Genomic DNA, 132,634 nt, shown 5'->3' on the forward strand with positions numbered 1-132,634 from the left:
TCTCACAGAGGGGCTAGCCGGCGTTCCTAGGTGAGTGGGATAAGAAAAGTTGGGAAGATTCCCTGGGACCAGGCTGTAGAAGATCAGCCACGGGTGACCAAGGTTTGGACTTCATCTCTTAGGTGGTCAGGAGACACTGTTGTATCTATTGGGGAAGAGGAGGTGCCAGGCAAAAGTTTATGCTTTGGTACCTTGTTCTTCTAGGACCAAAGAAGCTTTATATCCGCAGCTCCAAGAGACCTAAACAAATGTCAGGCCACTGCCCAAAGGGTAAGAGCTAGATGTTGCTGGAAGAGCCAGATACTTCCGGTTTGGCCCGACGCACGCGCAGTAGAGTTAATGAAAGTCCTCACGTGCGCATGCGCACAAGAGAATCTGCAACGGGAAAACCAGGTGAAACGCGTCGGAAAACTATTTTGGGGCCGATGTCGTTTATGTTCCGGGCTTCGCAGTGTTGCGGGAGGGTGAAGGCGGAGGCAAGCAGGATATTAGTGGGACATATTGCAAAAGCTAGTGCATCCTCTGGGAACACAGTAGACCCTGGGCTTACAGCAATGGAAGGAAGGGGGCAGCCGACGGCGGAATGTTGAGGAACCGGAAAGTGCCTGGACAGTCGAGCTAGTGCGCCAGACTCTTGGCCAGTGGGCGAAGCCTGAAGCAGCGAAGGCCACTCAGGGACGAGGCCAAGCTGCACTTCTGCGCGAGGGGCGGAACCCGAGCGTGCCAAGCAGGCCAGGACCCGGAGGAACTTGGCGTGGACCGTCCGGGGAGGCGGGGCTGGGTGGAGCCGAGGCACTGTGGGCGGGGACAGGGCGAGCCAGAGGAGGGACGTGGGAGGGTGAGGGCTTCTAACCGGAGGAAGCCCGTGACGGAGGCCCAGGGTTGAACAAGTGACCCCAAGTTCTCCAGCTCGGGCCACGCCTCTTCTTTTTTGGCTTTTTCAGTGTCCTGCCGTGACCTCCCGAGATCACCGGAATAGCGTTTTCATGGCCCTTCCCACACTCCCTTGGTGACCTCATCATGCTCACGACTAATCAATCCAAAGGTTTGTCTCCAGCCCAGACCTGTGTCCTGCGCGAGCCCACCAAACATCTCATTGTGACGGGTCGAGGGAGTGCCAGGCTTGGGGGCTCAACTACTACATGAGGAGAGGTGAGGCCTGCATTTGGTGAAGGGCCTTGCCAGGTGAGCAGGCCTTTATGAGGGGACATGGTCACCTCTCAACCCTAAGCTTGGTCGGTCCCCAGCTCTGCAGATCTACTCTCTGCCTCTGCCCCTGATCTCAGCCCCTCAGATTTGGTTCCAGGCCAGGGGCCTGGCTGGGCCTGGGCTCAGACGACTAAGCAGAACTAGATGTGGGGTGTGGCCACCTGCTTCTCATCAGACCAAATAAATGTGGAAGAGAAGCCAAGGAGTAGCCTAGCTTCAGAGAACCCCCTCAGTGAATGTCAGCCCAATCCTGAGCCAATGTCCCCCAGGGCCTGCCCTCCAAACTGGTCCTGAGAATTTGCCTTGGGCCTCTAGGGGTAAAACCCCATCCCCTGCCATGACATGAACACCCCCACAGACACAAATAGCAGTGGCTTCTTTACTCCCTGAAGTTCCCCTTTTCTCTACAGAATATTTACAAACAGGGATGGGGTAAGGGCAACTTCATCACCAAATAATGGGCCGGGGAGTGGGGGCAGTGCTAGGATGCGCCTCTGCGCAGGGAGAGTTCCTGAGGAGGGCCTGGGGCCCGGTGTGACCCAAGTGTCCTGAAGGACCTGAGCAGGTCCATAGCCAGGCTGAGGCTGGACCAGACAGTTCAGGCCAGGTCAGTGGTGGGTGAGCCCAGCTGCTTGGAGGCCAGGAGCAGGCGGGTGGCTGCACTCTCTGATTCAGCCTGCAGCCGCCGGTTGTTGTGCCGTAGATTTCGCACCTCCTCCTCCAGGGCTGCCCTATCGGCTTTCTCCTGGGATGCAGGGAGAGGCAGTTGTCACAGCAGCCAACCCCTTTCCCAGGCAGCCCTGTAATTCCCCACCTATCCCAGTCCATCCCATCACCTTCTGCAGGTCGTCCTGCAGCTTCCTGAGCATGGACTCCAGGTGAGAGACCTTCTCTGACAGGCTCCCGGGTTCTGGCCTGAGGACATGGGGGTCAGGACTCAGCAGGACCAGGGTAGAGGGCAGCACCACAGGCTGGCTCCCAGACCCACTTGAATGGGAGGGGCCTAACTCTTGTCTTCTCAGACTTATGTGTATGTGAACGGGACAGTGCTTAACTCCAATGGATGGATGCAAACAGGATCACATAGGATGGAGAAAGGACTACTTCTGGGTGGGGAGACTTACTCAGCATCAGACTTTGGAGTTCCCTTGGCATCTCCACTCTCTGGGATGGGCTGTCCTGTAGGGGCAGAAGGACCATTTGGGCAAGTAGGTAAAGGGAGAAAGAGCCCCAGCCTGGCTCAACCCCCCAGTGCTCTGGTGGCCTCACCCTCCCGGGACAGCGACTCCAAGATGGTGTTGCAAGTGGAGGCAATCTCTGAGATGGACTGCCACTCGTCTTCCAGGGTCTCACTGCCTGCCTCTGACATGACTGTGGGCACAAGGAGGTGGGTTCAGCCAGGGCAGCCCAGGCCAGCGCCCCCCTCCTATGCCCACTCACTCCATACTCACTTTTGCTGATGGAGTTCCGCAGAGACAAGGTTCTTGGCAGGAAGGAAGCCCTCAGCTCTGGGGCTGAGTCACCCCTGTCCTCACAGTCATTGGGGCTTCCTAGGCCATCCTGAGGAGCAGAAATGGGTATGGATGCAGTGACACCCACTAGCACCATGTGCCCAGCTCGCTCATTGGGCTCCGGAGCTTTGTTTCTGCTCACCTGGGTAGGGGGTGTCTCCCCGCCAGCACTAGGTGTTGATGGCTTGGCCGTGGTGGCCAGGAGGAGGTCAGGGGTGGTGTTAGGCAGAACTGGGGCCTCATCTGATAGGGAACTGGTGAGAACAGGGGCAGTTCAGCGCTAGAAGCTGTACGCTGTGTTCCCTGCTTTCACAGAGGCCTGCCTGTGCCTCCGCAGGTTACAGAGGGAAGGCCAAGGGGGTGCACCTGCGGGGTGACGGTGAATTCTGGCTGTGCAGGAACTCAGTCCTCTCCTCAGCCAGATCCCCAGGCCCTGCAGGACTGCCACTATTGTGCAGGCACACATGCAACAGCTGCTTTGTGGCAGGCAGCAGGGTCACTCCTGGGGCCTCATCCTGCACTGGCTCCGGGGCCCCACGCCGGCCTGGCTCCTGCAGGGACAGCGTGTACAGCTCTGAAAAGCTCCTGCCGGGGAGGAAGGGGCAGCGTCAGGCAGGAACAGGTTCCCCCAGCATACTGCCTCATCAGCACTACTCCCAGCTCTGGCTGAGGCTCACTTGCAGAAGCTAACTCTCCAAACTCCCTCACACAATGAAAAATGTTTGCCTGATTACTAGCCAGTTCATCCAGACTTAGGTTCAAATCCCACTGCTTCCTCTGTATTATCTGGGCAAATACTCTTAACATCAATTTCTCCATCTGTGAAGTGGGGATTACAGTACTGATCCCATAGCTTGCTGTTAGGATTTAAATAACCACACAGGTAAATCACTTAGCATAAAAATTCAAACACTATTTTGAATGCTGGGGGAACCTGTTCCTGTCTGACACTGCCCCTTCCTCCCGGCCTGGGGATCAAATCCAACCTGTGCTTTTTTTCCCTTTTTTTTTTTTTTTTAGCAGATGTGTCTGTTTTTTGTACTCCTGAGAGCCAAAAAATGTTTTTTTACCTTTTTAAATAGTTGAAAGAAATCAAAATATTTCATGATATGTGAAAACTATGTAAAATTCAAATTTCAGTGTCCACAAATAAAGCATTAGTGGAACACAGCCATTCTTTCACATGTCAGCTATAGATGCTCCGGTGCTGTAGCCGAGTTGCTCCGGTAGCAGCAGCAAGGCCAGGTGGGCCAGAAAACATAAAATATTTACTATCTGGCCCTTTACAGAAAAAGGTCTGCATATCCTTGGCTTAGCGCAATAATGTTGTGTATTTGTGCATGGGGGTAATAACACTTTAAAAAGATAGTGGGGGCTGCTATTTGATTTTTTGAGGAAGGAGGACAGTGTGCTTAATTGGCTTCATTCTACGTATGAGGACAGTGCGGGTCAGAGATTGAGATGTGGGATTCTCAAGAAGGAAAGGCCTCCACACGGTATTCCTTAGAGAATGTTAATGGAGTGTTAATGGAAACACTGAGGGTGGCCTGCTGCCCATCCTCCCACCCCCTGGCGCCCTGACCTGCGGGGCCGGCCGCTCTCGTCTGGGGGCAGGACCGTGACGCAGACCTTGGGCGCCGAGCGCAGCAGCTGGGCAGTGGCCTCTGGGCCAAGGCTGGGCAGCGTCTGGCCGCACACGCGCAGCAGGCGCGCCCCCGGCCGCAACCCCGCAGTCTCTGCGAACGTGAAGCGCTCCACGTGTGTGATGAAGCCCTCGGCGTCCACCTCGAAGCCCAGGCGGCCTTGGCCGTCGCGGGGCAGCGCCAGCTCGCGGGTCTCGCAGCCGCGGCTCACCAGCTGGGGTGCGGCAGGGCGTGAGTTGGACTGCCCGGAGCAGGGGCCCCGGGCCACCCAGACCTTTCCACACCCCGTGAGGCGGGCATGACTAATCCACCTGGCAGATGCCCGCGCCTCAGAGACCAGCAGTCACTCGCCCGAGGGTCCCCCGTTCCGGCTTCCCCAGCTGCCAGGCTGGGGGTGCTCGCCCCCTAACTTTTCCCTCCAGAGAAGCCGCGGCGGGCGCGAGGGGTTCCAAGGCAGGCTCCGCCCCCCTCCCCCCAGGCCTCACCTGCAAGCGCGCCACCACCTCGCCGACCGCCTGGCCGGGGGGCCCGTCGAGCCGCAGCGTGATAGCCTCCCCGCGGCCGTGGTACAGGTCGAGCTGCTGCTCGGAGAAGGTCCAAGCCAGCACGTCGCGACAAGCACTGTTGAAGACTACGCGGCCGTCGCGCGGAGCCACCAGCACCAGCGCTTCGGCCGAGATGCCCAGCAGGCAGGGCACCTCGGCGCGGTCCGGGCCGCCTGTCTCGGCCGCAGCCGCGCCCCGCGCCCCGTGCGCGGCGCGCACACCCCAAGCCAGCGCACCCGCCGCCTGCAGCTCGGCGCCCGGGCCCCGAGGGGGCGCCCGCCGCCTACCGCCCAGAGAGGGCAGGCCAAAGCGCGAAACCGAGTCCAGCGACGTAGTGGTCACCTCGTTGGTGGCCAGGTCCTGCAGGTACTGCTGGCGTGTGCGCGTGGCCATGGCGTGGAACTGACGTGCGTGGCCTGCTGCCTGCTCGCCATTGAGCGCCTTGGCCAGCAAGAAGGCCCGGAAATCAGCGTTGGCGGTGAAGGGACCTCCGCCAGGGGGCAGAACAGGCCCAAAGGCCGGTGTGTCCTGGGTGCGACTCACTGCCACCCTGCGGGGAGGAGGCGCGATAGTCAGGTGCAACTAGGGAGGGTCTGTGGCCGTGGCACAACTAGGACGACACTGGTGCCCACCTGTAGGAAGTGTGAGAAGTGCACGGGGCGTGCGCCCGCACCACTAGGAACACATGCTGGAAGTGTGAGCGGATGGTGGTGGGGCAGAAGGGCTTACTGCCAGGTTCCTGGAACACTATGGTCACAATGTCGTTGCCGATGTGGCGCTTTCGCAGAAGCTGGGTGTTAGAAGGGGGGTGTGAGCAGGGCCTGCTGTCTCCCCAGGTCCCCCCTCATAGCCGCAGGATAGTGCCTGCACATCAGCGGCTCCTCCCCCACCGGTCCCTGGGGTGTTTGAAGAGGGACAGCTTCAAGGAGAGTTGGAGGGAGGAGGGACACACAAAGCCCAGGCCAAGGCTCAAATATTGCCACACACATTGAACCCCCCCATGGCTCCTCAGAAGCCCCTGGCTAACCCCCACCCACATCCTAGCCCCCTCACACCTGCTGCTGGTTGTTGGGGGTGTAAGGTAGCATCGTGGACACGTGGAACATGATCTCATGGTCTTGGTATGTGGTGTAGAGAGAGTGTGTCCCGGTCGAATCCGCTGTGGTCAGGAAGTTGGGTACACAGGGAAAGCAAGAGGAATCTCAGTGGCTTGAACCTGCTGTCTCTGCATGCAGTCTGGAGGCTAGTTAACCCCAAGCCCTTCATGCACCCACCAATGTCCAGGCCTCAAGGTCTAAGGACCTCAGCCTTGGCTTCTCCCCTTGCCCTCCCCAGACAGGCTCAGCCTCCAGCCAAGGGCAGGGTGGGGCAGGGTGGGGGGCAGATGTTGGCCCAGGCACCCGCATACGTAGAGTAGCGGAGAGAGTAGAAGGCAGGCACGAGGTGCTCGATAAAAACACCTCCCAGGTGGGGCCCTTCCAACTTGGAGGCTGGGCTGGTAGAATATGTGTGTTTGATGGTGGGGTGATGCCCCCAAACCCCAGCCCCAACTCGGGCTGTAGAGCACGAGGACCATTGGACGACAATCCTATCCGCTCCTCCCAGCCCTTGGCTTGGCCTTTTCAGCTCCTCACTGATGTCCTCACTCTACCCAGAGAACTCTCCACCCCTGGCCCCAGCCACAGGACAATACAGGACAGAGAAGTGACAAGGCAGCTGGCTCTCCCCAGGGCAGCCTGCCACTCAACACAGGTATGCCCCACCCTCCAGCTCCTGAGCCTTACTTTTGGTGTCCAGCTGGGCCCGGTAACTCTCGAAGCCTTTGAGCCGCACCACATCGCCCAGCAGGGTGAGGAACTGCATGAAGGCTGGTCCTGCCTCCTGGTTGTTGTACATGTCCTCCTCTGAGCCCTGGTCCGCCCGGCAGTACAGGATGCCCACCTTGCGCTGGAAGCTCAGCTTGGGGAGGGCACAGGCAGAAGGCACGGGCCTCAGTGCCCCCAGCCCCTCTGGGCTTTGGGGAATGGATGGGACACTGGCCTGGGGCTGGGCTGCCTTGATGTGTGGCCCTGAGCACTGCCTCTCTAAGCTGCCTCTGTGTCTTTACCTATCCAGTGGATTCAGTCTGTCCTCCCAGTGCTCAGGAGGGTAGAGGAGGTCACAGGTGGGAAGGGACCAGGAGGGGGGTGGTTCTCAAGTGACCACAAAGGATGTGACTAGAGGAAAGGACCCTGCTCACTGAGCTCTCAAGCCCAATAAATGTTCACATTGTTATTTTATTTCGAGGTTGGCCTGTCCTCTCCCCTCCTCAGAATCCCAGGCACTCCCAGCCCAGCCTCCAGAGGCTTTGAGCCCCACACCACCTCCGCTTACTCTCTGCTCCTAGCTCCTTTGGCTTCTTTCCATTTGGGGTAACTGCTCAGCTTAAGGGGCCCTGGACCCATGCAAACAAGCCCCAGGCCCCTCCTGCTCTGGCTTCCTTTCTCCATACTCGGCTGTGAATGTCCCCAGTCCCAACTTTAATTTTGCCCCCAAACCCCTGCAGCTCTGCATCCATCTAAACCCTAGCTCCCTCTTACAGGCCCCGGGCATGGCCTCACCCTGGCACCCTCTCACCTGGGATGGCCCTTGGGACTTCCGTTTGCCTGAAACCCCAGGGATCCCACACTCTTGTGCCTGGGCTGCTTCTCCACCCACTCTCCTTGCCTCCAGTGGCTGCAGTAGCCAACTCCATGACATGACACCCCTGCCTCTGCCTCTAGCCTTGAACCTTTTCCAGAGCTCCAGACCCATTTCTCCAGCTGCCAGGACATCCTCTGCACCTCACCTCCTCATTGTGATTTTGCCATCCTGCCCATCAACCCTAGATTGTCACCTCCTCTTCACCTCTGCCATCACTACCATCAGGTCTGGCCTGGATGACTGCAACAGCCTTCAGTCCGACCTCCCTGTCCCTCCAGCCTAGCCCCCACATTGCAGGCCAGATGGCTGCTCTACCTCTCAGATCTTCCATAGCTCCCAAATGCCCTCAAGATCAAATGCAAGCCTTTCCTATTTCTTCCTCCCAAGCCCTACTCCAGTCACACTGAAGGCCTACAGGATCCCAGTGTGACCTGCTTCAGTCACTAAGCCATTGCCCAAGTAGTTTCTTCTGCCCAGAAAACTCCTCTTCTTCCTCGCTCAAACACATGCATTTCCTCCATGATGCTAAACTCATTCCCGAGGAAGGGCTGTCGGCATTACCTTGTTTCCCCAAGAAGCCCTTAACAATCCCCTTCACTGTTATCCTGCCCCACAATTACCCACGATTCTCTGTGGGTCTCTCTCCCCCACCTGGCCCTGAGCTGGTCTGGACATGTCCCCGGCATCCAGTCTGGGACCTGGCACCAAGAAGGTGTGCAAAGTGTCTGTTGAATGATCAACAGACTGAATGACACCGAGGAAAAGAATCAGGGCCCGCTGGCACCTTTCAGCACAGAGTAGGGAAGGACTTCAACTGAGGGCTTGAGCGGTCCCACAGTCGAATGCACAGCCCCAGGAAGAAGTGAGCACCTTGGGCCTTGCTGAGCAAATTGACAAGAGAACGAGAGGGACTTGCAGGAAGCGGGAGTTGGGGGGAGGTGTCAGACCAGGGCTTCTCAACTGAAATGTATTTAGGAGTCACCTCGGGACTTCAGCACATTAGCAGGCTTTGACTCAGTAGGTCAGTAGGTCTGGAACGAGGCCCAGGAATCTGCATTTCTAACAAGTTCCCAGATGATGTAGATGCTGCTGGTCTACAGACCTTACTTTGAGAGGCAAAGCCCCAGATGACTTCTGACGTGCTCTCGCTGAAAGGCCAGCTGTTTTGGGGTCACCACCCAACTCAGGATCAGGGTCAGGGCCAGGTGACTGGGAGGTGGGCTGGCCAGGCTGGGTCAGACCGGGTCTACCTGTAGGGCTGGGGGATGCCTAGGCCACTCACCACTTGTTCATCCAGCGTGAGCAGCGTGCGTGGCACCTTTGGTGAAGCTGAGCCCAGGCGCAGACAGGTTGGGCTTAGCCGCGGCGCCACATGCTCCAGAAGCTTCCTTGGGGACAGGCCCCGCGGGGTTCCCGGCGGCAGCGCATCCTCCGAGATGGTGCCGCGGAGGGTCCGGAGCTGAGGAAGAGATGTAGGGGCATTCAGGATCCATTCAGGCTGTGGAGGAGGCAATCCTCTGACGCCATGACCCAGGCCCACCTGCGTGGTCCGCACAATGATGCGGTAGCTGTGCAGAGTGCCCCCTCCGCTGCTCTCCTTCTCTTCCCGCCGCAGGCTCACGGCCACTGGGCCCAGCATGTCGTCCAGTCCAAAGAAGTTCTGGTGTTCTGTAGGGGCGCCCGCATTCTACCAAGCCAAATCAGGACCCCTACACTCTTGCCCCGCCCCTATTCGGCCCCGCCCACATCACACCTCGCCAGACCCGGGGGACCAATGCCTGCCTGCTCCCAGGGCTGGATCCTGCCACAGCCCCGCCCACCACACCCATGTGTCTCTCCAGGATGTCTGGGGCCCTCCCCTCCGGGCTCTGACCAGGACAAGGTTCCCGGGTGCAGGGGTTTTCAGACCTCAGTTTTCATCTCACAGAAATGGAGATAGGGAATCTCTCTCCAGCCTGGCTCTCCAACATATGAGGATGAACCAGATGTTGTCAGGGTGTGCCTGGCTGTGGGCAGAGGCTGGGGCTGGCCTCTGGGATGTGGCTAAAGCAGGGTCCAGCAGGGGCAGCTTTGGCCCTGGGGGCAGAGCTCAACCCTTCATGCAGCCCAAGACTTGACAGGGAAAGGACAGCTCATGAGCCCTACTGTGTGCACTACAGCAACAGGGTGGTCTTGCCCCTCCTCGGCAGCCTTCCCTCACCTTTACTGTAGAAGTATTTGCGATAGTAGCCTGCACCCAGGTCAGCATGCTCCAGGCTGTAGGCCAAGGTTCGGTTCTGTGGCTCCTCCAGGATGGACACAGCCGCATTGGGCAGTGCAGGGGGCACAGGTGGGGACACTGGTCCACCCAGGCCCAGCTCGCCCTCACCCCCGAACTCACTCACAAAACCAGGAGCCTCAAGCAGGAGGTCTGAGCTGGCAGTCCGGTCCTCAGCTGAGGCTGGGGTCCCCAAGCTGGACTCTGCATGGCCCCCTGTCCCCCTTGGTCTTGGAGACCAGTCAAAGAGCAGGCTCTGCACGTCATAGTGGGCAAACCAGTGGGGCTGAGGTGCTGGTGGGAAAGCGGGCTCCGGCTCCTCGGCCGGCAGCCCCAGCAGTGCCAATGGATCAGTGAAAAGCCGGGTGGGGGCTGCAGCAGGGCGGCTTGCCTCCTCGTGGCTGTGGGCACGGGCGCGAGGGCTCGCTGGTGTTGGGGGCCGAGCCTCGCCTGCATCACTGCCGCTGCGCAGAAGTGGACCTCGGGCTGGCCTCGGCTCGAAGGTGTGCGGTGTCAGCGGGGGCCGTGCTGGCTGGCGCAGCTTGCGGGCAAAGAGGTCATCAGTGGGCGCAGGGGCCATGCCCCGCCGAGGACTCCCCACGCCACTGGCCCACATGGCCTGGCTCTCCAGGGGCCGGGTCTCATTGGCAGGACTGGGTGGTTGGTGCCCTGCCGGCAGGCCGGTTCCTGCCCTAAGGGAGGAGGGGGCTGCTCAGAGGGGCCAGGGGAGAAAACAGGAACCCAGTCCCCAGCCTGGTCCTCCACCACACGGGTTGGCTTCCGGCCCCCTCCAAGATCATCAAAGCCGCTTCCGCTTTACTGGCCACTTCCTCGTCTGCCTGGGGCTGAGGTTTCCAGCCCCCTCCTCCAGCATAGCGCTGGGCAGGACCAGGCTTGGACTGTCGGGGCATTGGCCCTGAGGGTCTTGGAGCCTGGGCAGCCCTGGCACTGCCAGGGTCCTCTAGTTCTTACCCACACACCTTGGCTTTGGCCTGAGCTCAGAGTGAGGGTCCCTATCACAGCCTCGACCAACTGGATAGATGTTTTGTCTCAGCTGAGACGGGAAACCCATGGGGCCACTGGTGTCTGGGTTCTGCCCACTTGACAAAGGGAGGACGTCCTGTCCCCAGAGACCTTCCTCCCTGCCCCTCCCACTTCCTCCAGGGTCCCTGAGGAGGTGAGCACCCAGAGGCCAGGTCTCAATTCCCTGGCCCTTGTGGCCTTAATACCTCAAGGACACAGGTTCCCAGAGGGCACTGGCAGGGAAAAAGCAGCAGGAAAAGCAAGAGGACTTCCTTCAGCACAGGAAGTAGCCCCAACTCTGGACCCAGCCCCACACTCAGCCCCACATCCTGAGGAAGGTGCTGGGGTCACACCAGCCCAGTCAGAGGACACAAGTCACCCTGGCCTGAAGGATAGGCTCAGGCTCACCTCCAGCAGATTACTGTAGCCATCCCTGGGGGCAGGGCTGGGAGTCATGCTGATGGGGCCCCCTTGCTAGAATTGGGACCCATGGGGACCTCTGCCTTCCTCGCCTCACTGGTGCTGACAGGGAGGTCTGAACCCCATGTGGCAATCAAACTGAGGTCCAGATAAGGGGATGCTCTTGCCTGAAGCAAATCCATGGTAGAATTAGGATTTGAACCTGGGTCTGTCAATCTCCAGGACGTACAGTGCTGCACCTGCCCCCTCCTGTCCCTGTGTGCGTAGGTAGGGGGGCAGGTGGGGGGTTGGGCTGAGGCTCAACTTCTCACAGGATGTAAGACACCCAAGGCCCCAGGGACCTGCAAAGTGCAGAAATGTGTCAAAGGCTAGGTGCAGATGAAACTGTGAGACTGTGACAAGGAGCCACCCCCAGGTGAACCCAGAATGGAGTGGCAGCTGGGCTAGGGATGTGGGGCCCCTCCACTAGGGACCTGCTGGTGCGTCTTCGTACATCACCCAGTGACACTGTATGCGGCTGGGCTGGGAACGGGTAGGGTCAAGGGCTCTGGGCAGCCCTTGGCTAAAGGTCCAGAACCCAGCAAGGGTAGGCCTCCCAAGTTCAGGGGGCCTTCTCCCTTGGTTTCTCCTAGAACAGGCTCTGCCACTGACCTGGAGCCTCTATTCTCTCATCTCTAAAATGGGGCTAACCATTTCTGTCCCCTCCCAACACTTCTGGGACACTGAAGCCAGTAAGGCCAGCCATGTGTTAAGTGTGTGGTGGCCAAGCTCTTGGGCCCGGGCTGTGGTGTGTGTGACATGTGAGGTGGGGGAAGGGGCTGAGAGAGAGCTCTGTGCAGGCCCCTGCGGGTGAGCTGAGCTCTCATTATGCGAGTATGCACAGCTCAAGGGCTGCCTCTTGCTCTGGCCCAGTGCCCGCTCTGGCCCTGCCATAGGGGGTGTCCTTGGGCTCTGCCCCCCACCCAGCAGCTTCACACAGGGTCCATTGAGGCCGATACATTCCTCCCAGCCTGTGTCACTGGCGGAGAGGGGGCCAGCCCCGCCCCCACAGATCCGGAAGGCCAGGCTGCCCCAGGAGGAGGCGCTGGACTCTTCCCAGCACATCTGGAGGTCATGACCCCAGTTCTGCTGCCAGGGGGCGCGACAGATGTTTCCTCCCAGGCCTGGCCCAGGACTGGGGGCGGTGTGCAAAGGCCGGAGAGGAGGCGACCCAGGGGGATGGGGATCCCCAGAAGAGAGGGAGCCCCGCACACAGCCAGCCGCAGGGGTGGTTGCCAGCGCTGCCTTAAAGGAGTTGGGGGCCGTGGCATCCACTTGCCTGCACACCAGCAAAGCCAGGCCGTCTACTCAAACGAGAGAGTGGGCCGCCGGCCGGAGGCAGGAGACTGGATGTGTTGACTCGGGACTAGAGCTGGAGCCCCGAGGGTGGTTGGGAGGGTGCAGGGGGAGAAAGCGGACAGGAACCCCCCCTTCCACACACACACACCACCCGGGCTCACTCCAGGCCACGTTCTCCCCTGTCTGGTCCGGTCGCGATGCCTCCGGTCCCCCGCTCCCGCCGGTACCTCTGGGGCTCCCGCCCGGCGGCCGCCTCCCGCGCTGGGGTCCCGCTGCCGGCTCTCCCGCGGCCGCTCCGGGCGCCGGCTCCGCCTGGGGCGGGGCAATGCCGGGGGCGGGGCCGCAGCGGAGGGGGTGGGGCCGACCCGGGAGCCTCCTGCCGCGGGAAGCGCAGCGGGTGGGGATTCGACTGCCGGGCGGTCGGCCTGGGCGCGCAGTCTGAAGGCCCGACCTGAGCCGGGAGGGCCCAGCGAGCTACGGGGCCTCCAGCCCTCGGCTGAGAAACGCTAAGAGTACCCGCCTTCCGGATCAGCTGGGAGGGCTGACTTGGACACGAGCGCCCAGCTCCGGCTGCTGCACAGCGGGTGCTCCTTATAAGCACTTGCTAAGCCCTGGGCCCTGCTCTACACATGCTTTCATTTACTCTTAAAACACCTTAGATAGGTGTCACCTCTTATGCATATCTGGAGAAATTGGAAATGGCTCCGGCTAAGGTCAAGGCTCTTCATTGTAGGAGTCAGCCACTGGAGATGAAATCTTTAAATACATGGGGGTGAGAAGGTGAACTTCAGATCAAGGCTTGAAAAGGGAATAAGCTTGTGAGGAAAGGGGAACTAGGCCTTCTTGGTCTGGCCCCACCTTGGTCTGACCTTGATCTCCCTCGGAACCCAGCCCCACATCCTTCATCCCCCTCTTCAGGCTCATCCACCCTGACCTGGCCATTTTCTCTACCCTCCACCCAAATATTCCTACATAGAAGAATAAACCACCAACCAAAATCAAAAATAGTGTTATTAATTCTGGTATCTCCGAAGCACGAAAAACAAAAAATTCAAAGAAAAAGGAAAAAACCCACCCTTCCCACATTTCAGCCCCAGGTCCAGGCCGAAGGGCTGCCCCTGCAGGCAGTGCAGTTCCCAAGAGCCGAGTCAGTCCTGGCCACGGGCTTGAAGAGGGACCAGCCCATGGGTTTGGCTCTGAGGGCCTGGCTGGGAGGCTGCCTGCTTCAGTTTGGGGAGCCCAGGCCCTGGACTAAGGTTGAAAGATTAGGGGTCAGCATCAGAGGTCTGGGCTGCTCAGTTCTGGTGCTCTGGCTAAGGCAGCCAGAGGTCAGGGTTCAGATGTGGAAGCCAAGGCCACTCAGCCCTGTGGTCCAGCAGAGAGGGCCAGCAGCTAGGGGTCCAAGTTACCGAACCCTGGGCTGGGATCCGGAGGGCACCAGGCTGCTCAGTACTGATGCTCCAGCAAGGGCTGGGCAGCAGGGCTCTCGCGCTCCTCAGCAGGGGCAGGCCAGTCACCGGGGGCCCCAGTGGGTGTGCCACTCTCGGGTTCAGTGCTGTCCAAGCAAGGAATGTCCTGGGCTGCTCTGGGGGGTGAGGCGTTGGTGCTGATATCTGGACTGAGGCTGAGGTCTAGGGGCACCTGAGGGAGGACAGAGGGGTTGGTGGAGGAGCAGACCTGAGCTGCCCAGGATCCAAACCTCCCATAGGACCCTTACCTGAGATTTGGGGGTGCCTCCTTTGGGGCTCCCTGAGGCTGGCTCCCCCTCGGATCCCCCCAGCCCCTTCCGACCTCCCAGGCTCCACTTCCCACTGGAACCCTCAGAACTGAGGAGACCAGGGCCAGGGGGCCTTGAGGGCCGGGGACCCTCAGTGGGGACAGGTGAAGCAGGGGTTGGTCCAGGGAGCCGAGGGGGTGGCCACTGCAGCAGAGGTGGGGGGCGCCCGTCACCAGAGCCACTCAGGGAGGACCGAGGGCCCCAGCCAGGGCCTGGTGGGAGGGGTTGGTCACCACTGCCTGTGGGAGACAGATAAGAGCAGATCTCAGCTAGGCGGTCCTCACCCCGGTTCAGCCTGGCCTTGCCGACTCACCTGCTGTGTTCTCAGGCGTGGGGTGTGCCAAGGGGGGGTTATTGCTGAGGGTGGTCAAGCCACCACCTCCGCCACAGTCTGAGTCGTCCACATTCCCACCGCTGTTGCAGCCAGCACCACAGCCCTTATGAAGCCTGGTTAGGGTTGGGGGGGAGGGGCGGGCAGAGAAGAGGCTGGCATGGGGAGGGACAGAGACCTCACAAGTCCCTAGCCCCAGGACAAGTCACCTAACATCTTTGAGGTCCAGGGTCCTGTCTTTCAAGAGATTTTGGTATCTACTTTGCAGAGTCTTTTGGGCATTATCAATGGCTCTTAAGGCTGAAGGCCACCTTCAGCTCTGGGGGTGGGGGGCTGGCACAGGGTGGAGTCAGGTCAGCCTGAGAAGGGGCTGGTCAGCTCTAGGGGCTCAATCCTGGCTCCAGCACCTCCTCCCTCTGAGACCGAGGAGGAAGCTGCATTACCTATCAGCTTCAGCTTCCTGCTCCATGACCCCAGGCCCACAGGCCAGGATGCGGTCAGGGCTCACCTCTCCCAGCTGTGCAGAAGCCAGCGGGCGATGGCGCCCAGGCTGACGGGGCCACCCCACAGCGCACGCAGCTGGGGATGGCTGCCGGCCAGAGAGGTGGTAAGGGGTGACACGTAGATGGGGTAGCCCAGCGGCTGGTCACAGGAGGAATTGATCATGTTGCGGAGTGCCTGCTTGGCGTTCTGGATACTGCCACGCTCGGGGTTGCGGTTGCGCAGGAACACCAGCTCCTGCTGCTGTCCAGCCCACAGGCCACGCACACACTCGCGATTCACCTGCAGGAGGCCACACACACAAGCGTGAGGGGGTTGGTGCCAGGAAGGGGGCCAGGTCAGGGGTGAGCCATCCCCACCTTGATGACTCGGAAGCTCAGGTGGCGCCGGTTGAGCATGATGATCTTGTACTCGTCGGAGGCATCATCCAGGACATGGCGCAGCGCCAGCAGTGAGGGCGTGTTGCTGAGGATGGCACTGCGCCAGGCGGGGTCACCCTCGTGCGAGATGACCAGCCGCTCCTCATTGGCCGCGATGGCATCATACAGGGCAGCTGGCTCCTCATACTCATCTGGGGATGTGAAGTGATCCTGCAGGGAGGCAGGGAGGGCTGGCTCAGTGGCCCCTGCCCTGGGGAGGGGCTGATCTCCCACACCTGCCCACCCTGCCCAGGCACACCTCTCCCCACCTGGTGGAGCTTGAGGGCCATGCGAACCCCAGGTGCCACCACGCGATGAAGCAGGTCCATGTCAGCAAAGACCCACTCATCGCGTGGGGAGGTGATACGGAAGTCCCCCTTGAACAGGGCGTGCAGGCCGTAGAGGAAGGGCTCCAGGCTGGGGAAGACCAGGAGGTGCGCATGAAGGCTTCTACAAGCAGGGACCCGGGCTGAGCCCACTCTTCGTCCTGGGCTTGTCTCCCCATCTCCACAAGTCGGCCCGCCTCTGCCCAGGCCCCTCACAGAGCGGGAGGATCAGGCAAGGCCGTGACTGGGAGGCACCTTGCCATGGAGAAGAGCCACACCAGAAGAAGGCTGATGTGGTTCCTGGGGGCCCCTGGCCTGGAGGTCTTCAGGGAGGACTGGAGGGGAGAGCAGCGGCCCTGGCTGGGCCTGTGGGCACTCACCTGGCAGACATGCTGTGTGAGGCTGTCCCCAGGGCCCGGCGGCCCAGCACACATAGGCCAAAACACAGCGTAACCAGTGGCGAGTTCCAATCCTGATCCACGGGCTGTGGCACAAAAGACCCCAGTCCCCAGAGCCCAGCTCAGACCCAGCCACAGAACTTGGGGTGGGGCTGGGGCCCAGGCCGAGAGAGCTGAGGGTGTGAGAACAGGGGAGAGGGAAGGCAGAGGGCAGCCCCGGGGCGGGGGTGGCCGGACCTGGCCGCGCCGGGAGGCGCAGTACTGGATCCACTCGAGGTGTGCTGCGCAGAAGGAGGGCAGCGAGAGTCCAGAGAGGCGGAGGTCATAGTCCTCGTCTACGCTCAGCAAGAAGGTGGGGTCTGAGTCAGCATAGCCAGGTGCCCGCACAGGCCGCAGAGCTGCTGTGATGCCCTCGTGGCTCAGCCATGCCTCCAGCTTTGGCGAGCGGCTCACGTAGTAGATGATGCTCTGGAAGGAGAGGGCAGCCATCAGGGCAGGGCCAGTGACTGCGGTAGTGCCCTCACCCTGGCTGCTGGAGGTGAAAGCATTAGGGTAGAGGTTTCTAGCTAAGGTCTGCTTCCTAGGACACCCACCACTGAGTGTTCCACCTCAGCTCCCTCAAGTCATGTGGGCAAGTCTGCTCCCCTCCGTCATGCCAGAAAAGAGGAGCAAAAAAGCAGACCAGAAGCCCCCCACCTCAGTGGGTTCCCCACTGTGGCAAGTGTTTCCATGCCTGCCTCAGCAGATGCCCCGTCTATACGGGAAGCCAGGGCCCAGACTGGTGACAGTCTTGCCCGTGAGGCAGAGCAGACCGAGCTGGGACTAGAGCCCTAGGACCTTCAACACCATGATGCTGTGGGACCCAAATCTCAGGAGGCCTTGGAAGGTCAGGCCCAAGTAGTGGGGCTTCCTGGAGGCCTGCGGGGCCTAAGTACCCCTGGGCCACAGGTCCCCTTAGGCAGCCGAAGTGCGTATGACAGCCACAGGGCCTCCCCTCAGAAAAAAGCAGAGGCACAGCATCCTGTGCCCAAAGTCAGGGGCTGCTGGACCCCTTAAGAGACTGCTCATTTCTCAACAGGAGTGTGGGCAAACGGAGAGGAGCTTTTGGAAGGTAGGCAGCTGGTACACCAGGATGGATGGGCAGTGAGGCCAGCAGCTGGCAGCCAGCAGTTATGGGATTCCATGTGCCACTGTGGGATGGAGCCGGGGTGGGCCCTCTGCCTGGGTAGAGGTGGGAAGTCCAGAGCTGGTGAGGGTGGTGCAGCTGGCCAAGAACAGAGGGCATCAAGGCAGCAGGTGTCCAGCAGGGTGGCTCTGGTGGGCATGCAGGCCCTGCAACCTCCCCACCATCCCCCTGACCCTGCCCTTCACAGCCCCGGCTCGTCCTTCCCAACTTGGCCCCATGTCTTTGGTGGAACTTCAAGGTCCTCAGGACACCTCTCCCCAGCTCAGATTCTTCCCAGCCGGAGGCAGCTGTGGCCGTGGCAAGTTAGCTGCCCTAGGGGACAATAAACTTGGCAGGTTCATCATCTCAGCCTGCCAGCCCAGGCCTGGCTGGCCGCCAGGGACACACCCACGAGAAAGCTACACTGGCCTGCAGCCGGGCTTGCACAAGAGAGCAGGGTGGCCTGGGCTAGAGCACCTCTCCAGAGATGGGGGAGAAAAGTGGATGGGATTGTGACCCCCAGGTGACTCGGAGCTGGGAATGTCCCTATCTGGACCCTAGTTTCTTTCATGGTGAAAGTGAGGGATGGGGAGCTCACAAACCCTTCTCTATGAGTAGATGGATGGAGGAGAAACCAACACAGAAGTTACAGCTTCTTTGTATTCTGTGTATATGACAAAGATGGGACAGTCAGTCCTGGAGAGAGCCTCAGCTGGGCAGGTACGCCAGGGCCCCAGCAGGTCACTCCTCCAGGCCCCGCCCAGGGAACTGCAGGGCAGACGCTAGGAGGACAGGAGGGGACCTGAGCTGTGACCACCAAGCCACCCAACTCCTATAGAGCCCTTGTTCTGGGGCCACGAAGCCTCATCACTCCTGCCATCTCCCCGAACTACCATAATCCCTACTTCTCAAAAGGGTACACTGAGGCTCAGCAAGGGGGGTGACACCCCAGGCTTCTCAGAACCCAGTCCAGGGCTCCATCCGGACCCCACACTGCTCACAGCCAGCAGGTGCTTGGAGCGCCCACGCGCCCACGCGGGGGCAGGGAGGCCCAGGCCTGGGTGGAAACTGGCTCGGCCACTTTCTGGATTGAGGCCTCGGGCAAATCGCTTCCCCTCCGCCCACAGCTGAGACAGGTGGCCCTCTCCTGAAGGGTGTGATAGGCTTTACCCAGCCCACGTGAGGTGCCTGGGACAGAGCCCACCCCTTGGTAAGCACCTTTGCTTGGCAGCTGCCCCAACAAGTATCTTTAATGCCACCACCATAACCATATCATCACTCTGTGCTGGCAGGACACAGGGCAAGGGCCTGGGGGTCTAGAAGGCTGCCCTCAGCAACTGCCCCTCTGGAATCAGCAGCCCAGGGAGAGGCTCCATGCACACGCTGCCCACCTGCCCCTAGTTCTCACTGCCCATGGCAAGCCTTCTGGAGGAGCGTGACAGAGAGACCCTCACCCTGGGTGCACCTGTCAGCCACGCAGGCTGCTGGGGCCCCTGAGGCTTGCTGTCCAGCAGTGGGTGGCACCTCAGAGGATGCTAAAACTCTCAGAGGTCTGTTTCCTTTCAAAACAGGCTGCCACTGACCCAGAAGATGACACCCAGGAAACCCATGGTCAGTGAGCGCTCACCAGGGCCCCACCACCGTACCTTGACATAGTAGGTGATAAGGATCTTGCGGAGGTCAAAGACCTGCAGCATGGAGGCGGCGTTGTTGTCGCTGATGCTGTAGCCCTCCAGCACATACTTGCTGGCTGTCACCTCCCAGGCCAGCCAGCGCTGCCCAAAGGCAGCATTGAAGGACAGGACCCGAGGCAGGTGGCCAGGCTCGCAGCAGCAGCAGCCCTCATCCTCCTCCACGCCCTCCGTGATGGCCTCCACCTCGCGCTGCTGGCAGTAAGTACCTGCAGGGGGGTGGACGGTGCCCAGTCAGAAGCCACCGGGACACAAGTGCGGCCTCCTGCCCAGCAAGTGCCCAGGCCTGGGCCACCCCCTCCCCAGGCAGCTGCCTAGGTAAATGTAACTAAATGAACAGGTGAACAGAAGGCCGTGTTGACTCCCCCACAGCCACAGTAAAGACTGAGGCTCAAGAAGTGGCTTGCTGGGGTTCACAGTGCTCAGGAGCCATGCTCAGGGCACCTCCGCACCCTTGGAGGCCTCTTCTGAAGCTGGCATCTGGCCTGTTCAGTCACTGTGGACCCACAGCCATGGCAGGGACAGGGTGTGGTCAGAGGAGACCCTGCCACCTCACTGCTCAGACTGGGAAACCCAGGCCAGGAAGGAAGCGTGCCTTGTTCAAGGTCACCAGAGCACCAAGGCGCAGCTGGGCAGAACGCAGCCCTCCTGCAGTGGAAACCCAATGCTCCGCGCCAGCCTCAGGCCCACGCTCACCCCGGAACTCAAGGCCGCGCAGCTGGAAGGTGATGAGGCCGTTGCCAACCTCGATGAGGTGCACCAGGGCATTGAGGTAGTCGGAGGCCAGGACAAAGCAGTCCCCAGGGCCATAGTTGCCCCAGCGGCCCAGCACCAGGTCCCCACACAGCGTGTGCTGCAGCGAGCGTGTCAAGTGCTCATAGAAGATGGAGTTGAGGTTGTTGTCATCAGCGCCTGGGGCCCCACACAGATAAAGGGACAAAGTGACCAGTGAAGCTCCCTGCCCGGGGAGGCCCCGCCCTACAGCCCCCTGGACGCCGGGTACACACCGGGGTTCCGGTCCAGCTGTGTGACCAGGCGGGTGTTGGAATGATCCACACGTTTAGTGCTGTTCAGAGAGAATGAGCGTGGCACAGTTGGCCAGGAGGGTGAAGCTGCTCAGGGTTCAGATGCCAATCCCACTGGCCCACCCAGCCTCTCCGTGACCAGGGCACTGAGCCTCAGGGAAATGAGGGGGCTCACCCAGGACCACGTGGCCAGGAAGCGTTGGCATGGTTTCAGTTTCACCTTCATCAGATCAGCCACCCGAAGCCCACTGTGCCCAGGCACTCAGCACCCCATCCAGCCTGGGCTCCAAACTCTCCCACCCTCCCAGCAACCTTCCCGCCTGGCAGCTCTGCTTCCCCAGGGTCCCTAACTGACGCGGCCATCTTCCATGAGACTCACTTGTAGTCGCGCTCCCAGAACTTGAGGGGCCGTGCGTAGGACATAATGAAAACAGCGCTGCCCAAGAGGGGGTTGAGTGGGGTGGAGAAGAGCGCGGAGAGCAGGGCCTGAACGAACAGCATGGCTGAGTCTGGGCATGAGTCAAGGAGGCAGCAGGTACACAGGACCCTCCCCAGCTTCTCTCACCACCCCTCGACCCCTGCCAACCTGCCCCGCACCCCCGTATCCCAGGCCACAGCCTTCCCCGCACACCCCAACCCAGGCAGGGCGGTGGGGGCAGGTCGGGTACGTGGCACAGCAAAGGGCTGGGCAAAAGCGTGGAAAGCCGAGCCCCAGGTGATCTGCCAGGGCGCGATGTAGGTCAGCACAAAACGCAGCTTGTACAGCAGGTCCCACAGCTGGCAGGGTCAGGTTGGGGAGAAGCAAGAGATATACAGGTCATTCACAGAGGTGGGGTCTACCGAGTTCCCCACTGGCTGCCCATATGGGAGCCCAGCTCAAGATCCCGCCCAGCCCTGTCTCTCTGGGCCTGTCTCAAAACGCCTGTTGCAGTGAGCAACACCCAACAGAGCAACCACTCAAATGGGGCATTAGCCATTTAGTACCCACAACCACCCTAGGAGCTCCCTATTACTGTCCCAGCTCACAGGTGGAAAAGTTGAGGTTCAGAGAAAGCAGAGCAGGTAAACAACTTGCTCAGGCCACGACACTCGGTCAGTGATAAGGGGCCTTGACTCTGGCACTGACTGTCAAGACAGTCGGAGGCCCTGCCCGCAGAGGGGGACAGACTTTGGCTCTCTACCATCCTGGGCCAGAGCAGAAAACCAGACTAAGATGCCCACGTGAGAAAAAGGCTCAGGCCTGTGCTGGGGCCCCACTGCAAGCCTCTAGCATAGTGCTAGGGAAAGGTCATTTGTTCAAAGTGACCCCACAGCCCCTGGCCAGAGAACCCCACAGACTGGCAAAGCAGTTTGGGTATACCTGGACCCCAGGGGCTTCTTCAACCCAGCTCTTCACTGCTCTCCTGGGCCATGGCCAGCAAAGGGGCAGAGGCCAAAAGGTTGGTGTCCAGAGAACAAGGCCAAGTCCTAACTATTAAGTACCGTGATTTAGAGAAAGGGCTGTAAAGTCAGACAGACCTGGATCCAAGTCCTGGCTGGCCACCAACTCTCTGGGGGACCCAAAGCAAGTCACTTAACTTCTTTAAGCCACAGCTTCCTCGCTGCTCAGCAGAGCTGCTGTGAAGGCCCACGCACAGCGGGGCTGACATGGGGCGGCAGCTAGGAGGGCCGCAGGCCCCTGGTGCCACCCTCCCCGACTGAGGCAGCAGTTCTGCTCCCGCCGCACGGCGCGGAGCCTGCAGCACGGCCCTCAGCTCACCTTACTGCAGAGCAGGGACATGAGGAAGTAGTCGAGCAGAAAGCCCTGAGAGAGGCGCGGACAGTCGAAGTGGAAGAGCAGGACGGTGAAGGCCAAGGTCAGGTACTGCTGGGGCGGGCAGCAGAAGGCCGAGCGCAGCAGCTTCAGCCCAGCCACCGTCATCAGCAGCGCCCGGCAGCTGCAGGCAGGGAGCAGGTGTCAGGCACAGGCAGAGGCTCTGGGGGCAGTGACGTGTGGGTGCCCACCCCTCGCTGGCCCCTGCTCTTTGGACCAGTAACTCTTCGTCTCTGCCTTCTAAAGAGATCGCCCCCTTTAGGCACACTTGGAGGACGTGTCTGCTTTCAAGGAGGCAACCATATCAATGGAAAATATGTCAGGAGCTGGGGTTCTACTCTAGCTTACTGGACAACTGAGGTAGGTGTCATTCCCTCCCTGGGCCTCAGTGTCCCCATGTGTCTCATGGGACTGCAGACGGGATGGTGGAATGGTGGGGAGGTCCTCACTAGAGGCAGAACTTGTCCGGGTAGGTGACGACAGTGTGGGCATCCACTGTGAGGGCATTGAGCACCACGGCAGGGTAGATGAGGTACTTCTCGACACACTGCAGGCTGGCATACAACTTCTCAAACCACATCACCTGGGCTGCGCCTGCAACAGAAAGCAGGCCTGTTGGCAGCCCCTGGCCCTACCCACTCCTTCCCACTGCAGGACTAGGACAAAGGCACTCTTGGAGGGAACCTGGCGGTAGGGCAAGCCATGGGATGTGCTACTCTGGCTCCCAGAGACTTTGTAGGGGAGGCTGGTCTCTGGCAGCTCAAATGAGGGCAATGAGGTCTGTGGAGGGCAGGCCAGGGGCTTAGATCAGGTGCTCTGCCCATCTGGCTGCCTGTGAGAAAAAGGCTGACGAGCACATCTCAGATGCCCACTGGAGCCAGGCAGGCTGGGTGAAGCCTAGGGACATGGTGAGGTGCAGGGCCTTCCTGAAGGGGCCGCTGCCACTTGGCTTGAGTTTGATCAAGCCACACGGGGATGCTGGCCAAGTGGGCAGAATTTTTCATCATTTAAAAAAACAAGGGATGTGGACCTTTATGTGACAATCCAGATGATTAAATATTCAAGGATGTCTTCACTGCACAGCCCTAGTGAAAATGTGTGCCAGGCAGAAGTGGCCTCTTGGTGGCCACTCTGTAATTCTGGTCAGGAGGGCCCTCCCAGGCTCTAGAATCCTACTTTTTCCATCTCCTCAGAGAAAACAAGGAGGGCAGGACCAGGGCAGAGCAGGGAGGGTGGGAGTGAGCACAGCAGGCAGGAGGGCCCACGGGGCAGTGCAGGGCTGCAGGGACAGGGTAGCCTGGGCAGAGGCTGCCCCCTGCTGGCACTCTGAGCCCAGGGGGCCAGGCTCCAATCAGGCTGCAGGTCAGCCAAGAAAGCAGGGCGGGCAGTGAGGGGCTGCAGCCCAGGGCGGGCACTCACCGCGCACTTCGTACTGGCTGTACTCCAGCGGCTTCAGCACAGGCTGGGACAGGCAGAACCAGGGCAGCTGCTTGCGGAGCTGCGGCAGCAGGTAATGTGTGAAGAAGCCCACGGCCCCAGCCAGCGCGTACAACACGAAACCCAGCACCGACTGCAAGAGGCAAAGGCAGGGGCTCAGCTAAGGGAGCAGGCCAAGGGGCCAGGGAGGCTGGGAAAGACATGAGGCCCTGGCTACCCAGGGCCCTTGGGTGGAGCAGGCCCCTCAAAGGCCAAGTGGGAGTGGGTGGCATGTACCACACTAACCTTCAGGGCGATGAAGACGGTGCTGGCGCTGATGGCGAAGGTGAGCACAGCGATCACCGCACACATCACCAGGTCAGAGTGCAGAACTTCACGCTGCAGGGCCAGCAAACAGGCCATTGGGTGCCCGCCCCCAGGGGCTTACCACACCCCCTCGCAGCCCCACCCGCAGAGCAGAACCCCCGACTCCTGCGCCTCACCACTGACTGGCGCATCTTGTCTGGAAGTGGGTCTGGCGGCTCGGCCCGGGCTGTCTCTAAGCTCCGTTCCTCCAGCTCAGGGAAGAGCTTGCTCCGGACCAGAGACCTGTGGTGGGTAAGAGGCGGGGGCCCAGGTCTGGGGAGGCTGCTGCTTCTCCTCCCACAGGCCCCAGGGTCAGTTGGTGACAGGCACATGCACAGGCCCACTCTCCCACCCCTGCCATGCACAGACACACAAACACACGTGTGTGCGTGTGGGCAGGCACATGCAGGGACCCACCAGAGCACGGTGGGGTCACTGCTCTGCCGGCTCAAGTGGTAAGACAGCGCCACCAGGAGGCCACAGAAGACCGAGAAGAGGACAGGGACGTGCTGCTCTGGCCAAGGAGTCTGGGGAGAAAACCCATGCTGGTCAGGGAAGGCGAGGCTAAGCACTGGGGCTGGGCTGCCCCCCATGGGAGAAGCCACTGCAGAGCCCCGTTCACAGCCTCGTCCCAACAGCCCCCTGGGCCCAGCATGCCCCCCAGCCCACAGGTCACTCCTACCTTGATGGCCCCAAGGCAGAAGCCGTAGAGCAGGGCAGCAGCCAGCAGGCTGCGGGAGAGGCTGAAGACCGCGGTGAGCGGGCTGGTGGCAGCTGCCAGGTAAGAAACAGCAGCTAAAGCCCGACCTCCTACTGCTGCCCCCCACTACCCCACGCTGGCCGCCCTAGGACCCCATCCTCTGCTCCCAAGCCCTGAGGAGCCTTCAGAGCCCCTGGCATTGCCAGGCTGAAGCCATTTCCCTGGGGTGGGGAGGGAAGGAGAGGAAGGAAAAGGAGGGAGGAGACGGAGGTTTGGGATACGTGGTAGATGCCAGGAAGAGGCTCGACAAGGGACCAGCCTGCGCAGCTAATCTACGGCTCCTCCTGGGCTCCCCACTGCCTCCAGACCCCGCAACATACCTGTGCCCCCAAAGCCATGCATGTCTATCTGCTCCAGCAGGTACATGAGGCAGGTATTGACCTGGGGCAGGAGGCCCAGGAGGAAGACGAACGGGAAGCACAAGGTGAACACTGGCCGGGAGGGGAAGCAAACACCCGGTCACGGTGGGCTGCCCCTTGGCCCACCCTTGGGGCCGCACTCCCCCAGGCCTCCTCGGCCCTGCCCAGTCTCACCAGTGGCCACGTCACGGGCACAGAAGAAGAAGGAGGCGGAGAAGAGGGTGAGGCCGTAGAGGGAGACGGGCGGGAAGGGCTGAGCCGAGCCCAGGGCATCCAGCAGCCAGATGAGGAGACAGCAGATGCAGAAGTAGACGGGCCGACTGTACGCAATCACCCAGTTGTGGCCCTGGGGAGTGGGCCCGTGAGGAGCCGGGCCTGCCCCGCTCACCACCCGGCACACACACACTCGCGCCCAGCCCTGGATCCCAATTAAGAAGCCTGGCAGCATGAAGGCAACAGGACCGAGGATCTGGGGCAAGAGAGGTGGTGAGGGGGCCCTGCACCCCCTCCCGGCCCCCTTCACACCCGGTCTCAGCCCCGCCTAGGGCCCAGGCCAGAGCCTCCTGGGGAGAGGTGCTGGTACTCACATGCATGGGAGATGCCGCATCAGGCTGCACACTCTGGAAAGAGACAGGAGTTACGTTAGCAAAGAGAGCCAGCACCTATGGGAGGGTCAGAGGCCCCACGGCCTGCTCAGTGCCACTGCTGGGCCGGGAGGAGTGCCCAGGGCAGGACCCTGAACTGTCCAGAGCCTCGGTTCTCTCATCTGTTAGATGGGGAGCTGGCTTTGGGGGATCGGAGGCATCTGATCTCCTTTCTAGCTTACCCCCCTCAAAACGGGTCATGGGAAGAGGGCATCTGGGAAGAGGTGAGTAGGGGAAGGAGACCCAGGGAGCCAGGCCCGACCTTGAGTAGAGAATACTGGCAGGAGGCAATGACAAGGCAGAACTGGAAGACCCAGATGTCGCTGAAGAAGCCCTTGAGCAGCAACAGGTAGCCCAGGAAGGCAACAAGGCTGCTCAGGCCAACGCCGAGGATGTTCTCCACCAGCCCCCGAGTCCTGGAGAGGCAGCAGGGTCAGGGCACACCCACCGCCTCACCCACTAGGGGAGCAAAGGGGGGGCGGAGTGGGGGGCAGAGGATAGGACCCAGCCATAAAGGCCCATTCTGGGCCTGTGCCCAGGCCAGCCCTCACCCTCGGAGTATCTGAACTGATGACGTCTCAGGAACAGGGTCAAGCTACACCTGCTCCAGGAAGCCACCCCGTTGCTACCCTGCATCCCAATCTTTGACCCCTCTAGACTGAGGGCTCCAGGTGCCACCGCTCTGGACTTGCCCATCTCCAGCTCAGGCATCCACACTGGGCATACCACAGTTTACACAAGCAGTGCTCAATAAACACTGTTCACAGTGCCAGGGTACAGGAAGTCAAGACACGGGTTCTAGGCCCATGTCATCCACCCAGGCAACAAAAGTCACCTGACTTCTCTATCTGGCTTTCTGGACCTCAATCTCCCCTGAGAAACAGGGAGGCTGAGACAAATGGTTTGTGAGCTTTAGACTGGGGGACTCAATCTAATCAAACCTAACACAGAAGCAAATATAAATAAATGACTAACAGGAATAGTTTGTTTTGAGCAAACCATTGGGAGAGACAAGAGCACCATCTCCTAACCACCTTCCCATACCCCAGAGGCCCTAAGGAAACCCCACTGCAGACTCCAGAACTGAATGCACCCTCAGTGACCCCTAGCAGTTAGGTTCTCTGATGCCACGATGGCCTCCACACGTTCACAGGGTCCAGAGGGCCAGGAACCGGAGACATTCCAAAGACTGGGGGCTGAGGCAGGTGGGCACTCACCGGTCCAGCAAGGCCAGCAGGGCGAGCCGCTCGTAGCGCACAGAGGTCCAACGGCCAGGAAGAAGCCAGTACTTGTAGCTGTGCTGGGCACGGGGCAGTGCCTCCTCCATCAGCGTCTGCTCCTGGGATTCGTGCAGGGAGTCCTGGTCCAGCAGGTCAAACTGCGGTCCCCACAGCCGCGGCCATCAGCCCCTCGTCCCCAACATGGTCCATCCCCACGACCACCTCCCCCAGCACATGCTGGCTGCTTAGCCATTTTCTCCAGCACAGAAAGACCCCTCCATCTAGCCCTGGGACCCTCCATCTATAAAGGCCTGCTCCTTCCTCCAGGCTCCCAAGGTGCAGTTCAGTGGCTGCTAAGGACTGCTGGGGCTGCTGGGGGCCAGTTACAAGCTCCCACTTCCTGCCTCTTTCCTCCTGGGCTCAGTGAAATCTACTGTGTCTTTCGAGGCTTAAATCTACCGTCCTCCTGGACAGGTGCCATCAGGGTCACTCTGACCACGACCTGCAGCACACAGAGGGCAAGACCAGGTTGTAATGCCAGTGCTCTGAGGCCCCAGGTGAAATACTTAACCTCTCTGGGCTTCTCATGTTCTTTATTCAACAAATACTCCTGGGACACAACTATGGGCCTACCCCCGTGATGGGGCACAGGACCGCAACGGAGAGTCAAGGACGCATGGTCCCTGCCTCCAGGGGTGGCCATCAGCTTTAGCAGGACCACGGTGCCTCTCCCAGAGATGGTTAAGGAGACTCAATGTATGAGAAAGGAGCACATGGGCTTCTGGGTGCCACCCACAGTCCATCTGTGGTGGTGGTGGTAGATGTGTGGATGCTCCTATAACTGCTCTTTAAACCCTGAGTCTACCTCATGCATTTATGGCATTTGTTATTACTTAGCCAACCACGTAAATTATTGTCCAGATTGGAATCTTTTAGAGGTAAAAAGAAGCATCGTTAAGAACATCGTTAAGAACATGTGAGATGACTATGACAGAGCACACACCCCAGGTCTGCGCCCAGCACAGGGAGCAGTACGGTCACCACCTGGGAAGCTGAGCTGCCCAGTGCGCAACTATCACTGCGACACCCAGCGTGTCAGAATAAAGACAATACTCCAGACGTTTTGTTGAAAACGTGAATAAGCGGTGCCTCAAACATTCAGATCCAGAGCCCGCACACCCTGTGCTAGCCAGCAAAGGCCAGGACAACACCTCAGGGCTGCTGGAGCCCTCAAGCAGAACAGCCTCCTGTCCCTCCTGGTACTTGGGCAAGTGCTCAGGGACCCACTCCCCCCCACTGCCCCCCCCCTGCAGTCCTGCCCCAACCGTGGGCTCCTCACCTCTGGGATCTCCAGGGGCACGCGGCGCACCTGCATGCCCTGCAGAACCACAGGCCTTGGCTGCAATAAGTTCAGGCTGCCCGCCGCCTCGGGGACATCAGCTGAGTGGAAGCTGGAGGAATGCGAGTGGCGGTCCCTGCAAGCACAGCAGCCGTGAGGGCTAGGGCCGCCAGCAAGCCCCAGGATGGGGTGGGGTTGAGTCCAAGGCCATGCCTTGGGGCCCAGGGGAGCTGCTTGCATACCCAGAAGCAGTATGGGGGTCTAGAGGAGACAGATGGCAGAGGTGCCTCCCTCCCAGGCCCAGGAAGCCTCCTGCTTGGAACTGTCATGTCCCTACAGTGCCAAGAAATCCTTGTAAGCCTGCCCCACCAGTGAAGAGACTGCTTCCCACCCTCCTCTTCTCCTAGAGGTCTGAGTTGCCAATGCCCCAGCCTAGCAAAGGAAGAGAGAAAATCCCCAGAAACGGTAGCCTACCAGGCTGCTGACCCAGAAGAGCCCAAACTTGGAGACTCACCAGGCTCCGTTGGCTGCCTGCTCCCCCTGCTGCCCTACGGGGTTCTCATAGCCGCCTCCAGCCAGGCCAAAAGTGTAGGAACGCCTCACGCCTAAGGAAGGGGTGTAGGACATTAAACAACAGTCAGGGACAGGCCAAGACCCAACTCACATGGGCACCAGGACCATCGAATAAGGAAGAACCCTGTACTGTGTCCCCCCAGATAGCAGCCCAGCCCCTGGGGACCAAGAGCTGGAGAGGACGGGGCCTGTAGATCAAGGGCCCAAGCCTTGCACTCTGCCCACCAGGGGCTGGGATCCCCATTCTACCACTCACTCGGCCCAGGACTCAGGCTACGCCTCAGGGAGGCCGCAAGTTTGACATTGGGCACTGCAGGTAAAGCAGTCATCACAGGGCTGAGGAGGGCAACGTGCCCAACAGAGTGAGCCCCGCTGCAGGGATGATGAGGACCCTCAGTCGGAGGGAATGAAAGGGGTGCTGGGCCTGCTAAGCTCTGAGGCTGGGTCATCAGACTGGGGAAGGGCTCACCGCTCTCATCATAGAAGTAGTGCACGGCACCCTCAGAGGTGTCATCAAAGGTGCAGGCCTCATGCACGTTGGCGCCAGCCCGAGTGAGCAGCAGTGAGGAGGCGAAGTGCAGGGCAGAGGGCAGCGTCAGCGCCCGGGAGTGGGAGGCAGCCCGGCTGCGCTGAGCTTCCTGCAGGCTGCTGGGGAGGGGTCAGCCCGTGGGTCAACACCGCTTGAGCCAGCTGGCCCCCACAGCCCTCTGACCAGCCGGCAGGTGCTCACCTGGGTGGTGAGCCCATGACAGAGGCTGGAGGGGTGGGGTTGCTGCCGGCATTGTGGCGTCTCCGGATGGCCTGGGTCCGCCTCACACTACTCGAGCGGTCCCGTTTGCCCATCTCCTCTGCCGCTGTCCAGAGAGAGACCCCCCAGCATAAGTGACTGAAGCTTGGACAGAGCCCGAGCAGTGGCGGCAGCAGCTCCCGTGTGGAACTAAAGGTCAAGCCTAGTCCAAGCAAGCCCTGCCTCTGGGGCCCTGCCAGGTCACCTAACCACCCAGTTTCCACACTTGGAAACAAGGACTCGATCTTTTCCGCCCCGCTGGTGGCCCGGAGGGGGCATGCAGAGGCTGAGCACTGTCCGAGGGCAGGGGCTTTGTGCTAACTGCACCAAGGACCTGGGCCAGAGGTCCGAGGTCTTGCTGCCTCAACTGCTCCACTGTTGGAGCCCTGCTCGTCAGAGAGGCTGGGCAGACCGTGCTCCTCAGCCACTGAGTCTACCGCCCTCAGCTCTGAGACACAGGCTGAGCTGACTCCGGCCAGGTGCTCTCCAGCCTGCCCCCCGCCTACGTAGCTCGCCCCCACTCCCAGCCCTAGAGCCCGCACTCACCTCCCCCAACGGCACCTTCCTCCTGCAGCTCCCCCCGCCAGCCGGGCTGGTTAGCAGCGGGTCCCCTGCGGGCCTCGGCAGGTAGCACAGTGGGCTCACCAGCAGCCAGCTCCACCCCTGCCTGGGCCTCCAGCTCAGCCTTGGAGCCAGCCAGGGGGGCCCTTAGGACATCACCCCCTGCCCCATCCATGCTCAGCACACGTGCATGTGTTTTGGCGCTGGCGGTACTAGGCGTCCGCTGGGTCCCATAGGGCCTCTTAGGGGGCACAGCAGTCCCCTCCTCAGCCCCATGGGGAGCCCTTCGCTTCCGGGGTCCCCCTGCTGCACCCCGGGAGCTCTCAGGGGAGTAGCAGGAAGTAGAAGAGGAGCTGTCAGTACTGTAGCGGCGCTGAGATCGAAGACTAGAGGCCGGGCTCAGTTCACTGCCCTCGCTGGTATCTTCATCCTCAAAGAAGCCCCCTGCTTCAAGCAGGGGCCGCCGAGGGGCACGGCCAGGTGGGGAGTGTCTTCTCATAGGTGGCCGCCGTTTGCTAGGCCGCAGCAGAGCCAAGTCCTTGGGCCGCACAACCAGGAGTGGCTCAGCCGGACCCGGTGGTGTCCCTGCTCCTATGACTGTGTCAAAGGAACGCAGTGTGTCATCTGAGGGGACTCCAGCATCTGGTGAGGCAGGCAGCTCAGCCTCAGAGGGGGGGTCTGTGTCGCTGCCCTCAGGGGCCTGCCCCCCAGGGGGGCTGTCCAGGTGGGTGGAGTTGGTCTTCTCACTCTTGAAGCTGCTCAATGTCTCCCTGTCAGTGCCACTGAAGCAGGAATCTGAAGAGCCAGCTTTCTGGGGCGTTGGCTCACCCGAGCCCCGCCGGTCGAGGGGCTGGTAGCCACTCGCTCCCCGGCGTTGTTCCCGTCGACTGCTGGTCCTCACCAGGGTCCGGTCAGGCCGGGTCAGGGTCAGGAAGCTCTTGCTCAGCTCCTGGCTGAGGCTCCCCTTCAGTAGAGGGCTCATGGGAGTGTCAACCACGCTGCTCCCACTCCAGGGGGCTCCATCTCCAGCGAGGGGAGAACGTTCTGAAGAGTCCGTGCTAGGGAGAGAGGGGTCTGGGGCAGCCCCCGGGGGCGTCTGGGGAAGGTCTCCAACTATCAGAAGAAAAGGAGACAGAAAATGAGAGAGCATGCCACCGAAGGAATGGGTGGCTAAGGGAGGCCTGTGGCCTCTACTTGCAAAGAATCCAGCTGGGCAAGACTCTGAGGAGGCCCCATGAGAAAGACAGAGAGCCCCAGGGGAGAAAAAGTTGGGGTGACTCAAAGACGAGACAACCAGTCTTCCCCAGCAAGCCCCCGCCATATTATGCTCACTCAGTTTTTCCTGTGAGCTCAACTTCAGCATCTCTCGGTCAGCTGAGGTGACAATCACGTTGTTGCTGCCCTGCTCCCGCACCAACTCCTTGATGTCTGCAACCGTGGCCCCGGAAGTGTCAGCCCTGTCAGGATCCCAAGGCATCTACATTCCACCCCTTGTCCCACATTATGACTGTCAGCCCTGAGCAGCAGCCACCTACCTCTTAGGGGGCCAGAGTCCTCCATCCGGGGCAACAACTCCTGAGTAGACAAAGAGAGGCATGAAGGAGCCAACAGAGCAGAAAGAAGTAGGCTCAGGACATACCCAAGGTGGGGACAGGCTCCCAGGAGAGGAGCGGGAGAGGCTGAGAGCCAGAAGCACTCACCGAGACCTGGTTGAAGCCAAACACAGAATGCTGGGAGCTACAGCGTACTGGGGGTGTGGAACTCACTTTCCGAAACACTGTCATCTCCACTCCAGGGTCCCTGGCAGTGGAGAAAAGCATTGCCTTTGATCTAACCTGCCTTCTCCATATAGTAACTTCCTCCACCATTCTCACCACTCCCTGCTTCTCAAGGGTCCCCTTACAAGTCCAGGGCCAACCGTGAAACAAGCACTCAACCCCTCATGGAGCCACTGTTCCCTGAGCCCCTCCTCTGTCCTCTCATGCTCAGGCCCATGCACCAAGATCCCTCAATTCCCAGCACAGCCTCTGTCCAACACACCTGGGCAGACTGCTGTCCCCCTGGGCAGGCTGTTCCTCCAGCTCCCCCATGGTGGAGTTGCGCTTCTCCACAATTTCGCCCTGGTCGAACATAGCATGCAGCCGATAGTTCACAGTCTTGATGGTAGCGAAGATGACAGCCACCACAAGGCAGTACACGCCAGCCACCATCAAGCTGGGGGGCAGGACCTGGAGGTGGCAGCAAGTCAGGTTCCTCCTCACACAGATGTGCCCCTATGAGGTGCATCTAGCACCATAGTCAAGGACAGGATTCACAAATTCACGAAAATGCATCACCCCTCCGTGTAACTAGTACAAACACCCCATCAGAGAGCTCTGTGTTTTAGCTGGAAAGATTAAGTCAGGGACTCAAGGTCACGCAGCTCAGAAAAGAAAGAATTTGGCCTCTCCCTTACACCCCCCAAGCTCTGCAGTGATTCTTCTCTCACACCGCAACACCCAGGTCACGGCCCCGAATCCCTGCCAGTTGCCACCCCTCCCTGACATCTGCCCTCTCCTTCCCAAGCCGAGTTACAGGTGGCGGCGGCGTCTCACCATGTACAGCAAGAAGGGAAAGGTGAGCAAGAAGATCCAGACATAGAGGTGGAAGCAGTTGGAGAAGGTGCTCTGGTGCGGATCGAAGAACCAACCGCCGGTGAGCGAGGCCCACACCCCCTGGCGCAGGATCTGCAATACCTGCGACCCCATGGCCCCGCCGCTGATGCGTGCGTCCCCCTCCCGGGACCCTCATGAGGGCGGCCCCCGGCCCATGCCCCGCCTGGCGCCCGAGGGCCCCGGGGCCCGGCCTTACGCTCACGCCATGGCCTCCCCCACCGGGGGAGAGTGGTCTGCGGAGCGAGGGTGCGGGAAGGGGGCGGGGCCGGCCGGGACAGTCAGCGGTGCGAGGCCTGGGCGCGGGGGTGGAGCCGCACCATAGGCGGGATCCGGGCCCCCACCCCCGGCCCAGAACTGCTCCGAGGGAGCGAGCCGGCGGGTAGGCGCGGGGCGGACCGAGCACCCGTCGGCTGCATCCAAAGGTGGGCGTGGGGTGGGTACTCCGGGGGTGTAGGCGACGGCTCCCTCGGCTCTGGCCCGGGGAGAGCCCCGGGACCCTGAGGTCCACTTCCGGGGTCACAGGTCACTCGCTTCGGGGTCCGAGCTCACCCCGCTCTTGCGGGAGCCGGCCCCAGGGGAAGGCCGGAAGAAGCTGCCGCGAGCAGCCAGCCTGCAGTAGCGCATGCGCCCGATGGGCCCAATTGGGACCCGGAAAAAGAAAACCTGACGGCACGAATGCGCAAGCGCCAGGAGGTGGTGGAGCGATTAGAAGCGGAGGATTGGGCGTGAGCAGAGTCCAGATTTTAAAGGAGACGATCCAAACTGTAGAAGCACTTAGAGCGCATGCGTACGTCTAGGCGGTGCCAACCTAGCGGGGACCTTTGGGCAGAACCGAAAAGATAGTTGATTGGCCACTGGCGGAGTTAATTAGCGCAAAGCTCTCCCAATGAGTTGCAAGAGGCGGGGCAAAGGATGGAGGCGTGGGCTCACCAGGGATTCTGCGATAGGTCTGCGCCACTCGAGCACACTCCCCCTCCCCCTCCCGCCATTTTTGGTACTGGACCTCAAACATGACGGGCGTCTCTTGTCCCCAAGCTACCTGTCTGCTTCCGGGGCAGAGCTCAGACATAGAGTGTAGAAAGCGACTCTCAGCGACAGGCAGGAATAATCGAAATAGGATAGCGTCGTTCTTCTTAAAGTGACAGGCTTAAGGCAATTGGGGTAAATTCCGCGGTTGTGAGGGCGATTTAGCTATTCTGAATCCAGTCACTGAACCAAGTTCGGGACAACAGTCTCGGGTTTCCGCCCACTGGGGAAGGGAAGTGAAGAAATGTATTTTCCGGGTGAAGGGAGGAGGAGAGCCTTAAACCATGGGTTCCAGGCGCTTGAGGTGCAGCCGTTCCGTTCTCCAATCTCCCCCACCCCATCCCACTAGCTCTGACAAGCAGAGCTTCTAGTCCCCATTTCACATATGAAAAGAACGAAGCCAAAAGAGGATGGGGCACATAGCCCTGAAACTTCGGAGCCAAGACCAGACTCGGGTTTGCCCCACTCCCGAGCCCACATTCTATACCCCGTTTTGCTGATGTGGATGCAGACGGCCGGGTGGCCCGTCCTTGGCAGAGAGCAGCCTCGACCCTGAGCTTTCTTTGATGGGGTGGGGGGTCGGGGCTACCCTAACCCGCCTAGCCGGGAATTCCCCGGCACAGCCGCCTGCCGTCTCTGGGAGGGGAGCAGTGCTACCCGCCTGCGTCATCTGATGCTGTTTCCTGCAGGAGGGAGAAGAGCGGAAAAAAGTGAAACTCCACCCTCCACCTCTGCCTCCCGCCCCCGGGGCCAAAGTACAAAGGGAGGAGGAAGAAGGGAACGGGGTTGGAGCCGTCGGGCCGAGGGAGCTGGACTGGGGAGAGGCAGCTCGGCCCAACTAGGAACACTCCAGCCATTCCCTGCGCTAACAGACCCCACCGGAGCCCAGGAGCTGCCCCTCGGTGGCCCCACCTTGCACTTGGTGGGTGTCGGAGCCAGGCTCTGAGGACTGCTCCAGAACTGAGGGACGCCCGGGCCCCTCTGAGCCAGCCATGGTGAGACGCCGGAGGCGCCGGGGTCCCACCCCCCGAGCCTGACCAAACCGCCCTGGGTGGCCCTCCTCTAAAAGCCCGAGATGCAGGGGGCCAGGAGGCGACACTCCTGGCTCCCCAGAGAGGCGTGGGTCTGGGGCTGAGGGCCAGGGCCTGGATGCCCAGGTTCCAGGACTAGGGCCTGGGCAGCCAGCAGGGGTGGGGAGCAGGGACACCCAAGGAAGGTCCCCCGCACACCCCAACACCAGCTCCACCCATGGAGCCCTTGAAGAACCTCTTCCTCAAGAGCCCGCTAGGGTCATGGAACAGTGGAAGTGGGGGCAGCGGGGGTGGCGGTGGAGGCTGGCCAGAGGGGTCCCCGAAGGCAGCAGCTTACGCCAACCCTGTGTGGACGGCCCTGTTTGACTACGAGCCTAATGGGCAGGACGAGCTGGCCCTGAGGAAGGGTGACCGTGTGGAGGTGCTGTCCCGAGATGCAGCTATCTCAGGCGATGAGGGCTGGTGGGCGGGCCAGGTAGGCGGCCAGGTGGGCATCTTTCCATCCAACTATGTGTCTCGGGGTGGCGGCCCGCCCCCCTGCGAAGTAGCCAGCTTCCAGGAGCTTCGGCTGGAGGAGGTGATCGGCATTGGTGGCTTCGGCAAGGTCTACCGTGGCAGCTGGCGAGGTGAGCTAGTGGCTGTGAAGGCAGCTCGCCAGGACCCCGACGAGGACATCAGTGTGACAGCTGAGAGTGTGCGCCAAGAGGCCCGGCTTTTCGCCATGCTGGCACACCCCAACATCATTGCCCTCAAGGCCGTGTGCCTGGAGGAGCCCAACCTGTGCCTGGTGATGGAGTACGCAGCCGGTGGGCCCCTCAGCCGTGCCCTGGCTGGGCGGCGTGTGCCCCCCCATGTGCTGGTCAACTGGGCTGTGCAGATTGCCCGTGGGATGCACTATCTGCACTGTGAGGCCCTGGTGCCTGTCATCCACCGAGACCTCAAGTCCAACAACAGTGAGTTTTGGGGAGTGTGGTTGGAGGGTGGCATGGCCCAAGTGCACACCTGCTGCCAACTCTCAGCTGAGCCTGCCTGGGGACCTGCTAGAGGCAGGAGCGGCGCATGAGCTCACACTCCCCCAAAGCAGAAGTCCCAGGCACCAGAGTCCTTCATGCCCCAGGAGTCTATGACCCTAGCTCACAGCTGCAAGTTAAAAAATTGCACTTCTCAGGTATGCCATGAGCATCCTGCCTCGCCGTGGCCACACCTCACCTTCCCATCCCCCAGAGCTCGTACTTGCACTGTGGATGCTCTCCCCTCCGCTTTCGATGGGCAGCTCCTCCAAAACAGAGGCCTGGAAGGGGAAAGCCCCCTGTGGTGGTCAAGGCTAAGGCCAGGGTTGGAATTCTGTCCCCACCCTCCCTCTGGCTGCATGACTACTAGCTGGTTATTTCAACTCAGAGCCTCAATTTTGGACTCTGTAAAAAGGGAGTGACTAGGAAGGTGAAATGGCTTAACAGACTGGGCAAGCCCTGGCATCTGATGGTGGGCCCTCAGCCGTGGGGGTGGACATTTGAGGGCCTTGCCTGGAATCAGCACTTGGGGTGGGCGTTGTGGGGCCAAGGGAGACTCAAGCAGTGAGGCACTCCATCTCCTGCCACTTCAGGCCCCTCACACTGGCCAGCGTGGGCCCAAGACAAGCTAGTGACAGGTTCAGAGGGCTTCCTGAAGCAGGCAAGCTTTACACCAGGCCAAAAGCAAGCAGTGTTCAGAGGCATCCAGCCGATTATCTGGGCAGGGCCCGACCAGGGCAGACGCAAAGGGGCAGGACCCAGCACAGTGGTGGGGACCCGGGGCTGGGCTTCTGGGGCCCAGGGTGCAGACTGTGGAGCAGTAGGAAGTGCAGGAGGAGCCAGTGGATTACTGGAGAGGCATGGGCAGCTCTTGGAGGGCTGAGCATGGATATTTTAGTGTCTTGGCTTCAGTTGAGCATAGACAAGGAGCCTGGGGGGAGCACAACACGCGGACCCAGTGACATCCACGTCCTTGCCAGGGCTTCAGGGCCAGGGGGAGGCCTGTCAGCCACCCCACCCACTCCTCATCCACAGTAGGGGGCACTTACCACCTCTAGCCTCACTCCTGGGACCTAGCGATCTAGGGACCCCCACTCCTTGCCCCAGCCTGAGGGGGATTCCCCGAAGGTTTGGGGGGAGGGGACTCCAGTCTTCTGTTTTTCCTCTGGTTTTCTTTCCAGAGAAAATGGAACAATAGCCCAGGCCCCTGCTCCCCACCCTCCCCACAGCTTCCTGCGTTTCCTGCTGCCCCTGAGCCGGCTTCCTGCCCCTGCTCCAGCCTCTGCTCCCTCCCCAGCCCAGCTGCCTGCTGGAGAGGAAAGAGCTGGGGGTGGGGGGTTTGTGGGAGAGGAAGGAGCCAGGGATCACACCCCCACTCCCCCCAGTTGCCCTGCTTCCCAGAGTCTGGGTGGTGATGAAGGGCAGGCAAGGTGCCCTCAGCCTCCCTGAGTCTGGCCTCCCACCTCAAGGACCCCAGTCCTAGGCCCAGAGTACTGTCTGCGGGATGTGGGGGGAGTCCCTGGGTTGGGGGGGCACAGCCAGGAAACAATGGCGTGATTTTCCTGGACAATGGGGGCCTTGTGAGGAAGCCTGGTGGGGAGAGGAGGGGGAATTCTCCAGGCCCACGAGTCACAGGACTGACCAGCCAGCCCGGCCTGGGCCTGACCTCCCCCAATTCTCCCTCAAAGAAACCCCCCCCAAGTTGAAGACCTGGCCCATGCCTCCTAGAAAGGAGAAGTAGGGACCATGGGAGGAAAGCGGAAGAGGTATGAGCTGCCTAGGCCTCTCCCAAGCCCTACAGAGGCCAGCCCAGCGAGGGGCTGGGGACCAGGTCCCCTTCAGAAGCCACGGAGCCCTAAGGGGGCATGGACAGTCTTGGAACCTCTAGACCCCCATCCTCTGGGTAGCTCCCAACCACTGCATCCTCAAGATCTATATCAGACACCAGAAAAGCAACTTGGGTTGGGAAAAGCAGGGGAAAGGAAGGTGAGGATGAGCCCTCGCAGGTGTCAGGTGGAGCTGGGAGTGGGAAGAGGCAGAAAGGCCACCAGTAATAAGAAGTCCTGAGATTTCAGATGAGTTGCTGCCCCTCTCGGGGCCTGATTACCTGAATGAAAAGGGAAGACTGGCCTCCCAGCCTAAAATGCTGGTGTAGAAAGTGCTTCACTTGCGTGTGAGGTAGCACAACTGGCTAGAGACCTGCCCAAGAAGCAGCCAGTTTTGGTCAAGCGTCCCAGCACACAGACCCCTTTGCCTGGTGCCACTCCGGTGTGCTGCGGTTCTTTAGAGTGAGCTTGTGTCTGGTTCCACCCCTCCAGCAGCCAGGCTGGAGGCTGTTGCAAAGCTGGGAGTAAGTCGTGATAGAGGATGGAGAGGACAGGCAACACGAGGGACACGAGTGGCAGGATCTTTAGGACAACTTGCATTTAGTATACTCATGTCAGCTACCAGACCCAATGCTAAAGCTTAAAAAGTGTGGTCCTGTTAAGAACTCCTGAGGTCCCTCTGAGGCAGGTTTGTTGTCATCCTCAGTTTTATTAACTGTTCGGGTCTCAGCTGCAGTCTGGCTCAGAGGAGAGGGTGGAGTACAGGAAGATTGCCACGTACTGGGGGAACGATGCAGGTGATTGGCGAGGGTGTGTGGACACCAGGCAGGGAAGCTGATAGGCAACTGAATCAACTTATGGCCTAGAGCTCCAAATGTGAGGAGGGGGCACCTGGCACCTGGGAGAGGCTGAGACAGCCTGAGGGTGGTGGGCAGTGGCTGAGGAGAGGTTAGGCTCTGACGAGCACCAGCGTTGAAATGGCTGAGGGGAGGGGAGGCCTTGACACAAACAGCACAAGCAGTCCGAGGCCCTGGAACCAAAGGCAGCCACGAGAGGTTGGGCAGCTGAGCAGATGCCCCATGAGGCCCAGAGAGCCCGGCCAGCTGCAGGATAGGAATTGTGGCTTTAAGCCTGGGAAAGGGAAGACCCTGGTTTTACAACCTCCTCTGTGAAGTCTTCCCTGAATCACCAGATGTCTATCCTCTGCTCCATCCCCAGTATCCTGTGCTCCCCATATAATGATGCTGTCATCCTGGGCAGAAGAGCTAAGAGATGTGTGTGCCCTGAAATGACATGTGTTCAAAAATGTGGTTGGCTATAACCAGAAAAGTAGAGGCCCCTTCAAATTATGGATGATTTAAGATTTTATTCTCTTTCTGTTTCTGTAAAACTTCTCTCACTTGAGCCACATTTGTCCTGATGAGATATCTGCAAGTTGCTGTCTCCCATCTCTGTACAGAGTATGGAGGCCCCGTTTCAGTCTGAGCCACAAGTGCTGAGCGGCTACCATACTGTGTTTCTATTCAGTGCAGTGTTAAGAGTTAGAGCAGTGGCTTTGGAGCTACACAGACCAGAATGAAATCTTTGCTTTATCTGCATATGATAAATTGACTAAGTCAGTTTCCTCTGTGGAAAAAGGAGGGTAATGAAGTCTACCTCCTAGATTTTTTTTTGTGGGTGCCAGAGCTGAGTGTAAAATGCCTGGCCTCTAGTTGCCCCTCTGTAAATATTTCCCAGCATTATTATTTTTGTCTGATTTTACCCCAACCCCAGCTTTGAGCTCTCCAAGGCAAGATCACCTCCATGCCCCCAATACCCAGCCAGGATGTCTGTCAGGTGTGTTTGCTCCCAACTCCTTCCTTGTCCTCACCACCTGAGCCTGCAGCACCCACAATCCTGCCCCTCCTCTTCCCCAGTTCTGCTGCTGCAACCCATTGAGGGTGACGACATGGAGCACAAGACCCTGAAGATCACTGACTTCGGCCTGGCCCGAGAATGGCACAAAACTACGCAAATGAGTGCTGCGGGCACCTATGCCTGGATGGCTCCCGAAGTTATCAAGGCCTCCACCTTCTCTAAGGGCAGCGATGTCTGGAGGTGCGACCTTAGTGGAGGCTGGACAGAGACAGCTATGGGGCTGCAGAGGGCAGAGGTGGCTGTGAAAATCTAGCCCTGGACAGACAGGTGGAGCCCAGGAGGAGGGACCCAAACCATTTAGTTCCTTGGTGCTTTGGGGTGAAATGGCAATGATGAAGCAGAGGAGGGGAACACAGACCCTTTGTCTCTCCCACAGCTTTGGGGTGCTGCTTTGGGAATTGCTGACTGGGGAGGTGCCCTACCGAGGAATCGACTGCCTTGCTGTAGCCTATGGAGTGGCTGTTAACAAGCTGACACTGCCCATCCCATCCACCTGCCCCGAGCCCTTCGCACAGCTTATGGCCGGTAAGGGGTTGGAGCAGGAGGGTGAGGAGCAGACCTTGGTCCAGGACACATCCACCCCCAGACCCCTTCTTATTCTGTCCCGCTTCACCATGTCCCCAGACTGCTGGGCGCAGGACCCCCACCGCAGGCCCGACTTCGCCTCCATCCTGCAGCAGTTGGAGGCGCTAGAGGCGCAGGTCCTGCGAGAAATGCCGCGGGACTCCTTCCATTCCATGCAGGAAGGCTGGAAGCGCGAGATCCAAAGCCTCTTTGATGAGCTGCGGGCCAAGGAAAAGGTGGGAGGAGTAGAGGTCCCAGAGTTTTAAGGAAAGAAATGTCTCCAGGGGGCAGAGAGTGGGGGCGGGCGCCAGGGTCCGTACGGGGCTGACCTCACCGCCTTCGCTGTCCGGGACACAGGAACTACTGAGCCGCGAGGAGGAGCTGACCCGCGCAGCACGTGAGCAACGATCGCAGGCGGAGCAGCTGCGGCGGCGCGAGCACCTGCTGGCTCAGTGGGAGCTGGAGGTGTTCGAGCGCGAGCTGACGCTGCTGCTGCAGCAGGTGGACCGCGAGCGGCCGCACGTGCGCCGTCGGCGCGGCACCTTCAAGCGCAGCAAACTCCGCGCGCGCGACGGCGGCGAGCGCATCAGCATGCCCCTCGGTAAGGGCGGCGCCTCAGCACGCCGCCCCACCATTGGCTGTGTGGCCGGAGGGGAGGGTTTGGCGGAGTGTGTTTTCGTCTGTGGGCGGGGTCTAGCGGAAATACTCCTTGCCAGTGGCTGCGGCCGGGAAGGGGCGGAGCTCATGAGTTCTGGGAAGGCCTTGGGGGCGGGGCGGGCCGCCGCCGCTTCCCTTGCTCCGCCGCGGTATTCCTTGCGGTGGGGTCTAGGCGGTTCACTTTCCTTACTGAGAGCCTGGAGCCCAAGAAGGCAGTGAAGCCGGCCCCAGCCACATAGTCACCGTGCCGGGTCCGGTCCCTGCACTGCCTGCGTGGGTCGGGAACCCGCCGGGGTCCCTGCAGGTTGGGATCCTGGATCTCCACTGGTACCCTGCTTCATCCTCCGCCTCCAGACTTCAAACACCGCATCACCGTGCAGGCCTCACCCGGCCTGGACCGGAGGAGAAACGTTTTCGAAGTTGGGGCTGGGGACTCGCCTACCTTTCCCAGATTCCGGGCCATCCAGTGTAAGAAACTGTCCCATGCCTTTCCCCCAGCCCTTATCCTTCTGTCAGTCATACTAAGGCCACCTCCTCCTCTTCCTCCCTGTTCCCAGGATCCCACCATTATCCATGTAAACTAGTTTCTCAGTTACCCAAGCAGCATTTACTCTACTGTTTTGGTTTTTTTAAGTCTAACAATTGCAAGACTCATGTACCACTCGTTTTTCTAAGTGCATGGCTAATGTTAGCTTAATTCCTCACAATAACCCAAAAATGCAGATACTGTTATCTAAGTTTCATAGATGAGAAAAGAAAAAAGTGACTTGTCTACCGTCACACAAACTAGGCAGTTTGCGGCAGGGTCTGCACTAAGCAGCAGCAGGTGCTGGCTGAAGGGCTGGATAAGCTGCCTGCCGCACTGCCAGCCCCAGGACCCACCCACACCCTCCTACCCTGACCAGTGGTGCTCAGGTTCTCTGTGGCCCAGAGCCTGCCCTAGAAATAGTGTGGGGCCCACCCTAATCCCCAGTCCTCTGAGAAGTTGCTGCTGGGGTCTGACACTCATAATGGGAGGACAAGGGTCAGGGCTCTTGACCTCAGCTCAGACTCCATTCATTTCCCCTCAACAGTGGAGCCTGCAGAACCAGGCCAGACTTGGGGCCGCCAGTCCCCCCGACGTTTGGAGGATTCAAGCAATGGAGAGCGGCGAGCATACTGGGCCTGGGGTCCCAGTTCCCCCAAGCCTGGAGAAGCCCAGAATGGGAGGTGAGTGCCTGAGTGTCCCCCACCCCAGCATCACCTACCTCCCAGCAGTCCCGAGAATCATGAAACACATCTCCCCTCCTGTCCTCTCACCAGGAGACGATCCCGTGTGGACGAAGCCACTTGGTACCTGGATTCAGATGACTCATCCCCCTTAGGATCTCCTTCCACACCCCCAATGCTCAACGGTGAGTGGCCTTGTCTCCCCCAGCAGGCTCTTGCTGTACTCCTGTGGGGACTCTGGGAAGGCTGTAAGAAGCCAGCAGGCAGGGCAAAGCATTCCTAGAACCCAGGTCTGACCTCTGTGCCCATGACTGAGCTGGATACAGCCCGGGCCCCAGGGGGCCCAGGATCTGGCCCTGCTGTTCAGGCTTGGCCTTCAAGAGGGCTCTTTCCTGGCCCTGTGGCAGCTTCTGTGCCCGCAGCAGGCTCCAGGGAAGGAAGACAGGGAATGGTACCTCCCCACGCAATTTGGGACCCAAGGGACGCTGGGCCCAGAGAGAGAAAGAAAACTGCTATGTGGAGTAGCTTCTACACTTTGCTTCTCAGAGCCCCTTCTAGTCTGTGGGTGGAGAAGAAGATAAGAAAGCTGAGCAGTGGGAATCCAGGGCCTTCTGCATCTGGGGCAGTTCTAGGCTTTTCTGTTTCCCAGGATGATAATAGCTCCCATCAACAACCCTGTGGGGAGGTTCCATTATTATCCCCATTTTAGAGAAAGTGGCCCACTGAAAGCCCCCAGCTAAGGAAGTGAACCCAGAGAGACTTTGGCTCCCAAGCTCATAGTGAGCTTCCTCCAGAGTTTTCACTTAAAGGTTTCTCAGAGGGTTAAAGGACCGGCTCAGCACTGGCAGGACTAGAAAGCTGAAACCTTCCTGGCCTGCGGGTCCCTTCGGAGGCCCCTGCTCCTCACAGCGAGAATACGGGACCTGGCTGAGCTGCTGGCAGCCCAGAGTCCTGTTCGGCAAGCAATTTGGACTCATCCCTTTCATCCCACCTGGCACACCACCTCCACCATTACCCAAGCTACATTTGATAGTAAGAACAGCGCTAATATTAGGTCCCCCCTATGAGCCAGGCAATGGTACGAGGTTGGTGTTACTGTTAGAGCCACTTTATAGAAGAAGGAACTGAAGGCCACGTTAAGTAATTTGATGTAGGGCACACAGCAGCACAGGGATTTGAACTCCCATCTGCTGTACCATTTTCTTCTCCAGCATTTGCTTTGTGCCAAGCTGGCTGTGCTACAGGGACTCAACTGAGAATTAGAAGGCCAAGGGGGCTGCTTGGAATCACTTGCTGTAGAAAATAGCAGGTCAAAAGGGCCATTGGAGAATTTGAGGTCTTTTCAACCTGTGTGTAGGTTGAAGCAGCCCCTGACCATGTCCTACAGATCCCCTTGGCCTTGCCCTTCCTGAGCAACCATGGGCAGGGGCACAAGACCTGGGCCCCATCCTTCTCAAGCCTGCCCCCTTACCTGAAAGGATATCACCTGCCCCAGCTCAGCTGCTGGCCAAGCACTTGGTTCCCCTAGCAGAGGCCCACATTCCAGTTGCCATCTTGGGCCCATGACCTTGACCTCTCAGCCACCCACAGAGTCAGAAGCCTGGCTGAAACTATCACAGGCATAAACCACACCACTGGGGAGCCCTTTCTCCTACCCCTAGCCCTGCCTCGGTGTTCTGGCCCCTGGAGAACAGGTTGCAGTGAGTTGCATATTAATGGATGCAGTCAGCTTACACTGACAGAAGCTGCCCGTGAAGCTGGTTGTCCTGGAGCTACTAACTACCCCATGGCCAACTACCCACTACCTCCATGAGGCCCCATGGAAGTGATTTCACTTTCGTCTCTGGCTCAAGAATGAGTGTGTTGCTTTCTCCTAAACAGGGTCGACCCCTCCTACTGCCAGGAAGCTTAGAGACAAATTAAAATCCTTGCTGAGTTACCTTGGGCAAGTCGCTTATCTCTGGGAACCTCAGTTTCTCAGGCTGTCGGCCACAGGAACTTCTTTCTGCTCTCATTTTGTGTACTGACCTCCATCTTCACTACCTTTGTCCCACTTTTTTTGCTGGTTTTAAACATGTTTTTATTTCCCTGTTCTGTGTAAACCCACTATAAATGATCAGTTTTTTAATCTAAAATGGGGTAATAACAATCACCTTATGTGGTCTGAAGATTATAAGAATGGATTCTTCCATCAAACATGTGTTGATGCATGTTATGAGTCAAGCATCAACATGTTGATCTCTCCCTCAGGGAGGGCCTAGTCTGGTGGCAGAGGCAGCTTCGTAAATAAGTATCGTAAAGAGCAGTAAGTGGTGGGCCAGAGAAGGGTGAAAGCTGAGAGCGCCAACCCTCTAATCATGGTTGGTTTCCCCACAACCAGTCCCCATCCTTAGGAGCTTTCCCAAAGTGACCGCATTTATATGAACTCAGGTGTGGTTAAAAGGGGCTGATTATGAGTAACAGAAGACATTTCTTTCACCATTATCAATTGATCACTTAGGAAATTCCAAGGTTTTAGGCATTCTTTGTCAGGAATGAGATAGAGACCAAGTACATATTTATTGTAAATCATAATATCACTACACAGAAGAGGTGAAATCTCAGTTGGGTCTTGAATGGTGAATAGGAGACCACTGAAAGCCGAGGTGGGAAAGGTGCACCAGGCAGAGAGAACACTGTGTGCGTGGGCCTGGGGCTTGCCACACCTGAGGAAGAGGAAACTCAGTGGGACTCAGGGAGAGTTGGGAGCCAGAGAGTTGCAGGGCTGAGACAGCAGGCAGGCGCCAGGCCTGCAGCCTCAGCACATGGATCAGCAGGTGTTTGTTGAATGAATGAGTGAGAGAAGCTGGAAAAGCAGGCAGGAGCTGGTTCAGAAAGGGCCTGGAAATGATGGGGAGCTTTTAAGCAGATAAACCTGTCTTTAGCAGATTTGCATTTTAGAAGGCAGTGGCCATGGGCAGAGTGGGAGGGGGAGGTAAGAGTCAGAGACTGGGATAAGGGTTGTGGCTGAGAATAGGGACCCCAAGCTAAGTCCTGGTTCATAGTAGCTCACTTTTCCCAGCCTGGAATTTCTGCCTCTGAACTCTCAGCCCATACTCCACTCCAGGCAGACTTACTCCAGGCCTGGCCCAAGGAGAAGGGGGAAGGCTTTGAAAGCCCGGCCAAGGAGGACCTGACAAAACTGGGGTTTGTGGGAAGTCATCGGAGACCTCCTACCTCCTCAATGATGGGCTCCCCAGACCCACTGCAGGTGGTCTAGAATGGAGTCAGGCCAACTCTAGGCTCACAGGTGGGCTAAAATGTCCTGAAATCCAGCCCAGAGTCTAGATGGGAAGTGGTGGAGAGCAGAGGCTCTGCTGCCCTTGTCTGGAGGGCCAACTCTGCTCTCCACTGGCTGTGCAGCCTCAGCACACCAGCCCTTAACCTCTCTGATCCTGGAACCCCTGGGGCATGAGGATTTGACAACTTAATTCCCCTAAGTCATCAGCTCAGGCCTGACAGAAAGAACTGACTTCTCTGGGCCTGACATTCAGAAAATTAGTTTCCTCATTTCTAGACTGGGACAGTGACATGTACCTTTTGGGGCTGTTGTGTACATTGGAATTGACCTGTGTGCCCTGGAGAAGCTACCACTGGAGTAGACACAGACAGGCAGAAGGGCCAGGGCTGCCCAGACAGGAAGGAGGTGGGCACAGGTTCCAGTTCTGTCCCTGGAACCCCGTAGATGCCCCCAGCTAGCCACTGAGGCCACTAAGATGCGCTCTGATCTGGCCTTAGCTTACCTCCTGATGGCCCACCTTCCCCTTGCCCCCATTTCTGGGTGCTGCCTCTCTACTGGTTCCTTAACTGCCCACCCCCACTTCTGTGAGGCCACAGTGTGTGTGTGACCGGGAAGACACGGCGGACGGGGAGGAGCTGGGTTCAGGGAAGGGTGAAGTTGGAAAGGATGATGGGGAGCAGAACTCAGTCCTGGTCCCAGGGCCACCGAGGGGTCCCTGGGCCCGGAAGACAGCCTAACCTGAGCCCTGTGCCCGCTGCCAGGTGACCCCCCGCGGCCGAGCCCTGAGCCAGAGGAGCCTCGGCGCAGCCCTGCGGAGCGCGGCGGCGGCTCCGGGACGCCCAAGCTGATCCAGCGCGCGCTGCTCCGCGGCACCGCCTTGCTCGCCTTGCTAGGCCTCGGCCGCGACCTGCAGCCGCCGGGGGCCCCGGGCCGCGAGCGCGGGGAGCCCCCACCAGCGCCGCGTGCGCCGCTGCCCACGCCGTGCCCAGCCGAGCCGCCCCCCTCCCCGCTCATCCGCTTCTCCCCCGAGACGCGCGACGCCCCAGTCTCCCTGCCGAGCCCCGACGCCCCCCGCCCGCCCGCACCCCTGCCGCTGGAGCTGGGGGTCCCTGCCGGCCAGCCATCCGCCAAGAGCCCCAGGCGAGCGGAGGAGAGGCGCGGTGAGTGGCTCCTGGGAGGCCCGCCGCGCACTGGCGGAGGAAGGGCTGGTGCGGACGCGCCCAGAGGGCCCCGGCCACAGCCCTCTGCTAGACCCCCGAACCAGGTCCTCGGGGCACTGGGAGGCACTGTGGGTCTCGTTTATCATGATCCTGTGAACTGGGTGCTTTGGTTATACCCATTTTCCAGATAAGGAGATTTAAGGCACAGAGAAATCAAAGGACTCATGGCTCCCACCAGTAAGTGGCAGAGCTGGGACCCAAGCCCAGGCCAGTCTGCTCCAGGAGCCTCGCTTCTAGGCCCTGCGTAATAAACAGATGCACCACAGAGCGTAAAAAGCCATGGAAGTTATGAGTCGAATAGCTCACTGTGCAGATGGGGAAACTGAAGCCCAGAGTAGGGCAGTGGCTCCTGGGGACACCCAGGAGTTGGTAGCTGCCTAACCCTGTACTCCCTCCCCCTTTGTAGGAAGCACTGTCTCACCCCCACCAGGGATCTCACGCTCTGCTCCTGGCACCCCGGGAACCCCACGCTCACCACCCCTGGGCCTCATCAGCCGACCTCGGCCCTCACCCCTACGCAGCCGCATCGATCCGTGGAGCTTCGTTTCAGCCGGGCCACGGCCTTCACCCCTGCCCTCTCCACAGCCTGCGCCCCGCCGGGCACCCTGGACCTTATTCCCAGACACAGACCCCTTCTGGGACTCTCCACCTGCCAACCCCTTTCGGGGAGGCCCTCAGGACTGCAGGGCACAGACCAAAGACATGGGTGCTCAGGCCCCCTGGATGCCGGAGGCAGGGCCCTGAGGGCTGGGCTGCTCCACCATGCTCCAGCTGCCCTAGAGGAGCCACAGCATACACTGGAACAGGGGTGGGGCAAGCTCTGCGGCTACCTTGGGTCCCCAAGGACCCCACCCCTATGATAAGGTCAGGAACACTACACTGCACAGGAAGCCTTCACACTGGATGGGGGGCCTGCATCCCCCGCACTCTTGCAACGTGTGGGTCCCCTGACTTACCTGCCCCGTTGGGGCCTGACACTGTACCCAGCTGGTTGGGAGGACCAGAGCCTGTCTCAGGGAATTGCCCCCAGGGGTGGCGCAGGGAGGAGGGGAGGTGCAGGGGAGAGGGGCCGGCCTCAGCTGTCACCAGCACTCTTGACCAAGCCCTGCTACTGTGGCCCCTGCCTCAGGGCTTAGTGCCTGGACCCCCATCCTGGGGTCACCTGGAGCCGGGGCTCTCTGGGTGCCTTCCTGCTGCCCAGCCAGGGTTGGTGCCTAGGCCTCAGAATCCAGTGAAGCCAAATAAACTCCCCAAGCTGTCTCCCCAAACAGCCTGTCGCTCTTCTTGGAGGTAACCAGGATCCAACCCATCATACTACCCTGGTGACCTCATACCCCCAGCACAACAGGTGCTCGGCCTGGCCATAGGCCAGGATCAAGTCCACTGGCCTCAGGCATTCAAGGCCCTTCTCAGCCTCCCCGGTACCCTCTCCCACCTTCCCCCAATCCTGGCCAGACCTTTCCCATTTTTCAAGTACTATTCATCCTGATTCTTCCTGCCGCTGTGCCAGTCCCTGCTTATCCTCAGGGCCCAGCTGCGACATTACCTCTCCTGGAACTTCTTCCCTGGCCATGCTCCCAGCCCAGGCAGCCTGCTGAGCTCAGGAGCCCAGAGCCCTCTGGGCGCCATCCTGGGGGCTTGTCCTGGGTTTTTCTCTATCCCACGGTCTGAGCACAGGAGGGGTGACCCAGCCTGGAACATGGCTCTACTCGTACTTCCCTTACTGCCAAGGGATTCTGTGGACACACTCCTACTCCCCAGGCAAGGCCCTTAGCCTTGGGCTCAGCCCCTCCGTGGTTTAGGGCAGTTGTAGTTTGGGCTCCCCTGCCCCTCCTTGCACAGTCCGTGGCAGCCAGACTCCCTATCCAGTGGTCAGCAGGGCAGGACTCGGGAGGCATGGCACAAAGGGCTCTCAGGAGGAACTTGGAATGGAGGCTTGGGGGCATCACCTGTCCAGGGCTCTGTGGGCATCTGGCTCCTCTCTTTACCTCACCACCCCTGCCCACACCTGACCCATCCCAAATCCCACCGTTCCCTTCCCACTCCAGGCCACCGCCCTTCCAACCTTGATGCCTACAGTGGCCCCTCCATAGGTCTCCCTGGGCCAGGCTTGTCCTCAACACCCTCTGTCCTTCCCACCCCCCCGCCAACCCCAGTTCCTCTTACACCCCCAGCTCTTTCCCACCTCGACTGGCCCCCTCCTGAACTGAAGTGTCACTCCTAAGGGAGCCTTCCCAGTGGGATCCCTGGTCCTCCCTCTCCCATCAGCCAGGGCATTTTCTCCAGGGAACTCACAACCATGATGTGAACTGGTCGGTTCTCTGCTGACAGGTCTCTTGGGTGAAGACCAGGAGGGGAGGGCCTGTGTCTACCCTCTTCCCTAGTGTCCTCAGGATCTCACACTTGCTGAGCAGATGAAGGGAGTGTGTGGGACTGAGGGAACGCATCTCTGGACAGACCACCAAGTGCAATTTTGAGCCAGACTTGGGGCCTTCCTCCACCCCACCCCCACTGCCCCAGCTGCCAGAACCGGGCCTTGCCCCCAGCAACCGGGCAGGGCCACCCAGCTCGCCTCCCAGCTGAGCTGCCTCTTCTCCCTCCCACTCACGCTCACTAGCTGTGCCCCGGCTTTCCTCCCTCTTTGGCTACCCACAGAGCCCGTTCTCCCAGCCCCACCCTGCCAGCCCCTCCCAGGTGCCTGTGGTGGGGTTGTCAGCTCCCACAGCACCTGGGACTCCTGGCGGCACACCATGGGCGCCCCAAGGCCCTGGGCCCGATATGGGCTGCTGGTTGTGGCCCACCTGCTGGCCCTGGCATTTGGGGCTGCAGTGCTCCAGGCCCTGGAGGGGCCTCCAGCGCTCCAGCTCCAGGCCAGGCTCAGGGCCGAGCTGGCCACTTTCCAGGCGGAGTATGGGGCCTGTCTGCCATCTGGGGCACTGGAGGAGCTGCTGGGCACTGCCCTGGCAGCCCAGGCCCACGGGGTCTCCAGCCTGGGTCATGGCTCAGAGACCAGGAACTGGGATCTGCCCTCGGCCCTGCTCTTCACTGCCAGCATCCTCACCACCACGGGTAAGGCCGCCAAGCGGTCGGGCAGGAGGGGGCTCCTGGGGTCCTTGGAGGTGCAGCCCTTCCCCCAGCCCCAAATTACCAGACAAAGCCAAGGCCCTATTAGGCTGACATCACAGCTGGGACTCCCCACACCAACACACCCCAACTGGTGCTTCAACTTCAGCTGCCAGGAGAGGCGTGGCCTCCCCAGTCCAACCCCCAGGCTCCCTTTGAGACCCAGAGAGTAGCCCAGACCCCATGGGCTTGAGGCAAGGTGCAGAACGTACTGTGGGATGGATTCCTGGATGGAGAGAAATGGAGTGAACCTGGGGAGTACAGATTAGGGCCACTGATTCAGGAGTGAATGTAAAGGAAGGTTCCTGGGAGAGGAAGTCCTGATGAGATGTTAGCCAGGGCAAGAGGGCAGAGATGAGCAACAGAGTGTGCAAAGGCCCAGATAAATAAAGCAATGGGCCCCACAGCCCTGGGGGGAGGAGGCTTTGTCCTGTAAAGTGTCTAAATATTTTTAAATTAAAGTCTGTGTTTCTAACTTCTTTTGGAAAATCAGGAAACCTATTTACGCTGAACCAGAATCCCTGCAGGGCAACATACTGGCTGGACTAGAACAGGGCCTGCCCTTTGGAACAGAGCATACTTCCCCACCCCAACCCCAGGCCACCCTGGGCCCCACAACTCTCTCTTATCCCACATCTGGCTCCTCTAGGCATTTGAATTTCCAGCGTCTGGACCAGCTGAGCTTGTTTTCCCAACACCCACGCTCTCCCATCTCCCAGCCTGGAATGCTCCTTCATGCTGCCTCCAGCCCTTCATATCAAGTGTCTTGACTAATTTCCCTGCCTGTGTCCCCCACCAGACGGCAGGGCCTGGGCTGACTCAGATTCCAGCACAAGACCTGACACACAGGATGACTTGATATACCTTTGAGGAATGAAAGAGGGTGACATTCTGCCCGATGGATTAGGAAATACTGGTCAAGCACAGAGATGAGGAACCTCTCAGAAAGCTAAGCTCCCTCTGGAGCAGGATAGCAATTCTCAGAACGTTTGGGCTACAAGAAGCTTGAGGGATTTTTAATCCTTTCAATTTCAGGAAAAGAGGAGTGGCCTGGAGAGGTTAAGAGACTTGCCCCAAACCCCCAATGAATAAGGAACAAGCTAGCAGTCTCAGCCACCAGAGGGCAGCCTTCTGTGGGAGGTGATAGTTGGGGGGAGCAGGGATCACAGCAGGCATCCCACTCGAGTGCTCATTGCCACTGTCTCTCTCCTCTCCAGGTTATGGCCACATGGCCCCACTGTCAGCAGGTGGAAAGGCCTTCTGTGTGGTCTATGCGGCCCTGGGGCTGCCAGCCTCCCTAGCACTTGTGGCTGCGCTACGCCACTGCCTGCTGCCTCTGCTCAGCCTCCCGGGCACCTGGGTAGCTATCCGCTGGCAGCTGGTGCCAGCCAGGGCTGCGCTGCTAAAGGCAGCTGGATTGGGCTTGTTAGTGGCTACTACCTTCATACTGCTGCCAGCCCTGGTGCTGTGGGGTCTCCAGGGCGACTGCAGCCTGCTGGAGGCCATCTACTTCTGCTTCAGCTCACTCAGTACCATCAGCCTGGGGGACCTGCTGCCCAGTCGCGGCCGTGGCCTGCATCCAGTGCTTTACCACCTTGGCCAGCTCGCACTTCTCGGTGAGTCCAGCCACCAAGGAGTGAGAGGGTGAGGAGAGGAGGGAACAGGAGGCTAGACTATGACTCCCATAAACCACTGGGGAGGCTGAGCCTCACAGGTGGTGGGACCCTGCCCTGCCCTAGGGCATGGTGGGGGGAGTGTAGTTGGAAGAACTCTGACTTCAGTGTTAGAATTGTGAATGGCCCCGGGTGCCAGGGTGGGTCACCAGGCTGGTAGGTGGGCAGAGAGCATCATCAGGTCCCTAAGAGCTGCCCTAGCAACCTCTCTTCCCCAGGTTACTTGCTCCTGGGGCTTCTGGCCATGCTGCTGACTGTGGAGACCTTCTCGGAGCTGCAACAGGTCCGCGCCATGGTGAAGTTCTTTGGGTCCAGTGAACCTTTGACCTCTGAGGACCAAGTTGGCATCACAGGCCAGGATGAACTGGCTCTGAGCACCCTGTCAGCCCCAACCACACCCTCAGGACAGGCCCCAGCTTGCTGACAGGCGTCAGATGACGGGAATTGAGCTTTCAGTTGGAGAAACCTGGAGAGGAAGCCTCTGGAGAAGGGAGAGGAGAAATGGGTGGGAGGACCTCAGGGAATTATGTTAAAAAAATTAAATGGGCAGCACCCCCGACTGTGTTTTCATCTCTTTCGAAATGGGACTGACTGACAGCTATCAACAACCCAAACCCTCAGCATCCTTGGACCCTACCCTCCTTCCAACGCCGAGGTCCAGCCTCCCTGCATCCGAGAGCCTCAGAGCGGGCGCAGCCGCACTGCGTCGCAGACCGCTTATCGGCCCAAGCCCTGCCCCCTTCCGTCTATTGGGCGCCCCAGAGGTCCTGAGAAAGGCGGCGCGGGTGTCGCCTTGTCAAACTTTATTGCTGGCGAGGAACCGGAAGAGAAGGAGGGCGGGGCGCGGTAGTTCCCAGGCTATCCCTCTTCTGCGGGGCTGGCCACCCGGCCCCGCCGTCGGGGAGTTCTGCGCGGCCTCCCGGGACCCCCAGCCTCCGCGAACACACACTCACACGGACGAATAAATACGGCCCGGCCGGCGCGGCCGTCCTGCCTCTCCCGTCCGCCGGGAGACGGGCCGCTCCACTCCTCCCCGCAAAGGGGCGACGCCGGGCCCGGAATGCGGCGGCCAGGCGGCCGGTCCTCCCGAGCAAAGGTGGGGGCGGCGATCCAGCGCAGCGGAGGCCCGAGCGGGCCCGCAGGGCGGCGACTCAGCTCAGCGCGCAGCGTTCGCGCCGGCCCAGCTGCCGGCTCAGCTTGCGGCGCCGCAGCTCCAGGCCGCGCTCCAGACGCTCGTCCTCCTCCAGGGCGCTGAGGGCGAACGGCCGGAGTCAGCCCCGTGCTGGGCCAGACGAGCCCTGCTCCCGACCCCGACCTCCCCACTCCAGCGCGGCCCCGGCCCCGCTTACGTCCGCTCCCTGTGGTCCAGGTCCCGGAGCAGCTTGTCGCGCTGGTTCACCAGCGACACCAGCTCCTCCAGCAGGAGCTGCTCTCGGTGCTGCTGCGCGGCCGTTTTCAGCCAGTCTGAGGGCGGAGGAGGCTGAGGGTCAGGAGGCGCCGGGCCCTGGCGTGGCCGCAGCCCCTTGGGCCCCATCTCCCACCTTCGACAGACAGCATGGCCCGTAGCTCCCGGCTCAGCAGCTCAAACCTCCGCTCCAAGTCCTGCTCCTCGATGCTGGCGGGAGGGGTGGGGAGGAGGGCAGGTAAGGGGAAGGGGAACAGCGGGCAGAAGCACCAGAGCTCTGCCCGCTCCCTGGCTCCCACCCCGCTTGGTGTGGCGGGCTGGGGTGGGGGGGCAGAATTACACCCCAGTCCCTAGCCCAGATCATCTTGCTTCCAACTGCTCTCTAGCTGCTGGATGTTTATATTGTCTCCTCCAACTCCCGCTGTCCTTTTCTTTCTTTAAATAAGAAACAACTTTGCAGGATTATTTGGATGAAAATTACTCATAATAAACAGCAAGAATGAAGCTAAAATTATTCTGAAAAATGATCCAAAATGCAAAAGGGAGGCAAAACCGCCTTCATCGTGCAGGACCATAAAGGCAGAGATGGCCCAAGGTCACATCTGAAACCAGCTCAGATTTCTCTAGACCTCACTGTTCCTTACTGTAAAGGACCAGGGTCAAACTGGGACACTCAGCCTTGCCCTGCCTGTGTCTCAGTGTCCTTTGGGCATCAGTTTTCTTATTCATTAAAAATAGTACCAATTTAAGAGGTACACATTTTATCTCTAAGCAAAGAAGCCAAGATCCCCTGTGTCCTGCAGGCCCCGGGCAGCCTGGGGACCGGGCCTGCATGTGAGGGGCCGCCACTCACAGCAGCTGCAGCTGGTCCTGCCTCCGGATGAGAGCATTCTTCTTGTTGACCAGTGTAAACCACTCCTGGATCAGCATCTCCTCCTGCAGCCTGTTGGCACCTGAGCCGGGCCAGGACAATTACCAGGCCTGTCACCCACCCTGGTGGCAGGAGCAGGATGGCTGGGGGTTGGGAGAGGGGCCTTGCTCCCTTTGAGCAATCTGCTTCCTGCTCAGGGCCTCAGTGTGCCCAGCGGTAAATGGGGCCAGTGACCCCAGCCTTGCCTCCTCCCAACTCCTCCCAAGGTCAGGAAGGGCAGATCTGGTGGCATGTGCTGGGGAGTAGACTCCAGACGCCCACCCACCTGATTCCATCAGGCTCCTGAGCTGCGTCTCTACCTCGGCTGCCCGTCCGTCTATCTGCCTCTGCTCCTGTTCCAGGGCCTGCAGCTCTGCACACACGTACTGACTTGTGTCCTGGAACCGTTGCTGGGGTAGAAAGTCAGGGCAGGGAACAAGGTGGGCTCAGCCCAGGCCCTGCCTAGGAAGTGTCACCAACAGCTCCTCCCACCTCAGCTGTCCTTACCAGCCCAGACTCCTCCCCTGGGGTTGGGGGTGGCTCTTCCAATGGGGGACTTTCACCTGCAGACAGAGACCAGGCTAAGGCACCCCCAGCTGGTACCTGCCCCCAAGGGGTCCCCATGTCAGGAACTGTCAGCAGCCTGAGCTGAGCTGGGTCACCACCCCTTCAAAACTACTCACCAGGGGGCTGCTGCGGGGTTGCAGCTACAGATGGGCCAGAGGCAGGGCTGGGCTCAGGGCTCAGGCCTTCCTGTGGAGGGAGGGGCCAGTGAGGGCTTGGAAGGGTTCCCACAGGGTCTCTTCCTGCACACACAGGGAAATAGGGGCCCTCAATCCCAGGCCCTGCCCTCCCAGGCTGCTTCCCCCATCCTGCACACAGGGAAATCCATCCGCGGCTCCCTCTAGGGAAAATGTCTCCTCAAGCAAAGGCCGTAGCCTTCACCCTCCCTGGCCCTGTGCTCCTAGGCCAGTCCCCCTCTCCCTCTCTGAGCCTCAGTCCTTGGTCCTGGGGCTGGGCAGATAACCCTGGCCACACAGGGCATTTCTAAGAGTTGGGGTGAAAGGCTGGGGCCTCTCCTTCCCCCTCTTGCCCCCTCCTCAGTGGAGCTCCTTCAGGCCACCTCTGACTCCCGTCGCCTGGTGCTGGCATCTCCATTATGGCCTGGGCCCCCCCGTGGTGATGCTGAGCCATCCAGAGCCAGCACTTCTGTCTTCTGACCAAAAGGAGGCGCCCTCCCTCCTTATTGATTCTCATGCCTGGAGACAACTGTGCTCTTCACCTAATACTCAGGACAGGACAGGTTGACTGGACCTACCAATTTTAGCCTGGAAGGATCTGCCCCCAGCCGCCCCTTGGCTACTTCTGGTACTGTCAGCCCTGGGCACCCCCAACTTTAAGCTCAACTGATAGTCTGCCCCCTTGATGGCTTCTGCTCTGGCCACCTTGTTAGTTCACAGGGTGGGAAGAATGGGTTCAACCACTGCACTGTCCATACACCTCTCTTTGAGAGGCAGCCCCAGACATCTCTGCCTAGTGCCATCATCCCTGACCTGGCTAAGTGGTGGCCTTCTCACTAGCCACCTCTGCCCTGCCTGCTGACTCTACCCTCAAGCCACAACTCAGGGGTCTTCCTAAAACCTTCACTGATGGTGTCAGTCTCTCCACACCCTCCTTAGCTCCCAGCCTCATTGCTGAGGCCTGTTGGCAGCTACAGACTCAACTCCTACCACCCGAAACCCCACCCAGACACCAGTGAAAGACTTTCGCTTCCCCAAATAGCTTCCTCAGCCTGGAGTCGGCCTCTATCTTGGGCTCAAGGCCATCAACAACCTTCATGACCCAGCTCAGCTCCCACCTCCTCCAGAAGCCGCTTCAGGCTCCCACAGAACTTTCTGCCTCCCTCCCTGACTGTAACATAATGAGTCATAAGAAATAAATATTTGGTCATTCATATGACCAGATATATTTCATCTTCATCCACAGTTCCTGAAAACGCTTCAGTCTTAAAGGTCAAATGATGTCTTATCTGTTAATGAGAGACTTTTGAACCCCCACCCAAGAGCAGGGGCTGGAGGCTGAATCAGCCAATGGCCAGTAATTTAGTTAATCATGACTGTGCAATGAAGCCCTCACAAAACCACTGAAAAGAGCTTAGCTTATCGCTGTCTGTTCTCTGGGATCCTGCTTTTCTGTCAGAGAGCTTCTACACTTGGGGAACCAGGACACCTCCACATGCCACTGAGCCAGTCCCCAAGCTCCACGAGGACAGAAGTTCCTTTATTTGGGACCTTGCCCTATGCATTTGCATCTCTTCATCCGGCTGTTAACTTGTATCCTTTATGGTATCTTTTATTAAACTGTATACGTCAGTGTTTTCCTGAGTTCTGTGAGCTGCTCTAGCAAATTAATCAGACATAAGGGGGAGGTCGTGGGAACCTCCAATTTGTAGCCAGTAGGTCAGAAGCACAGGTAAGCCTGGGGCTTGCAACTGACCTCTGGAGTCAGGGGTGGAGGGCAGTCTTATAGGACAGAGCCCTTAACCTGGGGAATCTGGTGCTGTCTCCCAGCAGGTAGCATCAGAAATTAGTTGAGTTCTCTGACATCCTGCTGGTGTTCGAGAATTGCTTGGTGTTATGCGTGTGGGAAGAACCACCCCCCCCACACACACAAAAACATTGGAATTGGTCTGAGAACTCGAAAGGATATGAGCACACCATTCACATTGACCTTCACACCTCCTGAAGCCTGGGCATATGCTCCCACCGTGGCCTCCTGAGCCTCCCCCATTACAGCTCCCACTCTGCACCCTCCCCATCATGGCTGTTGGTTACCTACGTCTCCCACCAGTAGTAGACCCTGCAGACAGGATGCGGCCCAGAGAATGCACTAAGGGTACATTCAACAATAAGGGATACTGACTAAACATTTGTGTGTCACACACTGTGTGCGTTGACTCACTCCGCTCTCCCAACAGCCCTGTGAGGCAGGAACGATAGCCATCCCTGCTCTATAGATGAAGAAACAAGGTACAAGATGAGGCCCACCCAGGGCCTGGCCTGAGGCCCAGGGCTGCCTGATTCAAAAGCTTGTTCCTGAGAGGGCAACCAGTTTTGTTTGCCTCTGGGCCACCCACTGGGCCTCTTTGTCACTGTGTGTAAAATAGGGAGAAATCCCAGGCCTGTATAATCTGGGGGTTACAGGGCTCCAGAAAGGCATCTGGGGGAAAAACACTGTTCTGCTTTTCTGACAGCCCCATAAATGGTGCCTTGAGGCCACTTTGTGAAGGACTTTCCTGTGTTGTTTCTCCTCAGGGAACGAGCACAGGAAGGTTAAGGGGTTTGCCAGGGTCACACAGCCAGTTAATAGAGCTGGGCCCAGTAGAGGGCCCCATTTCAGGTTCCCTAGTGTTACCCACTTTCTTCATCTCCCTGAGCCTCAACAGTCCCACCTGCAAAGTGGGGTGGGTAATCATTCGTCCCTGGAAGGGGCATTGTGAGGAGTGGTGAGGAGTTGACGAGGGGTCAGAGGGGCAGGCCAGGCACACAGTGGGACTCAACCCACAGGGTGGGCAGAGAAAGGAAAGTGTAGAAACCCCAACCTCAGCAGCAAGGGAGCTTACTCATGTCAGGCCTGATGGGAATTTCAATGCTTCCTCTTGTCTGAGCCAAATTCCCCTTTCTACACCCTCATGTGTGGCCCCTCCTCCAGGAAGCCTTCCTGGGCCACTCCAGAGGCACCTGGCCTTCCTTGTGGCATGCTTCGGCCCTACCCCAGCTTCAAGGTCCCTGACTTCATCCCATCCGGGATTTTGGAAGCTCCCAAGGGTAGGGCCAGACCTGCAGCCTCCCACTGCACTGATGGGGCACGGGGGCATGAGGAGGAGGAGTCCCCTCCAGCCCCACAGGTCAGATATCTCCTGTGGGACAGGGACAAGGGCTGGAGGAGGCCTGGCTTAGAAGGACCAGATGCTGAGACTTGGGCAGAAAAGGGTGTAGGATGGAGCCTCCCCTTTTAGATTTAAAGAGCCACCGACACACATTAATGAGACTGGTTGGAGGCCAACAGACAGGTTAGGAGTGGCTGTGTCCCTCAGCCCCCTGCTTGTCACATCTCCTGTGGGTGCCCTCCCTGTGTCCCACTCACAATGCTGCATCCCTGTTGCTCCACATAAGACTCCTGCTTTTCAGGCTGGCCTCATCATTGTCAGGGGACCTTACAGGAGATGACTGGCAGCTCCCTAAATGAGACCTAAGCTTTCCTGCTATCACAGTTTCACTTGAGAACCATCCCTTCCTATTTTTCACCTGGGAAACCCTGCCCATCTTACCTGCCTAGTTCAAATGGCTGCTTCTGCCAGAAAGCCTTTCCCAGTTTATTCTCTCCTTTCTTTAGAGACCTCCTTTCTTTAGAACTCAGGGGTCATCCCTGGGCAGCCAAAGGTTTGGAGTGGCCTAACAGAGCTGCCCCTGCTCTCACAGTCAGGGCAGTGCAACAGGTGGAACCATAACTGGAAAGCCCATGGCCCCCGGCTGGGAACCTCTTTAGTGGCTCTGAGTCCTTGAGTAAGTCCCTGACCGCTTTGGGATCACTTCCCCTTCAGTGCAATGATCCTGTGACATCCTGGGAGACTCTGACCCGAAATCTGCAGGGGATGGGAGGCCATGGGCACCCAGCAAGCATCCCATCTCCAATCTCCCATTTTCAGAGAAGAGAGGAAACTGGTCTCCAGCACCTGGAGTTAAAGATCCAAGCCACAGAATCCTGGCCCTGGTTCACCTCACCCTGTCTTACAGAGCAACGGTGTCTACTAGTGACTCCCGGCCACTTGCCAGGAAAGAAATACCCCTACAGACCCACTTTACAGTCCAGAAAGGGCACTGCACTCATGAAGCCTTCTGGAAACCTCCTACTACAGGCCATGATTCATTAACTGGGTTAAAAACCACTAGGTATATCCCAAGGGTGACACCAAAGATCAAGACCCTGCTCCGGTAGCCGCCCTGAGCCTGGCAGCCTCTGCTGACATGTGTGCCCTGACCAGGGGCTCACTACCTCCACGGGGGACTCTTCGGAGGCACCACAGCCCCTCCCGTCAGAAAGCGCCTCCCACATCCAGCTGAGTCCTGCTGCCTGAGGCCACCACCCCTGCGCCAGCTGTGCCCCTGGGGTCCCTGGGGACCCGCATCCCATGCCGCGGGGGGGACACTCACCGTGGCCACAGCTCCCGGGGCTCCTGAGTCCGGGTCATCCACCGAGAAGGAGTTGCTGTTTCGCAGCCGTGAGCGCCTCTTCTTCAGCAGGTCGGCATCGCGCACGTGGGAGAAGGAGCCGTGCGCGCGGGGCGGGGGCACCGGCCCGGCCTCCCCGTTGACTGACGGCCGCCGCAGCCTCACGCCGCCCCCGACGCCCAGCGCCCCGGCCCCGTTCGCTAGCCCCTCCGCCGGGGGCACGTACGCCCGGGCTCCGGGACCTTCGGCGGGGACCTCAGAGGGGCGCGCCTCCTGGGCAGCCTCGGCCGCGCGGTCCTTGGAGGTCGCCTCGGGGGCCGCCCTGTCCGGGCTGTTCTCGGCCTCCTTGGGCTCCTCGGGAGCCTCGGCCCGGTGCTCACGAAGCCGCTGCGCCAAGCCTCCGGCGTCTAGGTCCTCGGCTGGGCTCGGCTGGGCGTTGGCCACGCGGTACGTTCCGGCGCCACCGCCGCCCTCCAGCTGCACCAGCTGCAACTCCTGCCCGGTGCAGAAGGCGCGGATCTGGCACAGGTACGTCATGACGATGAGCTTGTCGGGCACCGACAGTAGCACCATGTCAGCCGGCTCCAGCAGCCGCGACACGCCCAGGGCCGCGAAGCCATCAAAGGCCTAGAAATGGGTGCACTGGGGGTCAGCGGCGCAGGCGTTACCCAGCGACGCCGCAGCCCACCCCGGACCGCTCAAGGGTCCCGGGGCTGGCACACCAGCGTTTGCCCACCAATGCCTTCACACTCCTATTGGGAGAAACCTAGCAACAGAATCCGCCCTCGTGTTACCCAGCAACTGCACACCAAAGGGTGGTTTTGGAAAAACTACTGGAAATATGCTTAAGAAAAACAAAGCTAAACTATGGACCAAAAAGGTAAAAAGCGGCAGAACTTCCAAAAGCCACAGCTGGGGCCCTGCAACTCATAGATTCCTCCCCCAGGACAGACCAACCCCGCTCTTTCCCTCAGGACATTGCTCCCTCCCCATCTCACCTGCTTGTTGTTCTGTTTGATGTTGAGTGGGTTGAGGGACCCGTAGTCGCTGCGGAGAGAGCGCTTGGCTGGTCAGAGGCTGGATTCCCACTGCCCTCCCAGCAGTCTCCCCCATTCATTCCCACCCCCTCTGCCAGCTCACATCTTGTCTGGGTAGAATCTGTGCAGGATGGCACAGAAGGCCAAGCCGTTGCGCCAGGATGTAGTGAAATTGGTGACACGGACACCACGGTAGCCAGCAGTGACTTCCTGGCACCACTCCAGCAGGGACTGGCTGGAGCTGACCAGGGCAGGTGGTGCCTGGGGACACAGGGATGGGCTTAAGGAATGTGAACATGGGACCTGTACCCTCTGCCTCTTGGACACAAAACAGCCACAGCTCTAGCCCCACTAGAGACCACTGGCCAGAGCCTCAGGGCCAGGCAAAGGGTTTCCAGTTCAGGGTTATCTACCGAGGTCACCTAGAAGATCAGTGGACCCCAGGCAAGATCAGAGGTCACAAGCAGCCACACCTCAAGGTCAGCCCAGAAAATTAGCTTGGGGTGTCCCGCTCCATGCAGCCCAGAGACGACAGGGTTGGCGACAGAGCACCCTGAGAGAGGAGGGGGTGAGGGGGCTCCTTGATGCTGAGCCCATCCCACCCAACCCCAGTCAACCAGGTGGGTCCATGCAGAGCCGCCGTTAGCTCAGCCCCAGGTTAGTGGGAAGCATCAGACTGGGCCCTCGGCGGCCCCCATCCCTACCTGGCTGCCTAGCAGCCTCCCGTCCTCTTCAGGCTCCTCTGGGGATGAGGCCCCGGAGGGCCTGAGCACCCCAGCCTCTGCCCCACTGGCCACCTGAGCCTCAGCCAGGCTGGCCTCTGGGAGGTTTCCCTCGGCTTCTTTTCCCTTCTCGGTTCCTGAGACCCCAGCCTCTGCTTCCTGGGCCTCAAAGACACCAGATTGGTTCTCTGGAGGCCCTAAAACCTCCATATTTGCTTCCTGAGCCCCCCAAATCTCAGACCTGGCCTCTGACACTCCCAAAACCCTAGCCTCCACCTCTTGGACCTGCAAAACTGTGGTGTCTGCCTCTGCCCCCTGGGACCCTAACACTACCTGCTCAGTGACTGGAGCCCTTGAAGTCTCATATTTGAGGGCTCCCCAGAGCCTAGCCTCTGCCTCCTGGATCTCTGAAGTCTCAGCCTTTGCCTTCTCAGCCTCTAAAACTATAGTCTCCATCTGTGGAGTCCCCATTTCCTCAGCCTCTGCCATTCCAACCTCTGGTCCTGAGACCCCTGAATCTCCAGCTGCTATCTCCTGGGTCCCCAATATTTCAGCTTCTGCTGTCTCAGCTACTATCCCTGGGACCCCTAAAACTTTTCCCTCTATCTCCTGAGTCCCTAATATCTCAGCCTTTGCCTTCCCAGCTTCTATCTCTGGCACTCTGGAACCTCCCACCTCTGTCTCCTGGGCCCCTAATATTTCAGATTCTGCTATTCCAGCTTCTATCCTCAGTATCCCTGAACTCCCAGATATCTCCTGGGTCCCCAATATCTCAGTCTCTGCCACCCTAGTCGTTGTCCCCAGAACTCCTGAACCCCCAGGCCCTGTTTCCTGGGTTCCTAGTACCTCACACTCTGCCATTCCACTCTCTGTCTGTGGGGCCCCTGAAGCCCTCATCTCTGTTTTCTGGGTCCCCAGTTCTTCAGACTCTGCCATCCCAGCAGCCTCTGTCTCCTGGGCTCTCAATATCTCTGTTTCTGCTGTCCCAGTCTCTCTCTCCAAGAACCCTGATCCCCCCACTTCTGTCTCCTGGGTCCCCGATACCTCTGATTCTACCACCCAAGTCTCTGTTCCCAGGACCCTCAAATCCCCAGCTTCTGCCTCCCAGACCCCCAGATCCCTAGACATCACCACCTGGTCAGCTGCTGGTGGGGCCTCCTGGCACTTGCTCATCTGGGGCCCTGCAGCTGCTGCTCCAACAGAGGGACCCTGCTCCGGGTGTGTCCTCCCAACACCAGGGACTCCACCCCTCACCATTGCACGCTCTTTCTCCTGGCCTGCAGGAGCCCTGGCCCTCTTGAGGTCACTGAGATGCCTGGAGTGCCCTGTAGGCTCTGCTGGGGGTGGGCTCTGGATTGTGGGAGCCTCGTCCCTGCTCCCCAGCCCTGTCCTCCCCTGGGAGCACCTTGGAGGAGCCTCAAGAGTGCTCTTGAATCTTGCTTCAGACATCACCCCTATAGCCTCTGGTCCCTCAGTGTCCACGTGTCTCACCTTTGACCTCTGCTCAGCATCCACTTGACTAACTTCAGAACTCTCTTCAGCCTCCCCAGTTCTGACCTCCAAGCTCTTAGTGTTCACCTCTGTAACTCCTGACCCATGCTCACTGCCCACCCTGCTAGCCTCTGGCCTGTCCCCAGTGTCCACCTCCTCAACCTTGGGTTTCTGCCCTCCCAAAGAGTCTTTGGAGCCTCCGTCCTCAATGCCTGGGTCCAGCCCAGCTCCCTGAGCCTCTGTCCCTTCCTGCAGGCTTGTCCAGGTCTGAGTCTCCCCAGCAGAGCCCATTCCTGCTGGAGGAGCCCCTGGGGCTTTGGAGGCCTCGTCCCCCCTTTGGGAGACTGGGGGCCAGAGGGCTTCAGAGCCTTTCTGGAGCCAAGGGGCTGAGGTGGGGGCCACATCCTGGCCTGACTGTCCTGAAGACCTGAGGAGAGAGCAGGAGGGGGTGTCGGGTGGTTCGTTTAGCCCTCCACTCCCAGCACCACCCCCTTCGGATTGCGAGGGCCCTGGGAAGGCAGCTTGGGAGGGGCGCGCAGCTTCCTAACAGTGGGCAGCGGGTGGAGGCGGGGCTGCTTCTGAAGCTCACCTCATCTCCGGTGGGCTTCCCGGGGGCCTGGGGACCTTGGGCCCCACCTGGCCCCCTGCTACAGCAGCTTGTTCTGACCCCTGGCCCCGGGAGGCCCTGGCTGGGGGCACAGGGGCACTCACAGGGGTCGGACTGGTATCCTCAGGACTAGAAGGGCTGGCAGCTGGGGAGGAAGGAGGTGAGAAGCACTGAGGCCGGGGCCCTGTGACTAGAGGTCCAGTTCCCCAGCCCCAGCCTGGGCCTCACCTGCCTCCCGAGACGGGACTCGGCCCTCCTCCTCCTCCTCACAAAGTGTCTTCAGCTCCCGAGAGGGATCTGTGGGGGTCGGGGACAAGGTCAGCCCGGGGCAGGGCCCTGCTGGTCAGACCCCCTCCCTCAAGCTAGAGTGCTGGGCTTGCCCGGGAAGCACCCCAGCCTCAGGGCACTGCCCCATCCCGCGAGAATAGACAGGCCCACGATGCACAGAGAGAGACCCACAAGGACGGACAGAAACAGCCTTAACAAGCAAAAGAGGGGGTGAGGACACTGGTGACAGAGCAGGAGGTGGCGAGAATGGGCTGTAGCCCCCCTCTGCGTTTCTGGCCCAGCTGCCCGAGGGCAGTACAGACCTGGGCAGGCACCCATTCAGGGGTGGAAAGGACCGGGACACAGGGAGGCACTGGGAACCCACCCTGTAGGACTCGGCTAAGGACTGGATTTGGACAATCAGGGCCGCTGGGTAGGTTGAGACCGCCTGGGCCACAGTGAGCACACGCCACAGGGCATGCACCAGCTGGCCCTTCCCCAGCACAGCCAGTGGCTTGTGGCCTGGGTCATCCCCACCCTCCCTAGACCTTGGTGAACTCAATCCACAGCAGGCTGTGAGCCCACCTGGCTGGGGGATGTGAGCCCGGGCCTCAGGGGCCCCTGGACCATTGGCCTCCTCCTCATCGCTTTCAGCAAAGTCATCCAGGTTGCCCACGTCACTGGGCTTCACGCTCATGAGGCTTGCAAGACTCTGCATGTCATCGTCCCTGGGGGTCAGAGGTCAGGGGTGAATGCTGGGGTCAGAGGCTGCAGACTAGGGCCAAGGAGGGTGGCTGGGCACTCACGTGGCACGGCCCTCCCGCAGTAGCACCCCCGAGAGAGTGAGGCTCAGCTCAGCATGTACCACCTTCACTGACTTGGGCTTCAGCTTCAGCCGCAGTGGAACTTGGGCAGGCAAGGGCCCCGCATGGCGGGCCAGGTCCACCTCGCCTGAGGCCAGCACCTTCCGCTGCCCCTTGGACTCCTTTGGGCCGGGGACAGGGCATCAGTGCTGCTCCACAGTCCCCAGGTCCCCAGGTCCCAGCCCGCCCCAGCCACTCACATTCTCAATGATAAATGTCCACTCTTTGGCCTCATACTGGTCCACGTGGGGGTCCTGGGAAAAGGGGGCACTTGAGAGTATAGGGGCTGCTGGGAGGGGGCAGGGCAGGGAGAGGAGCCCGTGCTGGGAGGTGTTTGGAGGGGGCCTTCACAAATGCTGGGCTCTCCTGTCTGGGATGCTCCCCAGCTTCCCCAGACCCCAGCTATCTCTCATACTCCATGTGATGGAGAAAGGCTACCTCCTCCAAGGAGACCTCCTGGGCCACTCATGCTGAGTAGGCCCCTTGCATGATTCTTGCTCTCACCCTTCTGTTCTTTCCTATTTGGATGGATAACCCACCAGGGGACCCCTGTGAATGCCTGGGGTTGTAATCGCCCTCTCATTCCCATCTATGTGGGAGGGTTAGAGACTTACCCTGTATAGGGTCACGGAGATGTCTACATTCTCAGGCACCATCCACACCACAGTGCCTCGGTACGGGTTCTGGATGCCTGGCTGCCAGCTGTGGGCCTAGGATGAGCAGTCTGAGTCCTTCCCCTAACTTAACTCTCCCTAACACCCCTTGCCCTTATCTCCAAGCTTGACCCCATCTTTCTCTCCCTTCTACAGATTCTAATCTGAATGCGAACCTGATTCCATGCCCCGATCAGCCCTGGCCTGCTTCCCCCCACCACTGGCCCCACCCCCAACCTGGACCCCCAGTTGACATCTTCCCCACCTTGGAGCAGATGCGTCGGTTGCGCCGGGTCCACACCACCACCAACTTATCTGGTTGCCTGGGGGTGGGGAAAGGGGGCTATTCAGTCAGGCCCACTGCCCAGCCTCTCTATCTCCTCTAGGGTCTTCCTTCTGCACACATCTGCCTCCCCCAGGAGAGGGCCTGGACAGCCCCTTATCTGGAGCCCCAGGGAGCTGGGTGGGGCTGCTGAGGCAGGGTGGGGCCCGGGGCACAAGGGCAAAGGCCCAATGTGGGTTGGCAGGGACTATGAAGAAAGACAGCAAGAAACAGACACACAGACAGGGAAGTACACACAGACACAGAAACACAGCGAGGCGCTGCAGACTCGGAACCACAGGGAGAGCAGACTTAGAGTAAAACACAGACTCCATTTACTCACAAATACCTGTGGGGTGCACATGCTAAACCCAGCCTGCTTTAGAGGCAGAGCAGAGCAAAGAAGCAAGACCCTTCAGGAGCTGGAGACAACGAGGTGGGGGAAGAGTGCCAATCGAGGAGGAAAATAAATTAAGCTGGTTTCAGGGAGGGGAGAGAGCCACTGGGATCTCCTTGATGTTGGGTGTCTGAGCAGCGGCAAGACCCGGGAAGGGATGGACTGTGTCTGGAGAGGGAGGAGCTCCAGGTAGAGGGAATGGCAGGTGCAAGGGTCTGAGGTTGGGGAAGGCACAGGGTTGGCATGAAGGACAGAGGATGGGGGGTGGTCTGAGGGGCAGAGGGGCAGCTCGTCACCCTCCCAAGGCCTTCTGTGCCCAGCTGTTTGCTGGGCCCAAGGGCCCCAAGAGTCAGCCATGCTCCCCACCTCTGAAACCCAGAACCTTGGACCCTAAGCTTTGCAGGTCCCCTGACTCCCAGCAGGGGCATCAAGGAAGGCTTCCAGGTGACATCTAAGCTGCACAGCATATGCCAGGGCAGACTCAGAGGAGACCCCAAGACACGTGAGGAGACAGACAAGGCTGGAAGAGTCCCCTGCACAGGCCCAGACGCAGACCCAGAGCTGACCCGTGCCTGGGTCTGGGAGGGGGAGGGCCCCTTCGGGTTAGAGAGTCCAAATGCTGCCCAAGAGGGTAAGGGTGGTCGAGGGGACTGGGCCAAAGGCAGCACAAGGGCCCTCTTTGTTTGCACCCAGCTCCATGCCAGGACGCTCGGGGTCCTCCCAGCTTACTGCCACTCTGGTGACCTGCGAGGATGCTGAGGCCCAGGGAGGGTGGCAACCAGGCAAAGTCACACCGTTGAGCCGAGAGCCCTCCCACCTGGAGCCAAGCTCTTCTCCTCGAGCCCAAACTGCAGGCAACGGCTGAACAAGGGCAGCCATGGGACCTTCCCAGAAAGGGGAAGAGGACAAGGGGTGCCTGGGAGGGTGGGGCCTGGCTAGGCAGCCTGACTCAGGTTGGGCGCACCCTCCTGGGGAGCTGCGACCTGGACAGGGACAGCTGCCTAGCCTGGGCTCCCAGCTAAGAAGACAAGGAGGCCCTGCCCACCTCCTGTGACTCAGATGTGTTGACACTGCCCGCACTCTCGGCCTGCTCTCTGGAACTAGGCCCAGTGTCCCTCTGGCCTCACCCAGGATGCTGGGGCAGAAGGCAGAAGTCAGAGGTCAGAGTGCAAATCCCAGCCCTGTGCTGTGTTACCCTGGCCAGCCCCTGTCCTCTCTGGGCCACACCAAGTGGAGTGAACAGCCCTCTGGCTGGTCCAGTCAAGCCCAGGGATACGGCAGCTGCCCAGAGGACCCCAGTCTCCTGCTCACTCCTCTCCCCTTGGACCCCAAGGTCCCTTCCTGCCCCAAGAGCCCTTCCTCTCCGGAACCTAAATTTAGTCCCGCCTGACAGAGGGGAGGCCCCCACAGCTGTGCCCTAATCCAGCCAAGGGAAGCTGACACCAGCGAGCACGTATATTTAGGGTGTGACGCAGGAGCCTGGGCAGCTGCGGGGGGGGGGGGGGCATGTGCACAAGATGCCCCTGGGCCCTTCAGCAGCATTGGACAGGTCCTGCTCCCCCTCACATATCTCCCCATGACCTGCCACATCGCTCTCCCCAGGCCCTCTCCTCTTTGACTAAGGCCCTCAGGCTCCTTTAAGCCACTGCCCGCCTCCCTGCTCATCCCTCCCAGTGCTCAGTTTCCCCTTTTAAGGGCATTGTAGAGCCATATCCAGCCTCCCAGCACCCACTCTGGCTGAAGTTGGGGGGCAGTTCCTCTGGCTCAATAAGTGTGCATGGGAGGAAGGGGAAACATCTTTTTTCTGAACTGGACTAAGTCCATGGAGGTTTCTGCCCCAGGCCCAGCACCTGGAGACCTCAAAATGTGCTCCCCTTTCCAATGCCACCCTGAACCATCCCTCTAGCCCAAAACATGAGGCCTGACCTCCCCCAGCCCAGAATGCAGCTGGGATAAGCGTGGGCACAGACTCTCAGGCCTGGAAGTCCTGACCTCCGCTCCCCAAAAGCTGCCTCTACTCCCCAACTCCAGGACACTTTTGAGTCTGTGCTGGGACACCCAGCCCAATCTGGGGCAGGGGCCCTGGGAGCCACTGGAATGGGGGCAGGGTTCTCTCACGCTTTAAAGGCGAGATGTCGCCCCAGCAGTCTGGGGAGTCCCTCGGGTGTGTCTCCCACTCACCATTTCTTGGTACACTCCACCACCAGCTCATGGTAACAGGCCACAAACTGGAACTTGGCTGCCCGCTTGCCCACACGCTGCAGGCGCTTCCACACCGAGGTCATGGCCCCCAAAGCCCGCTCCTCAAACCCGGGGCTCCCGCTGGCCCGCCACCGCTGGCCCGGCCCGGGTCCCCATGGCTTCCCGGGCTCCTATCCACACCGTCCGCCCTGTCCGCCCCGTCCGCGTGGAGGGTCCCAGGTTCGGACCCGGGGCCGCTCTTCCTCCGCTGGGGCCTGCTGCGTCGTCCGGCTGGGCCGGCGGGGTCGTCTGGGGAGCGACGGGTTGCTGCAGCTCTGAGCGGCTAGCGCGCGGTTTCCTGGAGCCGCACCCCCGTCGGAAGGCGGGCGGCGCTCCGGCGCGGGGCGGGGGCGGGGCGGCCCGGCTTCCGGGGCCTAGAGCCGCGCGGCGACCGTAGTGGGGGTGGGGGTGGGGTGGCGGTGGCAGGCGGGGTGCGAAGGGGACCTCAGCGTCCGCTCCGTGCGCGCCGGGGTGGTGTGGCCACGCGGCCGCGTGGGCGGTGCACAGGCCGGGGGCAAGGCTAAGCAGTAATATGGGGCAGCGTCCGTTCCTGCCGGCAGCCCTGGAGGTACGTGCTGGTGGCCCCATTTCACAGGCTGGGGAAAGAGACGCAGAAGGGGGAAGAGACTTGCTCAGGGCCACCCCTGAACTCTGGGCTAGAGCCAACTCCCCTCAACACCCCAGCCGACTCCTGTCTTAACCAGAGCAGGGAGAGCAGAGTCAGGGACCAACCTGGTGACCCTGCCCGTGGGCAGCACGCATTCGTCAGTCTCAGAACCTGATACCTCGGATGTCAAATGGGAGGACTGCCCCAACATCCCACAAGTAGCTGACTTCGGAGTGTGTAACCCTGGGCAAAGCACTAATACCCTCAGCCTCAGTTTCTACCTCTGTTAAATAGGGCTAATTACAGTTCCGCCTTTTACAGAGTCAGCCAGAGGAGGATACCTTGGGAAGTGTTCAGTACGGAGCTTGGCTGATTTTGCCAGGTCTCATTAAATGGAATCCGTTATCATGGAAAGGAAAGCGTGTGTGTCTGTTCACTGTCCTTCCCCAGGGAAGCCTGCCTTGGGGCGTTAACTGCTCGGTTCACACCTAGATTAGAGTTCACACCCAGATTAGAGCCCTTATCGCTGACCGCCAGCCCGCCCTGCATGGTAATGAGCCGCTGCAGGTGTTAGGCCCAGACTTGGAGAACTGTCCTGGGCAGCACATCGGCCTGTTCCCTCCCTGTCAGCGCTCTGCAAGGTTGGTGAATGGACTGCGGCCTGGTGCCGGATAAATACTCGGTTTGAACAGGACGGCCCATCTGCCAGGAGAGCCACCTGAGTGTCTCCGGGAGGCAGGCGACAGGGCAGCAGGGCGTGGGGTGAGTGTGACTAAACCTAGGTGTGCGGCTTCGAGGTCCTCTCCTCTCCTCGTCCCAAGAAGTGGGGGTGCTCTGTGTACGTGGAGGTCTGAGCACCCACCATCCCCAAATGTGCAGGCTTCTTCCGGTGGACCTGACACCCGGGTTTGGCCCCCAGTCCCAGCGGTGTGGTCCTCAGTTTTTTCTGTAAGAGAAAGCCTTTCACATACAACCCTAAAGTAGCCAGGCCGTCGGAATGAGACTAAGTGCGGAATGCGGGTGTCTGGGCCCCGATCACCCTCACCGCAGATCCAGTCCCAAGCCCGAAGCCCCGGGCCTTGCCCCATCCTCCCTCCAGGGCTTGTGTGGCGTCTGAGGGCAGGGCACCGCCACTTCACCCCCTCGGCCTCTGCAGCTGTTTCTTCCCACCCCTAGGGCACACATTCGCTCGCCAGCCCTTTTAGAGGCGCCTTCCCCCTTCCGCAAAGGGGCCCCCTCAGGCCCGCCGTCTCGGGCCCACCCATTTCCTGTGCCCCAACTCCGCCTCCACTCCGGGTGGAAAGTTTCTCTCTTCAAGATGGGCGGCTCCTTCTCCTTCCTTCCCGGCCGGCCAGGAAAGCCCAAAGCGAGTGGGGAGGAGGGCTGGGTTTCCAGGCCTCCAGCCAGAGAGGGGAAGTGACTCGCCCGCAGTCATACAACCGCCGGACCTGGACCGGCCAGCCTGGAAGGCTCCGCAACGCAACCACCGCCAAGCCTCCTTCACGAGGGTTCGGGCGCCGCCTGCCGGCGGAGTGCGGGGCCTCACCTCCCGGAACGGCCTCCCCGCGCCGGAGCCAGGTAGTCTGAGCACAAGAACGCTGAGAAAGAATTTATTTACCTAAGTGCCCAGAGGGCTGGCCCCTAAACTTAAATACCCAGCAAAGAGCCTTGGCCCTCCTGGCCACGGGTGGGTGCAGAAATGGCACCTGGGGTCCTCGTCTAGGGCAGTAGAACCCAGGGATCAGAGATGGGATGCTCCTGAGCAGCTGCCAACAGCAGCAAAAGGTTGAAAAGAGGTGGGAGCCAGATACTCGTCCCAATCCCAGAGATGCCAAAAGGACTGCAAGATGCTTTGGGTCCCACTGCCAGCCTTCGGTCTGGCACTAAAGCAGGGGTGCACACATGTGGGAGAAGTGGAGGTCCAGTTCCATGGGCAGAGGCTATAGCCCAGGTAACCCACCCCAGTGCCAGCTAACCCCAGAGAGGAGGGAGACTGGCAGTTTTGCCTCTGAGGGGCCCAAGCTTTGCCCTCCTGTGAGGTGAGGTGGTAGGGGGAAAAGCAGGCACTGTAGTCTGAGTATTTGCTGAGGGGTGAGTTTTCTAAGTGTTTTGCATGGGTGCATGCCCCTTGCCTCCTGCCAGCTCTTCAGAGGCTGATGTGGAAGGCATCCTGCAGCCACTGGTCACGGGCATTGTGCGTCTGGGGCACAGTGAGAGGCTGTGGGTCCGGGGGCAGGCTGGCATCAGGAGGCTCTTCGTCATCAGATAAGCCAGCATCAGGTGGGTAGGAGCTGTCTGAGTGCAGGGAGGATGACAGGTCCTGGCACAGGCTCAAGTCTTGGCACAGGTGCTTGTAGTCCTGGATAGACTCATACAGGCCCCACAGCTGGCAGAGCAGGGACATATCCAGCTGTCGCAAGCCCACCTGCAAAGGACTGAGGGTGGGCTGGGGTTGGGGTCCCGGCTGCCCTCAGCCCTAGCCAACCTCCCGGCACCTTCTAAACACAAGTATTTGGAGGTACCAGACTCCACCCTTGAACCTTTAGGCAAATCACTGACCCTCATCTATAAAATAGGGATAACTTTCATGTAGCAGGAACTATTGCCATGAACAGTAACTATAATTATTGTTCCCATATCCCCTCTACACAACGGGCTTCAAGTTCTCTGAGAACCAGGCCCCCAGTTCCTGGTCCCGTACCTTCGCGCTCCGTCCGGGGCCTCTCGTGTTCTGAGGCAGCCCCCACCCCGGCTCCACCCCGCCCACCCCAGCTGGCCCGGGACCCAGCTTCTCACCATCTCCTTGCGCAGCGCTGCTAGTGCCGAGTCGAGGTTGACAGGGCGACGCGCGCCGGGGGTACCGCCGGTGGGTCCCGCGTTGGCGGCGCCGGAGGCGCAGCGGGGCCCGTCCGGGACGCGGGCGGCGCGGCTCAGCTCATCGTGGATGCGGCTGCGCTGGCTGTAGACACGCTCCAGCTCCCGCCACGAGCCCCCGCTAGCGTTGAGGAGACCGCTGAGGCCGCGCGGCAGCGGAGGGAGCCCGGCCAGGGCGCAGCCCGCGCCACCCGCCACGTCGGCCGAGGGCAGCCCATTCATGGCCGGCCCGGCGCGGACGGCGATGCTAACTCCTTCCCTCCAAGGCTCAGCTCGGGCCCCCGGCTCAGGCCCAGCACCCCCGGCCCCGCCGGCCGAGCCCAGCCGCCGCCCGCAGGCCGCGCTTTGTTCCTTCCCCGACTCCTCCGACTCCGCCCGTGCCCCACCCCCTCCGCGTGGGCGGGGCCTCTCTTAAAAGGGCAACGGTTGCGGGACCCCAGTCACGACGCTGAGGAAAGGGAATAGGGCACCGACAGCAGGGCAGCGGGAAAACCAAGAGGGAAGAGGCCAACAGCTGCGGGCACCGTTCCTTCACGGTTCTTTTTGTTCCCGCACCCCCAACAGTGTGTTCAACCACTCGGCTCAATTGTTAACTCTCAAGGAAAAGCGTCTAAAAGGAGGGGGGAAGAGTTGTCAGGAGACTGGGTTGTTTTACTTGGTCCCTAACCAAGGATCTGTCAGTGTCTGAGTGCCTGGCTGCGCATGAGGTGAGAGAGGATGATGGTAACAGGATGCTCAGGAGGAGAAGATACCAAGGGGATTGGAACCCAAGATCTCACCAAGGGGATGGCTGAGGAGGCTGCAGGGGTGCTGCAGAGGTCTGTCCCTCTTGTTTCTGCTTTTCAGAAGACTGTAGCCTCTTCCTCAGAAAAAAAGTATCAGTAGTCCTCTCCCTCCTCCTCACCCTCTTGAGTCGAGAAACTGAGCAGCAACAAGCCCTATTAATCTCAGGACATAAAGATGAGTAGCTAGTTCTAGGGTGAGGACAAAAAGAAAAAGGCAAGTGGAGCTGGGGCTGGCATGCACACTCAGAACCAAAAAAAGAACAAATCACACAAGAAGAACAGTTGTTTTTCTAGAGGGTTTTTCTCAGGAGGGATCTCTTAGTGCTGCAGCTGCCGCACGCTGCACAATGCCTCAGCACAAGCCCGGATAAGACTGCACAGCTGTATGCTAGTCTCCAGGGAGTTGCTGGAGCCTAGCTCAGCTGAGGCCCAGGTCAGCTTCTGCAGGAGGGCCTCCTGTGTGCAGGCCAGGACATCTGCATTTGGAGGCACAGCAGGAGGGGGCGGCCCCTGGGCTGCCTTGAGCCCTGCAGCAGCTCCCTCACAGTGCTCTGGACGGGGTACTGGGGGCTGAGCAGCAGGCCGGGAGCCCACGGGGAGCTCCGAGGCAGAGGCAAGCTGGTGTTCCCGGGCTTGGGAGAGGGCAGCCTGGGCATTCAGAGCTAAAAGAAGAGAAAATGGGTGGAATGGTCAGGATGTTTAGTTCACTTCAGCCCTGGGCCACCTCTGCACTCTTTACTGCTCTATTTCTGTGTTTGAGGTGTTTACCCTGCCTCTCTATAAGGCAACTCATCCACTGTCTTCTTTGTAACAGTTATTTATTTATGTCCTTGCTTCATTTCTCCCACCAGGATTATACCTGATCAAGCTCAGACTCTCTATAGTGTCTGCATACAGAAGGTGCTGCTAATGCTCTTACTGAATTAATGGTCCTCTCTAGAGCTGAAAGGAGCAGGCACCTTACCTCGGCCCCAGCCAGACTCCACAGTCACCTCCCACTCCTACCATTCCCAGGCCTCTATCATCACACTGCTTCTCTACCAAGCACACTCGGTCTTTTACCCGGATTATCTTTATCCACGTCTGAGTCGAGCTCCTGACAAGCCACACAATAGATTTTCCGCTGTTTGTCTTGGAGGAGGATCGTCTAGGGGCCAGAAAGACCGGAGCAGGGGTGAGACGCCAGACGATGGGGTCCAGAGGGGGAGAACTGGGGAATGGCTGTACAGCCTGGTCCGCAGCTCCATCCCCGATCCCACGTCCCAAATATCTCCTCACCCCGCAGTCCGCACACGTCTCGCCTAGCATGCGGTAACCACGCAGCAGGTAGTCGCCCATGAGCCGGGAGATGCGATCCTGCCGCTCCCGTCGTGCTTGCAGCACCTTCGTCTCCGCTTCGGTAGGAGGCTCCCAGGAGAAATCGTCGACTTCTGAGGGAAGAGACGCACAAGAGACCGAGGGGGTCTTGCCCGAGTGGACTGCCCCCTGTACCTCGCAGCCACAGGCTCCCCGCATTCCAAATCCTCACCAGCGCCGTTCAGGGCCATGTTGCCGTTGTCGCCGCGGAGCTCACCGGAAGTGACGCACAAGCAGAGCGCCTTCCGATGAGGACGAATGTGGTGCTCCCTTTGCCCCTCAGTGGGGCGATGCCCATAGTGGGGCGTTTCTGTTGCAGTCTTGATCCTGCCCTGTTGGCGCGCCCCTCCGCAGGAAACCGTAGACCAAAACTTTCAACTGGCTAGGCCTCCGGAGAGGCGTCTCCCTGGTAACGCCATCAGGTCGCAGGACCCGGAAGAGGCTGCACTGGGTGGCCCTTTCTGCCCGCCGCGGACGGACGGGACCACTTGGCTTGAGGAATCCCTGCTGGCCTCCGCCTTCCCTGGGGTTTCCCTTTCCTCACAGGCGGGACAGGCGGGGCAATGGCGTCATCACAACATCGCCCCTGATAAAAGCAAAAGGCCCCTTGCCTGCGTTTGTAGCTTCCTCTGTTCTCAGTGCTTCTCACTTCAAGTGGCAAGTCAGGCCAGGCAGGGTCGCTCTCGCTTTCTGTACCTGTCAACCTATTTCAAGACACCGCCCACCCAACTCCCACCGCCTGTTCTGTGTCCCAGTCTGGTGAACCCCTACCCCCATGGCCAGGGACTGAGGCAAAGTCAGCCACTAACTCTTTTTGAAGTTTAAGTCCTCAAGCCGGCTGACTGAAAAGCACTGTACTGGGCACACGCGAGTCCGGGCGCAGCCACAGCGAAGCAAAGCATGCTTGAGCGCGCTGATGAGGGGCTTATTACTTATACCTGTGACGGTTATGCTTTTCTTGGGTGGGTAACTGTTAAAACTACTAGTCCCCTGAACATGGGCTGCTGATTTTTTTTTTTCTTCTGTGTTCTTTTTCCTTACACCTCCTCTCCCTCACTAGGTTTGGAGACTCCAGGTGGGGCCGGCAGTGGTTCCCAGATGTACAGCCTGCAGTGCTTCAAGGCTGTACACCGAGGCAGTGGAGGAGCTAGGCCTTAGGCCCCCATAATCTCATCAACAATAAGCTCCTACTTTGATTAGACAGCATATGCCTCTGAAACTAACTGAAGATCTAATGCCCTTCTCCATGTTCCTCCTACATAGATTGCCGAGGACTGCCATTTCCTGACCCTTGCTGCCTCCTGCTTACTTGCAGAGCCCTGTGCCCCTCTTCATTCTCTCCATCTACCAGCAAGCTCTTAGGCAGCAGTGTACCTGGCTCAGGACCTGACTCTAGGTCAGTTCTGCCAAGTTGACTAGAGGGACTCAAACTCTAACCTGTATGCAAAGATGCTCCAGGTCCTTACTGTATTCAGCTCCCAGCCCCATCCTGAATTCCTCAGTGCACCTTTCTGTGTCATCATCATGCCCAATGTCCACTCAATAGTTTATTCTGCCTTACACCAAGGCCCTTACACTCATTCTCCTGCTTAATCCCTTTCACACACTCATGACAATCTTATGGGTAGGGACTACTGTTATCCCCATTTTACAGAGCAGGAAATAGTAATTCTTTTAAAACAAATCAGATCATGTCACTCCTCAAAAACCCTCTGGTATCTCCCCATCACACTTGGACAAAAATCCAAAACCCTTACTTTTGTCTCCAAAGCCCTATGTATCTGGCCCCTGGCCCACTCATCTCCTCCTGCCGTCCCTACATTCCTCCTTTCCCACTACAGGGAATTCCCATCACCTTTCTCCATTCAGGGGCCTTCCCTGCATCAAGTTCCACAGGAGGGCAGACAGGCTCAGACCTAGAATCAGGAAGGCCTGGGTTTGGTACTGGATTTGCTCACTGGCTATGTCAGTTGAAGTAATTTACTTCACTAAAAAAAAGGGTCTAAAATCAGTAACCTAAATTTCCACCTTAAGAAACTGGAAAAAGAAAAGCAAGCTAAAGCCAAAGCAAGCATAGAAGGCTATAATAAAGGTTAGAGAAAACAAACTGACCCACAAGTTAGTTCTTTGAAAAGATTGACAAACTTTTAGCTAGACAGACCAACTCAAGCCCAAAGGGTGTGCACCTTGAAACTCTGGCTAAAAAGCAATGTGGCTGTGGTTGCTGATTCAAGAAATCCCCGAAGGTGAGATAAATGATAGTAATTCTGCCACCCAATAGGAGGCTTTGGATAGCAATGTTTTCAGCTAACTCTGGAAACAAATTGCGGCTGATCAATCTAGATCACTTATGTAGATGCCCATGCTAAGGGCCCATTCTCTGATGAGGCTGACATGAATCAAGCTATTGGTTGAGCCTGCACTGCCCAGATTGTCTCCATTTCTTCCTGGATCCATTATCTTACCAGACATGGCACATGTCCAACATCATAGAGTGGGCACAAAGAAAAGGATTCTGATGCTTCTGATGCAGAGGCCACCCTTCCATGCCAGATTTGTGATTCCTGCCCAAAGTTCATCTGTTTGTCCTGTGATGAGGGAGGCCACAGTGTATGTAGCATTGTCCTGGCTCACTCCTGAGAGACTGAAATACATAGTACCTTTTACTTGGGGCTATCTGTGGTGCTTTGCACTTTCTCAGGCTACAGAGCTGCTGTTCTGGTCCAGTGGGCCAACTTTGGCCACACCATTGTGTTTCTAGAGACTAATCTGTGTTTTGGGCTTTTTGGACTATTTGAAGTCTTACAACATTGCACCTCTTATCGCAAAAGCCACTCAACAGTGGGCAGATGGTCTAAGTATTTGATGGCCCTTCCATGCTCCCTATGATCCACAACCATGTGGTACTGCTGAGTGCTGAAATAACCTCCTCAAAAATTAATTCAAAAGCTACTAATTGAGCCTGCACTGATGAACTTCTGGCTCTCCCTCCTGGTCCACACAGTTCAGAACACCAGTTCACTCACTGGGTGCAGCTGTCCCCAGGATGGGACCATCTCCTCTTGGCCATGACCTTCATAATGATCAGGATGAGAGAGATGTTTTTGAAAATTCAGGGATCCACATTCTCCACTCCTGGATGCAATGCTTCTTTCTTTCCTCAACATGAACGCAAGGCCAGCCTGGTTGGTGTATCTCCTGGGTGGCAGCACAAACCAAAAAGGAGCTTAGGAGATTTAAAATGAATTGTGGTTCAACCATCTGAATTCTCCTGCTGGACTGACATGGTCCTGGATCATGAGAATAACTGGAGTGCTTGATGTGTACTTTCTCTGAGTCCCCAACATGTAGACGGTGGGATATAATGACTCAAGGTGGTTGTTAGAAAAAATGTCCTTGTCATTCTTGCTCCTGCCTCTTCCAGGTGAAAGGGGCGCATAGGGAGTGACTGGGAAAAGGGTGACATTCTAGCTACTGGAATAGAACACATCGGTTTGAGGGTGAAAGGAGAACAGCAGCCTTGGCACCTGGGGAGGGAACACCTCAGACACAGGACACTTGGGGGACAAAGATACATTAATGACCTTTGTATTTCCAAGCCACCCAGAGCCTCGCTTACTGAGGAAAACACCCTGGTCCAGCTCACCCAGGCTGTTGCATGTGCCTTAAATTTCACTGACTGCTGGGCCTGCCATCCTCCACCAGACAGTTCTGACCTTTATTTGATTGCCATTCTGCTTGACCTTATTGAGAGATTGGAAGCAACAGGGGGTAGCCTCAGCTCCTATACCTCCCACATAAAACACCTGTCAAACAACACCACCAGGTGTCTTTCTCATTCCCAATCCTGCAGCCATCCATGAAATGGATGAATGCCATCTGGCTGGTGGTATGGATGAACAGGACAGGCTGGACCAACTCCCCTCAGTCAGCCCCTCCAAAAACAAGGACTAGACTCAATTACTTGAACTGGACGGGGAACCCTAAGGCCTGCTAGCCTGTGGAGAGGCCACACTGGAGGCACCATCAACCTGTGCCTCCCAGCGGATGTGGGTCCCATTTGTGGGGTGCCAGGTTTCTTCCTAGAAGCACCACATGTACCCTTGAGACTGTGCAGCTTGCAGGGAAGTCACACATTAACTTGTCCTTAACTGGTGTACATAGAAGGTCCCAGAAGTGCTTGGGGTTGAGCCTACTCACAGCAGTCGTGAAGGGTAGACCAGTTGTCTTTAAAGCAGTAGGCTTGGATTCTTTCCGATCCTTCCCTCACCAGAGAATTTATCACACTCTCATGCAAGCCAGCCCATCATCTGTCCTTTCTGTGGCACTATTGACAGGGCAGTAGTTAGGCTCATTCCTGAGTAACAGCACACACCATGGTGGGATATATACTCACGTGGCTCAATTACAGGCCTACCTGCACCTCACGGGGGTCATATCCACATGGTAATGAGTAGTCCGTGCACATACCTGCAGCTCTGAAAAACATAACTTACGTTATTATATTTTCACACTAACAGGCACCCAAAAGGGGTTAGCTGTCTTGTTTTTCATTGCAGTATTAATTAACCAGACATTTCTATGAAACAGGAAAGAGCTAGATGATACAATAGTAAAAATAATAATACTCAACTTTCAGTGTTTTCTTTGGGCCGGGCACTGTGCTAAGAGCTTTTCATTAATTATCTCATTTAATCCTCAGGACAATGCTGTCAGTTAGGTCTTATCATCATCCCCAGTTTGGAGATGAAAAAGCTGAGGCTTGGGTAGGTGAAGAGACTTACCCACATCTCCCTGCTGGGGTGTGGCAGCACACCTCTACAGTGAGTCCCACCAGTGGCCTTCTCCTGTGTTGGAAGGGTGGCGAAGAGCAGAGGAATTATGTCAGATCCTCTGATTTACCAAGTGTGAAGATCGGCTCATTTCATTTTCCAGTCCCTTCGCTCTGCCGTTCATCCCAGTATGTGGTATCCCAGAGGGACCCAGTGATGGCTGCTTTCAGTCATGGTCTTTGGAGAGAGATGCTTCAGGGCAGAATTGTCCACTGCAGGCCTCCAAAGCTTCAAACCCTCATCTTTAGAACTGATGAGCAGCCCCCCTGCCACCCTCTGGAGTCATTTCTTTCTTCAGAGCCTCACTGCTTCCCCAAGACGTTCAGAGCTCAGAGAGGCAGCCCAGCGCCCAGTGTGCAATTAGCCCTCTTTCATGAGCACTTGCTATGTGGCCAGCATCTGCTAAGTACTTCTTAAATATTAGCTTATTTGATTTCCTATTAACAAAGGAGGAAACCAAGACATAGAAAAGTCAAAGAATTTTCCCAATTCCCATGGCTGGTACAGGATGCAGCCAGGAAAATCTAATGCCAGAAAACAACTGCCATGCTATGCTACCCCATGAAATATAAATTCATTATGTAGGCTGCTGCCCCATCCAGCCAATTCCCCCAACAAGGTCTTTGGAGCCCTGGGTTTGAGTCCTGGCTCTGCCACTGACCAGCTGTGTAACCTCGGCCAAGTACTCTGCCTTCTCTGGGCCTCTCAAGAGCCGCTCTGCACAAAGGACCCTTCCCTAACATTTAAGAAGTCGGAACATTCCCTGGGCTTGGATCTTGTGGCTCCTCATTGTTCCATTGAAGCAAAACCCCTCATTGCCCTTGGGGCCCACCCACCTGTCGGGCACATTTGTGGTATACCTCCCATTCCTCCCTCCCAGGAGCGCTGGTTAGGTTTTGGATCAGGCAGGCTTGAGTTCAGTTCCCACACTGGACTCGCCAGATGACCTGAGTCTAATTGCTTCTTCGGAGCCTTGGTTTCCCCTCTGCAGGGTCATTGGGAGGATGAAATAACATGACAGTGTAAAGTGTACAGTAAATGGTGGCACTTTTGTGGTCTTGCGCCATTCAATTGACAAACTTTAGCACCCTCTGTGGGCCAGGCCCTGTGCTAGGATCTGGAGACATGGTGGGGCCTTCCTGGGAGGGCAGTGAGATGGACAATAAGTGAGTAAACACCATAAAGAAGAATGTTTCAGGCTGTGACAAGTACCATCAGGACACTTGTGGGTGAGGTGACCCAGAGGGCCAGGGTAGCTGCTTTAGAGAAGATGTAAGAAATACCACCCAGAGGTAAGAACCATAGACAGAAAGGGTCACCTCCTGGCAGAGGCCCGAGCTCAGCTCCTCTGAGGCACAGAGGACTTGGCAGGGCTAGGCTAGGAAAGGAAAGTCACTTGAGGATTTGTGTGTGTGTGTGCTATTTTTGTCAGCTTGTTTGTGTTTTTTTTTTGTATCATTAATCTACAATTACATGAGGAACATTATGTTTACTAGACTCCCCCCAACTTGAGGATTTTTAAGCAGAGGAGCAGCATGATTGGAATTCAGATTTAAACGGTGACCTGGCCCCTATTGGAGGAGGGAGTAGAGCAGGCAGAAATGGTGCTGGGGGGCCCATAAGGCGGCAGAGATGGTGCCAGGGGGGCCCGTAAGGTGGCAGAGACAGTGCCGGGGGGGACCTGTAAGGCGGAGAAATGCTCTGGGATGATGGCAAAGGTCAGGGTCTCCCTGAACTTGCAGAACTTACAGCTATGAAGCAGGAAAGCAGACCAGGAGGTTCTAGGAAGATGGGGTGGCTGGGTGACAGGTAAAGGTGGACAGGCCAAGGATCACATGTGCTGCACTGCTGCAGTCCACACTGCTGGTCCGCTTAGCATCCTTGTCCCTGCTCCGCACCACGAGGCTCCTCAGGCCCTGGGAGGCCCACCTGGGCAGGAGGAGACTAGGGTGCTATTTCTTTCCCTGGCTCCCTCCCTGCAGCCTGCGTTCAGACAGACGCTGCAGGTCTCTGCAAAGGCCGTGCTCCCTTGGGGCTGTCCTCCCCTCCGGCTCCTGCCGCTTGGGGAGGTCTGGTGGCAGGCCAATGGCTCCCTCTCTAGTCCTTTCAGCAGCAAGGGCTCCCCTCAGTAGCCCTTTGTAAACAGTGTCCCCCTCTTAGCTCCCTATCACCCACACGAGGGTGCCCCCTATATCCTGCTGTGTCCCAAGTGAGTTTAAGGAGTTTGGCAATGCCAACAGGTGACATTTGTTGAGCACTCATTATATGCCACACATGGGACTGGGAGTTTGCTCTCGCTGCTCTGAGTCTCTGGGCCCCCCAGCAGCCCCTGGGGCAGGGCTGTCATGAGCCCCTTCCTACTCTCCGCAGCTTGGATGCTGTTGTCACACTCCTCCCAAAACACTCCCTCCTCTTGGCCTGCCTCCCTCTTCTGGTTTCCTCGCTCTGCTCTCTCCAGCTGCTGCTTGAGCCACTTCTGACTCTCCCTCCTCTCCCTGACCTGGGGGTAGTGATCTCCCTTGTTCTCCCCGAGTCTCTCCTCTCCCGAGCTGAACCCATCCTTCCCACGGCTGGGAAGACCCGTGATGCTGAGGATCCTGGGTCTGTCTCTAGGTCAGAGCCCTGGACTGAGACGTCTCCACCTGGATGACACAAACACCTCAGACTCAGCAGATCCCAGAGAGCTCCAGACTCCTCCTTGTGTCACGTTCTCTGCCACCTTCCTCACCCACCTCAGGGGCTCAGGCCAGAAACCTGGGAGTCATTCATGACACCCGCTGCTCCAATACCCTCCACTTCACCCAGTCTCTAGATTCTACCTCCCAGACATATTTCCACTGTGTCCAAGCTATATAATCTTTCCTGGGCTGACAGTGACAGCACTGCCATTGATCCACCACCATGAAAATAAACCCCAGATTCCTCACCATGGCCTCCTATATCCAGAGCGCTTTCTCCCCCTTCCCACCCTGTTGCTCCACTGGCCTTCTCTCAGTTCCCAACCCTCAACTCTGCGTGCTCCTTCGCAAAGTGTCTCCTCACAGTGCCCTCAACCCTTCAGGCCTTGTGCACGCTGCCCTCCCGCGTGGCTGGCTCTGCACCTGTGAACTTCGGCTCCTCCAGTTTCTGGCTTAGAAGTCTTATCAGAGGGGCTTCCTGGACTTCCAGGCCCCCCACCCTTGCTCCCAGCTCCTTGCTCTCTGTCACAGTGCCAACCTTTGTTGTAGCCACTATCATGTGTGAGCTGATCTGTCACATGTCTGCACGTCCCTCTCCTAGAGGACAGAAGCTCCAGGAGGGCAGAGATTGGCTCTACTTCTTACCAAGAGCTTGGCATGTAGTAGGTTCTCAGTTTGCTGAATGAATAGATCCCCATTTCAGAGGTGAGAAAACTGAGGCTCAGAGAGATTAAAGCACCAGCCCTAGTCTGTTTGTGCTATGTTCCAAGGTGAGCCACCACCTGGGTCAGGTTCATGTGAGTGAGAGGAAAAAATGACCATAAAATTCTTAGTTCTGCACCTGGCAGGGGGTAAACCCTCACTATTATTCCCTGCCTCAGCGTGTGACCTGAGCCCTGAGGGAGGGTGGGGCTGGGTGGGGCTGCCTCTCACACCCGCTCCTGGATTCCAGCGGCAGGTATCCCCTGGGGACAAGAGATGGTTCCCATCCCACTTCTGCAATTCCCGTCTGTATGAACAGGTCCTGAGCCCACTGAGCAATTCAGTCTCCCTTAAGGGCCTCCCTCATTCCCTCAGAGCTACCCAAATAAATCCACCACCAAAGTAAAACTCCTGGCTCCTTGGACAGGTGTGCCAGAAGGCAAGTGCCTGACGCTCCCTGCCACTCTGGTGCCCATCTCTAATTTGGCAGTGTCCTGCTCTGGATGTACCCTGCTCACACCCACCCCCTGCTGAGTTGTGTGCGTCACAGATGGAATCTTGGGGTCTCTGGCCAGTCCCCCCGCCCCCCACTATGGCCTGGGCCCCAGGACACTGCGCCCTCCAGAGCCTCCCTTCCTGACCAGTGGACACGCCTGATTCCTCTCTAGCCTTGACCAAACTCAAGGCCCCTCCCCAGCCCCTGCCAACCCCTGCCCTGGGGCCCTACTGTGCCTCCCCCCAGCCCCCTGAGCCCTCAAGCAGCACCCCCTTCCTCCCGGCTGTTAGCCTGGGAAGGGGGCCAGGTTCTGAGCTCAGACCTTGGCGATTCCAGAGTGTCTGAGGCCCAGAGCCAGCCCCGGCAGCCCGGCCAGACAAGGCGAAGGGGGGTGGGGGGGCAGGGTGGGCACCAGGAAGGCATTTAGAGGGGATTGGCAGGGAAACTGGATTCCCAGCTTTGTTCTTTCTGCTCCTCTTCTGGACCCCTCACTGAGACCTTGGCCAAAGGGCACCCCCTCCTTGAGGTCTCTCCCCAGAGAGGAGTGGACCAGTACTAATGAGAAGTGACTTTGGGTGGTGAGACCCCCACATGCGCACGGAAGGCTGGGAAAGAGCCCAGAGACCTGGCCTCCAGGACCACCTGGCCTCCCCGACCGCGTGACCCGGGCAAGGCCGGCCTCCCTCCCCCAGCCTCGGTTTCCCGCTTTGATGCACCGGGAGTTGGGCTGGGCAGGCCCGCCACCCCGCCCGGAGGAATCTGGGCCGGCGGTCCCAGGTGAGGGCCCGCTGGAAGGGACCCAGCGCGGCGGCGGCGGGTTCCGGCGGGGGCGGGCATCTGGGGCGGGGACCTCCCCCCGGCCTCCGCCTGCCCGCACACCCTCGCGCCTCCGGGCGGCCGCGGCGACGCTTTAAGCAGAAAAAAAAACGTCCCCCTGGCCCGGGGCCAGCGTCCCAGCCCCCTCGCCGCCGCCGCGCCGCGCTCCAGCCAGGGAAAACAACTGCTCACTTCTCCCTGCGTCCGCCCCGCGCGCTCCCTGCTTCCCGGCGCCCGCGGGAGCCCAGCCCGGCCGGGGGAGGCGCGGAGCGGGCCGGCCGCCCGGCCTCCCTCTGCCCTCGCTCCTCCTCTCCGCCTCAGCTCGCTCCGGCCGCCCCGCGCCGGCCGCAGTCTGGGGCTCTCGCAGGCCCCCGGCCCGGCTCGTGGCTGGGCTCCCGCCCGGGACTGGGGCAGTTTCTGGGCTCCCCGCAGTCCAGCCTCCATCTCTGCCTCGCGCTGGGCCCCCAACCGCGCCTGCTGTCCCTCCCAGCGCGCTTCCTCCGTTCCTGTCCCTCGCCGCCCTCCCCACGCCTCTCCCGGGCCCGCGGCTTGCTACCCGCCGCGGGCGCCGGGACCGTAGCCCCCGCCCGGCCTCGCTCCCGGGTCCTGCGGCCGCGGATGCCCGGGCCCCGTGGGGCTGCAGGCGGCCGGGGCCCTGAGATGCGCGGGGCGGGGGCGGGGGCGGCGGGGCTGCTGGCGCTGCTTGTGCTGCTGGGCCCGGGCGGCCGGGCCGAGGGGGGGCCTGCGGGCGAGCGGGGCGCCGGCGGGGGCGGGGCGCTGGCCCGCGAGCGCTTCAAGGTGGTCTTTGCGCCAGTGATCTGCAAGCGGACCTGCCTCAAGGGCCAGTGCCGGGACAGCTGTCAGCAGGGCTCCAACATGACGCTCATCGGAGAGAACGGCCACAGCACCGACACGCTCACGGGCTCCGGCTTCCGCGTGGGTGAGGGCCGGGGGCACGGGTGGGGGGCGTGGGGACGGAGGTACCTGGGCGAGTGCGGGATACATGGCAGAGTGGGGCATATGACACTGGGGCCAGGGGTACGGAGAGCGGAGCTCTGGAGGCCTTGGGGCCTCGGGGCCTTCAGGGGGCTTGGGAGGCTGGAGTCCTGGGGCCCGAAGCCAAAGGGCTGCAGGGACCCTGGACTGCACAGCTTCGGGTCGGGGCTGAGGCCTAAGGCCTGGTGTAATGCTGGGGTCCCGGATGACACGGGTCTCTAGGAAGGTGCTGGGTCCTGAAAGGGAGGCAGGGTGAACACACAGGGCTTTTGAGGGATATGGCCTGGGGGCAGGAGGTCTCAGAGAAGGGGTAAATGTTTACCAAAAAAACAGACTTGCTGGAATAAATAGGAAAAGTCTTTAAAAACTGTCTAAATTAGGGCCTGCTGAGGTAGACACCTGCCTTCTCTGGGAGGTGGAGCTAAGGGCTGGGGCTTAGGGGGTTAGTCACTGGCAAGGTCTTGGGAGGGAGGAGGGCTGAGGCCTGACAAGTGGGGTGCAGGCCTAGGGGTAGGGGCTGGTTTGGGTCGCCAGTCCCTTCTTTTCCTGATACCCCATCTGTGCCTCCCCCATAAGCTCTCAAGAGCTCTGCCTCAGAGACCCTCAGAGTCTCCCACCAGCAAGCCCTTATGGCGCCCCAGTTCTTCCTGGAGCCCACCCCTTCTTCAGCAGCTTGTCAAAGGGCCAGGCCAGGGCTTAGCTTTCCTTCCCCAGGGCCCTGTGGACCAGGCTTGGGAGGTGTCCCAGCAGTAATTACCCTCCCGGACAGGGTAATTAGGCCGGGGTCAGGAAGGCACCAGCCAAACAGCCCCTCGTACACATTCGTCCACGCGCATGCCCACTCAGCCAAGGAACCCCAGCAATGCAGTTCACCATGCTCACGGGGTGTGTGTACGATGGCACACGGGCGTGTGCATGAGCTCTGGAATGGCACACTTTGATTAGTTGAATTTCTTTGTGTTGTTGTGTTGGGTGTGTGTCTCCAGGCACTCTGGGAATGTTTACGTGAACCTGTGATGGTGTCAGAATGAGTCTGTGTGTGTTTGTGCATGATGAGATGACTGTGTGTGAGTGTATGTGGACCCTGCCTCCCAGGCCCCTGGCCATCCTGCCCAGGCTGCTGTCTCCATCCGTGCTGCCCACAACCCCCAGGCTTGGCGCCCAGGCCACAGTGGGCGGGTGTCACTGGGAGGTCACCCTCACCACTATGGGTGACTCACTGGAGGCAGGAAAGAGAGGATCCTGCCTCCCCCAGCCCAGGACACACCCCTTCTGCCCTGAGAGTCCTGGCCCCAAGAGGCTGGGCAGGATGTGCTGGGCTGGCCTGCCCTTAGCAGAGCCCTGATGGCCATGGGTGTGGGCTGTCCCTCTGAGGCCCTGCAGGTGTCCGGGGGAGTGAGGGCAGCCCTGGGGCAGGCAGGAGAGGAACTGGGACCGGGCATAAGCTCAGGGTCCCAAGCCTGGATGTCAAATGTGTGTGTGACAGACCAAAGTCCCATCCTCCCACCCAGTTGCTCCATTCATTCCCCCTGAACCTGGGACCCAGAGCTGAAGCAGACCCAGACCTGCCCTCCAAAGCACCCTTTATGTGCGGAAGACAGACATGAAAGTAACCAAAGCAAGTGCCAGGCAGAGCTGGGGCAGAGTGATAACTCAGGAGAGGAAATGAGACAGGTGGGATAAGAGGAAAGGCCCCCTTTGTGGGGGGAAAGACGGCTGGAAGGATAAAGTTTAAATATGTAGATGGGGGACAGGACTCTGAAGTGGAGGGAATGGCATGAATAAAGCCATAGAGGCCTAAGACATGGCATGTTGGTAGGAGCAGGGGGATGAGTCCTGGGACGTGGGGTGCACAAGGAAAGGGGGGATGGGCCGAAAGAAGGTTCATTCTGGGCTATGGACAGCCTTAAATGTCTAGGCAAGGATGCAAATAGTGACCAGTGGTGTGACTATGCCAGGGCTTTGCCTGAGGCCAGTTTCTCTGGGGGTGCTGGGGTGTGGACAGGCAGGAGAGAGGGAGGAAGCCAGGGGGCAAGGCCTGGGGCAAGAGAAGGGCAAAGAGCCTGGGGAAGAGGGGAGAAGGATTCCTGAGACAGTACAGAGGCCAGAACTGGGTGGGGTGGGAGGAGGAGAGATGGAGCCTTGGGGCTCAGTTATGAGTGACTGGGGCAGGCAGGAGTTCCCCACTATGCTCCACGGTCACAGGAGGTTGGGGGTCAGGATGCTGACCTCTGACAGTGTCCCCTGGGAGGAGGTGTGCAAGAGAGTCCCTGAGAAGTGCAGCTAAAGCATGGGCTTCATTGGCAGTCGTAAGGTGAGGGCCCTGGGACGGGGCAGAGGGAGAGAGAGAGCCAGAGAGGGCGGAGGCCTGCATCTGGGGGAGCATTAGAAGGGGAGGCAGGGCCAGAGCGAGATCACATTCCCAGGGGAGGCAGAGGGGAGGCCAGAGGAGGAAAAGGCCATCGTCGTTATCATCATCAAACACCCTCTGTGTACCAGGCACTGTGCCAAGCATTTGTACAGGCATTTTCTTATTTAATAGACACAACATCCCTACACATGAGGACACTGAGGCTCAGGGAAGGAAAATAAGTCGCTCAGAGCCACACAACTAGCTCATAACCTCCTAGCTGGGATTTAAGCCCAGGACTTAAGAATCCAGAAGCCAACACGGACAGAAAGATCTTGGGGGACCTAAGGGGCAGTGTGTGTGTGTGTGTGTGTGTGTGTGTGTGTGTGTGTGTGTGTGTGTGTGTGTGTGTGTGTGTGTGTGTGTGTGTGTGATGTGTCACAAACCCAGCTGCCCAAGGAGGGCAGAGCCACCGGGCAGCAAGGAAGCGGGAGGAGGGAGGTTAGGACAGGACGTGGTTGAGGGACTGGGCCTGCAGGCTGGGAGTGGGGGTCCTCCCGGGCCCTGATCAGCCTCCCCTCCCCAGTGGTGTGCCCTCTGCCCTGCATGAATGGTGGCCAGTGCTCCTCCCGAAACCAGTGCCTGTGTCCCCCGGACTTCACGGGTCGCTTCTGCCAGGTGCCCACCGTTGGAGGCGGCGGGGGCACCGGTGGCTCAGGCCCTGGGATGGGCCGGGCCGGAACCCTGTCCACAGGCGCGTTGCCGCCCCTGGCTCCGGAGAGCGAGTCTGTGGCCAGCAAGCACGCCATCTACGCGGTCCAGGTGATCGCCGATCCGTCCGGGCCTGGGGAGGGGCCCCCTGCACAGCACGCAGCCTTCCTGGTGCCCCTCGGGCCAGGACAGATCTCAGCGGAAGGTACTGGGTGACGGACGGGCGCACCGGGGAAGACCAAAGTGGGCAGTCACTAGGGTGGGGGGACCCGCGCGGAGGCCAGCCCTGGAGGAGCTCTGCACCACAACCCTCCGCTCAGGGCAGCCCTGAGGCCACCGTGCCCCCGCCCCCCAGTCCAGGCCCCGCCCCCCGTGGTGAACGTGCGCGTCCACCACCCACCCGAGGCCTCGGTCCAAGTGCACCGCATCGAGGGTCCAAATGCCGAGGGCCCAGCCTCTTCCCAGCACCTGCTGCCGCACCCGAAGCCCCAGCACCCCAGGCCACCCACTCAGAAGCCCCTGGGCCGCTGCTTCCAGGACACGCTGCCCAAGCAGCCTGTGAGTGACTCCACAGTCCCGGCTGGACTGGCCCTTCAGTCTCAAGGCTGCCCTGTCCCAGTTTACAAGGATTGCACAAAATGGGTTGGCAGGCCAAGGGTAGGGGGAAAGGATCTCAGGAGGGAGGGAGGCAGGATGGGGACTGGACGCCCTGTGACCCCTGTCCATGCTCCTCCCGCTAGTGTGGCAGCAATCCCCTCCCTGGTCTCACCAAGCAGGAAGACTGCTGTGGGAGCATCGGCACCGCCTGGGGCCAAAGCAAGTGCCACAAGTGCCCCCAGCTGCAGTGTGAGTGCCTGGGCTTAGGGGGATACCCAACTGCTGCAGGGTGGACCCCCCACCCCCGACCCCAGCAGTGGGTGTGCCCAGCCAGTGCAGCCCGAGCCTCTCACTGACCACCAGATTCCCCTTAGCATTCCACTCTGCCCCTCCACAGTGCTCTCCCTGCAGGACCCCCAGTCTCCTCCCCTGCCACACTCCCCTCTTTCTGCAGACACAGGGGTGCAGAAGCCAGGGCCTGTGCGAGGGGAGGTGGGCGCTGATTGCCCCCAGGGCTACAAGAGACTCAACAGCACCCATTGCCAGGGTATGGCCACTCAGGAGATTCTGTGGGCTGGAGCGGCAGGTCGGTTGTCATGGGAATGTCCCAGGGTGGGTGAGGGAGGAGGCAGGGCTTAAGCTGGACCCTGAGGTTCTTGGAAAAACTTGCTGTCACTCTATGGCCTCAGACTAGAGGGACCAAACTCCCACTTACCACAGATATCAACGAGTGTGCGATGCCGGGCGTGTGTCGCCATGGTGACTGCCTCAACAACCCTGGCTCCTATCGCTGCATCTGCCCACCTGGCCACAGCTTGGGTCCTTCTCGCACACAATGCATTGGTGAGCCTGCAGGGTTCAGGGCCCTGGGAGGTCACAAGGTATGGGAAGGAGTGGTAAGGCTCCAAGCAGCAAGAATCAGAGGTCGTAGAGGTCAGAGTGGGGTCAAGTGTTGACTGCAAGAGGAGCAAGGCCCAGAGCACATAGGATCAGGGGCCAATGGGGTCAGGAGTGACATGAGACCTGGGGAAACAGGTCAGATGGGGTCAAGAGCTATATAGGGGCTATATAATGGGAAGGAGGGATAAAGTCTAGAGCAGCTAGAATCAGGGGTCAATGGGGTCAGTGGTCACAGAGGTTTCAGGGGTCACATGAGGCCAGAGAGAGATTCAGGGGTCACATGAATTCAGGGTCATATGGGATCAGGGGCCACATGAGGATCAAGGGTTGTCTGGGCAAGAAAAGCAAAGTTTGGAGCTGCTGGAAAAAGGGACATGGGCAGTGTTCAGGCCCAGATGCCCATGCCTGCCACTGACCCCTGCAGCAGACAAGCCAGAGGAGAAGAGCCTGTGTTTCCGCCTGGTGAGTCCTGAGCACCAGTGTCAGCACCCACTGACCACACGCCTCACCCGTCAGCTCTGTTGCTGCAGTGTCGGCAAGGCCTGGGGTGCGAGGTGCCAGCGCTGCCCGGCTGATGGCACCGGTGAGCCTGGGGCATGTGGGGCTAAAGGCTGTGTATGTGCCTGTCCAGAAAGCATTCACTTCCTTACCTCTTACTCTGGCCACAGCTGCCTTCAAGGAGATCTGTCCAGCTGGGAAGGGGTACCACATCCTCACGTCCCACCAGACGCTCACCATTCAGGGAGAAAGTGACTTTTCCCTTTTCCTGCACCCTGATGGGCCACCCAAGCCCCAGCAGCAACCTGAGAGCCCCAGCCGGGCTCCACCACCTGAGGACGCAGAGGAAGAGAGAGGTCTGGCCTGACCCCTTCTGTTCCCTAACAGATGCTAAACCCCTAGACCTGGCTCCTTCATCCCTGATGCGCAGATGTGGCCTCAGAGTCTAATGCCTACCTCCTAATCGCTGACCTATCCACCGACCCCCAGAACTGACCTTCCTGTCCCTAACAAAGGTTGTAACCCCAGGATTTAACCCCTGCTTGACAGGATCTGACCATACACTGACCCTGGAACCACTTTGATTTCCAGACCAGTGCACTGATCCAGCCCAAATTCTGTCCCTAGATCAGATCCTCTCACCCAGAGATCTGGTCCAGCTTCAACCTCCTAAGCTTTGTTCTTTAACCCAAGGACCTTGACCAACCATTGCTCCCCCTACCTGTTCCCCTGACCCAGGATGCAAACACTCCTTGTTCCCCAGGATCTAACCTTTGACACTTGACCCAGAGACATGATTGTTGAACTCTCAGAGACACTAACCAGAAATACCCAACTACCTGTCCAGACTTGACTCCCTTCTCCCATCCAACACTTAATGGCTCCATCTTTTTTCCGTTTAGGGGTGAGCACCGGCTCAGTGAGTATGAGGCCCCAGGCAGGAAGGGTGGGGAGGTGAAGGAGACACAGAGGGTTCATGTTACTGTCACCCACAGTCAGTGATAGAGGAGCAGTCAGCACAGCAGAGCCACCCGACTGCCACCACGTCTCCTGCCCGACCATACCCTGGTGAGCTGGACGCTGCGGGGACCAGTCCTGAAGGGCTGTCACTGACCGGGGGAGTTGACAGCCTTGGCACCAGGGGGCGGCGAAGCGGGGAGGTAGCGGGGAGGTGAAGTCCGCCAGAAGGGTGGCTCTCCCAGCCTCCTCACGCCCTGACCGGTGTGAGCTGCTACCTGCAGAGCTGATCTCCCGGCCCTCGCCGCCCACCATGCGCTGGTTCTTGCCAGATTTGCCTCCGTCCCGCAGCGCGGTGGAGATTGCCCCTACTCAGGTCACAGGTAAGACCCACCCTCTTGGCCACGCCCTAGTTTAGTTCTACTCCTCCCCTACTCCCCTCTAATCATTCCGGAGAACTAACGCTTGTCTAGGGCTTACGTGTGTGCCATGTTGGCCTGGGCGCTGGGGAATCCTCGTGCTCAGCAGAGACGCCCCTTGCCCCTCACATGATCCTGGTATTATGGTGGTCAGCACAGTTTGAAGGCATTTTTTCATTCACTCAACAAATATTTATGGAGCACCTACTATGTGCCAGGCACTTTTTAAGTGCTGGCACTTAAAATAGACAAAAACTCCCTGTCCTTGCAGAGTAGACAGACAACAAACAGACCAATGAGTAAATATCTACTATGTTTCATTAAAAAAATAAATCAGAGAAGAAGGAAGTAAGTCTGGGGGTTGTGATAATATGTAGTGTGGTGATGAGAGGAGGGCGTTTTCTGAGCAGGGCTTTAAAGAGTGTTAGAAATTGTGGAGAAATGGGAGGGAATGGGTGTGCAGGTTGCGGAAACGGACATTCCAGGTTAAGTTTGGGCAAAGACATGAGAAGATGAAACACTGGTGGAGGAGAGGAAAACCACACAACAGATCAGTGTTTCCGAAGCAAGGGAAGCAGATGCATGGAGCCTTCGTAAGAGGCTTGGCTTTGATCCCAAAGGCTGTGGGAAGTGTCTGCAGGGTGTAGGGTATCATACTAGCTGCTGGATGTGCCTGAGCACTCACCTTGTGCCAGGCACTGCCTGAAAGGTTTTATGTACTAAACACTGTTAAACCTTCTCATACCCTTTGAAGTGGCACACAGTTAGCCTCATTTTCCAGATGAGAAAACGAGGCTCAGAGAGGTTAGGTAATTTGCACCAGCTCCCACAGCTGAGCCAGATTCAAGCTCAACGTGTGTGTGGACTCCAAAGCCACAAGGGAGCACCGGCCTAATAAAAACCCAGAGGCTAGATGAGTTCCGGGCTGAGAAAGCAGTTGCCCTGCAGGCTTGCATAGGCTAGGAAAACTCACTGACAGCCTGAGGGCTGTGGAAATGTGGAGGAAGAGGTACCTGAGGAGGCTTCTCAGAGGAGTGGGTGTTTAAACATGTCTATGGACAGGCACTCTAGGCAAAGAGAAAGCTTGCACATGCCCACTGGCCGGGTGTGTTTGGGATGGGGCAGAGTTCAGCATCAGGCCTGTGCTGCATGGGGTGGAGGACAGAGGAGGGACCAAAAGGAGGGAGAGGTAGGAGGCAGGGAGTCCTGGAATGACTGGTGACAAAGACAGGGGTGGGGAGTGATTCCTGGATCTGACCACCACTGCACAAGTATGGGGCAAGCCAGATTCCCAGGAAACCAGCTCCTGCCTGCCTTGGGAGGAAGAAGAAATCAGCCATTGTGCAGTGGGGGGCCCTCGTCCCTGGGCTAGAGGATAATGGTGTGACCGCTGAGAAGGTGGTCTCAGAGCCCCATGGGTTGGATGCCTGGGATTGGGATGCATGAGGGGATGTGGTGGGGGCTGGGGTGACTGAGACAGAGTATGGTGAATGGGATAGAAGTATCAAGGGTCCTGGAGTTGAGGAAGGGATGTCAGGGAGGTGGGGTCACTGGGGCTATCTGCATTGTGACCTCGGGGTTATCTGGAATGAAGGGGTAGGAAATTCTAGGCTGGAATTTGGGTGTATAGGGACCTGAGGTCATTGTGGGACCAGGCTCAGGTAGCCGGGTCATTAGGAATGGGGGCATGTAGGTCTGCCCTGGGGACGTGGCAGAGCGTGAGTGCTCGCTGCTCGGCCCCCAACCTGGCCGCTGCTCGCAGAGACAGACGAGTGCCGACTGAACCAGAACATCTGTGGCCACGGAGAGTGCGTTCCGGGCCCCTCGGACTACTCCTGCCACTGCAACCCGGGCTACCGGTCGCACCCGCAGCACCGCTACTGCGTGGGTGAGCGCGGGCGGGAGGGCGGCCCGGGGGCGGCCGTGGCTCCCGACATCCCTTTGACATCTCCTCGCCCGCGGGTCCTTCTCAGACGTGAACGAGTGCGAGGCGGAGCCGTGCGGCGCCGGGAGGGGCATCTGCATGAACACCGGCGGCTCCTACAACTGCCACTGCAACCGCGGCTACCGCCTGCACGTGGGCGCCGGGGGGCGCTCGTGTGCGGGTGAGCGCGGCCGGGGCCGGGCGGCGCTGGGGCCGGGAGCATGCGGGGATCTTCTCCGGGCCGCCGGGTAATCCCCTCCGCCGCCCCTTGCTCTCCCTCGCGCCCCAATCCCTCCCGCTCAGACCTGAACGAGTGTGCCAAGCCCCACCTGTGCGGCGACGGCGGCTTCTGCATCAACTTTCCGGGTCACTACAAGTGCAACTGCTACCCGGGCTACCGGCTCAAAGCCTCCCGACCGCCCGTGTGTGAAGGTGGGGAGACAGACTGACAGGGGGCGATCTTTAGCGGCCCTTCGACCTGGGGGCGGGGGTCGGACTCCTGTCTGCCCAGCTCTGGGCCTCTCAGAGTTTGGGGTCCTGGGGCCCAGAGGGCTCGGTTCCTCTTGTTCTGTCACGGAGGGAGGCCCTGACACGCACCCTGAGCACGTGGTCGGCCACTTGTCCCCAAACGGATCCTCCTCCTTCTCCCTCCCGCGCAGACATCGATGAGTGCCGAGACCCTAGCTCCTGCCCGGACGGCAAATGCGAGAACAAACCCGGGAGCTTCAAGTGCATTGCCTGTCAGCCCGGCTACCGCAGTCAGGGGGGCGGACCCTGCCGCGGTGAGGGCGGGGCCTGGGTTCCGGATACGGTAGAGGGCGGGGCTTCGAAGCAAACCCGAGTGGGGCGAGGCTCGTGGTGATTGGGGCCGTTTTGAGGGCAGGGCCTCTGGGGTCTAGGGCCTCACCCGGGTCCCCGGAGGAGGAGGGGCCCCCACCCTGGCACAGTGCACCGTCCAGTTGGACGGAGTCCGAGGCGAACTTCTCCGTCGCAGACGTGAACGAGTGCGCCGAGGGCAGCCCCTGCTCGCCTGGCTGGTGCGAGAACCTCCCAGGCTCCTTTCGCTGCACGTGCGCCCAGGGCTATGCGCCAGCGCCCGACGGCCGCAGTTGCCTGGGTGAGCCCCAGCCCTCCCTTGCTATGCTACCCGCCACCTACTCACGCACCAAAGCTGGGGACTGGGTCACCCCATCTGTCAGACGGCTGGGTAGGAAGTAGCTAATTCACCCCGCCAGTTCACTGATCCATTCACTCATTTTCTTAGCAAACCTGGCCAAGGAAGGTGCCACCAGAATTTCTAAGCAGGAATTGTCTTAGGGGGCAAGGTTTGAAGCTGTGTTTGCAAAGCACATTACTTAAATTTGAAGAAACAAGAAAAGATATAAAAGAATGGGGAGGGGGACAGCATTAGTAAATCCCCTGCACAAATGTTTATAATGCACCAAGAGATGGGATCAGGGTCTGGGATTTGGAGAAACCTGGGAACATTGGGCACAGACTGTAGGGTGCAGGGCTGTAGGCCTGGATGGAGTTTGGGTGCTTCCTGGAAATACCATCAGAGTTGGGAGGAGGTGAGGCCTAATTTGTCCTGAAGGATCAATAGGAATTAGCCAAGCAAAGAAAAGTGAGAGGGAACAGCATGCCAGGCAGAGGACTCAGCCCTGAGAGACTGAGCGAGGAAAAAGAGCACGGAGTGGGCAGGGCACTGTAAGGTTATAAACAGGAGCTGGGGCCTGTTTATAGGCCTGTTTATATGCAGGCTGCTGAAGAGCTGCTCCCCTTCCACAGAGGGCCTCTGAAGCCCTGCCTAGGGCTTATTCTGAGGGTGTTAGGAGGCACCTGAAGCATTTTAAAGGGTAGAGTGACAAGATTCACCATTTGCTTTGGAAAGTTCCCTGTGATGCCCAGTGTGGAGAGTGGCTGGAGTTCTGATGGAGTGACTCAGGACAGAGACAGTGGTGGACATAATGAGTGTAGTCACCTTAGGATGATCATGAGATGATGTGATAGAAATATTAGAGCAGATTCCTCGGCTTGTTAACTGTCCAGGGGAGGGAGAGAGGGAATGAATGCCCCCCTACACACACCCGTTTCAGGTTTGGGTGACTCAGTGGGTGGAGCCACTCACTGGGATACGATCCCCAGGGGTGGGATGTGTTTGAGAATGAAGACACTGAATTTCATGTTGGACAGGTTGAATGGGTGGTCCCTGTGGGCCTCTCTGCTGGGGATGCCGGGAGAGAGTGTGTCACAGGGACTGGAAGCCTTGGGCCAGACACTCCACCTGGAACTGTGGACTGTGGGGACTGTGGAGCCTTGGGTGCACCTGCTCAGCCAAAGAGGGCAGGTCCAGTGAGGGGAGCCTCGGCAGAGCCTTGTGGACACTGCCAAAAGGGCAGAAGGCAGGGGAATAGGAGGAGAGGTGGTGGGAGGGCCTGGGAGGACCACCTGAGAAGCCAGGGCGGGGAGGCTTCCGGGGAAGAGCAGAAGGAGCTCAATGCAATGGAGAGGTTCTTATAAAATCAGAACTAACTGGTGAGGTGAGAAAGAATGTCCCCAGTGGCCTTGACAGGGTGGCTTCTGTGGGCTGATGGGAAGCCAGGAGATGCAGGCAGCACTTGAAGAGGAGCAAAGTCTGGGGTCTGGGGCTGTGGGCAGAGGAGGAGATGCCAGGAGAGTAGGCATGGGGATGACAAGGACAGCTGGGAGAGAGGCCATGGGCAGGAGAAGGGGTACCGCTTGCTCTCACAGGAGGCAAGAGGGGTATGGATATAGAGAGTGGTTTTCAGGAGGTTAAAGGAGATTACCCTTAATTCACTAAGTAAATACTGACCAGCCTGAGTTGAGTTGAGGACTTAAGAGAACAGTGGAGGTTTGGAATTGCTCAGGGGCATGGGAGCGGCCTAGGGACTTCCCAGGAGTCAGGGTTTAAGATCTAGCCACGCTGAGGATCCGGCTGGGCAAGAAGCCAGAGGAAGTGGCTGTGGCCCAGTGTGCTAAGCTTGGCGAATACTGCAGGCCCACCCAGCACCCAGGATCCTGAAGCCAAGAGGCAGGCATGGCTCTGACTGCCAGACCAGTGCAGAGCCAGGAGCAGTATTTGTGGGCCCTTGCAAGAGCAGCTGGGGGAGCTGGGAGAGAGGCAGTGGGAAAGCAGCAGCATCGGAGATGCCCAAGGTGGGGCAGATCCCAGCCCTTGTCCCCAAAATGAATGGCTGGCACTGAGGTGAAGGTCACAGAAACTGAAGGATCAAGGGTGTAAGGTCAAAGGCTGGGCCTGGCTGTCAACATGGATGCTGTAAACTCCTAGAACAGGAAGACAGAAGGAGAGGGCCTAGGAAGCTGGGTGCTGACAGCAGTAGAGAAGGTAGACGCAAGAGTAGGGGCCAAGTGCACCTCAGAGGAAGAGCAGGGTTTGGAAGGGGGCAGGGGTGTGGGCCATGATCAGCTTCCATCAGAAAGAACTGCAGAGAAGCAGACTCTCAGGGGAGAGCCAAGTTCCTTTACTGCACAAACAGAAGAAATTATTCTGTGAGAAGGACAAAACTATGGGGGAGCTCATGTGGGAAGGAAGGGAGCCATGTAGGAGAAAAGGGTGAGAACCAAAGTGGGAGCAGCTGGGGCAAGGAAGCCCAGGGCAGGGCAGGAGAGGCTGGCAGAGGGCACCTTTTGTCTGGGGAGGATGGATGAAGGATGAGGAGACCCAAGCTGTTTGGAATCAGACACGGCCAGGGTACCTGGCAGCACGTGGCCTGGTTACCATGTGTGGTATGCACGTGGGAGTAGGGTGAGGTTCCCATGATTCTCTCAAGTTCCACTGGCCTCAGCTCCAGTGCTCCAGGCCATGGGCAGCCGTGAGAGAAGGGTAGAAGCCTGAGACCACCCCACCCTGGCCCTCTGACACCCCCTGTGCCCTGCAGATGTGGATGAGTGTGAGGCCGGGGACATGTGTGACAATGGCATCTGCACCAACACACCAGGCTCCTTCCAGTGTCAGTGCCTCTCTGGTTACCATCTGTCAAGGGACCGGACCCACTGCAAGGGTGAGGAGGCCTAGAGCTGGGGGGATGACCTATTCCTTGACCCCAGGACCTCCACTGCCCAGGCCTCCGGTCCAGAGGCTGCCTGTAAACAAGCCAGGCACTCCTATGAACAGCCCCCATCCAGACCCCAGATGGGGCATGGGGTGTAGGTTGGTCACAGGGTTCAATGGGGAATCTGCAGCCTCAGGCTATGTGCGTGGGGTCAGACCCTGAGATTCTCCACCTCTTTGATGTCTTACAGACATTGATGAGTGTGACTTCCCTGCAGCCTGTATTGGGGGTGACTGCATCAACACCAATGGCTCTTACCGATGTCTCTGTCCCCAGGGGCATCGGCTGGTAGGCGGCAGGAAGTGCCAAGGTATGAGGGGACTGGCTGGGAGCTTCTGAGGAGGAATGGCAAGGAGCGGTAATCTCCTAGACACATTGTTGATCTGTCTGACTTTCCAGCCAGCCAGCCACTCAGCCTTCCACTCTCACCGAAAATAATAGTAACTGTAATAGTGGCAGTAATCACGTAGTGCTTACTACACGCCAGCTCACCCATAACATGCATTTCATCCAACAAGAGTTTACTGAGTACCTACTATTTGCCAGGCTTTGTCCTATGTACTAGGTATGGAGCAATGACCCAGGTTTCCCGGCTAGGTGAAGCTGACATGTGAATTGATTCTTAGGTTTCAGGGTGCTGAGTGTGAAAAGAGGTCTGGACTAGTGAATAATTGTAACAGAGAGGTGACAGATGAATTGGAACTTGAAGCATAAATAGGTTCTCTAAGCAGAGAAAATTATGGTATTCCAGGCCCAAAGAATGGCATTTGCAAAGCACAAAGATCTGGAAGAAGCTAGTTATGTTTTCAGGGGAGAATAGACACTTGTGCCCAAAACACAGAATTGAGGGTGCTGGTGGTTTAGAATATAAAATGGTGAGACTTACACACTGAAAGTCTTCAATGCCCATCTGAGAATTAGGACTTCATTCTGATATCAGTGGGAACCATTGAAGGTTTTATGAAAAATAATGCAATGAATGTGCACATATCTGTCCACATGCACAGACATGAGTGGACTTTGTATTGTGTGTATTTTGAAATCAAAGTGGAAATTCAGGTTCTGGACTTATGTGAGGGCCTTTGGGTGCACCTCCAGGGAAAGAGGGCTGGCTTCCTTCTGAGCTACTCTTCCTGTTTCGCCTCACTCCCTGCAGACATAGATGAGTGCAGCCAGGACCCAGGTCTGTGCCTCCCCCACGGGGCCTGCAAGAACCTGCAGGGCTCCTACATTTGTGTCTGTGATGAGGGCTTCACACCCACCCAGGACAAGCATGGCTGTGAGGGTGAGTGCCCTCCCTGCGCCCTCAGTCTAGACAACTCCCTAGAGCTGCAGCCGAGGTTCTGAGATGTACCCTGGTCCCACCCTCTGGAGTTTGGGAAACAGAAGGAAATCCCTGTTTCCTGGGAGAGTTCAGTGCGGCCAGACCTCACAGAAAGGCCCTGAATGTCACTTTGAGGATAGAGGTTGGCTCTCACAGGGCGGCTGAGGGGAGCCAGGGAATGTGGGGGAATGTGGACAAAGACAGACTGCAGGATCTTGAGCTGCCCTCCCCTGTCCTCAGAGGTGGAGCAGCCCCACCACAAGAAGGAATGCTACCTTAACTTCGATGACACGGTGTTCTGCGACAGTGTACTGGCCACCAATGTCACCCAGCAGGAATGCTGTTGCTCGCTAGGGGCTGGCTGGGGAGACCACTGCGAGATCTATCCTTGCCCAGTCTACAGCTCAGGTCAGGAGCCAGGCAGGTTCTTTGCCTTCCCAGAACCTGCTTCTTCGTTGGGAATGGGACTGGGTGAAATGGCGCCTCCCTGGGCAGGTGGGAAATGAGGCCTAGAGCTCTGGCCTGAGGCGATGGCCAGCATGTAAGCGCGCAACCTTGCCTCTTTCCTTCCCTACGGCCGTTCTCTCTCCGCAGCTGAGTTCCACAGCCTCTGCCCGGACGGGAAGGGCTACACCCAAGACAACAACATTGTCAACTACGGCATCCCAGCCCACCGCGGTAAGCCCCGACACGGCTCCGCCCACCGAGTTTGGGCCGCCCCGATCCCGTCCGCGCTTGCCGAGTCTGCGGCGGACCCTGGGATAAGCCCCGCCCACACCCTCGTTGTCTGCCCCGCCCCTATCGCTCTAAAGCTGGCGTCCGGAAAAGCCTGCCTCAGTGGGTTCCGCTCCGGCGGCAAGCCCCGCCCACACCCCCAAGGCTGTGGGCCCGAGTGGCTTCGCAGGTGGAGGACACTGGGCACCCACGGCTTGTCCCTCCGCAGACATCGACGAGTGCATATTGTTCGGGGCGGAGATCTGCAAGGAGGGCAAGTGCGTGAATACACAGCCTGGCTACGAGTGCTATTGCAAGCAAGGCTTCTACTACGACGGGAACCTGCTGGAGTGCGTGGGTGAGTGTAGCCAGCCCGTGGCGTGGGAAAGCGGCCGGGAGACACGCCCAACCACCCGACTCCGGGCCGGTTCCTACCACTCGCGCTTTTCCGTCCCGCAGACGTGGACGAGTGCTTAGACGAATCCAATTGCCGGAACGGGGTGTGTGAGAACACGCGCGGCGGCTACCGCTGCGCCTGCACGCCCCCAGCCGAGTACAGCCCGGCGCAGCGCCAGTGTCTGAGCCCGGAGGAGATGGGTGAGGCCCGGGCCTGCGGCTGGGGAAACAAGGAGGGCGGGAGCCCAGCCAAGTGGTGACCGCCACCCACACCCACCCCCCCGCTGCCCGTAGACGTGGACGAGTGTCAGGACCCGGCAGCCTGCCGACCTGGCCGCTGCGTCAACCTGCCGGGCTCGTACCGCTGCGAGTGCCGCCAGCCCTGGTTGCCTGGGCCCTCTGGCCGCGACTGCCAGCTCCCCGAGAACCCAGCCGGTGAGGACGAGGGCTGTCCTGCCCTGACTGCACGGCCCAGTCAGCTACGTGGAGTCCCGGGGACGTGGCCCCTGAAGCGGGGACGGGTAGTCCCTGTTTCGGGCTCCTCCCTGACGCCAGGTGTCCCTCCGCAGAGCGTGCCCCGGAGCGGAGGGACGTGTGCTGGGGTCAGCGTGGAGAGGACGGCATGTGCGCGGGCCCCCTTGCCGGCCCGGCTCTCACCTTCGACGACTGCTGCTGTCGTCAGGGCCGCGGTTGGGGAGCCCCGTGCCGCCCGTGCCCACCGCGCGGCGCCGGTGAGCTGGCCCGGTTGGGATTTACCAGGAGGGGGTATAGAAATGGGAACTGAGTGTAACAACATCGCTGACGCTCACCGCCCCTCCCAGGGTCCCAGTGCCCGACATCACAGAGTGAGAGCAATTCCTTCTGGGACGCGAGCCCCCTGCTACTGGGGAAGCCCCCGCGAGGTGAGTAGTGGGAGGGACAGGGGCGGGGTTGCGAGGCCATCTGCAGGTGGAGGTGTTGACGTCTGTATTCCGGCCTTCTCAGAAGAGGACAGTTCGGAGGAGGATTCGGACGAATGCCGCTGTGTGAGCGGCCGCTGCGTGCCGCGGCCCGGCGGCGCCGTGTGCGAGTGTCCTGGAGGCTTCCAGCTCGACGCCTCTCGCGCGCGCTGCGTCGGTGAGGCAGGCCGCGGGGTGCGGGATAGACAGGGCAGTCGTGGCAGGGGGCGGGACCAAAGCTAGGGGCGGGGCGGGGCCCAGCGGAACCGGGGCGTAACTAAGAGCTTACGGGGGCTGCTAGGCTTTGACGAAGTCCGCACCTGTTGCTCTCACCTCCAGACATCGACGAGTGCCGAGAGTTGAACCAGCGCGGGCTTCTGTGCAAGAGCGAGCGCTGCGTTAACACCAGCGGTTCCTTCCGCTGTGTCTGCAAGGCCGGTTTTGCGCGCATCCGCCCGCACGGGGCCTGCGTGCCCCAGCGCCGCCGCTGACATTGCCCTCGGCGATCACCGAGGGGATTCTGCCCTGCACTTGGGGCGAACTTGGCCTCTAGCTTCTGCCCCGATCCGGGGCTCGGACACAGGGACCCTCCAGGGCTCACAGACAGACCCCTTCCCGCACCGTGTGTCCCCAGGGCTCGCATGCCGGCTCCGCCCAGATCACAGGCGGAAGTTGGATCTCCCCGGGCGCTGCTGGCCTTCCTCCTAGAGGGCGTCTCCTAGAAACTGATAAATCAGATCGTGCCTTATTACTCTTGGCTTTTGAAGCAAACTGATGTTCACATCTGTGGTGGGTCTGTGTTGGGCGGGGACTCCGCAGGGCAGCGCCAGACCCCAGCCTCCTGGGAGGGGCTACACTGAGCCCAGCACAGGCGGTGTGAAATAAAATTTATTGTGGCTCTGATTATGTACACGTGTGATGTGCCAGGCCGCCCGGCCGGCTCTCATGATTTGTACAATAAATACATCTGCGGGGCCCACTCTCCGGCAGGAAGCACCCACACTGGCAGTTCAGTCCAGCTTCCGGGTTCCCAATTTCATGGGGCCCCTGGCCACCTTCTTCTCAGCGCGTTTGGCCTCCATCTCCCGCCTACGCTCCTCACGCTTCTTCCGGGCCAGCTCGGCCTTCGCTTGCCCTGGGAGTGGGAAGCGTAAGTTAGCTGAGGTCCTCAGGACAAGCCAACCCAGTCTCACCTTCCCAGCCCATACCTGCCCCAGGGTGCGTGGCCCTATTCCGTCAGCCCGCCCAGGGTAAGCACTTACGGCTCTCGGTCTCCAAGCCCTCCCAGTTGTCATCGCCCCAGGAGGCTGATCTCTGCTGAAAAGGGAAGTGTGGCTGGAGTGGAGGTGGACTCCCGGATGAGTTCCACCCCAGGTCTGTACCCTCCAGCCAGGTGGGTGCCAAGTACCTGTGCACCAGCCTCCCGACGCGCTGACAGGGCAGCAAAGGGGTCGCCTTTGTCACTAGGCTCCAGGCCACCCCAGTTATATTCGCTGGCTAGCCGTGTGTCCTCTGGGGGTGGCTCCAGGGGGCTTGGCTCCTGCCAGCCCTGATCCCAGGAGCCCTCGGCTTCCCAGCTGCTCCAGTCTGACTCCAGGGATTTGTGGTCTGGGTTGTTGGTCTGTGGAAGAGTGGGAGGGGGAGGTAGTGCCAGCCTGGGAGAGGGAGGGGCCAGCCGCACCCCCATACAGACCACACCCTAGCTCACCTGGCTCACCTGTCCAGCATGGCTGGCCTGGCCCCCAGTTCCCCAGTCACCCTGTGGCACCAACACAGACTCTGCTTCCTGCTGTAGTGTAGGAAGGTGAGCATCACCACAGACACCCCCACCTCCACCCAAGGACAAGGAAGCCCTCAGCCCCTTCTCAGCCCTGGGCTCTACCCCTTCCCCTGTCTGCCATCTCATTTGCTTCTCAGGCCCTGTTTCCTATCTATAATGTGGACGTACCGAACCTGGTTTGCTATCACTCCTCTATGAGGCTGGGGAACAACATCTAGATGTTCCGCACCCCTTCTCATGGCCTCGGGGGCCAGAGACTACTGTCAGCCAGATGGGAAACTGGGCCCTGAGCTCTGCTCCCTTTCCCTTCAGGGCAGCCACACGCCTTCCTCAGCCCATCCAGAACCCACTGCCCAGGCAGGACTGGGGTCTGGCTCTGTGCTGGGGGTAGGCTATCCATGCTGACCACTAGGGATCAGTGGGCACTGGGGCTGGTGAAAGATGGACAGGTAGCAGAGGAGAGGAAGGAAAACCTGCGGGCTGCCCCACCTGCCACCCACCTGGCCTTTCTGACCCTGCTCCCAGGGGCCCTTGATGTTGAGTGCGGACTCAGCTGCCAGCTCTGGCCCACAAAAACCGCTCCATGACACCTACTTGCCAGAGATGCTGTGCAGATGAGGGCAAGCCTGACTCCAGCCAAGCCTACAAATGGGCTTCTTGAATGGCAGCCTGCAATCCTGGAGGCAGGGTTTCCCCAGGGGAGGTGCCCGCTCAGCCCCACTCACTTCCAAGCTGCCCCAGTCTTCATCGTCCCATCTGTCAGCAGCACTGCTGTCCTCTGCTGTGTCCTTGTCCTCCTCTTGTGTCTCCCCATGGCTTGAGGTTGTGGATGCAGCAGGGGCAGGGGGAGGGGCTGGGGCAGGCAGTCCTGGGGAGCAGAGGCTCACTGAGTTCCCACACACTGGGCTCCAGGAAGGTCTTGGAATAGGGCAGAGGTTGCTGGCGTGGGGGTATAAGGAGAGGAAGCTCACAAGAGGACTAGACCCTACCTTGTCCCCTGTATCCCCATAACTCCCCAGGGGGAGCCAGACAGTAACAGCTCCTGGGTGCCAGCACCCCCAAGCCCTCCCAGTCACTGATGCAGCCAGGATGGGTCACTCACCCTCGGGCGTGGGTCTCTGGGGCATGTTGGTCTCGGCCGGGGCAGCCGTGGGGTGTGCACGGATCAGTTTAGAGGTGAGTGAGGAGACCCCAGTCACGGCCCAGCCTGCCCAGCTAGCTGCGGCTCCACCCATTCCAGGGCTGGAGGTTGCATGGACATCCTTCTCTGGGCAGTGACAGGAGGGAGACAAGGTGTAGGCACGTCAGGCTCCCAAGTAGAGGGTGTCAGGAGGGCAGTGACTTAACAGAGAAGACTGTGGTGCCCTTCACAGGCCTGTGTTTCCTATCTGTGAGATGGAGTGGGCAGAGATATGGTGACAAGTCTGCTCCCTACAGTTCTCCCAGTTTTCAATTACTCCAATGAAGTAATGGGACTATGACATGCGATAGTCAAGGATGTGACAGGAGGAAGAGGGGACATGAATGTGGGCCACTCACCCACTTCGGCCAGCTGGGTGGGGTCCTCTGATACAGATTCCAGTTTGGACAAGAAGCTTCGAATGGCCTTGAAGGCCTGTAGGGTAGTAAGGGGCAGAGCTGGGGCCTCCTGTGTTCCAGGGAGCCCACCAGGCCACCAGGGCCCAAACACCCCAAGTCCCAGCCCTAGGGCCCAGCCTCAGCTGTGCCTCACCTGGTCCCGCACAGATTTCTCAGGATCCACAGTGAGGCTGCAGAGCAGAGGCAGGATCTTGTGGGCACAGTCGTTCATTGAATAGAGGTTGTGGGTGGCAGCGAAGCCCAGGACACCCGCTACCCGGGATGGTGCAAACGGGTCCTTAGTGGCCCGGCTGAAGGCGGAAGTGAGGACCCTGTGTCTGGTCTGGGGTGGGGCAGGGGAAAGGGCTACTGAGTGGAGAGTCAGTACTAGGGCCCAGAACTGCCAGGCCTTATGTCCCAAAGCAGGGGCCCTCCATGGACCCCAGTATCTGAAAAATGTGGGCTAATCACTAACAACTTAAATGGGGAGAATTTACTTAAAACCTTGGGTCTTGGTTTCTCCCACATTCCTGGGCTCAGGTTGCTTCAGGGTGACAGGCAGAGCAGCAGCTGCCCCGGGGGGGAGCCTGTGCCTCTCTTCCCACCTGCCCTGCTGAACTGATTCATTCATTCCTGTTAACTGGGCGCTGCATTTACAAACCCTGAGGGGCAGACAAACCATGAGGCCAAGCAGGCCTGGGTTCAGTTCCTATATCACCACCTACTAACTTCGGGACCTGGTGCGATTCACTGTACCTCTTGGGGCTGGGGGCACCCAGGGCCTAGGTCTCTAGGAAGGATGATGGCCCCCACACACAAGGAGGCCCGGCTGTGAAGGAGGCTATGACCCTGTGACACTGACAGAACTCCTGGCACTCACGCTGGCACTGAGGTAGGAGCCAATTTTTCCCAGACAGACAGTAGTGTTGCAGCGGATGGGACCCTGTTCATCCTTGGCCTGCAGCCGTGCAAAGTGCTTCATCAGCTCCACATTGAGGTTGGCCTCATTCAGCTTCGGGGCTAGGAGCAGCATGGACTGCAGGATTGGGAACAAGGAAACTGTGGGCCAGGGCAAGCAAAGGGCCACATGTAGGAGTGACCTCCTGAGAGGGTTCAGAGGCCAGTGGTAGCCATGAGCACTGAGGAGACCTGGCAGAGCCCTCCCAAACATACCGCCCACCCAGAATGCCAAGGAAAGGGATCCCCAATTCTGTCCCCTTTACAGAAAAACCTCCAGAGTTTGTCTGTATCCTGTATCCTGTGTCTCTTCTGCTCACTTGCATGCACTCTACTCAGACTTTCACAAAAATACCCCCTGACACTCTGTACCAATTGGCTTGGGGCACAGTCACCACTGAACTCCATGGTGCTAAATCCAACGGCCAATTCTCCACCCAAACCAACTTGATCCCTCAGCAGTTTTGACACCCCTGAGTTCTCTCTCCTCCTTGAAACTTCTGACTCTGGTCTTCCAGGACACCACCCTCTCCTAGTTGTCCTCTGACCTTGTCAGCTGCACCTTCTCCACCTCCTTTTGCGGAGGTCTTACTGTTCAGACCCCCCAGAGCTGCTCCTCAGGCCTTTTCTCTTCTACACCCCACCCTAGGTGATCTCACCCATTACACAGCTTTGAATGCCCCTGTTAGCTGACAATGCCCAGGTGCGCACCTCTGGCCCGGACTTCTTCCCTAAACTTTACACACACATAACCAGAGGCCACCTGGACGTCTCCATCTCCACATCTCACAGACGTGGCCATGCCTGAGCCCAGCCTCCTCCTGCAAACCTGTTCCTTCCAGTCTTCTCAGTAAATGGCAAGTTACCCTTCCAGCTGCTCAGACCAGAAACCACCTCTACTGCAAATCCATCCATCAGCAAATACTGCTGCATTCACCTTTGGAATGTGGTCCCTGCTCTCCACCTGCCACCACTTGGATCTGAGCCACTGTCATCTCTCACCTGGGCCACTGAACAGCCCCAACAGTGTCCACCTTGCTCTGACAGTCAACTTTCCACACAGCAACACACCAATCCTTTTAAAACAAGTCAGACCATGTCAGTGCTCTGTTCCATATCCCAGGACTTTGTCTCACTCCCAGCAAATCTGGTCCCTGACACACCCTACAAGGCCCTGGCCCTCAACCCACCACTACCCCTCAGACTCCACCTCCCACAACCATGCCCCTGCAGACACGCTAAACCTCCTGCTGCTAGTTCTACACTCCAGGCACATGTCAGCCTCAGGACCTCTGCACAAGCTGTTCCTTCTGCAGGGAAGACATTTCCTCCAGACCTCCACGAAGCTCAATCCTTCACCTCCTTTCCTTAAATGGCCCCTCCTTGCCAATGTCTTCACTGACCACTGCTTTTGAAACTACAAACCCTTCTCTTCACACTTTCCATCTCTTCCTAACATAATATATTTTCTAATTCTGTTGACTGTCTGCCAAGCCCATTCCTCATCCCCTTGGAAAGAAGCCCATGAGGTGCGAGAAGCTTGGTCTGCCTGTGCATACTGCATCCTAGCACCGGGCACAGGGCTGGGCACAGACAGGCACTCAGCCAGTGAAGCCAAACCCACCCTGCTTCCTCCACCAGCTGCTGAGCTGCACCCACAGCCTGCACCCACACGTAAGATGGTGCCTGCCTTCCCATAATCTGCTCAGACCCACAGGTTGAAATCAAGGCTTCTGTGTCCTGGGAAGAGCCCTCTCCAAGCCTTAGAGAACCAGGGGTAGCCACTCTGGGCCAGGCCACACCCACCTTGACGGTCTGCTCGCGGATGGCAGGGTTGGTATCCAGGAAGCCATGCATGACGTGGGGAAAAATCTGGGTGTTAACTGTTGGCTCATCAAGGTATTGGATGAACTGCTCCATCTGTGGCCCAGGCAAGGGCAAGAGAACAAGGTCAGCCCCTCTACCCTGCACCACAGCCACAGCCATAGCCATAGGCCCACTCTTGGCTTGGTTTTTCCACCTGGCAGGCACAGGTCGGCCAGGAGAGTCTCCTGAGCCCCACACCTTGCATCTGGCCTCTCTCAAGCCCACAGAGCGGTAAGGAGAGGGCAGAGGGTACAGGAAGAGCCAGCGACTGGGAGTTAGTGGGCCTGTTCTCCGGTTTTGTGTCATGCCCCCTCTCTGAGAGCCTCCTCTACTGCCTCTTCTATAAAAGGGGGTATAACCCCACCCAGACAAGTGCTGGGAGGAGGGATGGTGCCTTCCCCAGTTGGAGAAAGAATGACACATGGGAGCCAACAGGTACTTCCTGGCTCACAAGGGGACCCCACCCTTGAGTCCATCCTGTCTGATGCTCCCAGCCGCCCTGGGATTGGCAGGAGAGGCTATCCCCACTCTATGGGGCTAGAGGGAGCAAGCCAGGAACAGAGGGTGCTAGAGGGGTGTTTAAGCCTTCTGTATATGTTCAGGGAGGGGTTTCTGCAGTGCCTGGGCAGGGGCTCCAGCAACCAGGGTGGGGTCAGTGAATGGGGTCTGGCCACAGCCTCTACCTGCTGCAGGAGGCGGATGCGCATGGCCCGGTCGGTAGATGAGAACATCTTCACCACAACAGGAATGATCTTCTGCTGATACTCCTCAGCGCAAAGGAACTTGCCCACCTGAGAGCAGGCGCAGGAAGAGGGGCTCAGTTATACCCACAGGGGTGGGGTGACTTCACTGGGCTCATTAATGTGCTCAGGTTCATTTCCCAGCATGAATGGGGTGATCAGGGGTGACGCATTCCCTCTGCAGCCCCTGTCCATTATCCACATTAGAGAGCTCTGCCCTTAACCTTTTTGGGTCAAGGTCTCTCTCAGGTGGCTGATGAAAGCTATGGGCCCCTCTTATATAAGATTAGGCACCGATATGCCCCATGCACATATATGTGTGCAGAGTTCTGCCTACAATTTCTGGGGGTTCCCAGTTCCACAAGATTCGTTTACTGTCTTTCCCCCCACCTGGTCCATGGCAAGTCCCCTCAGGGGAAAGGGTTCTCCCAGAGTGGAGAATGGCAGGTGCCCAGGTAGGGTGGGCTGGGGGCTGAGGAAGAGCTGGGGAGGATCTAGCCCCTAGAATCCAAGAGAGCTGAGTGCCAAGTGGTCAAAAGGAAGGATGTAAAGTGGGGCAGGGAGCAGGTGACCCCTGGACTCTGGGAACGAGGGTGCACATGTCAGACCAGGGGGCCATCTCGGGAAACGGAGGAAGGGCTGTAGGCTCTGAAGCAAGGGGTCTTTGGAAAAAGAATCTTGGAGGCATAGGGTTTCCTCTTCCAAAAGGAAAGCCTCCCCGACAGCTGGTCAGGTGGCCCTGGCATGCTGAACCAATGGAATGTTGGCAGGAAGCGCTTCCTCCCGTGGGCTTGGGTCTGCCCAAACCAGGCTGCCCCTCCCCAGGATGCCCCGCAGGGCTGGCCCTATCCTAGCGGGGGCTCTACCCCTTCTGCCATTCAGACCTACCCAGCCAGTCTCTTCACCCCACAGGCCCCACTCACCTTGAAGAGGGGCGTGAGGACAACAGCCCCCGCATTGCCGAACTCGAAGGCAGTCAGCAGCTGGGGCAGTACCTTGTGCCGGCAGAAATCTTCAGGGAATGAGTCTAGGCTCTTGCTCAGTTCTTGGAAGAACTTTTGCTTCTCAGCTGGCTCTTTGATCTGGAGGAGCAACGACAGGATGCAGGGAGGAAATCAGCCTGGTCATGGCCCTCCCCAGCCATGGGCAAGGACAGGGGGTCACCCTCAGCTTGAAGGTGAACTTAAGCTTGAACTTAACCCAACTGCCTGGGTTCAAATCCCAGCTCCCCCATTTATTGGTTGTGTGACCTCGGGCAAGTTCCTCCGCTTATAAAGTGGGATAATAACTCTACTACTTCACAGGTTGAATCTGAGGAGTCAACCAGCAAGTGCACATACAGGCTGCCAGCACGGTGCCTGGCACACAGCTGCTCAGTCGTGGCTGTCCTGCTACCCACTGCCACCTGACAGGCCACTAGGAACACAGCTACATGAGTGATGGGGCCCTTTATCAGCGTCACCTTGACTCTTCCTAACAATACAAGGTGTGAGTGCCATCAGCCCAACACAGTCAGGAAACTGAGGCTCAGAGAGGTGAAGAGGCTTACTCTGTTCCCGGGCCCTGGCAACTCCCCATGGGGTGGAGCTCACAGCAGGCTGTGGGCAGGCAGAGATTGGGTGCAGTTTGCCCCAGACCTGGTCCTGCCATGAGCCCGAGCAGGCCAGGCTGTCAAGTCAAAGGTCTTCGGTAGTCCTCCTGACCTCCTTCTGAGGCTCTAATAGCCCAACTCACATTTCCTCGGGACAGAGTGCCAGGCAGGGCTATATACTAAAACCTTTCCACAGGTTAAATAATCCTCCCCACAACTATATGAGGTAGCTGCCAACATAATCCACATTTACTCCAAGAGGGAAGCTGAGGCACAGAAAGGGCAAGGAGCTTGACTGAAGTCACACAGCTAAGCTGCAGTCAGGAAAGGATTTGGCTCAGTGGTCTGGTACCTCTGCAGTGCTACACCCTGTGAGGAGGTGCCATCATTCCCTTTACAAATGAGAAGGCTGAGGCTCAAGGTCACCAGCCAATAGTGATCGGGTAGTGAATATAACCCAGTCCTGTGTCGCTTCCAAAATTCCTGTACTCTCTGCTGATTCCTCACCCCCAGAGCTGATCCTAGCCCAGAAGAGGCAGCCTCTGGCTGGGGATGAGGAGGACCTGGTTGGCTCCAGAACAGCTTAGTCCAGTGTGGGAGGCAGGGTTGGTGCTCTGACAGCAGGGGTGGGGGGGTGAGGCAAGGCCCAGGAAAAGGCCAAACCACAGCCAAGGTCACACATGGAGAGACAACTGGGCTGTCTCTACCACTCCACCCAACGACAGGAAGGGCACCCCTGGCCACTGCCCTCCTACGTTCCCCCACGGACTGGCCAGAAACAGCCTATTTCCTATAGGGCACATTTTAAGAAGTGCAGCCTTGCTGAGGCACCATGTGGGGAGACCTCTGTGTAACAAAAACTGCTGCCCCCACACTGCCTAGGGGCAACAGGGCTCAGCATTTCCAACGCTTCTTCAAGATGCAGCTCAGGGTCCCCATCCCCCAAAGGCCCTCTCTCGGCCACCTCTCCGTGTGCCCCCCCCACACCATATCAGAGCAGGAGTCATAGCAGAGCCCCCCTCCTCCGTTCCCTACAACAGCCCTACGGACCAGCAGATACCACTCGTACGCCCACTACATAGATACAGAGGCTCAGAGAGGCGAAGCCGAGGACTCCCTCCTCACATCTTTCCATTTGCTGTTCCCTCTGCCTAGAATGCTTTTCCCCAGTTACCATCCCTCTGGCTCCCACCTGCACACCCTTCAGGTCTCAGCTCACCCTGCAGGAGCCCCTCCCTGATCCCCTTGCCCCCCGCTAGTTTCCTTCCTGGCAGTTGGGCCCATCCCAGGGAGCGCACATGTCCTCGTTTATATGTTTCTGTCCCCTTCCTCCAGTGAGTCCCCAGGGGTGGGGACCTGGTCTGCCTACTCCCTGCTAGATGCTAGGGTAAGGATCTGGGTCTGACTCTTCCTCCTTCCCCTGCTGCCCCCACCGCAGCTCAGCACCAGGCATGGAACGCATCAGAGACTAGGCCAGAATGTACGTGCGGAGTTAATGGAGTGCCATGAGCAGTCACTAAGCACCTACTATGTGCCAGACACTCTAACTATGCACTTTAAGTTACTGAATCCTCAGCATGTGCCTGTGAAGTAGGGGTTTCCTTTGAAGTAGGACTGAGCTTCAGCCAAGGGAAGTCACACAGTAAATAAGAGGTGGAGCCGGGGTTTGAGCCCAGAGAGCCTGGCTCCGCAGTCTGTGCTTGTCTCCAAGGGACTATATATGCGGGAGCCAGCAAAGTGGAGAGGGGACAGGGGTAAGGAATGCAGGACCAAAGCCCGGGGTCGGGTGAGGGGCTCACCTGAATCTCTTCCAGGAAGAGATTGGTCTCCACAAAGCGGTTGTTCATGAAGCCACCAGGCGCCCGGCAGTTCTGCAGGAAACGGGCTGGATTGGGGCGCACCTTGGGGTTGGCTCCAACCAGCTCACAGTAGTGGGGCACCAGCGATTTGGGGACCTGTGGGAAGGATCAGTGTCAAGGCAGGGCTGGCTGGCTGACAGGGAGGGGCTGGAGTCGGGTCGGACACTCACCTTTCCAGGGTTGCGCAGAGCAGCTGCCCGAGGTAGGGGCCCGTTGAAGACTTCCCAAATGAGGCAGCCCAAGCGCCACATATCAGCTGACCTGAGACAGTGACCAAAGCTGCTCAAGGCCCTGCCACCTGCCAGCACAGGCCTCCAACCTGCCCTGGGCACCAGGTACTGACTACATGGCAGACTCTGGGCTGTGTCCCCCCACAGATCCTCCCATTAGCCCCCAAAAGCAGGTTTCATTAGCCCCATTTAACAGATAAAGAAACCAAGGCTTGGAGAAGCAAGGTTGTCCACCCCAGGTCAACTTTCAAATTCAGAACCACCTAACTCCAAAGTTTATGTTTATCTTGTTCTACCTCCCTGAGGATCCTGGGAGCAGAAAAGTGGGTTCCACATGAAGACCTTGGTTCCCTCCCAAGTTGGGCAGCAGGGGACAGGGGAATGCCAGCTAGCTGCAGGGGCCTCTAGAACAGGGCTGGTTGGGGCATACTATCCCCAGTCACCCACCACTTCTCTCTGACTGCTCTGCCACTGCCATCAGCCAACTCAGGGGGGTCATACTGCTCGAGCTCAGGGATCCCCTTGTGGGGGGGTCCCCCACCATTGCCCTGGGCCGAGTACATGTAGTCCAGGCCCCCAAGCTTCCACTCGCCAGCACGGTCCACGAACACAGCTGCCATGCAGACATTGTTGTGGATGAGGCTGCAGTCGTTGACCAGGAAGCTAAGAGCTTTCTGGGGACAGAAGGAGCCATCACACCCCAGCACCCAAAGCCCCCACCCCTGCCCACATCACCACTACCCCCCACCTCACCACAATCTGGTGTAGCCCCCAGGAGAGCTCCAGCTCCTTCAGGCCACCAGCCTCTACTCGTGCCTTGAGGTACATTCCCAGTGGGGTGACAGCCTCTGTCACTACGTGGAGGCATTTGTCTGTCTGAAGGGGATACGGGATGAAGACAGGAAGGGGAAATGAGAGACATGATGGGGGAGAGGAATGGATAAGGGAACGTCAAATCTGGGGGTGCTGAGGCAGAGGGGTGGAAACTGAGGGGCGACAAGTACCTCCAGCCCATCGATGTAGGCCAGAATGTTGGGGTGCCGAAGAGTTTTGAGGCGCTTGAAGGCAGCTTTGGCCACCTGGGTCTGCTCTTCGGCGCCTGGCTTCACATCATACACAAAGATAGACACCGGGCTGCCTGTGGCCTGGGGGAGAAAGGCCTCGGGGGTTTGCGCGGGGCCGGGGCTGACCGCTCCAACCTCGCGCAGGTCCCCACACCTGTTACGTGCCTAAGGAAAGGCCCCCTGGCGGGCCTCTCCCCAGGTCAGCCCCCGGGGACTTAGTTGAGCCACGTGACCCCGGTTCCGTCCGCCTGTCGGGCCCTAGATCCTTCCGTCCGCCACGTCGACACTGGTAGTGCCCCTTCCCCGGCCCGTTACCCCGGAGGCTCCGCAGCCACGTCAGGCGGGGCGCGACGCGGCGGCGCCGGCGGCGCTGCCCAGGCGAGGCCGAGGTCTGCCGCGGCCTTCGGAGCAGGGCAGTTCTCACCTTCTTGCGGCCGCGGTGCAGGACCCAGGGTCCGGGCGGGCCGTTCTCGGGGGGCTCCGGGCTGAGCTCGAATGGAAAGTCCCGGACCGGGTCTCGGGCAAAGAACCACATCGTTCCCGCCGCCGCCGCCGCCGCCGCCGCCGCCGCCGCGAGCTCGGGAGCCTCAGCGCCCGCTCCTCCGGCGGCCCGAGCCGGGGCGGGGCGGGGCCGCGCGGCTGGGGGAGGGCCATGGTGGGGGCGGGGCCGGAGCAACTCATTCTCCGCGCAACGCGCGCGGGCCGAGGGCCGCCAGTGACGTAGGGGGCGTGGGCGGGTCCCTCAGACACTGAGCTTCCGGGTCCTTCCTTAAGTCAAAAATGTGGGGCGTAGAGTCCACCTCCTAGCGTTATTATAAGGACTGAGAAGGCACCGAGGACGGAGAAACCGAGGCAGGGAGGAGGATGGAAAAGGAAGTGCTGAAAGGGTGCCGTAAGGAGTGAGGTAGAGGCTCAGGGAGAGTGCTTGTCCCCGGGCCAGATGCTCTGTCTCACCAGCCGGTGGGAGAGCCCCAGGGAGGCGTCCGTGCTGGTGAAATGACGGGGTGACCAGGGGAGGGGCACAGGAGGCAGAGCCCCTGAGAAAGGGCGTGGGGAGGGACTCCAAGGGAGTCCAGGAGCCCCGCAGCAGGAGAGGGGACCTGCGGCGGAGGAAGAGGCAGTGACCCCAGGAAAGGAGTCAGGTGGAGGAGGAGTAGCCCAGTATGTCCAGAAGAGGCCAGAGGGCCAGCAGGGGCCCTGCTCTCCTGGGCCCAGCAGACCCGACTCCCTAGTCTAGAAGGCCGGCATCTCCTCCAGGCTCTGAGTGCCTGTGTGGACAGGGGCCGGCAGTGGTAAGGTGGTGTCAGCAGCTCTAACGCCAGTGACACTGGCAGGGATGCAGCCTCTTAGCTGGACAGAGCCAGCGTCCGGGAGGGGCTGGACAAGCAGGGGACCCAGGGTTGGGGACAGTCCCGCAGCCACACCTTGTGGAGTGTCAGTGAGATCCTGGAACTGATTATGAAATACCTGCTTGGGATGCCTTTGGGAGCAGATTCAATGGCAGGGATGCCAAGTCAGCAGGGCTGGTTCAAACCCTGGCTCAGCTCCTCTCACTGACTGCAAACTCACCTTACCTTCTGGGAGCCTCAGTTCCCCCATCTATAAATTAGGATGAACAGTGCCCTGCGCCTCACCTGACACAGAAGAGCCCCTCAGCAGAGACTCATTCTCTCCCTTTCCTCATCCAAGTACGTGGGCAGGAAGGACAGTCACACAGAGGGAGGATCACATGCAGCGTTGGCTGCTCAGAGCAGGAGGTTGGTTGCTCCAGAGGAGATACAATAGGATGGCAAGCAGCAGAGCCTAGAGGCCGATGCCTGGGTTCAAATCCCATTTCTATGGGATCTTGGGCAAGTCACTGTATCCCTTTTCCTCATCTGTAAGTGAAGACATAAAAGTAACTGTGTAAGTATTCACCGTGGTAGTCAGTGGAAGTATTTAGCCCCATATAAATAGCACACTGGAGAGGGAAATGGAAAGCTTTGGAAAGGAACTTGTAAACAAGACGTAGCATAAATGAAAAATAAAAAGGAAGTGATAGGAAGAGCCCAGTGCTGGAAGTGATGTATTAACCAGAGATCTTCAGAAGATGGCACAGGAGGTGAAAACAATCCATGAAGGCAAGAAACTTAAACCCTCAAACACGGTGCCCCTGACAAGGTAGAGGGTAAGGAAATAAAGCTGTGATCACCGCCAGGCTTAGGACATTTTTTTCAGTCTTGCAATATAGCAACCTAACTGAATGTTTTAATTTTCTCCAGGAAACTGATGTCTTTATTCTCACTGTAACTTTTTATTTATTATTAAGAAAGTAGTGTTCCTCTCCTCTCATGAAATAAAAACATTTTTCTGTTACTCAATTGATAAGAACTTGAAAAATTCTTTGGTTGTATATTCAAGTAATATTCTGCCCTCAGAGCATCAAGAGTTGGGGCAAGGAGGAGTTCAGGATTTCAGGCACTGCTGGTGGGGATTAGTTGGCACAGCTGTAGTGAAGGACAAGTTGGCAATAAGTGTTACTTTGCCCCAGTAATTCCACTTCTAAAGATGTATGCTACACAATCCCTCATTCAAGTATGCAAACATTTACACAAAGTTGTGTAGTTGTTAGAGCCTCAATTATGGTGTCAGACAGCCTGTATCCCAGCTCTGCTGCTTATGAGCCATGTGACTTTGGACAAGTTATTTCCTCTCTTTGTACCTCAGTTTTCTCATCTGTAAAATGGGTAGAATAATAGCATTATTCCATAGGTGTGGTAGGCTGAATCATGTCTGCTCAAAGATATCCACTACTGAATCCCTGGAACCTGTGAATATGTTACTTTATATGATAAAAGGGACTTTGCTGTTGTGATTAAGTTAAGGATTTTGAGATGGAGAGATGATCCTAGTTTATCCAGGTAAGTTCACTGTAGTCACAAGGGTCCTTATAAGAGGGAGGCAGGATGATCACTGTAAGTAGTAGGAGATGTGATGGTGGGAACAAGAGGGTGGAGTGATGTGAGAATGGGGCCGTGAACCAAGGAATGCAGGCAGCCTCTAGAAATGAAGGACAAGGAAACAGATTCCTCCCCTGCAGCCCTCAGAAAGGACACAGCCCTACCGACTTCATTTTAGACTTCTGTCATCTAGAACTGTAAGAGAATAGATTTGTAATAATTTGTTGTAATATCCATAGAAACTAATACAACAGGCTTCTTGTGAGGATTCGTGAGTTAATATATGTAATTAGTGTATAGCACACAGTGAGTGCTCAATAAATGACAGCTTTTATGTGGATCATAGGACTGTTTTGTAATAGTGGAAAAGTGGAATAATGCATCAGGAGTGGAGTAATTCAAAACTCCATCCATACAGTGAGACCACAGCAGCAGTTAATAAGAAAGAGGCTGCTGTATAGCTATTGTGGAGGCGTGAAGATGATGATCACAGTATCAGCTGTTTTCTGAGTCCTTCCTGCATGTCAGACCTGGGCTAAGCCTCTGCTGCATTCTCTCTCCTGAGCTTCAACAGTAGGCGGGATCTATTTCAGTCTGAGAGAAACCACAAAGTAATTTGAACAGGAGAAGTCTAATATAAAGAATTATTAACTATACAAGGGATTGGAGCAATAAGGAATTGGCTGGCAAGAAATAAAGAGAACGCTACAGGACTAGCAGATATAAGAAGCACCCACACAGGAAAAGCCCCCCATCCAGCCCCAGGTCTGAGATCCAGGCTTGGCTGGAGAGGGGGTGGCTGTGGCTCACTGAATAGTGGAGAGGTTGATGGAGTATTGTGCAGGCCCTGTGGAACTTGCTGGAAAGCCATCATCCTTTAGGCTGCTAGGGAAGAAGCATCCCTATACTCCTAGGGTGGGGGTGGGATGCTGGGGGAAGCAGCTGCTGCTGGGTGCTGCTGGGTGCTGCTGGCCACCTGCACTGCCCGAGCCTGGTCAGCGGCAAAGCTGTCCCTGTGGCAGAAGCTGAGCTGGAGACCTGACTACTGCTGTGCAAGCCAGCTGAGAGGAGCACAAAAACACCAGGAAGCAAAACCTCTTCCTCAGGAAATGTCCGTCGGTGCCCTCTACTGGCGAAATTTAGCATTGTGCCATCTGGCAAAGAAAATATTTAAAGGGCCCAGATCCATTTTCATAGAGCAGGCAAACATCATGAATTGGGAGCTGAGAGGCAATAAATAATTGACACAGCATCATTAGTTCCATTGTTACATATGAGGAAACTGAGGCTCCAGAAAGGGGAAGCAGCACAACCAGGGCTAGGATTTGCTTTGCTCTCCAAAGCTTTTAGAAAGCAGGTCGCAAAAGTATCCGTATTACATCATCCTGGCAACAAGTCCACTACCTGTAGACAGACACAGACATACTCCCCAGCCGGGAGGGCTGCATACCGAATGCCAGCGGCTCCTAGGATATGCAGATGGCAGGTTCTTCTTACTGCATTATTAGGTTGAACGGTATAAAATTGCTGTGTTTATAGGTCAAAAATAGTGAAGTACTGACAATTTCAGACGGTTTGAACATAATATTTATTTCTGTGATGTGATATTTGAAGTTTTCACAATGAGTATGAATTACTTTCATAAAAAATTAAATGGGAAATGTCATTGATATGATGCCTGGAGGCCTGCAGGGGAGCTCTTGTGCCCATCACGCCATGAAAATCACAAACCCCACCGAAAAGAAGAGCCCCACACCTTGCACGTCCATCTGCTTCAGCTACTTTACTTCCCAGCAGGAGGAAGAGCTGCTGCTCACCCCAGCGATGGCCCAGCCAACGGGAGAGACTGTCACGACTTAACCACTGAGAAGCCACAACATGCAGGACTCCCAGTTTACTCCACTGGACTTTTTACTTAGGATGCCCCCCCCCAACTTGCCATTCCTCTATAAAAGAGCATTCCTCTCTTTTGTTCTGTAGATGTGCCTGTAGTTTTGCCATAGTTTGCTTATCCCAATTTGAAATTCTCTGCTGTTCCTGAATAAATCCATTTTTGATGGCAACATATGACAGTTTATTTTTGAGGTTAACAATATGTATACTTACACATACATACACATATACATGCACCTATAATAAAAAGTAGGTGTTGTATATGCATATTTCATAATGTCCTCCCTCTGGCTATCTTTTGACTGTAGTGGTATCTTTCCCTCCAATAAAATAGAAACTTTAAGCCAGGGGAAAATATCTGTTGTTCAACTCTCTGCAAGTTCCCAAGAACACCTTACTAATGGTCCATGCTTTGTTTCCTGATGGCTTACCATAGAAAACCCTGTCATTTGTGTTCTTTCTACTTAATTTATGAGATTTAAATCATGAAACAGCAAAAGCTGCTATAAAACAATGGGGAATCTTATGTGGCAATTAACTGAATTTAACTTTAGAAAGTTTTTAACTGTGCTTTGTCCTAAGTCTAAATATTCAAAAATTTAAAAAGACATTTCAATGTCTTGAAAAACATATGAGAATAACTTTAAGGTAAAAGTTACTTTGCCTTCATACTATGGCCTTTCAAAAAAACAGTTCTGTGTGGTTATTTGCTTTTTTTTTTTTAAAGCAAATATGGTGTCTAAAAGAAAAACTGCTGTGGCACTTGTCTGTTGTACTAAGCGGAATGGTGACCTCCCCCACAAAATGCCCATATCCTAATTCTCAAAACCTATGTAAATGTTACATGATGAATGGGGAGTTAAGGTTGCAGATGGAATTAAATTTATGAATCACTTGACCTTAAAATAGACTGTCCTAGATTATCCTGGTGGCCCCGAGACCCAGCACAGCAGAACAGACATTCTTCTCAAATACACCTGGAACAGTGCTCAAGATACCCATAGGCTAGGCCAAAAAATAAGCCTAAGTAAATTTAAAAGTAAAGTTAATAATACAAAGTATGTTCTCTGAACACAACTGAATGAAATTAGAAACTAATTATAGAAAGAAATTTGGGAAATACAAATATGTTTTTATTAATTTAAAAACAATACACTCCTACATAACCAATTGCAAGGCAAGGAAAAAAATTAAAAGGGAAGTTAGCAAATATTTTGAGCTGAATGGAAATGAAGACATAACATACCAAAACTTATGGGATGCAGCCAAAGACTGCTTAGAAGGAACTGTATTGCCTTAAATGCCTATATTGAGAAAGAAGAAACATCTCAAGTCAGTAACCTAAACATCTACCTTAAAATACTGGAAAAAAAGAAAAGAAAACTAAAGCTAAGCAAAAAGGAAGAAAATGATAAGAGTGGAAATTAATGAAATAGTAGAAAACAGTAAGGAAAAATCAATGAAACCAAAACGTGATTATTTGAAAATATTAGTAAACTTGACAAATCTTTAGCTAAGTTAATCAATAAAAAAAGAAAACTCAAATTACTAGAATCACAAGTAAAACAGGAGACATTCCTAATGACCTCATAGAAATACAAAGGATTTTAAAGGAATACTATAAGTAATAGTGTGCCAGTAAATTAGATGACTTAGATGAAATGCACAGATTCTTAGAAAGATACAAACCACCAAAAATGACTCAAGAAGAAATAGAAAATCTAAATAGATCTGAAACAAGAAAAGTGTTTGAATTAGTAATAAAAAAAAACTGCACAAGAAAGTCCAGGCAGGCACAGATGACTTCACTGGTGACTTCTCCTAACATTTAAGTAACTGATACCAATTCTTCACAAACACTTCCAGGACAATAGAAGAGGAGGGAACACTTCTATCAGGCTAATATTACCCTATTTTATCAGGTCCATATCACACTATACCAAAATCAAAAACATCACAAAAAAACTACAGACCAAAATTTCCTATGAACATGGATACAAAAAACCCCAAACCAGCAAACCTAATCCAGCAACATATAAAAGGAATTATATACCACAACTAAGTGGGATTTATCCTAAGAATGCAAGGTTGGTTTGACATCTGATAATTAATTAATGTAATATATTAATAGAATAAAAAACAAAACACACGATCATCTCAATAGATGCAGAAAAAGCTTCTGATAAACTGACACACCATCATGATAAAAACACTCAACAAACTAGGAATAGAATGAAACATCCTTAACCTTAGAAGGACATCTATGAAAAACTCACAGCTAACATCATATTTAATGGCGAAAGATTGGATACTTTCCTTCTAAGTTCAGGAACGAGACAAAATGTCTACCTCACCACCTCTGTGCAACATTGTACTGGCAGTTGTAGTCAAGGCAATTAGGCAAGTAGAAATAAAAAGCATCTAGACTGGAAGGGAAGAGGTAAAACTATCTCTGTTCACAGATAAAATGATCTGCTATATAGAAAATCCTGAGGAAATCATTAAAAGGCTATTACAATTAATAAAGGAGTTTGGCAAGTTTATAGGACACAAAATCAGTTATATTTCTATATACTAGCATGAACAATGTAAAAATAAAATTAAGAAAATAATTCAATTTACAATAGCATCAAAAGAATAAAATATTTCAGAATAAATTGACAAAACGTGCACAATTTACATTCTGAAAACTACAAATACATTGTTGAAAGACACTGAAGAATATCTAAGTCAATAGGAAAACATCCCACATTAATGGATTGAACACTTAATTGTTAAGATGACAATGCTCCCCAAATTGCTCTATAGATCAATACAGTTCCTATTAGAATTCCAGCTGCTTTCTTTGTAGAAGCTGGGGTTTTTTTTGGAATTACAAGGAATTCAGAGTAGCCAAAACAATCTTGAACAAGAACAAAGTTGGAGGACTCACTCTTCCTGATTTTAAAACTTACTCCAAAGCAATAATAATCAAGACAGTGTGGTACTAGCATAGGATAACCACACAGAGAAATGGAATAGAATTAAGAGATCTGAAATATCTTGGCTGTGGTGGTGGTTACACAGGTAGATACATTCATCAGAACTCATCAACCTGTACACTTAAAATAATTTTGCTGTATGTAAACTATACCTTAATGGAGATGACTTAAAAAAAGTATATGCCTCCTGATTCAATGAGTGAAGCCAGAATACAATGGACTCTTCACAAAGTTCACATTGTCCCACCTTTCACCCTGCCCAAAGGCGTTTCTTATTTACCCACAGCAGATTATGCTGTATGACAATGTGCCAGCTTCTCTGCTTTTGGCTTATCTGATACTTCTTTGTAGGTAAAAACCTTTCCCAACAGATGGTTCCTGTGGGTAGACTTGGAGGGAGCCCTTGGTTTGAGGTGGGGAAGATGCAACCAGGAGGTGGGCATGGGCAGATCATAGAAGGTCTTTTGGTCAGATTATGGAGGCTGATTATCTGGAAGAAAATGGGGACTGTCGAGAGAGGAGTGGCACAATCAGGTTTGCACATTAGAAACATCCATCAGGCAATAGCCTGGGAAAGGACTGGAAGGAGTAAAAGCATCATCTAGGACGTGCAGGAGGAGTGTGGGTGCCCAGTGAGGGAAGCTGGTGGCTGGGCTGTGGCAGAGGCAGTGGGCAGTGAGAGATGTGTAGAAGGTAGAGGGTCAGGAAGAGAAGAGAACCTGGGTCAGGGAGCAGGAGAGAGGGGCGATGGTAGGGCAGCAACACAGAGGAGAAAGGAGGCTCCGGGGCCACCCAGCAAAGAGAGGCAGGGTCTGTTTATGTGGGGACTTTGGGGAGCAGCTCTGAGGACTGGCCACCCTGGAAGATGGGGGAACACAGGGTGTAAAGAGCTTCATACTTGGAAGGCCCACCTGGAGGCCCTCCCAGAGGTTCAGATGAAAAAGCAGCTTGTGAGAGGTTGGGGTTCGGGGCAGTTTATGGCACATAAGGTAATTTATGAAAAGCAATAACTGAATCCAAACGACATCCTCAGGTACCAAGGGAAAGTAAGGGCTACCTAAAGTGCCATACCCAGCTGAACTATCCATGAAAACAGCAAAATAAAGATATTTCCCAAAAGCCTCCAAGTATTTACCATTTAGAAAGAACTTCCTTGCTGAAACAACTTCCAGAAGGACTTTAGGAAGAAGGACCTTGAGCCCATAAAAAAGGAACAAGATTTAAGAAAACAAAGCTGAGACTGAAGTGGGTCGGTCTAAGTAATCAGTGCCTGTGTGAGGCAAACAATTAGCACTCATGTTGGGACAGAGAAAAACAGGTGGCATTAGATGCCCAGCAATACCAGAGGCAGGGTGTGTTGAGGTTTTTGTGCTGGGGAGAAGGGCGCCATTAATTAGTTGTGGTTTCAAGTGCCCTGGTTATACATATATGGGTGACAGCAAAATAGTAGAAATAATGTGAGTTTCAAAGCAGAGGAAGAAGGAAAAAGGAATTGAGAGAAAGTGAAGGTGGAGGAGGCTTGAGAAAGGAGGCGGCAGGTGGGGGCCAGGGGTCCCCATAGCTCAGGGGAGATGTGGAGTAGGTTGGGACAGGACCATCTGGAACTGAGGGTGTGACCTCGTAGATGGACTTCCGACTCCCTGCCTTGGCCCATGCTGTGCTCTCCCTTGGGGTGAATTTCCTCCTGTCCTCACATGTGTGAGTCCCAATATTTTGCCAAGGCCAAACTCAAATGTCTCCTCTACCAGAAGGCCACCGTTCTCCCAGCCCCTGTGGCCCTTGTCCTGATTCCTGGGCACCCAGCGTGGAAGGCAGGGCTGACGTATGAGCTCCCTGAGCACAGGGCCTGTGTCTGCTCTGTCACCAGGCTGGGCCACAGCTGGCCGTGAGGTGAGAGTGTGAATGGGCGTGTGCCGGGCCCCCTGGGGTCAGACCTCAGCTATTGCCCATCGGTGGTTTGTGCAGTATTGTTAGGAGTCAGCGAGCAGGAGGGTGCAGCAGGGCCTGCAGGGGGAGTCAGAGCAAGGATCCGGGCGCCCCGGGGACTCTGGACCTGAAGCTGGAGGAGGCAGGAGTAGCATGTATGCTGGAGATAAGCAGGTGGGAGAATATTACAGCAGGGAGAAGGCATGAGGGAAGGCCAGAGATGAGACAGTGAGGGGCTGTGTGTGGGGAGCAGACGGTTGCTTTAGTGGGAAGGGACTGCCAGTCAAGCAAGTGAGGACGGTACAAGCAGAATCCAGTGGCAACCCTCAGGGGGTCAGTGAAGGTGGTGAGCAGGGAGTAGAGGAGGGTCTTGGTAGGCCCTGTGGGTCTGGAAGACACCCTGGTGGTGGTGGCCTCTGGGAGATGGCAGGGGTTGGCCTGGTGCCAGGCCACAGTGAGCAGGAAAGTGTCCAGAGGTGAAAGAGGAGGCATGCATTGGAGATGCCACCAGAAATGGAGGAGTTGGGGAACACCTCTTGCAGGGAGGTGGACCCCCAGGTGGGGGCGCCCAACCCAGAGCTGAACGGAAGGTTTGAGAAGCAGAGGAGGCAGCATCTCCATGGAAGCTGCTGACTGGGAGGGAGGAAGGCCGGCTGAGCTCCAGCGGCCCCGCCTCTGGGACGCCTTCCCTGCTTGCCCACCTCCTGGCTCCAGCCCCACCCTGCATCCTGTGCTTCCACTCTAGGGCAGTAACCTCTCTGTCTGTGTACCTGTCCTGCAGGTGTTGGCTCTAAGACAGCGCAGCTCTCTGCCTGGTGCCTCCTGGTGCCTCCAGGCCCTAGGATTGGGCGCTGCTTCGTGCTCAGATTGGAGATGAGTGAGTGAATGAAACAACATTGAAGAGGCAGGAGGAAAAGAAAAGGCCCAGAGCTGACTGAACTACACAGAGAACCCAGAAAGGCCTGCCCGGGCCCCTCAGCACGTGGTCCCCAGACGGCCAGCCTACGCGGACGTCACCATCTGCGTGGTCCCTGAAGCCAGCAGACCTGGTCAAGGCTGATTCCTGAGTTCCAGCCCGTCCGTTCCAATCATCCACGGGACATCCCAGGGGCCTCTCGTCTCAGAGGCCCAGCGCTCCCCTCACCGTCTTCCCCGGCCCCCGGCTTCATGCCAGCTCTCCCCTAGCCCACTCTGTCCTGGACATGGCGCCTCTGTCTGCCCTGCTTCTGAAGCCAGAAACCAGAGGGCCTTCCCAAAGCCATTCTCTCCCTCAGTCCAGGCCCCACAGACCACTCCCTCACGCCTGGCCTGCCTGCCCTTTCCTCACCGAGCCACCTGCCTTATCATCTGCCTCCCGGGGAGAGCCCTAACTCCTCCGGGGTTCCCAGGCCGTCGCCATCAGCTTCCGGCCAGCCACCCAGCGCCTCCCACTCTGCCCTCTCCCAGCCTTCCCCCTGGCCACCCGGCGTTGCTAATGCCCTGCATTTTCATACCTCCAAGCTGCTCAGACTGTTCTCTCAGATGAAAGTCAACCCTTCTCTTGTCTATCCAGAAACCGCCTCTTCTCCCTTTGGGGCTGGCCTGCACGCCCCTGCCTGGCTCTAGCCCTTCCTGAATTCTTCAGGTAGAGAGCATTGCCTCTGTGTTCCTCCAGTGTGTGCTTCACAAGAAATACTTGTAGAGCCTTGATTAAGCTGGTGCCCAGTGCTAGCTATCTATGTATCTCCTGTTCCTTGTGACAGAGCCCTGAGTAAGGTATTATTATGCCCATTTGACAGAAGGACAAAATGAGGCTTAAAGAGGTTAAGTAACTTGCCCAGGTGCACTCAGCCATGTGTGCAGGAGCCAGGATTGGATCTCGAGTTCCACATTATTACTTGGAAGTGTATGATCATTGTTCCTTTAAATCGCTCTATTTCAAGACTCAGAGCTGCTGAAGAAAGTCAGTTATTCCTTTATGCACTCCCAGCATTTTCTGTTTGGCACATAGTAAGCCTTCCATCGGTATTTGTTCCTGTACACGCACATCCTTTCTTTTACAGCTTTATTGATGTACAATAAACTGCAAGTATTGAAAGTATATAATTTGATGAGTTTAGACATTAGTGAACACCCACGGAACACCACCAGTCAGGACAATGGACATCCCCCAAAGGCTCACCTGTGCCCCTTTGTAACTCCCACTCTACTACTATTTTAGATGAGTTTGAGTTTTTGAGAATTTTATATAAATGGTACCAGGCCATATGTACTTTTAAAAAGCTGACTTGTCTCTCAATAATTATTTTTAAGTTCCTCCATGTTACTGCGCATATCAATGGTTTGTTCAAGATTTAAAACTTCTACTCTTCAAAGACAGTTTCAAACAATTAAAAGGCAAGGCACCTACTGGAAGACTATGGGTTCAAAACATAACACTGACAAAGGACTAGTATATGTAAAAGCTCTTAAGACTCAACAATAAAAAAATAAACATCCCAAAAACAGTGGCCAAAAAAATTGAATAGACGCTTCACCAAAGAAGATATATAAGTGGCAAGTAAGCAGATGAAAAGATGCTCAATATCATCATTCATTAGAGAAACGCAAATTAAAACCTCAATGAGATACCACTACATATCACTAGAAAGGATAAAACTTAAAGATCATACCAAATTATGGTGAGAATATGGAGCAACTGGAACTCTCATACACTGTTGGTGAAAATGCAGAGGAGCACAACCTCTTTGGAAAGTAGTTTGGAAGTTTTTTTAAAACTATACATATACCTACCATACAACATACCAAGAAAGGGAAATCATTATGTCAACACAGACTTCTACACAAATGTTTTTATGTTTATAGCATCTTAATTCATAATTTCAAAAAACTGGAAATAATTCAAATTATAATATCCATACAGTAGAATTTATTTAGCAATAAAAATATTGAACAAACATGCAAATGTATTATGAAGTAACCCTAAGACAGCTCATGCAATACTGAACACATTCACTAGATGGCGGCAAATGCTCACTCGCTTCCAGTTCCATCAGCTTCCGTCTTCTGTGGCTACTCTTCCTACCACAGTAGGCTGACAGGTTCCCCAAGTCCCTCATTTAAGAGAGGGGGGTTCCCTGGAGAGAGGTGACACCCCAAGTTTTCAGTTTGCCAGTGCCAGGAGCCAAGACTTGACCCATGTCTCCTAGATTTTCTGGGTTTCTGAATCAACAACTGGGGTAAACAATTTCACGTTTTTTCCCCCACACCCTTGTCCCCTCCTGCCAAATCCTCTCCTCGTTTCATCTATTTACTTTAGTTAGAAATCCGCCCAAGTCCATACCAACTAGCCCTGGGCCTGGGAGGCTTGGAGAAAGCTTGGAGATGCTGGGAAACAGTGTAGCTACCACTTGGAATTCAAATTTGTTACAGCCGCGATTACCGGGATTATGGAAACTGGTGTGAAAAAGCATTCTGTACATCCGGAGGGCCACCGGAATGGATCAACACCCAGCTCCTTGACTTAGACAGCCACCAGGGGGACTTTGTGTTGGGCCTCCTTCTCCATTCCCATCTTGTGCTCAGAGGGTGGCAGTGGCTTCTGGCCCACTTTTCTGCCTCTTCCTGTCACTGTCGCTTTCATACTTCCAACCTGGGTAACAATGAGCCTGGCACGAAGGCAGGAACCGGGCGCTCCTGACAAATCCCCAGCCCCTCCTTACTCCTTTGCTCTCCAATGGAGTCTTTGTACTTACAGGGAGCCTCCCAACTCTGGAAAACCATGTGAGACCTCCTCTCCTTAAGACCCTGAGACAGTGTTAATTCGGTTTAGGCACTTAACTCAAGCCCGGGTGACCACGGTGTCCAGTTCAGCTTCTCCCCAACACTGCTTCTATTAGACCACTTCAAGGGAGAAGACAGACTGTGCAGGGCCTGCACCCGCCTGGGCAGGTCGGGGGTAGTCTGCTATGCTGTGTGGACACTAATGCTCTGAAGGAACAGCAAGAGTTGAAATGCATGGACCACTACGGTTCAAATTCTGGCCCTGCTTTGGCAAAAGTGATACAAAGTCAGCTTCCCCTTGTGCAACATGGAACCTTCCTGAGTCCACACAGGGAAGGGCTCTGTTCACTCAGACCCTTCCACAGGGCTATTATGACCACTCATCAGTCCCCAGGCTGGGAGACCTGTGCAGTCTTTGGTCCTGTGTCCCCCCTCCTCCTAGGTCTGGCTGGGTTTGCCCGAATGAGCCTCAGCTGCCCTTTCAGGAGATAGGGCCTTGGTAGAAGGGCACCTCAAGAATTTAGTGGGACCATGAGGATATCTCATCATTTAAGAGGGAGAATTACCACCTGGTATCCAGGCCATTCCACAGAACTGGGGACATGACCTACTTGTTGTTTGGTCACTGACAAATTAGATGTGGCCATGAGTCAGCAACACTTCAGAGGAACATTTTATTGGTTGCTAAACTCAAAACTTACAAAGGCGTGTTTGGAGCAATGGAAACACCTCTCCACCCCAGCCCATAGCCAACTGCTCAACATAAGTAGGTTGCTTAACACAAGTGTATTTTTTTTTGTGGGGACTTGACTGGGTTTTCAGATCTCTTAACCCCCTACACCATTTCCCCCTCCAAGAAGATCATGTTGTGTCCCCGCGCCATGTACTAGATTGAATAAGGAACAAGCTAGAAGAGCATCCCCCTGCAAAACACCTATTTTCTTCTACCTCCTCAGAAACAGAATTTTGGTTTATACACACGACTCACCACCAGTAAAGTGTTTCAATTTTTATTAATATGAAATCTTAAGTTTTTAATAGTGAGGCTTCACACAACACTAGATGCTTGAGGGATACCTGTAAATTAAAGACAAAATAAGTTAGTGTCCCATGAAAATATCGATACAAACTGATCAGGCCTCTGACCAATTCCAAGAACCTTCCACCTCCCCCACTGAACACTTGAAGGGAAGAGGAGGAAAGGTGGCAAGTCCTGAAGGTAGAGGTTACAGTCAAGCAAAGACACCACAGGGATTTGAACCCTGTCCTGGAAACCAGGAGTGCCAACCACCAGTGTCTTTTGCTTTTTTTTTTAAGTTAGCAAAGGCCAAAAAGCAAAACCTGAGAAAACAAAGTATTTTGTTTTCTCAGGAAAAGAAAAACCTTTTACAACCCTACTGAAGAACACTGGAGAGTCTGCTTCAGCTAAGATGCTAGCTTGGCCAAGTCTGCTATATGTTCACCTGAAAAAGTCTTAGCAGAGAAATTTTGCAATCCCACCCAACAGCCCTGTCAACCACTACAAAGCCTCCTTCTTTGTGTCTAAGTTATACCTTCCCACCCAGCAGCATTACAGTTCCTAAAGATTATTCTCTATTTACTGATTTAAGTCTAGATACTACTACTGTATATTGAAAACACCTTAAAGCTTAGTCGTGGTTTTATTGCTAACCATTTGCAGGTCAATCAATGGCCTTTTCTAGTAGTGCAACCCACCAAAGACCTTGGCACCACTGTTACCTTGAACGATTATGGACCATGCCACAGGATCCAAGCTACTGGCAGCATCGAGGTGAGGGGTGAAGGGTCTGCACTAGGCCCAAGGCAGGGGGTGGCGCTGTGGCAGAGAAGTCACTTGTGGGGAGACCTTGATTTTAACAGGCTTCTGGAAAAGCTAGGGAAAAGTGGTTGCCCGCTTTCCCCCCCTTCAAACCTTCAGGTTTGGGCTTTTTAAGAGCTGCTATAAAAACAGCTTCATTGAAAGTAGGTAAGGCAAGCCCAGGGGCGTACGTGGTACTCAAGCATTCCTTTGGATGCTTCACTCTCCAGAGGCCTCAGTGCATGTCTGCCAAGGGGGCTGAGGCTGGAGTTACCAGGCCGACACCACTTTATTGACCTTAGTATAATAGCGCTTTGTTGTCTCTTGCCACAGGAAGGCTCCATGGTTGTCCTACTTTAAGCCTTCGATGCCCTTAGAAGTACCTGAAAAATCTTAAAAAAAGGCTTAGCGCCCACCTCACCCCTCCACCCCCAGGCGAACAGCCAACTGCTTGACATGCTGTTTACTCCAGCATAAAGCTGAAAAACTATTTTGATTTACTTATAAGGGATCTGACTTGGAATGTAAATACAGAAAAAGCTTATTCACCTGTTACCATTTTGTCCACTGGTGAATTCAACAGGATGCTCCTTCTAGTCTGAAGAGTACCATCTGAAAGAACTAGTGGTTCCCAATCCCCACATTCAACATGTAATGTTTTATTGAAAGTAAATAAGCTATTTTTCCTTACTGGGTGTGTCTGGCTTCTCTGGCCCTTCTTATTCATCTGTTGTTTTGAATTTCCTGCATGTAAGAATTAAAACCAAGAGGGGGGGAAGGGAAGAGACAAACCCACACAAAAACAATGTACTAAGATCACTGAACTGTTAAAACATTTCCACTTGCCAGTGAAATTTCTTGAAGACTGTTGCTTGGCACTTGTCACTGAATTTATGGTTGCATCTGGAAAACACTAAAGGCTTCAGTGCCCCTCCCACCCCCGTACCAAAAGTGAACAAAAGGCATTTTACCTAAAGAAGCACAGCAAAAGGTACTTGGCTTCACTCACAAACATGAATGCTTAAAGCTGCAGAAATTTCCTCAACACCCAAGCCTTTATCACAGCTGGACTTTCCTTTAACAATCACTACTCCAAGCATTGAGGGAAACACTTTTAATTATACTCCAGTCGTCTCACAATGCATTCTAATAGCAGCAGATCAGAACAGTACTGCGTTATTACTTGCCAACAGACCAGACCAGACCTGAGGTCAAGACAACTGCATTCTCTGTGTGTCTGTAAAAAAAAAAGCTAAAACAAGTAAGCCCCACCCCCTCCTCCCTTCCCTCCAGAATCAGGGGGAAAAAAATTTACTTGAGTACGCTGATACACTGCAAGGGTCTCCCACACTAGAACAGAAGGCAGAGCCAAGTGCTTATGTGCAAGTGAAAATCCTTAACAGCTTCATGAAGGATGAAATGAAGCCTCTGAAAAGGAAAATTCTTTAAAAAATGCACAAATCCCACCCCAAGTGCCACACATAAAACTGGCTAACACTAGATTATTAAGCATTTCAACTTAACATGCAAACTCCGGCAACGTGGACAGCATTTTACTACTTGAACCACTGCCAACTTACACCCCTGACTTGTTGGTAAGAGTAGGTGTAGTTACCTGTTTCACTGATCATAATCTCCCACCTGTCTAAGAAGTATTTATTCCTTATTTAGAGGGCCTCTACTGCCATGTGCCTGGAATTATTAAATGTTCATCACTTTATGAAGGGTAAAATTTGTCCTTCCTGCCTTAAAGTTAAATTCATTCTTCCGCTCAATTCCTGATCTTGTCCATTTAGTGTTCTCAAGTTTCTGAAAGATTAGAGAAGAAACCCCCCAAGATTGCCCAACACTAACTACAAACAAACAATATTTTATTTAAATAAGGAGACACCTTCCTGAACATACATTCTCTACATTGTTTTATTTTACATTACTTTAATGGTTTTCTGCACAAGATACATCACATTTAAACATTAGCAAGATTAACATTTCTGATTCTTAACAGCACATTATGCCCTTCTTAGTGTTTTCAGAGAATCTCCTTAGTTTTATATTATTGTACTATTAAAGTACTACTCTGAAGAGGCTTTTAAGGAATTACATGCCTCTAAAGGAGTGAGGTACACTATCCATCCCATCATGAGGCCCACAGATACAAATCCTGTATAATTTCAAAAGGCCTGGATGGGACAATTCCTCATAACCTGGAATCCCGTATGGAAGGGATTCAGTATTTAAGACCTGCACAGCTCTTAACAAAAAAATGCACTTATCCCTAACATGCAGTACTGCTGATGCACGTTACACTTATCTGTTGACAGCTGCCTGCTTTCTGCTCCCAGATGAAATGAAGCAACTCTTCTGATAATGAAGAGACACCTGTCTGAGGCAAACGAAAGATTGGCACACAGCACGGCCTCCTCAATCCACTTGATCCCACTCATCTGAATTATTTCAGCTTCTTTTATTCCAAGGTTAATGTAGCATTTCATTATCACTTTTTATTCTGCTTTTGTAAAAGCAGTATTTTGAGATGGACATCTTCATTGTATTTCTCATCAATTCATTTTATCATCATTTTATTTCTCATCAATTCATTTTATTTCTCAATTCATTATATTTCTCATCAATTCATTAACTTCTCATCAATTCATTATTTTTGTGGGTATAGCTTGGTAAGCCATAACTTTAAAATGGTAGATTCCATTAACTTTATAAATTGATAGCTTTCATTCGCTTAGTATTTGTTTTTGAATATGCAGATGTGTTCGTCAGTAGTAAGGATCTCAGGGTTATGCTTTTTTCCCAATGGAGGTATGAAATATAAGCTTTTCTGCCTTTTTACTTATCATTCACCAAGGAGCTGTTCCCTTCCATCTAGGCCACCATATTGCCAGGCTGGTTATGACTCAGATGATATCTGAAAAAAGTCTACAGAAAAAAAAGTTTCCCCTCCCTCATCAACAAAAGCCCACCCTTTCATCAGTTAAGATTTACAAATACTTAAAATACAAATTTAAAATACACAATTAAGAATTTTGAAGCATACCTTAACATCTTGTTTTGCAGTCAAAGGAAAAATACTTTTCCTACACTAGAAAAAGAGCTTGCTTATACACAACTGAAAATAAAATCTTACTTGATAATATAAAAGCTACCATCAGAAGAAATCCTTTGAGGATCATTAAGCCACTTCCTCTGCTCTGAAGCTCCTATAGTAGTATTAAGTTATATTAAATCACCTGAAAAAAATTCCAAAAGAGAACCACACACTGCCATATCCAAACAACTTCAGCGTTTTAAAAATTCCCGAGTTTAAGTCAGCCCAGTGGGCTAGACCGACCCCCAGTCCAACGCTTTCCTTCCCCAGGCCCTACTCTCTGAATCCAGTAGATCTTCACGTACTTCCCCATCTGCCCAATTCAAAACTTGGGGGGGAGCAAAAACTGGAGAATTGGGAGTTACTTGCCAACTTGGAAGTTGAGATCTCTTTAGTTTTCCATCCTAAGTATTTAAGTTCTCTGGCATGAGTTATCTGAAATCATAAACTAAACAATTACCTAAACCCAACCCTCCCAATCCCAACCATTATCAGGCCACTGACAACTAACTGCGGAAGTTTGCCCCTCCCCTTTAATAAAAGGTATTTTAAAAGTCACGTTATGTGAAAACTTAACTTGGACATCTGGCCTAGTCAAGCTCCTCTGAAGCGCTCCTGAGATGACTGAGTATGAACCAAAGCTGCACTGCGCTGTGCATTTCAGCTTCAACTGGGAATACGCTTCCAAGGGAAAAAGCGGCTCCAATCCCTGGAGGTGTTCGTGCCAACAGCAAAGCGGTACAATCCTTCTCTAACCCAGTTTGTCAATAGTACTATAGCATCTGTGGAAAATCTTAGAAAAAAACATTTCCTCCCCCACCCTCTTCCCTTTTAAGACACCCCACAATAGACTTCAGGTGAAAGGGAGTTCACTTTAAAAATCTTATTAAAGGGTGGAAAAAAGAGTAACTACCAGCCATTTCTTCAATAGACAGCTCCGCCACAGACCTCAAAGGTGAGAGCTGGTTGCGCTCTAGTTTCTAGAAACTGTAAACCTGTGGTGGTCTGCTTATCCTGATACTGGATTTTCTTTTTTCTGTTACCTTGAGTCATTTGCCTTTGGGATTCTAGACAGACCTAAGGGGAAAAGAACTCAAAACTTATTTTGCTCCCCCCAGCCCCCACTTTTTCCCGAGTTACACACCCAAACTCCACATCTAGAAAAGTTCAATACAGGGTGAGGAGAGAAAAAAGGTCCATTCACGTAACTGAAATGCTTCATTACCCCAAGCCAAAAAAGTTCTTTCCCGAAATTTTCTCCAAGTTGTTCTAATTCACTTGGTTTCCCTCTTTAAAAACGAAACAAACTTGCCATCTACCATTCCTCCGAGACTTGGAAGTCTGCCCTCAAAAGCTTCAGACAAGACGCATGAGAAAATAAGCCTGAAAAAGAGAAGCCTGCACCACCCGGAAACCGGCCTGCGCCCCCGGGACGACTCCCCCCGTACTCGGCACAGCGCCGCGGATACGGTTACCATACAAGTGCCCAGAGGGGCGCGCTGCCGCCGGCCTCCCGGGTTCGCCCCACTGCGCTCCCCGCGCCGCGCACACCGGCCGCCGCTCTGGGCCCCTCTAGCCATCCTCCACTGCGCCTCCGCGGGGTCGCCGCCTTCCCGGAATCCTCTCCTAGCGTCACCTCCAAACGGGCCGGCCGCTCCTCCTGCCTAGCTGCCTTCTCAGCGCACCGGCTCCCGGGCTCCTCGCCTATCTTCACCACCATCTGCGCTCGCTGCTCGGTCCTAGCTTCACCACCGGTCCCCGGAATCCTGTCTGCTGCTCCTGTCCTCCTAGATTCACTGACTCCACTTCCGTCAGCACCTGCTCGGCCGTCAATGCTAGTCCTCGAGGTTCAGAAATCTCGGCTCAAAGTCCAATGCAAAATGTTAAGCTGCTTATTTCATCATCTTCTATTACTTCAGTTACCAAAGTCCTTTCAATTTGCCAAAGAAAACTAAGGTACGGGATACACGGCCTTTCAATTAGCTCTCCAAAAATCATCTACCTGAATTCCTAAATTCAGTCCTCTTAGTGGCTTTTTAACTGCTTTTCCTTCTAGCTTCCGGATAGTCTTCTAAGTTGGTCCTGGTCTACGGTAGTTTCACCTCATCTTTTCAATCGAACTTCTGAACAAAATTCGTAAGCTTTGTTAATAAATTCTTAGTATACAAAATCAATTTCCTGTTTTTCCTCGTAGTTTATCCAACTTTTTGGCCTTAAAGCTTTTTAAAAATTTCTATCTTGTGTACTTGTATTCAATAGTTATCCTAGCTTTTCATTTTTATCTTTAGTAACTGTAACTATCGCGACGGCATTTCCAATCTTGTTTCTAACTTCTCTCGTTTCCTACATCTCTATCTGCGCCCTTAGTTGCTTCGGTTTTCTAGCTTGTCTAAATCTACCTTTGGTTTTCCGTTTTTCTATCTTCTTTCTAAAAGGCATGTTTTATCTTCCGGTTTTCCTATCTTCTCTCTTCTTCACCTTCCTGTGTTTCTATCTTCCGAGTTTTCCACTTCGAATTTCTAATCTTCGTCCGAATTTATCCTACCACTACTATTTCCGTCAATATTTAGCGAATGCCTTAAGAACTGGGCTTCACACTTTTACGCCACATGTATTTCAAGGTCATCTAGTAAATCACCTTCAATTTAATTTTTTCAAGATGGCCTTTAAAATATTTTATCTCCTGCAGCTTTTTTTTTTAAACGTTCAGGTTCTATTTATACCACCTACGTTTTAACACTAATGTCACCTTCAATTTAGAGCTTTTTAAAACCCTGAATTTAGCAGTCCTAACTCTTCAGCAATATAATTTTGCTCCATTAAGAAGCTTCAGCTCTTAACCTTCGTCACATTCCAGAAATATTTCTTATAAACTGTCTTCACATTTTCTTTTAAGTAACATCTTTTTAAGTCAAAGAATCTACTGCTAAGATTGTCTCAAGCATGTCTCACTACTTACAAATTCTAGAGAACTATATTAATTTCTCTCCTAATAAAATAAGCTACGGTAATTTCTATCTTTTTAATAAAACTTATCTGCGGTCCCAAGCGAAAGCTTCTGCCTCACCAGCTGCCTCTGCGCTCGCTGCCTGAACGCCTGCCGCAGAGCCCGGGGAGGCGTATTTATAGTGAAAAGACGGCTCACACCAC

At 56.7% G+C, this 132,634-nt stretch overlaps 10 protein-coding genes across 39 annotated transcripts; 3 read left to right on the top strand and 7 right to left on the bottom strand.

Moving 5' to 3' along the window:
- Positions 1–1,574: 1,574 nt before the first annotated feature.
- SIPA1 (signal-induced proliferation-associated 1) lies at positions 1,575–12,976 on the bottom strand. Of its 7 annotated transcripts, none has more exons than XM_057506893.1 (17): positions 12,856–12,976; positions 11,493–11,631; positions 9,791–10,539; positions 9,131–9,258; positions 8,873–9,049; positions 6,693–6,867; positions 5,964–6,067; positions 5,541–5,698; positions 4,849–5,458; positions 4,303–4,577; positions 3,087–3,305; positions 2,863–2,974; positions 2,661–2,769; positions 2,479–2,580; positions 2,334–2,388; positions 2,046–2,124; positions 1,575–1,954 (listed from the first exon to the last, which is right to left on the bottom strand). In XM_057506893.1, the coding sequence occupies exons 3-17, from the start codon at positions 10,461–10,463 to the stop codon at positions 1,808–1,810; spliced, it is 3,123 nt and encodes a 1,040-aa protein (XP_057362876.1). In that variant the 5' UTR covers positions 10,464–10,539; positions 11,493–11,631; positions 12,856–12,976; the 3' UTR covers positions 1,575–1,807. The 7 variants fall into 7 exon arrangements, with proteins under 7 accessions (XP_057362876.1, XP_057362875.1, XP_057362880.1 ...); XM_057506892.1 differs by having other exon boundaries at positions 11,458–11,631; XM_057506897.1 differs by having other exon boundaries at positions 12,790–12,894.
- Positions 12,977–13,621: 645 nt separating this feature from the next.
- PCNX3 (pecanex 3) lies at positions 13,622–33,535 on the bottom strand. 7 transcript variants are annotated; one of them, XM_057506901.1, is made up of 36 exons: positions 33,071–33,519; positions 32,694–32,834; positions 32,140–32,327; positions 31,800–31,899; positions 31,635–31,674; positions 31,432–31,527; positions 30,085–31,212; positions 29,482–29,605; positions 29,221–29,399; positions 28,693–28,783; positions 28,179–28,314; positions 26,837–26,979; positions 25,882–26,035; positions 25,563–25,595; positions 25,150–25,321; positions 24,937–25,047; positions 24,539–24,630; positions 24,274–24,383; positions 23,994–24,099; positions 23,797–23,889; positions 23,494–23,644; positions 22,524–22,668; positions 22,021–22,198; positions 20,930–21,038; positions 20,641–20,770; positions 20,244–20,302; positions 19,933–20,148; positions 19,192–19,445; positions 16,618–16,848; positions 16,363–16,466; positions 15,926–16,073; positions 15,597–15,827; positions 15,245–15,519; positions 14,719–14,852; positions 14,346–14,644; positions 13,622–14,269 (listed from the first exon to the last, which is right to left on the bottom strand). In XM_057506901.1, the coding sequence occupies exons 1-36, from the start codon at positions 33,167–33,169 to the stop codon at positions 14,075–14,077; spliced, it is 6,195 nt and encodes a 2,064-aa protein (XP_057362884.1). In that variant the 5' UTR covers positions 33,170–33,519; the 3' UTR covers positions 13,622–14,074. The 7 variants fall into 7 exon arrangements, with proteins under 7 accessions (XP_057362884.1, XP_036784991.2, XP_036784974.2 ...); XM_036929096.2 differs by having other exon boundaries at positions 26,837–26,958; positions 33,071–33,518; XM_036929079.2 differs by having other exon boundaries at positions 26,837–26,997; positions 33,071–33,515.
- A 576-nt stretch (positions 33,536–34,111) lies between these two features.
- Positions 34,112–47,995, top strand: MAP3K11 (mitogen-activated protein kinase kinase kinase 11). 2 transcript variants are annotated; one of them, XM_036929130.2, is made up of 11 exons: positions 34,112–35,763; positions 39,420–39,482; positions 39,563–39,743; positions 39,940–40,088; positions 40,188–40,363; positions 40,485–40,728; positions 41,139–41,252; positions 41,858–41,993; positions 42,087–42,178; positions 46,035–46,433; positions 46,900–47,995. In XM_036929130.2, exons 1-11 carry the CDS (start codon positions 35,028–35,030, stop codon positions 47,235–47,237), a joined length of 2,628 nt encoding a protein of 875 aa, XP_036785025.2. In that variant the 5' UTR covers positions 34,112–35,027; the 3' UTR covers positions 47,238–47,995. The 2 variants fall into 2 exon arrangements, with proteins under 2 accessions (XP_036785025.2, XP_036785029.2); XM_036929134.2 differs by lacking the exon at positions 39,420–39,482 and having other exon boundaries at positions 34,121–35,763; positions 46,900–47,986.
- A 1,114-nt stretch (positions 47,996–49,109) lies between these two features.
- KCNK7 (potassium two pore domain channel subfamily K member 7) lies at positions 49,110–51,848 on the top strand. The gene is made up of 3 exons (XM_036929142.2): positions 49,110–49,562; positions 50,834–51,232; positions 51,508–51,848. Exons 1-3 carry the CDS (start codon positions 49,244–49,246, stop codon positions 51,711–51,713), a joined length of 924 nt encoding a protein of 307 aa, XP_036785037.2. The 5' UTR covers positions 49,110–49,243; the 3' UTR covers positions 51,714–51,848.
- Positions 51,849–52,077: 229 nt separating this feature from the next.
- Positions 52,078–67,720, bottom strand: EHBP1L1 (EH domain binding protein 1 like 1). 5 transcript variants are annotated; one of them, XM_036929016.2, is made up of 19 exons: positions 67,376–67,719; positions 64,741–64,798; positions 64,437–64,532; positions 64,023–64,076; positions 63,766–63,944; positions 63,545–63,687; positions 62,921–62,989; positions 62,675–62,837; positions 60,577–62,512; positions 59,976–60,133; positions 59,834–59,882; positions 58,818–59,462; positions 54,288–54,357; positions 54,112–54,167; positions 53,891–54,014; positions 53,548–53,647; positions 52,831–52,904; positions 52,639–52,753; positions 52,250–52,540 (listed from the first exon to the last, which is right to left on the bottom strand). In XM_036929016.2, the coding sequence occupies exons 1-19, from the start codon at positions 67,477–67,479 to the stop codon at positions 52,441–52,443; spliced, it is 4,293 nt and encodes a 1,430-aa protein (XP_036784911.2). In that variant the 5' UTR covers positions 67,480–67,719; the 3' UTR covers positions 52,250–52,440. The 5 variants fall into 5 exon arrangements, with proteins under 5 accessions (XP_036784892.2, XP_036784883.2, XP_036784911.2 ...); XM_036929006.2 differs by lacking the exon at positions 67,376–67,719 and adding an exon at positions 65,561–65,772; XM_036928997.2 differs by lacking the exon at positions 52,831–52,904 and having other exon boundaries at positions 52,078–52,540; positions 67,376–67,720.
- On the bottom strand, positions 67,499–69,302 carry LOC118933986 (collagen alpha-1(I) chain-like). Its single transcript, XM_036929039.2, has 2 exons — positions 68,905–69,302; positions 67,499–68,031 (listed from the first exon to the last, which is right to left on the bottom strand). Exons 1-2 carry the CDS (start codon positions 69,128–69,130, stop codon positions 67,499–67,501), a joined length of 759 nt encoding a protein of 252 aa, XP_036784934.1. The 5' UTR covers positions 69,131–69,302.
- Positions 69,303–69,636: 334 nt separating this feature from the next.
- On the bottom strand, positions 69,637–71,267 carry FAM89B (family with sequence similarity 89 member B). The gene is made up of 2 exons (XM_036929067.2): positions 70,839–71,267; positions 69,637–70,467 (listed from the first exon to the last, which is right to left on the bottom strand). The coding sequence occupies exons 1-2, from the start codon at positions 71,136–71,138 to the stop codon at positions 70,189–70,191; spliced, it is 579 nt and encodes a 192-aa protein (XP_036784962.1). The 5' UTR covers positions 71,139–71,267; the 3' UTR covers positions 69,637–70,188.
- A 702-nt stretch (positions 71,268–71,969) lies between these two features.
- Positions 71,970–73,579, bottom strand: ZNRD2 (zinc ribbon domain containing 2). Its single transcript, XM_036929053.2, has 4 exons — positions 73,230–73,579; positions 72,980–73,131; positions 72,764–72,848; positions 71,970–72,363 (listed from the first exon to the last, which is right to left on the bottom strand). The coding sequence occupies exons 1-4, from the start codon at positions 73,246–73,248 to the stop codon at positions 72,020–72,022; spliced, it is 600 nt and encodes a 199-aa protein (XP_036784948.1). The 5' UTR covers positions 73,249–73,579; the 3' UTR covers positions 71,970–72,019.
- A 9,207-nt stretch (positions 73,580–82,786) lies between these two features.
- Positions 82,787–100,302, top strand: LTBP3 (latent transforming growth factor beta binding protein 3). Of its 8 annotated transcripts, none has more exons than XM_036928875.2 (28): positions 82,787–83,521; positions 86,514–86,843; positions 86,994–87,196; positions 87,379–87,484; positions 87,690–87,782; positions 87,956–88,078; positions 88,560–88,718; positions 88,804–88,989; positions 89,536–89,552; positions 89,629–89,701; positions 89,875–89,973; positions 91,772–91,897; positions 91,983–92,114; positions 92,237–92,365; positions 92,593–92,715; positions 92,928–93,050; positions 95,854–95,976; positions 96,218–96,337; positions 97,184–97,312; positions 97,592–97,759; positions 97,946–98,029; positions 98,295–98,423; positions 98,525–98,662; positions 98,756–98,896; positions 99,031–99,192; positions 99,283–99,363; positions 99,446–99,577; positions 99,739–100,302. In XM_036928875.2, the coding sequence occupies exons 1-28, from the start codon at positions 83,200–83,202 to the stop codon at positions 99,888–99,890; spliced, it is 3,903 nt and encodes a 1,300-aa protein (XP_036784770.2). In that variant the 5' UTR covers positions 82,787–83,199; the 3' UTR covers positions 99,891–100,302. The 8 variants fall into 8 exon arrangements, with proteins under 8 accessions (XP_036784770.2, XP_036784777.2, XP_036784803.2 ...); XM_036928882.2 differs by having other exon boundaries at positions 88,563–88,718; XM_036928917.2 differs by having other exon boundaries at positions 83,399–83,517.
- Positions 100,275–111,682, bottom strand: SCYL1 (SCY1 like pseudokinase 1). Of its 6 annotated transcripts, none has more exons than XM_036928973.2 (18): positions 111,489–111,680; positions 111,005–111,145; positions 110,754–110,876; positions 110,448–110,674; positions 109,941–110,031; positions 109,711–109,866; positions 107,244–107,402; positions 106,264–106,371; positions 105,521–105,634; positions 103,638–103,793; positions 102,912–103,100; positions 102,719–102,794; positions 102,282–102,446; positions 101,905–102,047; positions 101,117–101,185; positions 100,808–101,020; positions 100,662–100,716; positions 100,275–100,534 (listed from the first exon to the last, which is right to left on the bottom strand). In XM_036928973.2, exons 1-18 carry the CDS (start codon positions 111,597–111,599, stop codon positions 100,410–100,412), a joined length of 2,421 nt encoding a protein of 806 aa, XP_036784868.2. In that variant the 5' UTR covers positions 111,600–111,680; the 3' UTR covers positions 100,275–100,409. The 6 variants fall into 6 exon arrangements, with proteins under 6 accessions (XP_036784868.2, XP_036784862.2, XP_036784843.2 ...); XM_036928967.2 differs by having other exon boundaries at positions 101,117–101,188; XM_036928948.2 differs by having other exon boundaries at positions 100,662–100,713; positions 101,108–101,188.
- Positions 111,683–132,634: the final 20,952 nt, after the last annotated feature.

This window comes from Manis pentadactyla, chromosome 9 (assembly GCF_030020395.1).
Source record: "Manis pentadactyla isolate mManPen7 chromosome 9, mManPen7.hap1, whole genome shotgun sequence".
Lineage (NCBI taxonomy): Eukaryota > Metazoa > Chordata > Mammalia > Pholidota > Manidae > Manis > Manis pentadactyla.

Bases quoted from the DNA above. Each gene is read 5' to 3' on its own strand.
- FAM89B (XM_036929067.2), bottom strand. From the start codon at position 71,138: ATGAATGGGCTGCCCTCGGCCGACGTGGCGGGTGGCGCGGGCTGCGCC. The intron at 70,468-70,838 runs GTGAGAAGCTGG...AGTCCTTTGCAG, and splicing joins CAGCGCTGCGCAAGGAGATG to GTGGGCTTGCGACAGCTGGA.
- PCNX3 (XM_036929079.2), bottom strand. From the start codon at position 33,169: ATGCAGCCGACGGGTGCTCGGTCCGCCCCGCGCCTACCCGCCGGCTCG. The intron at 31,528-31,634 runs GTAGGTGGCTGC...CCACGGTTGCAG, and splicing joins GGACTCTGGCCCCCTAAGAG to ACATCAAGGAGTTGGTGCGG. The intron at 19,446-19,932 runs GTGAGCGTGGGC...ACCCCCCTGCAG, and splicing joins GCGCGGCCTTGAGTTCCGGG to GTACTTACTGCCAGCAGCGC.
- LOC118933986 (XM_036929039.2), bottom strand. From the start codon at position 69,130: ATGGGGCAAGGCCCGGGGCTTCGGGCTTGGGACTGGATCTGCGGTGAG. The intron at 68,032-68,904 runs GTGGGTGCTCAG...CTCTTTCCCCAG, and splicing joins AGCCTGCACATTTGGGGATG to CCTGTGAAATGGGGCCACCA.
- SIPA1 (XM_057506893.1), bottom strand. From the start codon at position 10,463: ATGTGGGCCAGTGGCGTGGGGAGTCCTCGGCGGGGCATGGCCCCTGCG. The intron at 3,306-4,302 runs GTCAGGGCGCCA...CCTCCCCGGCAG, and splicing joins GAGAGCGGCCGGCCCCGCAG to GAGCTTTTCAGAGCTGTACA. The intron at 2,581-2,660 runs GTGAGTATGGAG...TTGTGCCCACAG, and splicing joins GCGGAACTCCATCAGCAAAA to TCATGTCAGAGGCAGGCAGT.
- ZNRD2 (XM_036929053.2), bottom strand. The intron at 72,849-72,979 runs GTGAGGAGATAT...TCTGGCCCCTAG, and splicing joins AGACGTGTGCGGACTGCGGG to ACGATCCTCCTCCAAGACAA. The intron at 72,364-72,763 runs GTAAAAGACCGA...CTCTTCTTTTAG, and splicing joins CGTGGATAAAGATAATCCGG to CTCTGAATGCCCAGGCTGCC.
- KCNK7 (XM_036929142.2), top strand. From the start codon at position 49,244: ATGGGCGCCCCAAGGCCCTGGGCCCGATATGGGCTGCTGGTTGTGGCC. The intron at 49,563-50,833 runs GTAAGGCCGCCA...TCTCCTCTCCAG, and splicing joins CAGCATCCTCACCACCACGG to GTTATGGCCACATGGCCCCA. The intron at 51,233-51,507 runs GTGAGTCCAGCC...TCTCTTCCCCAG, and splicing joins TGGCCAGCTCGCACTTCTCG to GTTACTTGCTCCTGGGGCTT.
- EHBP1L1 (XM_036928997.2), bottom strand. From the start codon at position 67,479: ATGACCTCGGTGTGGAAGCGCCTGCAGCGTGTGGGCAAGCGGGCAGCC. The intron at 60,134-60,576 runs GTAGGGATGGGG...CTGTGTCCCCAG, and splicing joins GGAGGCTGCTAGGCAGCCAG to GCACCACCTGCCCTGGTCAG. The intron at 54,168-54,287 runs GTGAGTAGTTTT...CTCTGTCTGCAG, and splicing joins AACCCCGCAGCAGCCCCCTG to GTGAAAGTCCCCCATTGGAA.
- LTBP3 (XM_036928875.2), top strand. From the start codon at position 83,200: ATGCCCGGGCCCCGTGGGGCTGCAGGCGGCCGGGGCCCTGAGATGCGC. The intron at 83,522-86,513 runs GTGAGGGCCGGG...TCCCCTCCCCAG, and splicing joins GGGCTCCGGCTTCCGCGTGG to TGGTGTGCCCTCTGCCCTGC. The intron at 88,079-88,559 runs GTGAGCCTGCAG...TGACCCCTGCAG, and splicing joins TTCTCGCACACAATGCATTG to CAGACAAGCCAGAGGAGAAG.
- SCYL1 (XM_036928936.2), bottom strand. From the start codon at position 111,599: ATGTGGTTCTTTGCCCGAGACCCGGTCCGGGACTTTCCATTCGAGCTC. The intron at 110,032-110,447 runs GTGGGTGACTGG...TCACTGTCTCAG, and splicing joins AGAGCAGTCAGAGAGAAGTG to GTCAGCTGATATGTGGCGCT. The intron at 102,795-102,911 runs GTGAGGCACAGC...ACTACCCTACAG, and splicing joins AGAAATCTGTGCGGGACCAG to GCCTTCAAGGCCATTCGAAG.
- MAP3K11 (XM_036929130.2), top strand. From the start codon at position 35,028: ATGGAGCCCTTGAAGAACCTCTTCCTCAAGAGCCCGCTAGGGTCATGG. The intron at 39,744-39,939 runs GTGCGACCTTAG...TCTCTCCCACAG, and splicing joins AAGGGCAGCGATGTCTGGAG to CTTTGGGGTGCTGCTTTGGG. The intron at 40,089-40,187 runs GTAAGGGGTTGG...CCATGTCCCCAG, and splicing joins CTTCGCACAGCTTATGGCCG to ACTGCTGGGCGCAGGACCCC.